Here is a 121734-nt window from a genome sequence, read left to right on the forward strand (position 1 = left end):
ACTTTCAACAATAGCCAAATTATGGAAAGAGCCTAAATGTCCATCAACTGATGAATGGTAAAGAAGTTGTGGTTTATATACACAATGGAATACTACGTGGCAACGAGAAAGAATGAAATATGGCCTTTTGTAGCAACGTGGATGGTACTGGAGAGTGTTATGCTAAGTGAAATAAGTCATACAGAGAAAGACAGATACCATATGTTTTCACTTTTATGTGGATCCTAAGAAACTTAACAGAAGACCATGGGGGAGGGGCAGGGGGAAAAGTTAGAGAGGGAGGGAGCCAAACCATAAGAGACTCTTAAAAACTGAGAATAAACTGAGGGTTGATGGGGAGTGGGAGGGAGGGGATGGTAATGGGCATTGAGGAGGGCACCTGTTGGGATGAGCACTGAGTGTTGTATGGAAACCAATTTGACAATAAATTTCATATTAAAAAATAATAAAATATAAAATAAAATAAATAAAATACAGTAAAGTAAGATAGACACAAATAGGTGTCAATGCTAATGTTTTGAGTCTGCACTAGGTACCTTTCAGCACCATGTTACTAAGAGGCCAGCATAAGAGCAATTTGGTCTCAGAGGGCTTCAGAGAAGATGAATATACCCCTGAAATAACTGATCCTAGAATCATTCTCATCCAGATTTCTTCTTTAGAGAAATAGCAAAATATTATTGTAAGGAACCTGAATAAAAACTTTCTGTACTGATTCCTACCTTTATCATGTTAAAGAATTTACACACTATTTCTAGTTTTCTGAAAGTATTAACTTTTTTGAAAGTATTATTAATTGTTTGTGTATTGACTGATTTTCTGCATGTATTGAGGTGATTAAATGACATTTATCCTTTGATTTTTTTAAAGATTATTTATTTATTTTGAGAGAGAGAGAGACAGAGAATCCCAAGCAGGCTGTATGCCACCAGAGCAGAGCCCAATACATGGCTCAATCCCACAAACTGTGAGATCATGACTTGAGCCAAAATCAAGAGTTGGAGGCTTAACTGACTGAACAACCCAGGCACCTCTCTTTTTATCTGTTAATGTGGTTAATCACATAGATTTTTCCCCATGCTGCAAATGAACAGTTACTTTGCTCAGATAAACCCTACTTACTATGTTTTAGCTTGGATTTGCTATATGTACTTAGAATTTTTGCATCTGTATTTATTAGCCATTTAGTATTATTTCATTTCATTATTATTATTTTATTATTATTCAGTATTATTTCATGGTATCATTTACTATGATTTCCTTTCTTTTCTTACATTCCCTTTGTTTGGTTGATTTGCCACACAAAATGGACTTGGTATATTTCCACCTTCTTCTATTGTCTGGAACCACTTGTATGAGATACAGGTAATTTATTTTGTAAACATCTGTAACCCTGTTTGGGCTCATAGTCTTGCAGCCTCAGAAACAGAAATTGGTTCACAGGGCATTTATCAGGAGTGCTTGGGATCAATACCTGCCCTCACTCATGCGTAGGCAGTAGTGGAAAACTGCAAGACATCTGTCCTCCCAGAACATAGATAAAAACAGGGAATATTTGCTTCCTGTGTGTGGTCTGGCTCCAAAAATCTCCAAATGTTGATGTGTAGCACACCCAATTTCATTCACTTCTAAATACTTAAAAATATGTATTCTGATTAGTTTTTTAATGCATGGATTATTTTAAGGTATCATTTTCATTTCTAAATGCATGGTTTTTTAATATATTTTTAAAATATAAATAAAAGTTTATTGTACAAAATTAAAGTCTTCAAAGTATTCAAAGTATTTCAAAGTTCATTAAGGCTAAAAAAACTAGGTATTTTTTTAATATCATCCACACAAATTCACTTTCACTCCCCTTCAACTATTAAAATGGCCTGACCAAATGTCATCAAAACAAACACTATAAATTCCACCAAATCCTTTAAAGACAACTATCCAATAGGTTATATCTTGGCATAGGTAATCTTCACGGCATGGGATGGTATTTTTAAATGCCTGAAAGACAGGGAAGTTTCAGCTTTTCTATTGTTTTCAAATTCATCAAAAGCGTGTCATGCCTCCCAGGTACCAAACAATATCTATGACATGGCCAAGTTGAAAAAACAGGGCATATAGGAATCTCTTCAATTCTTTTTTAATCTTGTCGTTGATATTGTTGATATAAACCGTATGATTTGGTCTGACATCCATGTTTTGGGTTAAACTGTTCAAATAACCTGAGGCCTACACTGGGTTTGGTTTTTAATCTTTTTTTTTTAATTTTATTTATTTATTTTTTTTGAGAGAGAGAACATGAGCAAGGGAGGGGCAGAGAGAGGGGGATAGAGGACCAGAAGTGGGCTCTGCACTGACAGCAGTGAGCCCAGTGTGAGGCCTGAGCTCAAGAACCTTGAGATAATGACGTGAGTCAAAGTCAGATATTCAACTGAGCCACCCAGGTGCCCTGCTTTTTTAATGGTTTTGATGGTGATTTCCAATTCAGTGTTTGTGTGTGGAAAATACTTCTCATAAAATGTCAGTTAAAATTTTCTAACACTTCTTTGGAACCTAACATATATTCAAATGTGGAAAATAATTTGTATGTGTTTGTTGTACTTTTAAGAGACTCTATAATAATCTATTGGCTTAAGTTTAGTAAAAATGTTATTCAATGTATTTATTTTTGGTCTTCTTGCGAGTGTTTTCAGAGAAGTATATATATTAAAGTCCCCTGTATAACACTGAAGTTGTCAATTTATCTTTGTAGTTATGTTACTTTATACTTTATGTATTTTGAGATTACATTGTTAAATTTACACATGATCAGGATCGTTAGATTTTATTTGCAGATTTCTTTTCCTCATTTAACTACTCTTATTCCTTAATGTTATTAAATCCTTTTATCTTAAACCCTATTGTGTCACTTATTAAGTGTTACTATACCCACTATTTTGGGGATTTTATCTATAGCTATAACTATTTACTTATATATTTTTTCCTGAGATCAGTGAATTATGTCTGCTCTAACCTTAAATTTTTGTTCCCCTTTGCATAGCTTAACACCCTTACATCCAAGTCCCATACATGATCCCCAGACTCCTGTTTAAACAAATTGGTTTCATTTGTTTTCAATCCAAACAAAATCCTAACACTCTTTATAGACCATTTCCTCCTGGACCAGGCCTTGTATTCTGCTAGTGGGCCATGGTGAAATGGGGGATGGCTGGCTTAAGGGAAGGTTGGAAGGATTTGTTCTCAGCCCCATCTGTGTCTGCTGGTACATGACTGAGTCCACTCTCACTGCACCAGTCTTCAACAAATTCTTTCTGATTTTCTTCCCTTTCCCTGAGTTGTACATTCAAAGCTTTTATGTTGTCTTTTCTCCACTTTTCTTGAGCAGTGTACACACCCTACCTACTTCACAGTTTTTGTAACCACCATTGTTGCCATGGGAACCAGTGCCCAGCCTCTTGATCTCCTAGTGCCTGTCTTCCACCTGCACTCCACCCATGCCTGTCATGGTGACAATTTGCATAGTCATGCCACCCACCAACTCCACCAAGAAGGTTATCTTTGTGTTTACTAAACGTCTTTGTAATTAGTCCCCAAACCTCATTTTAAAGATCTATTCTCTGGGGCCACTTCTTGTATCAATTACTCTACCAGTTAGGTTTTCAGCAGGGAAGAGGAGGTACACTCAGAAAGGGTAACTGAGGTAACGGGTGAAGTTAAAGAAAACCAGTGAGGGATAATGAAGCACTTTGGGGCTTGCCATCAGCAGGAAATAGGAAAACCACTTCCACACCTACACCTGAGGACCAAAGGGAGTGAACTACTACCAGAGCTGGCAAAATATGCAGTTGGGTCAAATCACTCTCTCTGTAGTCTGACCCTGCGCCTCCTGTAATTCCTGGATTTGACCATGCTAAACTTGGGGCTCCCACAGATTTCTCCCTTCTTTTGTGAGGTTAGGCCCTCACCATGGCCATTCTAAGTGGTTATGCTCTTTTATAGAATCCCATTTGTTTTTGTTTCCATGATATTCCTATTTTTTTAAACTCTGAGCTTTTTCCCCCTTGATTTTGAGTTTAGTTACTGTACACTTATTGAAAATAACATCTGTCTTCTTGTTCATTTCCACTGTTGATCCTAGGAGGAAGACTGCAGGGAATGTCCATATAGCTAGTTTGAAACTAGAACTCTATGTACATTCCAATAATAATGTCAAAATTTTCAAGTTTACAATCTCTTATCCATAATTTTGCCATTCAAAAAATTATGTAAAACTTTTTTTTTTCACTAACCAATTTGGCAGCAAATCTTGACTCAATGTGAGTTAATATGACAAAATTTACAAAATTAATTAACAAAACCTTTTATGAATTGACCTGACACTTTTTAATCGTCTTTATTTATCCTCCTTAATATGAATGTTCAGATGTTTCACTGGAGAAATATTAATATATTTTATACAACTGATATAGATTTATTCTGTTAAAATACTCTTTTTCTATTATTTCATCTTGGTGCAGGTGGGGGAGTTGAGCCGGTACTCTTGGTACTTTGTGGATTCAGCTCCAGGCTCTCCCACTTTGGGCAAGTTGTTCATGCAAAGCCTTCATTCTTCAGATAGAAAATGGCGGCCATATTTTCACTGGTATCAGTCGGTTACTGTGAAGCAAAAGTGAGATAACAGCACATTTTGTCTACTATTTAGCACAATGCCTGAAGCACAGTGAGCTCTTGAAATTTAGAAGCTATTACTGTTATAATGATCTTGTTCATTTTAGCAAGCAACTCATACACGAATGGGACTGTACTGTGCATACTGTTCTGTAATTTGCTTTTTAAACTAAACACTATGTTGTCAACGTGTTTCCATGTCATTAATTTGATCTTTGTGTTTTAATGGTTTTATAGGGCAATCTCTACTTCCCTCTACAATGCATTCTGTCTGCTACCACCTAAAAGTGCTTGCTGAAATATGAATTTAAGTACATGTATCTCTGTTCCAAACCTTAACTGACTCCTCTTTCCCTAAAGTGTCAAGTCTAAACTCCTAGCATAGTCTGAACACTGCTTCTGTAGCCTCAATTGCCAGGCCCATCACCTTTTACGTTCTGCTTTAGGAATTCCAAAGACCTGTATTTCTCTACTTCTGATGTGTTATGGCCTAAAAGTCCTTCCACATTTATACACCTGGAGAATTTCTCACCCTTCAAGAGCCTATTCAGGTGAATAAACCCTTTCCTGACAGAATGAATCCCTTTCTCCTTGTAATGCCTTATGCAGGGCTCTCTCCATTGTGGTGCTTAACTTATGGCCTTGACACTTGAACTTCTCTTTACATGATTACCACCTCCTCAAGTCTAAAATGGCCTGAGAATAGGAAACATATGATTGGTCTTTGAGTCTAGCACACAGTGTCACCCAGGAGACACACACACATATTTTTGAACAAATTTTAAAAAAATGATTATTTCTATACTTTGCACATACTTCTCTAATTCTATATTTCAGAAAGTAAGGTGATATTTTTGGAAACATATCTATTTCCTCTGGTTAAAGGTACTCTGTGGAGGATTATGCCAGATCTCATTTGTTACTGCTTCCTCATTGTCTTGTACACTACCTGACACAACAATAGTGGGAAAGTGGGAAATAGTACTAAATTTAACCATGAGAAGACACATCTCAGAGAATTAAGTAAATTATCTGAAGTCATGCATTTAGCCAGTTGAGGAGCTGAGGTTAAAGTTCTGGTCTTCACATTCTGGGGATATACTTTTTCTTCTCTTTGAAAATATCCTTTCTTTAGTTCCCATCTCCTTGCTGACCAGTTGATGTGCTTCTCCTATACCCACTAGAGGTATTCAGTTCTTTAGGGATCCTCATGTAGCTTTTAGTATCAAAGAGGACTTTGTTTCTCTTTAGTCAACATAAATTTGTCTATCAGGTTGCTTGCAGGGGTTCATTTTTTGTAGTAGTCACATCAAGGAGCTTTGGTAACATCTCTGTACTCATTCAGTAAGTAGACAAAGAACATAATCTAAAGTCTTATACTGGGTTTATTCTCACCAGAGAGTCTGACTTCCACATGGTCAGGACTGCTGTGCAGGTTGCCAGATTGCTTGTAAAGAAAACAGTAGGGAATATGAGTCTTCTTTAGTTTTCTCTTTCTTTGTTTTCTCTGGATATATTTAAAGTAGGGGGGGCCTGGAATTAAGGGATGGCCAGGGGAGAGTCTCCTCCATATTCATTTGCTTCCTTTCTATAAGCCAGGAACCTTGCACCTGGGCTCTCTTTATCACAATCCCTGAGCATTTTCTATTCCCGCTCACTCTTTATTTTACAGCCCACACACTTCCAGCATCCTTTAGATTTAGTCTCTGTTATCTATCCCCACCTCACCTCACTGAAACCTGAGATCAGTTTTACTTGTCTATATCCCCATATCCTGATTTATTTTGCCCCTTGGCTGTATCATACATCACTTTTTTTAATTTTTTTTCAACGTTTATTTATTTTTGGGACAGAGACAGACAGAGCATGAACGGGGGAGGGGCAGAGAGAGAGGGAGACACAGAATCGGAAACAGGCTCCAGGCTCCGAGCCATCAGCCCAGAGCCCGACGCGGGGCTCGAACTCACGGACCGCGAGATCGTGACCTGGCTGAAGTCGGACGCTTAACCGACTGCGCCACCCAGGCGCCCCCATCACTTTCTTTTTTAACCAAAGGGAACTTTCTAGACCCCGTCCTAGAGCTGTTCTACTTGAAAGGCCTCTTGGCAGAAAATCAGACTTCTCTTTTTCATTTATCAGTGTTTTTAGGATCAATTATTTGGGTCCTTCCATGGGTCAGAGTGATTTGTCTCTAGCTGGAACAGTTTCCAATCTACCATGGATTAAGACTCTTTCTTAGAGTTACTGGACAGGAAGCTACTTCATCAAGAACAGCCATTGGATATTTTCTTGACTTTGGGTATCCCTTTCCTATATTATTGGAAAGCCGGTTTATGGATCATACTTAAAACATAACCATTCAGCTTTTCAGTAACAGCTTCTGTTCCTGAAAGCTGTTCCCACCCTGGCCACAAACTCTCTGATGGGTTTCCCTAGGCTACACTCTCCACTTCTGATAATATGGATGTCAGTCCCATTTGTGGGGAGAACTGCAGGTGTGTACTGGTTCCTACTGAGTTAAGTTTGGATTTTAAAAAGCACTAACTTCAGATCACAGAATTAGCTATAGACATATGTGAAATTAGAGTTATTTGTTTTATAGATATTTTTATTAATTTCACCCTCCCTCATAAAATTAGAGTGCACATTTATTTTGGTGTTGAAAGATTGCTGCAAAGCCAAGACAACATTGGCAACTCAGTTCTAATAGCATTCATATTAAGTCATGCATGTTTTTTTCCCCAGTAGAAGTGTAGTTGGCATAATTTGACTAAAGCAGTTTCACAAAGACCAATGACATGCTGTCTTTTTATCTCAAAGGATGGCCAGTCCTGTCCTCTCTGCCTCCTGCTACCAAAACTCATTCCCAAGCCTCCAGAGGCTTTCCTCCTTCTGAGCCTGTACTCCACACCTCAGGCTAGCATTTCTTTCATATTAGGAAGATCCAAACCTCCTCCTGTAGCTGCCTAATTTATTTATGTAATCAACAAGCACTTACTGAGGGTTTGCTATATGCCAGGAAGTTTTTAGGTGTTAAGATCCAACAGTGAACTGGACACTCACAGTCTCTGCCCTCATAGAGCAGAAATTTGTGGTGTTAAAAATGATACAACAGGCCCCAAATGGAGTCACTTGTGCTAAGCCCATGTCACCAAACTAAAACTTAATACCCAACCTAATTGTAGTTTCAACCTCTCGCAGGAAGGTAATCTTACACCAGTAAATCTGGAATTTCCTGGTCAATACTACTGAAATAATTCAGTTGACAAACCGCTTCCATTCCCAAAAGAAAGATGAGATACTCTGCTCTTTCCTTGTCCCTGCCCCTTTATGTCTATAAAAGTCTCCTGTTGTGTTCAGCACTTTGCGTTCCTTTTCATTTGCTAGATGAGATGCTGCCTGATTCATGAAAAAAGCCAATGAAATCTTGAAATTTATTCAGTTGAATTTTGCTTCTTGAGATAGCATGGCTTTATTGAAATGTTTTAGTAGAACGTTGGAAGATCCTAGAATCCTATATTCTCACCAATGTGAGCGCTGTAAATGACATATTCCTGAATTTAGTTGGCATGATATCGAACCAAGGAAAGTTTTAATATGATTATCTAGTGGTACTAGTAAACTAATATAATTTAAGTTGGAGGCTAAATAATTTGGGCATATTATGCTTATTTATGTTTCTCTGGCTTCCCTTTATGTCTGGACATACTCCAAGTCTATCTCCATTCAGCTGAGTTGGAAAGGGCCAATATATTTAGTGGTCTCACTTAAAAGTCCTCACACCACCAGTAGCAAGGAATATGAAAGTTCTGGCATTAAGACACAGTCAATGTATGCCACACAATTCCTCTACCAGGCTACAATGTCATTCTTTCTCAAAAACCATGTTAAGATACAGTAGAATGCTAGTTTCTATAACAACTAAAATGATATTTTTAAACTTCAATCCAAACTCTGCATATGATAAAATTTAAAGTTTTAAAAATTGCTGTTCAAGTTTGTTAATGACATAAATAGATTTGGTTTTCTACCCACAGAATTTAGATCAGAGAATTTATTCTCTACCAATTTTAAGATTCAATAGAAAGGAGAGATTGTTGTTTGTTATCAGTCCTCCATTTTGGGGGTTGAAGAAATCAGTTGGTTGTCAACAAATGTGCATACAATAAAATTCACAGAGTCCGTGCTTGACTTAGACCAAATGCAATGACTTTCCTCACTTAAAAGAATGTTGTCCAGAGCCATCTTAAGAATAATGAATACTCATTGAATTTCCCCTCCATGGTTGCTTTTGGGCCACTTTTTGAACATTATCTTATTAGAGCAACTATTGTTTACTTATTTGTACTTTTTTCACAGTCCTCTCCTACCCACACTTTTCATGTAACATTTTTAGTTAAAATAATCAGTTGCCTTGAGACTTGCTACTTCTGATTTAAAAAGGCAAAAGAACACAATCAAAATAAATGTTCAAATATGTATTCAGTGGCACTCATAAAAATTCACCTTTTTATTTATGTTAAAAGCAAAAGATGATCAGACTGGTAAATTTGAGGAGATTTATGGGAGGCTTTATTTTGATGAAAATCCAAACCATAAAATTATTAGAGAAATGCAAAGTAAAAGAGAAAGCTAAAAATATGTAAAATAGCAAGATCATAGGACTTGGGCTACATCTAAAGAACTGTCCATCTGGAAAGAACAGAGAGGAGGATTAGTGGGATGGTGACCTCAGAGACACTGTCTAAATAAAATCTTTTGTTAAATGTAGTTTTGGATTTTAGGACATAACATTTCAGGTAAGTGATAGGTAACCAAACTTAAATTTGTCTGTCTGATGTGCAGCAAAGCCGATCACTGAGAGATGGAATATGCAGCAAGGAAAGGGTTTATGCTAGAGGCAGCCAAATGAAGAGACATGAGACTAATCCACATCTGGCTCCTCAACTTAGGTTAGAACAAGTTTTTAATAATCGTAGGGGTTGGGGGGTGCCCGGATGGCTCAGTTTAAGCATCTGACTCTTGATTTTGACTGATGGTTGTGAGATTGAACATCACCTTGGGTTCCATGCTCAATGTGAAGCCTTCTTGGGATTCTCTCTCTCTGCCCTTCCTCCCCTCTCAAAATAAGTAAACATTTAAACAAAAATAACCATAAGGGTTGGGATTACATACATATTGATGAAAGGGTGGAGAAATTTATGATTATCCATGAGGAAAGATGGAGCATGTGCATTGAACGAAGACATATGTAACATACTGTGTGTTCACTATGGGGCGAAGACCTAGCATTTACATGAGGCAAATTTGGTCCCTGACATCATAATGGCATCTTTCAGACACAAAGAGGAACTATGTGCAAGTTCCCAGATCCAGTATAAACAGAATGGAATCCTGAGCTCCTTATCTCCAGTAGGGAGTGCAGGGCTTTCCTTGTTCACAGGCTAGAACCATATCAGTGACCTTGATTTGTCTCAGCCCAAGCATCTGTGGAGACAGCTAGTGCATTAGTTGGTGGGCTAATTTTAACATGCCCTACTTCATAAACCATGACATGGGGTGTTAAAAGATAAACTGAGTCATAATAAAACTTTTAAAGTTTATTTGAGCAAAAATAAATTCAAATTGGGCAGTATTCAATCTTGCAGAGAAAAAGAAGCTCTGAGGAGCCATACAAAATGGAAGACTTTTAATAGCTTGAAAGGAGAGGGTTTAAGGAAATTATACTGGCAAAAGAGTGGCTTGCTTTGTGTAAACGTACTTTCCTTTAGGGGTTTGCAGTGGGTGTATCAGGCAGATTACATCACTAGTGTTGATCAGATGATTCTTAATTGACTGCTTTAAGATTCCATTTCTGGGAGAGCTGAACCTGTAAGTCTTGGTTTGGGAACATAAAGCTTAGCTTAAGTGACTCCATTTGAGGTCTGTTGTCTTGTTGGATATCTTTTAGTTTCAAAGAACATGCAAATGTGCATTTTTCTCTTTCATTTCCTTGTCAGTTTAAGATTATTTCCAAGAGGATGAGGGGAGAACCACAGGCTTTGCTTTACCATTTAAACAATGGAAATTCTCCTTATTTTATTTGTTAATCCAATCTTTGCAATAGCTCTTTTCTTTTAGCATTTAAATTGACTTAAGGATTTGTCAAGTTCTTGGGGTGCCAGGGTGGCTTAAGTGTCTGACTCTTGATTTTGGCTCAGGTCATCTCATGGTCGTGGGATCAAGCCCCATGTTGGGCTCTGCACTGAGCATGGAGCCTGCTTGGAATTCTCTTTCTCCCTCTCTCTACCTTTCCCCCGCTTCTCAAAATAAATAAATAAACATTAACAAAAAGGATTTGGCAAGTTCTTGGGAAAGACCATGAGAAACCTCTTTCTGAACAATTTCATGTATAAAAATGAGTATCTTTTTAATGTTATCAGATAGAAATGTTATCAGATAGGATATCAAGATTTGATTTTTAACTGCAATAGGTTTTATTTTGAGTGAATTCTTCATTTAAGGAACTCAGATTCTGGAAGGGGGGCAGGATAAAAAGCATATTTAAAACAGGCTTTCTGCTTTCAAAGGGTTTATAATTTAATGGGGAAGTTATAAGACATTCAGCTACAATGTTAGCTCATGATTTATACAAGTTAGAGGGAGAAAGCATTTCAGACTGGAAGGATTTGAAACAACAGGATTCATGAAGGAGGTGTAGATTTAAGTTGGGTCTACAAATAAATAGAAGGTCTGAAGTGAATGAGAAAAGTGGATCCCAGCCAAAATAGGGGCGGGAGAAGAGTCAAAATGTGTGTTTGGGGAGGCTCCTTATTTTTCAGCTTAAGGTGGTCTGGGGGAGTATGGTGAAGAAAGTCAAATAAAATTGAAAAGGTATGCTGAGCTTGAATTTAGAGGGTCATAAATGCCAGGCTAAGAAGTTTGAAATTTTACTTGATCAGCAAAATACACAAGATGTTTTTAAACAGTAGATATATTGAGGGTAATACATTCACAGGAGAATTTGAAGGGGCAGTAACTAACACAACCAGAAGGTGATGGTAGTAGTCAAATGTGTAGTAATTGGAGTCTGAACATGACTGCAGGTGAGAATGGGCAGATGCGAGGGACCAGAGGGCTGTACTTAAAATGTCCTCCAGTGTGACTATCTCTGGGAGTTCATATGCTAAGAGATCTTACACAGTCTTACACAGGATTAAGGGACTCACTGGATGTCATTTCTTTCATGGCTTCCCTCCTCTTTCAAGACATTTGGTGAAATTGTAGCATTAAAAAATTATTTATTTAAATTCATGTTAGTTAACATACAGTGTAGTATTGGCTTTAGGAGTAGAACCCAGTGATTCATCACTTACATATAACACCCAGTGCTCATCACAAGTGCCCTCCTTAGTACCTATCATCAGTTCAGCACATCCCCCCACCCAGCTCCCCTCCAGCAACCCTCAGTTTGTTCTCTGTATTTAAGAGTCTCTTATGGTTTGCCTCCCTCTCTGTTTTTATCTCATTCTTCCCTCCTTTCCCCTATGTTCATCTGTTTTCTTAAATTCCACATATGAGTGAAATCATATGATACTGCCTTTCTCTGACTGATCTCAATTTGTTCCAAAAAATAGAAATGGAAGGAAAGGTTCCAAATGCATTCTATGAAGTCAGAATTACTTTGATTCCAAAACCAGACAAAGACCCCAATAAAAAGGACAACTACAAGCCAATTACCCCGATGAGCATGGTTGTAAAAAATCTCAACAAGATACTAGTAAATCCAATTCAACAGTACATTAAAAGAATTATTCACTAAGATAAAGTGGGGTTTATTCCTGGGATGGAGAGCTGGTTCAATATTCAGAAATCAATTAACATGATGCAGCACATTAATAAAAGAAAGGGTAAGAACCATATGATCCTTTCAATAGATACAGAAAAAGAAAGCATTTGACAAAATACACATACTTTCTTGATAAAAACCCTCAAGAAAGTAGGGATAGAAGGAACATACCTCAACATCCTAAAGGCCATATATGAAAGGCCCACAGCTAATATCATTCTCAATGGGGAAAAACTGAGAGCTTTCCCCCTGAGCTCAGGAACACGACAGGGCTGTCCACTCTCACCACTGTTGTTCAACATACTGGAAGTCCTAGCCTCAGCAATCAGACAACAAAAAGAAATAAAAGGCATCCAAATTGGCAAAAAAGAAGTCAAACACTCACTCTTCACAGATAACATGATATTTTAGATGGAAAACCTGAAAGGCTCCACCAAAAAACTGCTAGAACTGCTACATTAATTCAGTATGGTTGCAGGATATAAAATCAACGTACAGAAATAAACTGCATTTCTATACACCAATAATGAAGCAACAGAAAGAAAAATCAAGGAATTGATCCCATTTACAATTGTACCAAAAGCCATAAGATACCTAGGAATAAACTTAACCAAAGAGGTAAAGCATCTCTATGCTGAAAACTATGGAAAGCTTATGAAAGAAATTGAAGAAGACACAAAGAAATGGAAAAACATCTCATGCTCATGGATTGTAAGAACAAATGTTAAAATGTTGATACTACCCAAAGCAATCTACACATTCAATGAAATCCCTACCATAATAACACCAGCATTCTTCACAGAGCTAGAAAAAGCAGTTCTAAAATTTGTAGGGAACCAGAAAAGACCTTGAATAGCCAAAGCAATCCTGAAAAAGAAAACCAAAGTTGGAGGCATCACAATTCCGGACATCAAGCTGTATTACAAAGCTGTTATCATCAAGACAGTATGGCACTGGCACAAAAACAGATACATAGATCAATGAAACAGAATAGAGAACCCAGAAATGGACCCACAAATATATGGGCAACAAATCTTTGACAAAGCAAGAAAGAGTATCCAATGGAAAAAAGACAGTCTCTTCAGCAAATGGTGCTGGGAAAGTTGGGCAGCAGTATGCAGAAGAATGAATCTGGACCACTTTCTTATGCCTTACACAAAAATAAATTCAAAATGGATGAAAGGCCTAAATGTGAGACAGGAATCCATCAAAATTCTAGAAAAGAAAACAAGAAGCTACCTCTTTGACCTTGGCTGCAGAAACTTCTTACTAGACATGTCTCTGGAGGCAAAGGAAATAAAAACAGAAATGAACTATTGGGATCTCACCATGATAAAAAGCTTCTGCACAGTGAAGGAAACAATCAACAAACTAAAAGGCAACCAACAGAATGAGAGAAGATATTTGCAAATGACACATCAAATACAGGGCTGGTATCCAAAATTGATAAAGAACTTATCAAACTCAACACCCCAAAATCAAATAGTCCAGTGAAGAAATGGGCAGAAGACATGAATAGACATTTTTTCCAAAGACAACATCTAGATGGCTAACAGACAGGTGAAAAGATGCTCAACATCACTCATTATCAGGGAAATACAATTCACAACCATAATGAAATACCACCTCATACCTGTCAGGATGGCAAAAATTAACAATACAGGAAACAAGAGATGTTGGCGAGGATGTGGAGAAAGGAGAACACTTTTGCACTGCTGGTGGGAATGCAAACTGGTGCAGCCCCTCTGGAAATCAATATGGAGATTCCTCAAAAAGGTAAAAATAGGATTACGCTATGACTCAGCAATTGCACTACTAGGTATTTATCCAAAGGATACAAAAATGTTGACTCAAAGGGGTACATGCATCCCAATGTTTATTTATAGCAATGCTATCAACAATAGTAAAATTATGGAAAAAGCCCAAATGCTCATCAACTGATTAATGGATAAAGATGTGGTGTGTGTGTGTGTGTGTGTGTGTGTGTGTGTGTGTGTGTGTGATGGAATATTACTTGGTGATAGAAAAGAATGAAATCTTACCATTTACAACAATGTGGTTGGAACCAGAGTGTATTATGCTTAGAAAAATGAGTCAGAGAAATTGTAGCATTATTAAATGGCAATTTCTCACAAATACTTTCAATATCATTTTCTGAAAAAGTTCCCAAATGGTGTCTACAGCTGACAAGGATGTGACGCTTACTGCAGAACACCAGAAAGATTTGAGCTATTGTCTGTCATTTTCCAGTTATGCACAGAAACAAAAAATAAAATGCTGGTCAACAAACTTTTACTGAAGGATGTCTTCATGTGACTGGAACCATACTAAGTTCTGGGGGCACACACGACCAGAAGACAAACTTTACTCTCCCAGGAGCTCATTGTTCTAGGAGGGTGGACGGACACAAACACACAGTTCCAATGTAATGGCAGAAACAAAGATAGAAATGTATTGGGTGATACAAGAAATGTTTCCAACAACTAGATAGTGACTCGAATTGGATTTTTTATTTTTTATTTATTTTTTATTTTATTTTATTTTTGGGACAGAGAGAGACAGAGCATGAACGGGGGAGGGGCAGAGAGAGAGGGGGACACAGAATCGGATACAGGCTCCAGGCTCTGAGCCATCAGCCCAGAGCCTGACGCGGGGCTCAAACTCACGGACTGCGAGATCGTGACCTGGTTGAAGTCGGACGCTTAACCGACTGCGCCACCCAGGCGCCCCCGAATTGGATTTTTTAAAAATTTCTCTTCAGCTCTTCGAACTGAATTCTATTTTAGTATGACTAAATTGGGTAACATCAGATTGCTTTAATAATAAAACATGAGATTTTTCAAGCCTTCTCTTATTCTAATAAAGCTTTCCATGTTCACCATAATTTATTTTGTAGATCTGTTAGTTTAGAAGCATTTTATGATCCGTTTTACTAGTCACATAGTTACACTTTCATTTTAAATACATTCATGTTTTTCCTAAAGCACTTTACTGTGGTTTATGTCACTTGGTTTGTACAAGGCAGTGCTTTGTTTGTGGGTGCCAGTTCATAGATAGCAGCTGAGCCAAATCCAGCTGAACGGCATTGAATTGTGGGCACTAGTGCAGCCTGAGACCAAACTTCACTACTAATAAGGCCATTCAGATCCCAGCTGTCACCAGCCTGCTGTGTGACTTTATACAAGTCACTGAAACCTCTGTGCCCCAGCGTCCTCATTTGATAAAGCAGGGATCATGATGGTACTTGCTTTATGAGAGTGTGAGAGTTAAGATACAATAAACGTGAAGTACTTAGAATAGTGTCTGGCACATGTGAGTACTTGGTAAATGCTAGCTCTTGTTAACAGAGAAAAAAATGTGATGAAAATGAATCACTTTCAGACAAAGCTTTTAGTATTCTTACAGATAATTCCCAGTGGATCTGATTATCGTCTTCAAGGAGAGCAGCCTGCTGAAGAGGTAGTCCATCAGGGAGACAGTAATTCTTCCTGCATTCTTCTATTGTTTAAAGACCTGGCACTTTTCCGTACTTGAACCTGCACTGGAGCAGGGCATGAAGCCCTTTGTATCTCTGCCTGACCACAATGACTGACTTCAAGTCAGAGGGGAAAATACTCTTGATAGAACCTTTTAACCAAGGATTCTTACCTAGAACTTTTCATGATTTTCCATTCCTTAACTAATAAATGCATCTAGCAGATTTAGTAAAAGACACATTTGTGTGACACTAAATCAGAGGCAGCAGTCAAGATAGGCTGCCTGCCACTGGAAAACTTGTTTGGAGACTCCTGAATCTGATTATTAGCCCACTGAGGGACAGTGCTAGAGTTGTCTACTGCATTTCCCCTTTCTAGGAGCTACCCTGTGTGATGGCAGCATATCCATTTATTTATATCTAAATTTGTTGGAGTGGTTATCAATTTACTTGAAGCTTGAATGTCTATAAGGAGAAAATTTAAAACTAAGTTCTTAATATTCTCACTAGTAAAAATATGTCTGTCATCTATCCCTCTGTCTGTCTTTCTCTATTAACTACATATCATCCATCATAGGTGATATTAATTACTGGGGAACTCCTGAGTCCATTTGAATCCAAAAGCTCAAATGAGTGCTTTTGACTTCCTATAATAAACATCTTAAAACTTAAGTAAGCAAATAGTTTTCTAAAACAAGCATGGTTTATAAGGAAAAGTGGCTAAATTTTCACTTTTACAAATTTTGCTGCTTTTCATTAACTATCAGTAAACCTAGTGTCTTAGTCTGCTCAGGCTGTCTTAACAAAATACCATATACCAGGTGGTTTAAGCAATAGACATATTTCTTATAGTTCTGGAGGCTGTAAATGCAAGATTAGGATGCCAGTATGGTTGGGTCTGATGAAAATTCTCCTCCTGGATCTCAGAGAGCCACCTTCTTGATGTATCCTCCCATGGCCAATACATAGCAAGCTCTGTGGTCTCTTCTTGTAGGGCCACTAATCTCATCATGAGGTCCTCACCCTCATGACCTCATCTAAACCTAATTACCTTCCAAAGGCCCCACCTCATAATACCATCACTTTGGAGGTTAGAACGTTAATATAGGAATTTGGAGAGGACAAAATTCAGCACCTAGGAGGATAGACAACAGTTTTTGCATGATTTAGTCTTTTTTTTTTTAATATATGAAATTTATTGTCAAATTGGTTTCCATACAACACCCAGTGCTCATCCCAAAAGGTGCCCTCCTCAATACCCATCACCCACCCTCCCCTCCCTCCCACCCCCCATCAACCCTCAGTTTGTTCTCAGTTTTTAACAGTCTCTTATGCTTTGGCTCTCTCCCACTCTAACCTCTTTTTTTTTTTCCTTCCCCTCCCCCATGGGTTTCTGTTAAGTTTCTCAAGATTCTATAAGAGTGAAACCGTATGGTATCTGTCTTTCTCTGTATGGCTTATTTCACTTAGCATAACACTCTCCAGTTCCATCCACGTTGCTACAAAAGGCCATATTTCATTCTTTCTCATTGCCACATAGTATTCCATTGTGTATATAAACCACAATTTCTTTATCCATTCATCAGTTGATGGACATTTAGGCTCTTTCCATAATTTGGCTATTGTTGAGAGTGCTGCTATAAACATTGGGGTACAAGTGCCCTTATGCATCAGTACTCCTGTATCCCTTGGATAAATTCCTAGCAGTGCTATTGCTGGGTCATAGGGTAGGTCTATTTTTAATTTTCTGAGGAACCTCCACACTGCTTTCCAGAGTGGCTGCACCAATTTGCATTCCCACCAACAGTGCAAGAGGGTTCCCGTTTCTCCACATCCTCTCCAGCATCTATAGTCTCCTGATTTATTCATTTTGGCTACTCTGACTGGCGTGAGGTGATATCTGAGTGTGGTTTTGATTTGTATTTCCCTGATAAGGAGCGACGTTGAACATCTTTTCATGTGCCTGTTGGCCATCCGGATGTCTTCTTTAGAGAAGTGTCTATTCATGTTTTCTGCCCATTTCTTCACTGGGTTATTTGTTTTTCGGGTGTGGAGTTTGGTGAGCTCTTTATACATTTTGGATACTAGCCCTTTGTCTGATATGTCATTTGCAAATATCTTTTCCCATTCCGTTGGTTGCCTTTTAGTTTTGTTGGTTGTTTCCTTTGCTGTGCAGAAGCTTTTTGTCTTCACAAGGTCCCAGTAATTCACTTTTGCTTTTAATTCCCTTGCCTTTGGGGATGTGTCGAGTAAGAGATTGCTACGGCTGAGGTCAGAGAGGTCTTTTCCTGCTTTCTCCTCTAGGGTTTTCATGGTTTCCTGTCTCACATTTAGGTCCTTTATCCATTTTGAGTTTATTTTTGTGAATGGTGTGAGAAAGTGGTCTAGTTTCAACCTTCTGCATGTTGCTGTCCAGTTCTCCCAGCACCATTTGTTAAAGAGACTGTCTTTTTTCTATTGGATGTTCTTTCCTGCTTTGTCAAAGATGAGTTGGCCATACGTTTGTGGGTCTAGTTCTGGGGTTTCTATTCTATTCCATTGGTCTATGTGTCTGTTTTTGTGCCAATACCATGCTGTCTTGATGATGACAGCTTTGTAGTAGAGGCTAAAGTCTGGGATTGTGATGCCTCCTGTTTTGGTCTTCTTCTTCAAAATTCCTTTGGCTATTCGGGGCCTTTTGTGGTTCCGTATGAATTTTAGGATTGCTTGTTCTAGTTTCGAGGAGAATGCTGGTGCAATTTTGATTGGGATTGCATTGAATGTGTAGATAGCTTTGGGTAGTATTGACATTTTGACAATATTTATTCTTCCAATCCATGAGCAGGGAATGTCTTTCCATTTCTTTAAATCTTCTTCAATTACCTTCATAAGTTTTCTATAGTTTTCAGCATACAGATCTTTTACATCTTTGGTTAGATTTATTCCTAGGTATTTTATGCTTCTTGGTGCAATTGTGAATGGGATCATTTTCTTTATTTGTCTTTCTGTTGCTTCATTGTTAGTGTATAAGAATGCAACTGATTTCTGTACATTGATTTTGTATCCTGCAACTTTGCTGAAGTCATGTATCAGTTCTAGCAGACTTTTGGTGGAGTCTATCGGGTTTTCCATGTATAATATCATGTCATCTGCAAAAAGCGAAAGGTTGACTTCATCTTTGCCAATTTTGATGCCTTTGATTTCCTTCTGTTGTCTGATTGCTGATGCTATCACTTCCAACACTATGTTAAACAACAGTGGTGAGAGTGGGCATCCCTGTCGTGTTTCTGATCTCAGGGAAAAAGCTCTCAGGATTTCCCCATTGAGGATGATGTTAGCTGTGGGCTTTTCATAAATGGCTTTTATGATGTGTAAGTATGTTCCTTCTATCCCGACTTTCTCAAGGGTTTTTATTAAGAAAGGGTGCTGGGGGCGCCTGGGTGGCTTGGTCGGTTAAGCGTCGACTTCGGCTCAGGTCATGATCTCACGGTCCGTGAGTTCGAGCCCTGCGTCAGGCTCTGTGCTGACAGCTCAGAGTCTGGAGCCTGTTTCGGATTCTGTGTCTCTCTCTCTCTCTGCCCCTCCCCTGTTCATGCTCTGTCTCTCTTTGTCTCAAAAATAAATAAACGTCAAAAAAAAAAAAAGAAAGGTGCTGGATTTTGTCAAAGGCCTTTTCTGCATCGATTGACAGGATCATATGGTTCTTATCTTTTCTTTTATTAATGTGATGTATCACGTTGATTGATTTGCGGATGTTGAACCAGCCCTGCATCCCAGGAATGAATCCCACTTGATCATGGTGAATAATTCTTTTTATATGACGTTGAATTCGATTTGCTAGTATCTTATTGAGAATTTTTGCATCCATATTCATCAGGGATATTGGCCTGTAGTTCTCTTTTTTTTACTGGGTCTCTGTCTGGTTTAGGAATCAAAGTAATACCGGCTTCATAGAATGAGTCTGGAAGTTTTCCTTCCCTTTATATATTTTGGAACAGCTTGAGGAGGATCGGTATTATCTCTGCTTTAAACGTCTGGTAGAACTCCCCTGGAAGCCATCTGGTCCTGGACTCTTATTTGTTGGGAGATTTTTGATAACTGATTCAATTTCTTCGCTGGTTATGGGTCTGTTCAAGCTTTCTCTTTCCTCCTGATTGAGTTTTGGAAGAGTGTGGGTGTTTGGGAATTTGTCCATTTCTTCCAGGTAGTCCAGTTTCTTGGCATATAATTTTTCATAGTATTCCCTGATAATTGTTTGTATCTCTGAGGGATTGGTTGTAATAATTCCATTTTCATTCATGATTTTATCTATTTGGGTCATCTCCCTTTTCTTTTTGAGAAGCCTGGCTAGAGGTTTGTCAATTTTGTTTATTTTTTCAAAAAAACAACTCTTGGTTTCGTTGATCTGCTCTACAGATTTTTTAGATTCTATATTGTTTATTTCTGCTCTGATATTTATTATTTCTCTTCTTCTGCTTGGTTTAGGCTGCCTTTGCTGTTCTGCTTCTATTTCCTTTAGGTGTGCTGTTAGATTTTGTATTTGGGATTGTTCTTGTTTCTTGAGATAGGCCTGGATTGCGATGTATTTTCCTCTCAGGACTGCCTTCGCTGCGTCCCAAAGCGTCTGGATTGTTGTATTTTCATTTTCGTTTGTTTCCATATATTTTTTAATTTCTTCTCTAATTGCCTGCTTGACCCACTCATTCTTTAGTAGGGTGTTCTTTAACCTCCATGCTTTTGGAGGTTTTCCAGACTTTTTCCTGTGGTTGATTTCAAGCTTCATAGCATTGTGGTCTGAAAGTATGCATGGTATAATTTCAATTCTTGTAAACTTATGAAGGGCTGTTTTGTGACCCAGTATATGATCTATCTTGGAGAACGTTCCATGTGCACTCGAGAAGAAAGTATATTCTGTTGCTTTGGGATGCAGAGTTCTAGATATATTTGTCAGTGCATCTGATCCAATGTATCATTCAGGGCCCTTGTTTCTTTATTGACCGTGTGTCTAGATGATCTATCCATTTCTGTAAGTGGAGTGTTAATGTCCCCTGCAGTTACCACATTCTTATCAATAAGGTTGCTTATGTTTATGAGTAATTGTTCTATATATTTGGGGGCTCCAGTATTCGGTGCATAGACATTTATAATTGTTAGCTCTTCCTGATGGATAGACCTTGTAATTATTATATAATGCCCTTCTTCATCTCTTGTTACAGCCTTTAATTTAAAGTCTAGTTTGTCTGCTATAAGTATGGCTACTCCAGCTTTCTTTTGGCTTCCAGTGGCATGATAAATAGTTCTCCATCCCCTCACTCTCAATCTAAAGGTGTCGTCAGATCTAAAATTAGTCTGTTGTAGACAGCAAATAGATGGGTCTTGTTTTTTTATCCATTCTGATACCCTATGTCTTTTGGTTGGCGCATTTAATCCATTTACATTCAGTGTTATTATAGAAAGATTCGGGTTTAGAGTCATTGTGATGTCTGTATGTTTTATGCTTTTAGTGATGTCTCTGGTACTTTGTCTCACAGGATCCCCCTTAGGATATCTTGTAGGGCTGGTTTAGTGGTGACAAATTCTTTCAGTTTTTGTTTGTTTGGGAAGACCTTTATTTCTCCTTCTATTCTAAATGACAGACTTGCTGGATAAAGGATTCTCGGCTGCATATTTTTTCTGTTTAGCACACTGAAGATCTCGTGCCAATACTTTCTGGCCTGCCAAGTTTCAAAAGAGAGATCAGTCACGAGTCTTATAGGTCTCCCTTTATATGTGAGGGCACGTTTATCCCTTGTTGCTTTCAGAATTTTCTCTTTATCCTTGTATTTTGTCCGTTTCACTATATGTCGTGCAGAAGATCGATTCAAGTTACATCTGAAGGGAGTTGTCTGTGCCTCTTGGATTTCAATGCCTTTTTCCTTCTCCAGTTCAGGGAAGTTCTCAGCTATTATTTCTTCAAGTACCCCTTCAGCACCTTTCCCTCTCTCTTCCTCCTCTGGGATACCAATTATGTGTATATTATTTCTTTTAGTGTATCACTTAGTTCTCTAATTTTCCCCTCATACTCCTGGTTTTTTTATCTCTCTTTCTCTCAGCTTCCTCTTTTTCCATAACTTTATCTTCTCGTTCACCTATTCTCTTCTCTGCCTCTTCAATCCGTGGCGTCGTGGTTTCTATTTTGTTTTGCATTTCGTTTAAAGCGTTTTTCAGCTCCTCCTGACTGTTCCTTAGTCCCTTGATCTCTGTAGCAAGAGATTCTCAGCTGTCCTCTATACTGTTTTCAAGCCCAGTGATTAATTTTATGACTATTATTCTTAATTCACTTTCTGTTATATTATTTAAATCCTTTTTGATCAGTTCATTAGCTGTTGTTATTTTCTGGAGATTCTTCTGAGGGGAATTCTTACGTTTGGTCATTTTGGATAGTCCCTGGAGTGGTGAGGACCTGCAGGGCACTTCCCCTGTGCTGTGGTGTATAACTGGAGTTGGTGGGCGGGGCCACAGTCAGACCTGATGTCTGCCCCCAGCCCACCACTAGGGCCGCAGTCAGACTGGTGTGTGCCTTCTTTTCCCCTCTCCTAGGGGTGGGATTCACTGTGGGGTGGCGTGGCCCTCTGGGCTACTTGCACACTGCCAGGCTTGTGGTGCTGGGGATCTGGCATATTAGCTGGGGTGGGTAGGCAAGGTGCACGGGGGCAGGAGGGGCAGGCTTAACTAGCTTCTCCTTAGGTGATCCACTTCAGGAGGGGCCCTGTGGCAGCGGGAGGGAGTCAGATCTGCTTCCAGAGGTTTGGCTCCGCAGAAGCACAGAGTTGGGTGTTTGCAGGGAGCTAGCAAGTTCCCTGGCAGGAACTGGTTCCCTTTGGGATTTTGGCTGGGGATGGGCCAGGGAGATGGCGCTGGCGAGCGCCTTTGTTCCCCACCAAACTGAGCTCTGTCGTCCGGGTGCTCAGCAGCTCTCCCTCCCTTTGTCCTCCAGCCTTCCCGCTTTCCGAGCAGAGCTGTTAACTTATGACCTCCCAGAAGCTAAGTCGTGCTTGCTGTCGGAACACAGTCCTTCGGGCCCCTCCGCTTTTGCCAGCCAGACTCGGGGGCTCTGCTTGGCCGGCAGGCTGCTCCTCTGCCCCGGCTCCCTCCCGCCAGTCCGTGGAGCGCGCACTGCCTCGCCGCCCTTCCTACCCTCTTCCATGGGCCTCTCGTCTGCACTTGGCTCCAGAGACTCCGTTCTGCTAATCCTCTGGCAGTTTTCTGGGTTATTTAGGCAAGTGTAGGTGGAATCTAAGTGATCAGCAGGACACGCGGTGAGCCCAGCGTCCTCCTATGCCACCATCTTCCCAGTCTAGAAACTCCACACTGTTTTCTGAGTGGCTACACCAGTTTGCATTCCCACCAACAGTGCAAGAGGGTTCCCATTTCTTCACATACTGGCCAGCATCTGTAGTTTCCTGATTTGTTCATTTTAGCCATTCTGACCAGTGTGAGGTGATATCTCAGTATGGTTTTGATTTGTATTTCTCTGATATTGAGTGACATTGAGCATCTTTTCACATGTCTGTTGGCCATCTGTATGTCTTCTTGGGAAGTGTCTATTGATATCTTCTGTCCATTTCTTCACTGGGTTATTTGTTTTTTGGTTGTTGAGTTTGGTAAGTTTTTCATAGATTTTGGATACTAGCCCTTTATTCGATATGTCGTTTGCAAATATCTTTTCCCATTCCATCAGTTGCCTTTTATTTTTTGTTGATTGTTTCCTTTGCAGTGTGGAAGATTTTTATCTTGATGAGGTCCTAATACTTCATTTTTGCTTTTAATTCCCTTGCCTTTGGAGATGTGTCAAGTAAGAAATTACTGCGGCGGAAGTCAAAGAGATTGTTGCCTGCTTTCTCCTCTAGGATTTTAATGGTTTCCTATCTCACAGTTAGCTCTTTCATCCCTTTTGAGTTTATTTTGTGTATGGTGTAGGAAAGTGATCTATTTTCATTCTCCTGATGGTCACTGTCCAGTTCTCCCAGCACCATTTGCTAAAGAGACTGTCTTTTTTTCCATTGGATGCTATTTCCTGCTTTGTCAAAGGTTAGTTGGCCATATGTTTGTGGGTCCAATTCTTGGTTTTCCATTCTATTCCATTAGTCTATGTGTCTGGTTTTCTTGTTTGTTTGTTTTGTTTTTTTACCAATAACATACTGTCTTGATAATTACAACTTTGTAGTAGAGGCTAACATCTGGGATTGTGATGCCTCCCACTTTGGTTTTCTTTTTCTACATTACTTTGGCTATTTGAGGTATTTTTTGGTTCTGTAAATATTTCAGGACTGTTTGCTCAAATTTTGAGAAGAATGCTGGTGAAATTTTGATTGGGATTGCATTGAATGTGTAGGTTGCTTTGGGCAGTAATGACATTTTAACAACATTTATTCTTCCAATCCATGAGCATGGAATGTTTTTCCATTTCTTTGTGTCTTCCTCAAATTTCCTTCATAAGCTTTCTATAGTTTTCAGCATACGGATATTTTACATCTTTGGCTAGGTTTATTCCTAGGTATTTTATGGTTCTTGGTACAATTGTAATTGGGATCAGTTTCTTTAAAAAACTTTTTTTTAATGTTTATTTTTGAGACAGAGAGAGACAGAGCAGGAACGGGGGAGGATCAGAGAGAGAGGGAGACACAGAATCTGAAACAGGCTCTAGGCTCTGAGCTGTCAGCACAGACCCCGACGTGGGACTCTAACTCACAAACTGTGAGATCATGACCTGAGCTGAAGTCAACGCTTAACCAACTGAGCCACCCAGGCACCCCGGGATCAGTTTCTTTATTTCTCTTTCTGTTGCTTTATTATTGGTGTATAAAAATGCAACTGATTTTTGTACATTGGTTTTGTACCCTTAAACTTTACTGAGTTCATGTGTCAGTTCTAGGAATCTTTTGTTGGAGTCTTTCAGGTTTTCCATGTAGAGTATCATGTCATCTGCAAAAAGTGAAAGTTTGACGTTTCTTTCCCAATTTTGATGCCTGTTATTTCATTTTGTTGTCTGATTGCTGAGGCTAGGACTTCCAACACTATGTTTAACAACAGTGGTGAGAATGGACATCACTGTCATTTTCCTGATCTCAGAGGAAGCTCTCAGTTTTTCCACATTGAGGATGATATTAGCTGTAGGCTTTTCATATATGGCTTTAATAATGTTTAGGTATATTCCTTCTATCCAGACTTTTTTGAGGGTTTTTATTAGGAAAATATGTTGTATTTTGTCAAATGCTTTTTCTGCATCTATTGACAGGATCATATGGTTCTTATCCTTCTTTTATTAATGTGATGTATCACATTGATTGATTTGAGAATATGTAACCAGTCCTGTAGCTCAGGAATGAAACCACTTGATCCACCCACTTGATCATGGTGAATAATTCTTTTTATACACTGTTGAATTTGAATTGCTAGACCTTGTTGAGAATTTTTGCATCTAAGTTCATCAGGGATATTGGCCTGTAGTTTTCCTTTTTTGTGGGATCTCTATCTGGTTTAGCAACAAAGGTAACACTGGCTTCATAGAAGGAGACTGCAAGTTTTCCTTCCATTTCTATTTTTTGGAACAGCTTGAGAAAGATAGGTATTAAGTCTGCTTTAAATGTTTGGTAGAATTACCCAGGGAAGCCATCTGGTCGAGGATTCTTATTTGTTGGGAGATTTTCTATTCAATTTTTTCACTAGTTATGGGTCTGTTCAAATTTTCTATTTCTTCCCACTTGGTAGTGTGTGGGTGTCTAGGAATTTGTCCATTTCTTCCAGGTTGTCCTGTTTGCTGGCAAATAATTTTTCATGGTATTCCATGATAATTATTTGTATTTCTGAGGGATTGGTTGTGATAAATTCATTTTCACTTTATTTTATCTATTTGGGTCTTCTCTCTTTTGTTTTTGAGAAGTCAGACTAGGGGTTTATTAATTTTATTTATTTTTTAAAAAAATCAACTCTGAGTTTCATTGATCTGTTCTACTGGTTTGTTTGTTTGTTTGTATTCTATATTGTTTATTTCTGCTCTGATCTTTATTTCTCTTCTTCTGCTGGGTTTGGGGTTTCTTTGTTGTTCTGCTTCTAGTTCCTTTAGGTGTGCTGTTAGATTTTGTATTTGGGATTTTTCTAATTTATGGATTAATTTATGGATTGCAATGTATTTTCCTTTGAGGACTACTTTCCTGCATACCAAAGGGTTTGGGTTGTTGTGTTTTCATTTCATTAGTTTCCATATGTTTTTTAGTTTCTTCTTATATGTCTGTTTGACTCATTTGTTCTTTAGTAGGATGTTCTTTAACCTCCATGCATTTGGAAGTTTTCCAAACTTTTTCCTGTGGTTGATTTCCAGTTTCATAGCATTGTGATCTGAAAATGTGCATGATATGATCTCAATTCTTTTACATTTATTGAGTGATGTTTTGTGACCCATTACGTAATCTATCTTGGAGAATGTTCCACGTGCACTTGAGAAGAATGTATATTCTGCTGCTTTTGGATGAAAAGTTCTAAATATATCTGTTAAGTCCATCTGTTCCAGTGTATCATTCAGAGCCATTGTTTCTTTATTGATTTTCTCTCTAGATGATTTGTCCATTGTTGTAAGTGGAGTATTAAAGTCCCTACAATCACATTTTTACCAATAAGATTGCTTAGCTTTGTGATTAATTGTTTCATATATTTAGTTCCCCTGAATTTGGTGCATATCTATAATTATTAGCTCTTCTTGATGGATAGATACTGTAATTATTACATAACACCCTTCTTCATATCTTGTTACAGTCTTCAGTTTAAAATCTAGTTTGTCTGATATATGTATGGGTACTCCAGGTTTCTTTTGACTTCCAGTAGCATGATAGATGGTTCTCCATCCCTTCACTTTCAATCTGAAGGTGTTCTCAGGTCTAAAATGGGTCTCTTGTAGACAGCAAATAGATGGGTCTTGTTTTTTTTATCCATTCTGATACCCTGAATCTTTTGATTGGAGAATTTAGTCCATTTACATTCAGTGTTATTATTGAAAGATATGTGTTTAGAATCATTGTGTTACTTGTAGGTTTCATGCTTGTAATGGTGTCTCTGGTCCTTTATAGTGTTTACAATACTCACAGATTCCCCCTTAGGTTCTCTTGTAGGGCTGGTTTAGTGGTGATAAATTCCCTCAATTTTTGTTTGTTTGGGAAAATCTTTATCTCTCCTTCTATTCTGAATGACAAGCTTGCTGTACAAAGGATTCTTGGCTGTCTATTTTTCTGTTCATTACATTGAAAATGTCCTGCCACTCCTTTCTGGACTGCCAAGTTTCAGTAGATAGGTCTGTTATTTCCCTTATGTGTCTACTCCTGTAGGTTAAGGCCCATTTATTTCTGGCTGCTTTCAGAATTCTCTCTTTATCTTTGTATTTTGCCAGTTTCACTATGATATGTCATGCAGGAGATCAATTTATGTTACATCTGAAGGGAGTTCTCTGTTCCTCTTGGATTTCAATGTCTGTTTCCTTCCCCAGATTGGGGAAGTTCTCAGCTATGATTTGTTCAAGCAAACCTTCAGCCCTTTTCTCTCTCTCTTCTACTTTTGTAACTCCTATGATATGGATATTGTTTCATTTCATTGAGTCACATAGTTCTCTAATTCTCCCCTTTGATCCAGAATTTTTTTCTCTTTTTCTTAGCTTCATCTTTTCCATATTTTTATTTTCTACTTCCTATTCTCCCCTCTGCCTCTTCAATTCTGGCTCTCACCACCTCTAGTTTATTTTGCACCTCATTTATAGCATTTTTAATTCCTCATTACTCTTTTTTAGCTCCTTGATCTCTGTAACAATAGATTCTCTGCTGTCTTCTATGCTTTTTTTCAAGTCCAGCAATTAACATTACGACTATTATTCTAAATTCTTGTTCAGTTATATTTTTATATGTTTTTATATAAAACATTTGCCATTTCTTCCTGGAATTTCTTTTGAGGAGAATTCTTCCATTTCATCATTTTGGCTAGCTTTCTGTCCCTTATGTGTTTGAAAAGCTTGTTATGTGTCCTTCACCTGCGAGCACCACTATATTAAAGAGGGGTCATACACTGTCTTGTGTCTGGCCCTTTAGGAGGTTTTTGTTTTGTTTTTTGTTTTTTTTGAAAGTGTTACTTGTTCTCTGTTGTGAGTTCGGTTACTTTATCTCCCTACTCGATATTTTGAACCCTCTACTAGGTGTGCTTTCATTTGTTCCTTTAAGTAGCCCTGAAAAGGAAAACAAACAAACAAACCAACAAAAAAGAAACAGAAAACCAAAACACTCAAACACACACACACACAAAACCAGAAACACCAGCTACAAGTAAACAACAGGGTGGAGGTGGTGATGATGGAAGAGGCATTATCCTATAAGGAGAGAAATTACAGCATGGGGGGGGGAAGAATAAAAATTGACCAGAGAAACTATACAGCTTAATCCAGGGAGAGAGAAAGGAATATAAAAAGGTGGGGAAAAAGAAAAAGAAAGAAAGTTATTTAGACAGATAAACTATATGGCTTAATCCAGAGAGAAAGGAGGATAAAGAAGGAGGTGTGGAACATGCATCAAGAGAATGAATTAAATATGTCTGCTTAAACAAACTAACAACCAGAGTAACCAGACTAGAGGAGGGAAGAGATAAGAAGGAGAAAAGGAAGGAAGAATATATCTATATAATAACTGTCTGAGGATTAAATCAGGCAATGCAACAGCGCTGGTCTGGAGGACAGGCCATCTGGTTCATCAGCATCAATCCTGCTCCAGTAGATACACAGTTACCAGGTGAAGAGGGGCGTGTTTTGGTGTAGGTGGGTGCTGCCTCCACTGTGGGCCCTGTTGTCACTCCTTGTTGGTGATGGGGAGAAAAATGGCGACACCCCAGTCTCTCCTCCATGGACAAGGCATCCCAAACCACTTTGTTCGAGCTGTCCTCACTCTGCCACAGGTGCAAACAAGGCGGTTTGTCCTGCTCTGCTGACTCCCATGCCCTGGTGCTTGGCTGGGATTCAAACTCTTGCTCTTGCATGCCCCTGTACTGGGGAAGCACTGCCTTGCACTGCCCAATATGTGTTTCCTGGCTGGCAGGCATAGGCAGGCTTCGTCATGTCCCACAGCACCATAGGGAGGGAATCACTGTCTCCTACTGCAGACTACACCCCTGACCCAGTCACTGAGCAGGGCCTGGCTCCCCTCCTCCTCAGGTGCGCGATCCAGGCAGCTGGCCTCAGTCTGGAGAAAGCCCCTCAGTTAGAGATTGGCTCTTTCTCTGACCCTGTCCGTGGCTTTTCTCTTGTCCAGATACAGTCCTATGTTTCCACAGTATCTCTTTCTCTTCCTTTTGTCTCTCTGCAGAAGGGGATCCCTCCCCTCCTTTCATTTTATTTCTCCCAGTTCTCATTTTATCTCTCCCAGTTTGCAATAATGCCTGTCAGGTTGTCCCAGTGGGTCCCTGGAAGCGCTACTGTCTCTTTTCTTCCAAGACTCTCAGAGTTCATAGTCCTTTAGTTTCAACACTGCTTTGTTTGTGAGATGAGAGAACTTTGGATCCCCCTATTTCTCTGCCATGTTGGCCCCTCTTCCAATGCTGAACAACTTCTTACAAATCTGCTAGGACGTGCTTTCAAGGCAAGGCGGCCACGGTCAGGTGCAGCTGCACCTGCAGCAGGGCACTCTGGGGGTCAGCTCACAGCTTGGGATCAGTCCTTTTTAAAAATTTTTTTTAAACGTTTATTCATTTTTGAGAGACAGAGAGAGACAGAGCATGAGCAGGGAGGGGGCAGAGAGAGGGAGACACAGAATCTGAAACAGGCTCCAGGCTCTGAACTTTCAGCACAGAGCCCAACGCGGGGCTCTAACTCACAAACTGCGAGATCCTGACCTGAGCCGAAGTTGGACGCTCAACCGACTGAGCCATCCAGGTGCCCCAGGGATCAGTCCTTCTTAAAATGAACTAATAATTCAGTTTATGAGCCCTCCACTCTTGGAAAATCTCTCATCTGACTCCACAGAAAATACTGGGTGCTGGCATATTGGTTATTTCTTTACGTAAGGCACATCAACATTACAGGTGTCTGTGGACGCAGACATCAGATAAGTGGCTGTGATACTCAGTGTTCAGCTCAGGTAGAAGCCAACCTCACCAATATTGTCTATGAAAGATACAAAGATGGAAAAGAATAGTGTAATTCTCTCTTGTTTTTTAAAACTATTTAACAAAATTTAAACCACATACAAAAACATAAGAAAGAAGTAAATCATTCAAAATTCCACCATCCAGAGAAAAGCATTCTCAAAATAGTGGTAATCAGTATCCCACACATATTCTATTTTATATAATTGGATTATTTCTCTTTATCTATTCTTTAATGTCTAATTACCACAGAAAAATGAGAGGTTGATAAACTTCATGTCAATCAATATAGATCTACAACCTTTTAAACACTTGCATCATATTTTATTGTATATATGTGTTCTTGTTTTTAAATTTTTTTAATGTTTATTTATTTTTGAAAGAAAGAGACAGAGAGTGTGAGCAGGGAGGGGCAGAGAGAGGGGGAAGTACAGAATCTGAAGCAGCTTCCAGGCTCTACGCTGTCAGCACAAAGCCCAGTGCGAGGCTCAAACTCATGAGCTGTGAGATCATGACTTGTGCTGAAGTTGGTCGCTCAACTGACTGAGTCACCCAGGTGCCCCTGTATATATGTATTCTTAACCATGGGCACACTGATGATCATTTGGATTATCTCCAAAGTTGTATTATGATAAGCAATACTTTGATGATTATCCTTGGATATTAATGTCTTTTCACATTTATGTGACTAACATTTTAAAGTAAATTTCTACAGAGAGATGAATCAAAAAGAGCATATGACAATTAACTCATATTCTCAAAAAACTGTTGTCAGCATGTAGAAACTTTTCATGTAAATGATATTTAATTTTTATTTCTTTGTTACTGGTGAGGCTAACTTCTCCACATATTTTGAACCCTTTTATTTCTTCTTTTGTGAATTTACTATCTATCATCTTTCAGTTTTTGTTGCATTTTTTTTCTTATAGTATTTCTATGATTTTGTTTTTTACTCATGAATCTGTGATATATGTGAAACTTATGATGTTGTAAGGAATGAGTTTGGGATCAAGTCTTAGTAACATTTCTTGAATAGGCCATTTTCTACCACACTTCTTTCAAAGGAAAGACATTTTGGTGTTTAAGAACATGGACTTTGTTGTTAGATATACTTGGGTTTGGGTCCCAAGTTGGGTTCCCTATAGGCTGTGTGACTTAAGGTAAGTTACTTTTCCTTTCTATGTTTCCATTTCTTCATGTAAAGTTGGGATGATATTAATAGCTACCTCATATAGTTGTGAGGTTAAAATTAGCAAATTCATATGAAGCACTCATCAAAATGTCCAATAACAAATGATCAGTAAGTTTATTAATTAGTAATAGTTATTTTTATCATAAGTGTCTAAATTTTCAAATATAGTTAAATCGCTGGCACAGTGATTAAAAACATGGACTCTGAAACAGAATACCAGAGTTCCAAAACCTATCTCCAACTTATCTCCAGGCAAAAGCCATGGAGTTACAGAGCAAGGGGCAGAACAAGAGCCTAGCAGGGAGTCACCTGGAACTCTGGGATAGCCACCAGGTTGCTAGGGTTCAGCAGGGGCTAAGTATGGCCTGGATGTGCTGTCACTTATCACAGTGTTCCTCCCTTTATTTTAAGGGAATCACAGCAGACATTTCTTTTTGCATTTAACTGAACATATTCATACCTGATTATAGTTCCTTTTGTTCTGGACGTGGAATCCATTGATTTTCTGTCTGTTACTATAGTTTTGCATTTTCTAGAATGTATATACACAGAATGATACAATATGTTTTCTTTTACATCTGAATTTTTTCATTTAACAAAGTGCCTTGAGATGTATTCATATTATGTATATCAGTAAATTTTAATCTTTTTTCTAAGTTTTTATTTCAATTTCAGCTGGTTAACATACAATGCAGTATTAGTTTCAGGTGTAGAATTTAGTGATTCATCACTTACATACAATACCCAGTGTACTTCACAATCAGTGCCCTCCTTAATACCCATCACCTGTTTAACCCATCCCCCCAAATACCTCCCGTCTGGTAGCCATCAATTTGTTCTATATACTTGACAGTGTGTTTCTTGATCTGCCTCTCTTTTTTTCCCCCATGTTCATTTTTTTTTTATTTCTTAACTTCCATATAGGAGTGAAATCATATGGTATTTGTTTTTCTCTGACTGAGTTATTTTTAAGCTTAGCATAATACTCTGTAGCTCCATCCACATCATTGCAAATGGCAAGATTTCATTCATTTTTTTATGGATGAGTAGTATTCCGATATATATTCTGATATATATATATATATATATATATACACACACACATATATATAATACTATATATAGTATTCCAATATGTATACATATTCCTATATGTGTATATATATATATATATCAAGTAATTTAAAAACTTTTGTTGTTACATAGAATTCTATTATCTGAAGCTACCACAATTTGTTTACTCATTCACCAGCTAATAGGTTTTCAGTTTGTGTCCTGTTATTTGGCTATTGTTTATTAAACTGCTCTGAACAGGTCCACCTGGGCAACTCACTTAAGCATTGCAGTCTTGATTTTGGTTCTGGTCATGATCGCACAGTTGTGAGATTGAGCCCTGCGTTGGACTCTGTGCTGACAGTTCAGACCCAGCTTGGGATTCTCTCTCTCTCCCTCTCTACCCCTCCCCTGATCATGCTTCCTTCTCTCTCCTTAAGACAAACACACAAACAAACAAACATTTAAACCGCTCTGAACAAACAAGTACAAATTTTTATCAGTGATTTAGGCAAACTGATCTTTTTTTGTTAATGTTTATTTTTGAGAGAGAGAGAGTGCAGGGGAGGGACAGAGAGAGAAAGAGAGAGACATCTGGAGTGGGCTCTGTGATGACAGCAGAGAGCCCAATGTAGGGCTTAAACTCACAAACCATGAGATCATGACCTGGGATGAAGTTGGACTCTTAACCAACTGAGCCACCCAGATGCCCCTAGGCAATTTGATCTTGATACAGTTTTCTTTATGATTTTTTTTCCTTAGAGGTTATTAAACATCTTGAATCTGAGGTAAACACCTTATGCCAAATATGAAATATTTTGGCCATTATTTCTTCAAGTAAAATATTTTTCTGTTTCCCTTCTTCTGGGACTCCAATTACACATATACTGGACCACTTGGTATTGTCCCAAAGGATACTAATGTTTTGTTCAGTTTTTTTTTTTTTTCTGTGTCCTTCATTTTGGATAATTTCTCTTGCTATTCACGTTCACTGATATATTCTGTAGTGTTGTTCGTTTACCCAGTGTATTTTTAATTTCATATATTGTATTTTTATTGCTGGACATTACATTTAGATCTATTCAAATTTTTATTTTATCTCTTTATCATGCTCATGTTTTCCTCAACCATCTTGACCACATGGAGTATAACTGTATTAGCTATTTTAACATCCTTTTCTGCTAGCTCCTTTATCTATGTCACATGTAAGTATGTTTCTACTGATTAGATGTTCTCCTGGTTATGCATCATACTTTCCTTATTCTTGTATGGCTGGTAATTTTTTATTGTATGCTGGACATTGTCAATTTCATGTTGTTTGCTGGATTTGCTGTAATTCTTTAGATATTTTTAGATTTTGTTATGGGATACCACTATGTTACTTGGGATTAATTCAATCCTTTCAAGGATTGTTTATAAGCTTTGTTAGAGGAAGTATATATTGAAATATCTTTATTAGGACTTTACCAGGTTCTCCAGGCATTAAGAGACTGTCTTCCCACACTGGTTGGTGAAATGTGAACTATTCCTAACCCTATGCAAACCTGAGGATTTTTTTTTCCTGCTTAATCCTTTTTAGTGGTTCTTTCTGTGGCCTTGGTAGTTTTTGCATATATATTCCCAGTTCAGAACTCAGTCAAAGACCCATGGGATCATTTCTGTAGATCTCTGGAACACCCTGTTGCAGATTTCTCTTCAGTACTTTGTTCTATAAAGTATTTGCCTTAGTAAAATTTAGCTGCCTTGGTCCTCCTGAATTTGGATCTCTATCTCTTCAACTTAGCAAGGATACTGGGCTCTATTTGTATTGCTCTCACTGTGCTATACCCTGGAAACTGATTTTAGGCAGTAAGCTCATGCAGTCATAGGGCTTATCTTTTTGGCTTCCCTTATCTCAAGGATCACATCCTGTGCTGCCTTCTGTCCAAATCTGAAAAACACTGAAATATTTTTGTCTGGTCTGTTTTTCTAGATTTTTAAGGCAAGAGGGTAAGTCTGTTCCATTACCTGTTACATCTTGTTGGATATAGTCCTCTATTTAGATTTTAAGATTATGGAAACTAATTTTTATTTACTTAAATGCCCAAATTTACTGAAGGATATGTATGAAAAACTGAATAATATATTTTTTGCTATAGTAGAGATAATTAAGAGTGCTGTATTAATTTATAAGAAGTTTTCAGAAATTGGAAAAAAATATATAAATATAAGAACCAGGCAAAAAGCCTGAATTTTTCTAGAATGTTAAGTAATAACGTTAAATAAAAGTTGTATGATCAGCATAGTCAATATAATATATATAATGCAATATAATATAATTTGTTAGTTATGATTTTGATGCTTCAGGTACTAATGTATTTTTATCCAGAAAAACAAATACCGTAGATCTTTTATTGTATTTCAATTTTTTCTTGCAGGTATTAGTAGCATAGTGAGAGAAACTATGCCCTAGATTCATTATAGGTATTCTACTCTAATATTCTCCCACCAATACAAAGGCATTTGGCACATTTTCTATTACAGATTATTTCCATTTCTTATTTCTTAAGATCATTATAACATTTTATTCCTTCTATCTATCTTTTCCTCCTGAATACAACCTGAATAAGCTAAAAATGTACTTTCTTTTCTGCAACCAAATACATGAGTTTCACTTTTGAGACATCACCAGATGTTATAATCTGTTCTAGAAGTTATGGTTTTAAATATTTTTATTATCCTTGCTTATATCTTGGTGTAACTACTTTTTAATTTATTTTTTCTTCTAATGTTTATTTTTGAGAGTGAGAGACAGACAGAGTGTGAGTAGGGGAGGGGCAGAGAGAGAGGAGACACAGAATCTGAAGGAGGCTCCAGGCTCTGAGCTGTCAGTACAGAGCCCTATGCAGGGCTTGAACTCACAACCATGAGATCATGACTTGAGCCAAAGTTGGATGGTTAACCAGGTACCCTATTACTTTTTAATTTCTATGTGCAGGATAGTTCTTTCAAAATTTAAAGTGTGACAGGTTGTGTACACATTTCTTTTACGTTTAGGTTTCAATACTAATACTCCAAATAAAATACCAAGCTGTCATTTAGAACATGGACTCCCTTTCCTCACCCAGTGACACCAAGGCAGGCACAATAGCAACAGCTTCCAACCACAGGGGCCACTTTGGGGAGTCTCTCTCTCTTTGCAGTCCTGAGACACTCCTCTTCTGTTCAAGGACACCAAAGACACCAAAGCAGGCAGGAATATAATCACAACAGGGGACAGAGGGAAAGATCCAAGAACCTGAGAATAAAAGATTTCACCCAATATTAACAGCAGAGAGCAAATAAGTTAAATAACAAAAACAAAACCAAATAAAACACAGAAACTCAGGGGCCTGTGGGAAACAAATAATAAAAAACATCTAACATTTATATCATTTGGAGTCCCAGAAGGAGAGGAAAAAGAAAGTTGGACTGTTGGGGAACCTGGTGGCTCAGTTAGATAAGTGTCTGACTCTTTGTTTTGGCTCAGGTCATGATCTCATGGTTTATGAGATCAAGCCCTGCATGGGGTTCTGTCCTGACAGTGCAGAGCCTGCTTGGGATACTCTCTCTCCCTCTCTCTCTGCCTCTCCCCTGCTTGTGCTCTCTCTCTTTCTCTCAAAATAAATAAACTTAAAAAGAAAAAGAAAGTTGGGTTGAAAGAGTTTTTGAAACAATAATGTTTATACAATCCAAGGAATATACTCCACAAGTAAAGGGCTCAGTCTCACATGATTGTCCTCCACTCACCCCATTTCAGATGCCAGTCCCAGGATGTCACTTGTTCTTCTGATTGGCTATAAATCAGAATTCTTCATGACTTTCTCCTATGCTTGTTAATTTGCTAGAACTACTCACAGAACTCCAGGAAACACTTAGGTTTACCAGTTTATTATAAAGGATACACTTCAAAAACAGCCAGGTGGAAAAGATGCATAGGGATAGATATGGGGAAGGAGGATCAAGCTTCCATGCTTTTTCTGAGGCTACCACTCTTCCAGCACCTCGATGTGTTCATCAATGTGGAAGCTCTCTGAACCCCTTCAGTTAAGGTTTCTATGCAGGCTTCATTATATGGGCATGGTTGATTAAATCATTGGCTATTGGTAGTTAAGTCAACCTTTGCCTCCTCCCCTACCCTTTCCTCAGAGGTTAGAGTTGGGTGGGTGGGTGGATTCTGAAATTCCCAACTCTCTAATCAGATGGTTTGGTCTGCTGGTAACCAGTTCCTTACCCTTAGGGGCTTTCCAAAAGTTGCTTCATTAACATAAATTCAGACATGTTTGAAAAAGGCTTGCTATGAGTAACAAAAATTGCTCTTCTTATCTTTTTCATTCAGGAAATTCTAAGTGTTTAGGAGTTTTGTGGCAGGAACTGGGAATGAAGACCAAACATATTTTTCTCATTATATCATATAATATCATACATCTGCACATTCTATATCTGGCAAAAATATGTTTTGGGAGAAAATTAAGATAGTAATGTTATAGAAAATGAAGACAGGATCCAAGTAATTCACAAAATCCAACACCATTCATAATAAATACTCTCAGCAAATTAGGAATAGAGAGAACTACTTCAACTTGATAAACAACATATATACAAACCCCACATCTAACATCATATTTAATGGTGAAAGACTGGACATTTTTTGCCCAAGTCTGGGAACAAAGTACGATTCAACATAGTACTTGAAATTCTAGCTGCCACAATAAGATAAGAAAAAGAAATAAAAGACATACAGATTGGAAAGAAAGAAATAAAACTTTCTGTATTTGCAGATGGCATGATTGCGTCTGCAGAAGATCCCAATGAATTGGATTTTCAATTCCTCAAACTGCCTGTTAGAATTAGTAAGTGAGTTTACCAAGGTCAAAAAAATCCAGCATCAATACAAGAAACCTAATAGAATGTCTAGATGCTAAGAATAAACATGTTGAAACCAAAGTTAAAAATATAATACCATTTAAAATCACTCAAAATAAGTTGCTACACTGAGGTATAAACCTGACAAAACATGCAGAGGATCTGTGTGCAAAAAAAAAAAAAAAAATCACAAAATTCTTACTTAAAAAAGCAAAAGAAGACCAAAAGAAATGGAGACACATACCACGTTCAAGGATTTGAAGGCTAAACATTGTAAAGATGCCAAATCTCCATAACTGGATCTGTAGGTCGATTGAAATTCCTATCTGTGTTTTAGTATGGCTTTTTGTAGAAATAGACAAGCTTTTCCTACATTTTATATGGAAAGGCACAAGCCTTAGAATAGTTATGTAAGGGATGAATCACGGGAATCTACTCCCAAAGCCCAAAACACACTGTATACACTGTATGTTAGCTAACTTGTCAATAAATGATATAAAAAAATAAATTAATGTAGCTTAAAAAAGATCTTGGCAAAGAAGAATAAAGGTTTGTAGTTGTTAAAACCACATTTATAAAACAGGATATATTCAAGGAAGTTGAATATCATGCTTCTGTGTAAGATGTAGGAAGTCCCAAGAGTCCATTGCTTCCAACCTAAGAATGAGAAAAAATGGATAATCTACAAAGTTGCTGACAAATTATACCTGTAAAGAGTGAGACAAGAGAGGAAAACCCATAATATTCTCTGAAAACTATAGTCTGATTTCAACCTAATGCCACAGGCTTTGTTCTTTCAAATGGGAGAGAAAAAGCAACGGCTTCAAAGAGAAAACTCAGAAGACTTCTCTTCATTACAGGGACTTCAAATCTGGCAGGTTTCAAATTGGGTTCATCAACTCAAACTTTTGCCACTTCCTGTGTTTCTCATCTCAATAAATGTCACCACCACCTACCCTTAGGCTGTCACCTGTCACTTAGGCTGACACACAGTGTCATCCCAGACTCCTCTCTGTATCATCTGCCTCATTCAATCACTTAATAAAACCTACCAGTTTTACTTCCCCAAATTTTCTTAAATCAACTCCATCCTCTTGCTTACCCCCAGCTCTTATCCTGCGATCACCAGGTCTATGCGGGTGACTTGTCTGTTTCCCATCTAGCCTAAATCTTGCAATCACCTAATCTCAAGAAAATTAATATCTGACTTAGTTTCTGAGAAGAGATTGAGCTGCTTAGCATTTGCTTCCACTGCCCTTCCTGGCCTGCTTCCTCCCAATCTGATCTCTCCAGCCCTGTCTCCTGCTGGTTTGTAACCAAGGAATTCCAAGCTGTAGTTCTTGCTTATCCTATGTAGACACTTTCAAGCTGACCCACTGGTAGGAACAGCACTCCCTTCTTTGCTCTAGATAATACTCTCATTTTACAGATTCGGTTTGGTTAAACTATACTCCAGTGTAGCTGGTGTCCCTCACCTAGACAAGTACCCAGGGGAACCTGTATTTTGGCATTTGCCCATCATTTTGAAACTATTCCTCTGTGCTCACATCCCACCCATTGCTCTGAACGCGCTGTCTGCAGCCACAGGGACACTCACCACAGTCCCTGAGCCCGTGGAACACGCGTAGGCTAACTTGTCCTCTTTTCCTCCCACTTACCTCTGCCTTTCCGTCCCGTCAGTCTGGTGACGCACAGTATAGGAAAACCAAGGTCATGGCGATAACTCAAGACCCTCCCACGTTACTTGCACAGGCTGAAAGGCATCTGCGCCCACAGGCAGTTCGGACTCACTGGGTCCGATGCGGAGCTCTGCCCCTCCCGCCACCCAGAGCCTGAGACTTACTGGGCACTGCCTGGCAGGCTCCCTGGCCCCGGTGCGCGGCGTCTGGGTCCGCGGAGATGCGGCGGGAGCAGGGCTGGACTAGGCTCTCTGAGCGGCGCGTGATGGGCTCCCTGCAGCGCTTCAGGTGACCTTCGGCACCATTGCTCTGGCCGGCCCACAGTCCCGCCTGCCGTTCCAGGCGCCGGGGATTTCGCGCCCAGCTCGCCTGCCGGATCGCCCTGAGCGCACAACCCGGGAGGCCTCCTGGACCTCCCTCTTCGTTCTGTTAGTCAGCCAGTCATCCACAGGCATTTATTTCGCTGGGCACTGGGGGCAATACGTGGAGCAAGGGCCCCTTTGGACTGGGACGCCCCCGTGGGTCCTCCTATCTACTTGAGCCTCTCCTCATCGACTCCCCTTTCAAACTTTCTCTCTTCCAGTTCTTTCTTCTGCCCACACCTTAGATAAGCCGGTCCTGGTGAGAGTCTATCCATTGCCCAAGAGAGAAAAGAATCAGCGTGTGGATGGTGACATAGTCCTCCAGTGATCAGGCCCTGCAGCCTTTCTGAACTTGGTGGATGGAGTGCTTCCCCCTGTCCCTGAGCTTTTCCTTACCCTTCCTCCCTTACTTTTCTTCCAGCTTTTCCCAGGATCCCCTCGCCCAGGTGCCATGCCTGTCCTGTCCTGTTCCTGGCTGCAGGCTTCTAGGACTCAGTCTATCCTCAGCTTTCTAGATGTACTGAGGTGGGCTCTGGGACAGCCCTGGTGGTGCAGGGGACCTCAGTGGACTCAGATAAAGCCCCAGCCTCCCTGCACATTAGGCTAACCTCAGAGACCTGCCTTGATGTGAGCCTCTGTGGCTTTTGCCTCTAACTTGCCTCTAGAGTGGCATTTTGGTCCTTACAGCTTGGTGAGTCCAGTGTTTTCCCCTTTTCATCATCATTTTTTCTCTTTCAGCCTGTGTTTCTCCTGGAAAAGAATCCTGTGCATCTTTTTCCTGCCAGTTATCTTATCAGGTTTTGCTCCTCGAGTGAAAGATAAAGAGGATCTTATATTTGCAAATGCACAGCTACAGCCAGCCCAGTACAGGTTTGCCTGAGTGGGGAGGGAGGGGAGCCTTTTCTCCTTTTTTGGAGAGAATTATATCAGAAGCATGCCCACAGCAACTTCTGCTACAAGAACTTCCTTCTCTGGCAAGGCTATGGCAGCCTCTCCTCTCTTTCTCTGTCTCTCAGCATGTTTAATTGGTCTCACCTGACCCCCCTCAAGCTGACGGACAGATCTGTGGGACTTCAGACTGAAAGCAGAGTTGGAAGTAAGCCGTACTTCACCCTCGGGGGTCACAAGTTCCTGATTTTCGGGGGCTCCATCCACTATTTCCGGGTGCCCAGGGAGTACTGGAGGGACCGCTTGCTGAAGCTGAAGGCCTGTGGCTTCAACACCCTTACCACGTGAGTGCTGGCCCCCCTAGCTCTCTGTGACCTTTCTACCCCACAGGGACTCCTGATGTCTGCATCCAGGCTCCGAGCCTCTGGTTTTGGGATTGCCTGTCTGAGAATTTACCTTCTGAATAGTCATTTCTAGCATGTGCCCTTTAAGTGTCACATCTCACAGTCTGCTGTGGTCACAGCCTTGGATAAGGGTTAATGAGAGAAACAGAAGGAATAAGTGATTTCCACAGTAATCTCTCTAATAGGAGAGTCACTGGGTCCGTTAGAAGCACTCAGCTTAATGACAAATGCTTAAAGTATATTTACAGATAAATATGTGGTATTTTAAAAACAATTTTTATGTAATTAAAGTGATCTTGTAAAGGAATAATAGCATGAATAAAATGAACATGTAAGGAAATACCAGTATCACTCAAGTGAAGTTTAATGTCATTAATAATTAAAAGCATAGAGATTCAGAAAGACCTGTCTTCAGTCCCAGCTCTGCCTCAAACCATTGCCTCCCAGAGCCCTGATGTCCTCTTCATCCATAAGTAAACAAAATAAAAATTGCTTCAAGTTTGTCTTGATGATTAAATGAGATAAAGCGCTTACCTTACATATGTGAACAATGCCTATCACATTGCCTGTACTCATTATGATGGCAAAAAGAAATACAAACCTAGTTTAGTCAATCAGAAGAATTTAAACATAAATGTAAAATGATTAAATGTACATTTAACATGATAAATTTAGTGTGATCTTTAAAATGATTAGGTGTATAGTGACAAAACGTAACATGCATTTAGGGTGGATTGATGGCTGGGCATTTTGTAATCATTTTCACAAAATCATTTAATCCTCCAACTAGCTGTCCTGTGGACTGGATAGTGTCATTCTTACTGTGTGGGGGACAATAACAGAAGAATAGAGGGCTTAACTAGCTTGCTCAGGGTGAGTCTCCTCCCACAATCGCCTCAAGGTGTGACCATGCAGTTGTGAATGAGGATGTCACCAAAGTCATACCTAGGCATAGACTCCTGCCTGTGCACAGATGGCCAGTCACATAAAAACTAGCCCAAAATAAAAATCACATTTGAATTAGGAACAGTGGAGATCCTTTCATAAGAGACCTATTTACAGAAAAGTCTTGAGACTCAAAAAATTGGGAGTCAAGAAAGGTGTGTTGAAGGGTGAGCCCAAAGAAACAATTCCGTGGAAGGCAGAACTGTGACAGGTGTATGGGAATGGTGTTTCTGAAGTCAGAGAAAAGGCGGGAACGCCCACCCTTAGTGTAAGGATACCACCTTTGATAGAGGATGGAAATTCTGACTTAAATATATCTACACTATAAAGTAAGTCAACCAGTTTTAGTTATTCAGAGAACATGTATATAGTATTTACACTCAGTTGGGCATATTCTAAACCCTGGAAGATATTAACTCACTTCATCACTATAGCAGTACTATGTGGTGAATAGTATTATCACTATCTTTTGTAGGTGAGAAAACTCAGGCAGAGAGAGGTTAAGGCACTTTCTTGAAGACACAGGGTTAGTAATTGTGGAGCTATGCTTTGAGTTCAGCCCAGCACCTGGCTCCAGCTGCTAAGCAATTCAACTGTCTTTCATAAATGTGGACTTTACTTAGAGATTGAGGAGGACATTCACAGAGCTTTGCAACCCTGTTTGTAAACTCTTGTAAAGTCTAAGTCCCCTTTGCAGGGCATTTTATCATTTTACGATGCAGAATGTATTTTTCTGTTTTTTGATGAGACGTTTGGTTTGTCACCAGCGATTAGAAGGGTCTGTTGTCTTCATGGTCAAGCTGTGGGGTTTTATTAGTTAACATCAGGAAAAAATAAAGGCAGTTCTGAAAGGCTTAAAATTAAATTATATGAAGGGAAAGAGCAGAAAAGTGTTAGCAAAATGCTATGGGCTATGTAATTTAATGTTTTACATCTGTAGCTATATTAATTACGTTAATTCCAAAATAGTTGAGTTCCCTTCCCTTTCTGGGTTAATTCTACATTGTTTGTTACAAAGTATACTTACGATGCATTGATTTTTTTAAAAAGAAAGAACCACCAGATGTCCTCACACACCTACACCACTGACCAGATATATAGCAGGACCATAGTAATACAAAAACTGCACTGGAGATCACAGAAGCCCCTTTCCTCCTGAATGTCCCTCCACCGCCCTCTTGTGGCAAAGCTAAAGGTGGTACTCACTATAAAGGAGAAAAATGCTTCAAGGGCTGGCTCCATTATTGCAAAGCTGATACTAAAGAGTGAATATGAAGCTGGGAGGCACTAAATTAATAATTGCCTTATCTAATATACAAATAATTTAATAATAAATAATCGAGTTTTATTTAGAGGCTTTTCTGCATCTATTGAAGAAATTATATGGTTTTTCTTCACTCATCTATTGAAATAGTAAATTATATGGACATCTTTTTCTATATTCAACCAATCCATGGCTCTGCAATAAGTTCTATTTGATTAGGAGACATGAACATGTGAATGTGCAAACACACATACACACACATAGATTGCTAGACTTGACATACTCATGTTTTATTTCAGATATGTGTGTTTATGATTATAACTGAAATGGATTTAAAATTGTATTTCTGTTAGTATCTTGCCCACTTTTGATATCAATCTTATAATAAACTCATCAAGTGACTATATATGTATATATTTCTCTTCTCTGAAACTATCTTGCAAAAGAATTATCTTTACCGTGAATGTTTCTTAAAATTCACCTATAAAACCTCTGTGATTACTGTCTTTTGTGGTTGTGAGGTGAAGTTTTTGGGGGTAGTATAACTTTGTTGAATGGTTATTGCTTTTTATCCTAGTGTATATACTATTTTTATTCTATATATCATTTTTTTCTTTTTCTTTCTTCTTCTTGTGGATTGACTGGGACTTTTAAAAATTCTTTCTTTCTTGCACATCATATGGTGTATCAGCCTTTTTTTCCCCTTTAATCTTTTAATGTTTAATCTTTTCAAAGAACTAGCTTGTAACTTTATTAATATTCTCTGTATCTTTTTGTTTTCTATTTGATAGTTCCTGAATTATGTATAATTTCCTTTCTTCTACCTTGTTTGGTTTAGCATTTTTTCCCCTCTCCTCTTCTCTTCCTTCTCCACCTCCTCTTTTCCTCCTTCTCCTTCTCTTTCTTCTTCTTTTCTTCTTGTCTCCTGAGTTGAATAGTTGAGCTCACTTTCTTTCCAGGATTTTGCTTTTTCTAATATATTTATTCAGAGATATGAGTGTACCTCTAATTATTGCTTTGGTCACATATCCCATACATTTTGCTGTGTAATACTTTGAATGTCATTTGTTTTCAAACACTTCAGCTATTTGGGAATATGCTTTCTGGTTTATTTATTTATTTAACTTTTTATCATTTTCAAGCATAATTTTCTAGTGTAGCAATTGCCTTGGGATCATGGACATTTTTGAAATTTGTTGAGATTTATTTTGTATTTTACAACTGTTGCGTGTGTTTTTTAAGAATGTATGTACTCCACCTGTTGGCTACTGAGGTTTCTATGTATTTCTTAGATTGGGCCTTTCATTTGTGTTATTCAAATATATATCCTTACAACTTTTTGCTATTATCTTTATTTCTTAGGGAAGTATTTTAAATCTTCCCTCTATGACTATGGATTTGTCCCCTTCTCTGATTCAGTAAACTCCTCCCTTACTTGAAGCCATATTTATGGAGCACGTAAGGCCATGATTACTATATCTTCTTGATGGATCATTTCCTTTTTTATTATTTGATGCCTCTCAACATCTATCTGTGAGGGATTTTTTTTGCCTTAAAATCCATCTTGCCTCCTATTTAAGATTTGCTAGAATAATTTTGCCTCATATATATCTTTTTCCATCTTTTTGTTTTCAACTTTATCCAGCAATATTTTTTGAAGTAAGTCACTTGTAAGCCTCATTTAGCAAAATGTTTTCATTCTGCTCTTTCAGTGTACAGCTATAAACTTTATCATGCATATTTAAGTTTTTAGCAAACCAACTCTTCATTCCTCCTTACAACAGAAGATCTTGAAATACAGTCAGTTCTGCCATAATGCAACATATGCATTCTTACAAATCTGCATTGTGTACAATTGTGTAACAAGAACTACAGGGCTAATGGCAAACATGAGGTTAGGGGCACAACACTCAAGAAATTTGTTGGTGATGCACACAAAAAAGATAGTCACTAATAAAAATAGCACCTAACAAAAATTTTACACATGTCCCGTTGGCCCTATAGACTCAGCCCTATAGGGGAGGGGCCTGGATGGGTCCTTCTTGCTAAATCTAAATGTGCTATTTTTCTTTATTCTATCTCCATTATCTTTATAGAAAATCCTCCTCTATTCTTATTTTGATTAATTCTTAGCAAAAATTTATTGGGCCTATATAGACATTTGTGGGGTTTGTAATTTTCTTTATTTTCTTACTGGCTAGTACAGAGAATGGGGTGGTGAGTGGGATAATTAATGTATAATAAATCCAAGGAACCTAGAATCATAGGATTATTGGCAGCGTGGATCACAACTGGTTAATAAAGAAAAGAACTATTGACAATAGTCATTGTTCATGTAATACAGATTTAATTGCCATTGGAAACTTCAGCTTATTCCCAAATAGAACTATCCCAGGTGTTAGCATGGATTTGGGACTGATCTAGAAATTTAGAAGAAAGAAATCAAAAGATTATTATTGTACTTCCCCCTTCCCTATTACAGCTATGTTCCATGGAACCTCCATGAGCCGCAAAGAGGCAAATTTGACTTCTCTGGAAACCTGGACCTGGAGTAAGTGCTGTCACTGCTTCTGTGGCCGGGTCCAGGGTGGGGAGACAGAGAGGTGTCCCCTTGGGTTTGATTAGGCCATCTTGGTTCTGCATTGAGAATCAGAGAGAGGCTGGGACCTGGAACCTTGTTCTCACGACCCAAATGCTCTCTAGTCATGAACTTGTTACTCTCAGGGGTCTGGGTTTACCTCGTCTGAGCTCAGACCTTTTCACTGCTGCTCGGAGGTGCCTAATCCCCAGTGTCTGCCTTGCTTTGCAGTGTGGTCCAGCCATCTGGTCTGGGACAAGGCTTGCCTCTCTAGGGTAGTAAGGCACTTGGGGTCAGGTTCACTGTTAGGACCCCACCTCCACCCCTCCCCGTATCCTGTCTGATGCCCTTGGTCCTCTTGCCCCCAGTGGAGGTATGCAGAAGGTACTGGGCTGGGAGCAGGGGAGAACCCAGCTCGCAGGGCATCTGAAGGCAGGGAGAGGAGGAACCAGGCAGATCCACCACCTTGTGATGTGTGTCAGACTCATCCCCACCCCTCCCCCCTGATGTCTTGAGAGCTGCTGACACTGACCTCCCTAGGGCCTTTGTGCTGATGGCTGCGGAGATCGGGTTGTGGGTGATTCTGCGTCCAGGGCCCTACATCTGCAGTGAGATGGACCTCGGGGGCTTGCCCAGGTGAGCGGTGCTGAATCCAGTGTAGTAAAGTTGTTGGCTTTACTAAACATAAAACTTCAGTCTAATAACAAATGAGCACATCCGCTGTGTCTTGCACTGTTATGTGCTTTATACACATTGTCTCAGACAATGGTTGCAGTAATAGGGTGAGGTATAGGTGCTCTTGTAATCCTCATTTTACAGATGACACATCTTCCTAGTGCTCTAGGCATGTGACCAAGAGTGTGCAGGGGAAGAGGAAGCATTGGGATGATCATAGTCTTCTTGCCCCACTGGAGAGAGCTATGCCCAACTCTGTCCAGTAGTGGGAAGAATGGGAACAGAAGCTTTAGACAGTGATGGGTGGGCTTGTTCTGATGATGTCTGATTGTTCTTTTATTTTGTCAGTGGAAGACCAAGTTCTCTTGTACTAAGTGCCTTCAGATTCCCTCCCCTCCCTCTCATTTTTCTTTGCCTTTTTCTCTCATCCGTGATGCATGCTTTTAATCCAAACAACTAAGGTTCAGGGTGAGAATTTAAGAATGCTCTTCTGTTATCTCCACAAGCTGACAGGACTGCCCATTTAGTTCATGGCTTTGCCCCCAGGTGAGTACTTTTACTCCCCTTTGTCATGTAAAGGCATTGCTTTTCTCCAAGGTGAGCTAGTTTTCGCTTTCCAGCTCTGGAGCAGAAAATGCCTGACCCTTGCAAGAAGAGGGAGCTTTCGAGAAGCAGCAATTCATGGTGCAGTTAGCTGGAAGCCATGCCCAGCACCTTACAAGTTGACCTGGGGACAAGCTTACTTACTTGTAAGCTCCTCCTCTGTGCTGGAAATCTTAGGTCTTGGAGGAAATGTAACCATTTGCCTAAAGTACATACACTGTGTGCAAGAAAAATGTTTTAAATAAACTGAACAAGAATGGAGGAGGGTATTAAGATGTGGGTGTACAAATGTTGATGGTAAGTTGTAAAGTGTCATGTCGATGGAGGTGGTATCTTTTCTTCTAAATATGTGGGATGGTCCAAAAAGCTGACATGGACACATCCCTTCAGGACCCCTGAGTTCTCCAGGATCATGGACATGATCAGAGGATGTAAAACTGCCCAAGAGAGATCTGGAAAGGGGCAGACTGTCATGCCTGGCCCAGCCCCCGCACCTCTGCATTCCCAACTCAGAACTGAGCTTGTCCTCTTTCACCCCCAGCTGGTTGCTGCAAGACCCTAAGATGATATTAAGAACAACCTACAAGGGCTTTGTTGAAGCAGTTAATAAGTATTTTGACCATCTCATTTCCAGAGTTGTTCCTCTCCAGGTAAAGCAAATTTCTCTTTCCTTCTTTCTTATCTTTGCTCTAGGAAAATAATTTTTATGGCTTGTTCACAGAATAGGCCATGCCTAGTCTCTGTGAGAATTTAAACTGATATTCTTGCAATTTTCAATTCTAGACCTTTGTCTTAAGTGCAGCCTTTACCTCAAGGTTTCTAGAAAGACACACATCTTACAAGGGACTGATGAAGGGTGTTCATTTGTGGTTGTCATTTTTCTGAATGTACTCAATATTCATTAAACTCACTGATATTCATACTGCTTATTTTTACCTTTAAATTATCTTTATTGTTTTAAATAGTTAATACAAGCCCTTGGTGATAAAGCTCAACAGAGTACAAAAGAGTTTATGGTGAAATAAGTCTCCCCTCTTACCCTGAACCAAAGCCATTCATTGTCTTTTCAGGAGACAATTTTGCTAGATTTTTGTGTCTTTCCAGAGGATTTCTACACATATAGAAACAAATTATTTATACACACACTTACACATGTGTATGTATGCATACTTTTTAATAAAAAAATATGCAATTTCCACTGAAAATTTTTTTGTAACTTAAAAATATATTTTTGGAACCCATTCTTTTTAAGGACTGCATAGCATTCCACAAATGGATATATCATAATTCATTTAACTAGTACCTTGTCATGGACATTTGATTTTTTTTTCTAGATGCATCCAACACATTTTATTTTTATTTTTTTTTATATATATGAAATTTATTGACAAATTGGTTTCCATACAACACCCAGTGCTCATCCCAGGACATTTGATTTTTTAAATTTATGCTATAATGCATAACTTGGTTCACATATCACTTTGTACCTGTGTGGATATATTTTCTCTTGCTCACATTCCAGTTTGTTTAAGTTTCATAAATGTAAAGAGTACAGACACCATGCATTTTCCTTTCTTCATGGAGTCTCCTCATCTTATGCAAGGTACCCACAGCCCAAAGACCAGTCTATAAAAACAAAGAACAAATATTATACTCTGAAGTTTATAAGGCAGCAATTATTTGGTCATTATGTTTTTTTTTTTTTTAAATACAGCTTTCTTACAAACGAGGAGACACATGGTTATTATTTAAATAAAAATATATCTTATTTTAAGAGTATATCTCTTGATATAACTTGAGTGGGGATAAAAACCAGTTATTATGTTTTTATAAATACCAATAAAGAGCTTATTAGAGTCTTCTTTTTGGGGGAAATGTGATACGGACCTAGCCCTTTATAACTACTTCTCAATTGTGAATTGTGAGTTACTATTGGAATAATTATTGAGAAAAGAAACAGGAGATTAGGAATAGAAATAAAGGGAAAGACAGATTAAGAATAATGTCTCTGTAGTATAGCTTTAGGAGAGATGAGCAATGCTGCAGGGAAGAAGGCATCATCTTTAGAATTAAACTCTGGGTCTGTTATGCAGAGTAAAGAAAGGCTGAAAGCCATATGTTTCTGGCATTTAGATGGGGCCTGATGTAGGAGCAAAAATCTCTGAGCCTTAAAATTAAAAGACTTTGAATGTTTGGCTAGAAGTTCAAGCACAAGTACAAATGCCATGTAGCATTAGTGCAGATGCAGCAAGCAAAGCAAATATATAAATATCCCACTGAAATCATGAGGTGAGAAATCTTAGGAAATTTTTAAGAAGCAAGGAATTATAAGTGCAAATGAAATTTAAAAGGCCATTATTACTAAATTGTTAGTATTTTAATGTTTTCTATTTGGTTACCTTCATTGTTTTAATTACTATATTTAAATAATTTTTAGAGTGTATTTACTCTTTTACTTGGGACTTTCATTCTTCTCAACCTGTTTGTTTTGTAAGGTCAGCTGTGAATTCTCCTGTGATGGGGATTTTAGAAATCTCACCCTTCATGTTGGGGAGAAGATATGGTTCAATAATACAAACAACTGTTCTCACTTCATCAATGAGGAATACTTAGGTTCACTCAACAAGTAATTATTGAGCACTTGCTATGTGCCAGCTGCTGTGTAGGAGCTTAGCTTCCAATGGAGAGAAGGACAGACATTGTCCCTGTCCCATGGAGGCAATGACCACTTACAAATTGAGGAATAGTTGCTTCAGTGGGAGAAGTGCAGGACACTCCTCATAGGGGTAAGCAGCCAAGGAGAAAGGAAGGTTCAGGGCATGCTCTCCAGAAAAAGTAACTTAAACAGTGACCTGAAGGGTGGGCAGACATTAGCAATGGTCAGGAGTCTCCATCACAGGTGAAGACCAGAGGACAAGAGATAGAATGAAGAGTCTGAAGAGCTGGAGGAAGTGCAGTTGGTGTGGAGCATAGAATCTGAGGTGGGAAGAGGCAAAAGGTGAAGCTGTAGAGGAAAACCCACTACACATACTCATTCTCTTCTGTTCCAACTCAGGGGCTAGGGTCCCATTGTACAAAAGGGAATATCACTGTAAAATTGGCATTTACTCCACAGGCAATAAGGAGCTATGTGGTGGGTGAAGTGGTCAGGCTGTCAAGAGCTCACTCTGCCTTCAGTATCAAGAGAGACTTCTGCACTTGCGTGTGGAAGAACATTGAAAGATTAAGTTAAACATTGCAAACTTATAATTTCAGTAGCACTAGGTCACTCTTGATGACAGGTGGCAAGATGGTGTTGGAACCCTTACCATTGTGGTTTGAGGAGTGGAGTCAAAGTGAGAAAGCAGAGAAAGTGAGTGTAGACAACTGGTAATTCTTTCAAGAAACAGGGTTCTTCAAAATGAGAAAGCAAGAGAACTGTGGGTGGGGGAACAGGATTGGGGTCCATGTTTACTCTCCCTCTCTCTAGTGTGATGGTTCAGAATAAATTTCCATGATGATGGAGGGCAGTTGGTTTGGAAGGAAAGGTTGAAAGTAGAGAAGGTAGAGGGAACAGGGCAGAGAGCCAAGTTCCCAAGCAGGTGGTAGGAGGCAGTGGGACTCCACACATGAGTGGTGGCATTATCCTAAGACAGGAGGAGGGAGGGATGCCCCTTTCATATGCTGGGGAAAGTGGATAGGGTGGGCATGGAAGCAGGGGAGTTTGTAGGTTTGGGATTCATATTTAAGCAGATAATTAGTATGAGAAAAAGAGGGAAAACTGTAGGAGTTGCTTATATCCAAAGACTAGGGAAGGTGGAACTCTGTGCAACAGCTGAGGCAACTGGAGGTGACTGACTCTGGGCCCAGGAGGAGAGGGAGTACCGAGGGAACTTGAGGTAACTACTTGGACCAAAGCTTACTGCACCAGGTATGTGATCTTAGCAGGGAACCCAGAGACTCCAGGCTTTTTCCACCAGTAGCTTCACACTTTTCCTTGATCTGCTTGTCTCTCAGTATCGCAAGAGAGGCCCCATCATTGCAGTACAGGTGGAGAATGAATATGGTTCATTTGCCGAGGATAAAGATTACATGCCTTATATTCAGAAGGTAAGAAACATTTGATTTGTCCCCATATTTATATGCTTTCTTCCTCACTCTGACACTTTTACAAGCATGCATTTCTGAGGCCCTGTTGCATGGGTGATCCTGTGGTAGGTGCTGTGGGTGATGAGAATATGTGAGATCAAGTTCAGTGTCTCTGTGAATCTTCAGTATTGCCACAGCTGTCAGGGTTTCCTCAAATAACTTCATTAGGAGATAAAAATTGATGTGGAAAGTTGATTCTTTCCTGTTGCTATCTCTATGACCCACAGTTCTCCTTAAATCTGGGTGCTGGTGAATTTACATCCATAGTAAATAAATAATGCTTCATGAATTTAATAACATGGCTCTCATCTTGTGGCTTTCTGACCTGTAGTGCTAACACTCTTTCCTCAGAAATGCATGCTTGCCCTTGCTTCTCCATGGGGGGAATGTCTCAGGCCAGGGAATAACTGCAGTCCTGCCTGGTTGCCTTTCTGATGGTTCGGGCCCCTTCCTGTCCCTAACTTCCCACAGTGAAGAAGCTGATGAGTTTTATATAAACTGGACCTCCTCTCCAGGTTGGTGAGCAGAATTTGGGGTCGCATGTTGGCTGTGTCCACACAGAACCCCCTGGGTGGGATGGTCTGGAAAGCAGTGGGGAGGAGTTGCCAGCTGGGAAAGAAAGAACAAGAAGGTGACCAGAGAGGAAGGAAGGCACGGTTGGGCTTCCCATACATCCTGGCTCTGGCCCTGCAGCTGTAGCCTCTGGTGCTGGACAAGTTCTGTGAGGGATTCCCCTCCCTAATTTTTCTCAGGGGCATCACATCAGATCTCCCCAAATTAATCTCATTCAGCTAGCATTGCTTTTTCTTGATTTTCAGAATTTGCCACTTGACTTTTCTCCCAGGGCCAGGCATGAAGTTAACAAAGAAAACACAGAGTCCTTTTGCCCTCTGGCCATGTGTCTGCTCCTCTGCCTTTAGTAGATATAATTTGCAAATTAGATTCCCCCTTCTTTGAAGCCATGGCAGGCTTCCTTGCTTCCTTTTAGTGTCTGGGTAGGACCCAAACTTTACAAAATTTATCTGCGATCCCCACAGCCTTGGACTCTCCCCTTCAAGAGAAAGCCTTCTCTTTTTCTCTTGGATTTAGAGTTTCCCTCAAGTGTTTCCTCATAAAACTCAGCCTTTTGCTTTTCCCCTTGAGGCAGTGGCCATGGCTGTCAGAACCCATACTTAGCGCTCTTGTGGTTCCCGGGATCAACACAGGCTGAGACAGAGACCAAACAACATTCCCCTAATTTACTGAATTGCAGATGGTCAGACTCTAAACTCAAACCTCTCTCTAGCTCACATGCTGTCCAAGCGAGCCCAAGCTGTATTTGTTTCCTAATTTCCTTATGTTTCCTTCTTCCCATGGGAGCAAAGGAAGTAGATTCATTTTGTCAGTTTTCCCAACAGGCCCTGCTGGAAAGAGGGATTGTGGAACTGCTCATGACCTCGGATGATGCAAAACACATGCTAAAAGGCTACATAGAAGGAGGTATAAATTCAGACTCATTTTGAGTAAGAATTGAGGCTCTTCGCCAGCCAGCTTGAATATTCAACAAGCCTCAGAAAGAACCAACTATATCTCTGATGTCTCTCCCATGTTCATTGAAGTGGACTCCAGAAATTTGGTATTACAATGAATGAGGACTCAAGGTCCAAGTGAAGAGTCCACTTACCAACCCCAACTCTCTCCCTTGCCCTTCTTGTCTTTAAACAGACAAGCTCTTCTGGCCTCAATACACTTTTTTGTCTTTCATAATTTTTCTGTGGGCTAAGAATTCATATTGGTATTGGGCATGGCTTAGAATCCAGGTCTTCTCCACTAATATGGAGAGCCACATGGAGAAACAGAAGATAGATGTGTGTCAGGAAGGCTGCCTAGGCCAAGCCCCAGTCTGGGATCTTGAAGTCCACTCACTGTGGACTTGGAGTAGAGTTCATACTAGAGAGTCAAGTAACAGAACAGTTCAGACCAGAATCATAAGATGATGATAGTGAGGGAAGTGACCAAGGTATTATAAACAGCCAGATGAGCCCAGGGGAGTATCTGTCAGGTAGTCCGTAGTTCAAGACTAGCTACTTCTTTATACCACTGTTCTCCCCTCCTTTTTGGTGGCTCTTCCTCACATTACTTTTCTAAGAATTTATTTTTTAAGTTTATATATTTATTCTTAGAGAGACAGAGAGAGTGCAAGCAGGGGAAGGGCAAAGAGGGAGAATCCCAAGTAAGCTCTGCACTGTCAGCACAGAGCCCGATGTGGGCTCCAACTCACAGAATTGTGAGATCATGACCTGAGCCCAAATCAAGAGTTGCACACTTAACCAACTGAGCCCCTCTTCTCCACATTATTATAGTACACTGGGAAGTGTGCTGAACTTGGGTCAGCAAACCTGTGTTCAGTTCCTAGGTCTAATCAAGTTATATGATCTTGTCCTGTTCTAGTTTTCTACAAAAAATATGGTTAATTTTAACTGCCTTAAAAAAAATTAAGTGTATTTATTTATTTTGAGAGCGAAAGTGCAGGTGGGAGAGGGACAATCAGAGACTCCTAAGCAGGCTCTGCACTGTCAGCATGGATCCCAAGTTGGGGCTCAAACCCACAAACTGTGAGATCATGACCTGAACTAAAGTTGGACGCTTAACTGACTGAGCCACCCAGGCACCCCTTACCTACCCTTCTAATCTTGCATTGTCCTTACAAGTGTCCAGTGATATCAGGACATATGTGGCAGCCTTTTGAACTTTGCAAAGTGGAATAAAAGTAGTGTCTCATTCTTACTACTTGGCCCAACTTCCTTCTGTGTACAAGGTGTGGGCCTCCAACCATTCCCTGGTGGCACTGTCACAGTACCTCATTCAGCACCTGTCTCTTCTCTCTATAGTTCTGGCCACCATCAATATGAACACATTTCAGATAAATGATTTCAAGCAGCTTTCCCAGGTGCAGGTAAGGATGTCTTAAAGATGAAGAGTCTTTGCTCCTTTGCCTGCCCAAATCTCCGTAGCCTGTGCAGCTGGTACTGAGTGAGAACAGCAGGCTTGGCAAAAAGACTTCTGCTTCCCTTCTCCCCATCTCCCCAGAGCCTCAGTTGGGTTCCAAAGCAATTTGGGGAGCTTATGCCTTTTGTCATGGGGAATGAGGAGTAAGTCCTGCTTCTATCACCACTGTTAGTGAAGCACCTTATGGAGATGATCAGAGGGAGGAAGAGGGGATTATGTGACATAAGTCAGAGGGAGATGATGTTCTTTTTCCTCTCCAAAGACAGGCCTCAGAAATGGGCTAAATACATTGCTGACAGAGGGCTCATACATAGCTTTGTCAGAGTCAGCCTTTTTCAGCCAGACTCTGCAAATTGTGGGAATGAATGACTATTGTACATGAATTCATTAACAACCATGGATTGAGTAGCTCCAGTTTCCTCTCAGTGGGTGGTCCCCTGTAATAGTTTCAAAGATGGACAAACCATAGTCCATGCCTTTGAGGATTATATCCTTTCTCCACATAATAGCTGGATTGAGCTCTTACAGACCAAACATGATTATAGTTTCCTCTGCTTAACACACTTTCCTGGGTCTCCTTTTGTTCCCAGCATAATCCAAAACCCATGCCATGGCCTGCAAAGCCTGGTATGACCTGATGCAATCTTCCTTTCCAGGCCCAGCCCCCTCTGCTCTTCTCGCTTATACAGGAAATCCTTCTTCAGTCCTGCAGGGTGTGGCACTTGGCCCCATGGTGCTTCCTCCAGTGCCCTATACCCTCCTACACAAGTTTTAATTAAAGAACAAATTGATCTTATTTCCTCTTCTCACTAATTTCTACACAGCTTTTGACCTAGTAAAAAGAAGGGACTCTGCCAGAGCTGGATCTATGGTTATCTAGGTTTTAATGGCTGTAATAAGTCTGTTTTTTGCTGTTGGTTCTTTTTCTCTTGTCACTTTTTTAAAAAGTACCTTTGTTGAAATATAATTTATACACCATTAAATTCACCCATTATAAAGATACAATTCCATATATACATTTTTATAACCATTCCCACAATCTAAAGAATTTTCTCATCTTCATTTATGGTAAATCCCCTGTTGCCATCTCCAGCCCTAGGCAAACACTGGTCTGCTTTCCATCTCTATAAATTTGTCTTTTCTAGACATTTAATATAAATGGAATCATACAGTTACTAGTCTTTTGCATATGGCTTCTTGCTTGATGTTTTTGATTTTCATCTGTGCTGTAGCATGAATCAGTACCTGATTCCTTTTGATAGCCAAGTGGATCATGCTCTTGTATCCTATGTCTAAGGTCATAGACAAAGCTAAAGTAAAGTTCATGCAGTTTTTCTCATATGTCCTTCTTTGTAACTAATATGGCTAACATTAATTTTAAAGTTTGATTCAGTCTTGTATTCCTGGGAATAATCCTACTCAATTGTATTATCATTTCATATACTGCTGGATTCAATTCATTCATGTCTTATTGAGAAGTTTTGCTTCCATGTTCACGAGGAATATTGGTTTTTGGTTTTCTTTTATTGAAATGTCTTTATTTTAGAATCAGAGTAACGGGTTCCTTTTCTATTTTCTGGAAGAAATTGTACAGAATTGATAGCATTTCTTATTTAATGTTTGGTAAAATCCACCTTTGAAACCGTCTGGACCAGAAGTTTCCTTTTTTTTTTTTTAATTTTTAAAATGTTATTTATCTGAGAGAGCAAGAGAGAGCGAGAGAATGAGTCAGGATGGGCAGAGAGAGAGGAATACACAGAATTTGAAGCAGGCTCCAGGGTCTGAGATGTCAGCACAGAGCTGGATGTGGGGCTTGAACCCACGAAACAGTAAGATCATGACCTATGCCAAAGTCAGATGCTTAACCAACTGAGCCACCCAGGCGCCTCTGAAGTTTTCTTTTTTAAAAGACTTTTAACTAGAAATTTCTTTTCTCTAATAGATGTAGCACCATTTAGATTATTTCTTCTTGAGCAAGTTTTAGTAGTTTATGTCTTTCAAGGATTTATTCTATTCTATTTCATCTAAGTTTATGAATTAATGGTCACAGAATTGTTTGTGATATTCTGTTGATATCCTTGTATGTCTTTGTTGTTGGTAGTGGTGGCCTTTCTTTCATTCCCCATATTAGTAACTTCGTGTCTTCTCTCTTTTCATCTTTTTATCTTGGTCCGTGTAACTAGAAGTTTACCAGTTTTATTAGTCTCTTCAGAGAACTAGTTTTTTGGCTTTTTTTAATTTTCGCTTCATTTTTTCCTGTTTTCTGGTTCATTTATTTCTCTCATCTTTCACATTTTCTGTTTTGCATCCTTTGCACTGAATTGGCTTTACTGTTTCTAGGTGTTGTTTGTTTGTTTGTTTGTTTGTTTGTTTGTTTAGTGGAAGCTTAGATTGCTGATTTGAGACTTTTTTCTTTTCCAATATGAGCACTTATGGCTATAAATTTCCCTGAATGCACTATTTTTGCTATATCCCACCAATTTTGATATGCTGTATTTTCATACTCAAAAATGTTTCAAGGGGTGCCTGGGTGGCGCAGTCGGTTAAGCGTCCGACTTCAGCCAGGTCACGATCTCGCGGTCCGTGAGTTCGAGCCCCGCGTCGGGCTCTGGGCTGATGGCTCAGAGCCTGGAGCCTCTTTCCCATTCTGTGTCTCCCTCTCTCTCTGGCCCTCCCCCGTTCATGCTCTGTCTCTCTCTCTGTCCCAAAAATAAATAAACGTTGAAAAAAAATATTTAAAAAAAAATGTTTCAAAAAATTTTCAAAACATTTTAAAATTTCCCCTGAGGCTTAATCTTTATTGTATGTATCAGAAGTATGTTGCTTAATTTTTGAATCCTGGAGGATTTTCCAGGTATTATTCTGTTATTGATTTCTACTTTAATACTGTTAATCTCAGGGAAAAAGCTCTCAGTTTTTCCCCGTTGAGGATGATGTTAGCTGTGGGCTTTTCATAAATGGCTTTTATGATCTTTAAGTATGTTCCTTCTATCCCGACTTTCTCAAGGGTTTTTATTAAGAAAGGGTGCTGGATTTTGTCAAAGGCCTTTTCTGCATCGATTGACAGGATCATATGGTTCTTCTCTTTTTTTTTGTTAATGTGATGTATCACGTTGATTGATTTGCGAATGTTGAACCAGCCCTGCATCCCAGGAATGAATCCCACTTGATCATGGTGAATAATTCTTTTTATATGCTGTTGAATTCGATTTGCTAGTATCTTATTGAGAATTTTTGCATCCATATTCATCAGGGATATTGGCCTGTAGTTCTCCTTTTTTTACTGGGTCTCTGTCTGGTTTAGGAATCAAAGTAATACTGGCTTCATAGAATGAGTCTGGAAGTTTTCCTTCCCTTTCTATTTCTTGGAATAGCTTGAGAAGGATAGGTATTATCTCTGCTTTAAACGTCTGGTAGAACTCCCCTGGGAAGCCATCTGGTCCTGGACTCTTATTTGTTGGGAGATTTTTGATAACCGATTCAATTTCTTCGCTGGTTATGGGTCTGTTCAAGCTTTCTCTTTCCTCCTGATTGAGTTTTGGAAGAGTGTGGGTGTTCAGGAATTTGTCCATTTCTTCCAGGTTGTCCAATTTGTTGGCATATAATTTTTCATAGTATTCCCTGATAATTGTTTGTATCTCTGAGGGATTGGTTGTAATAATTCCATTTTCATTCATGATTTTATCTATTTGGGTCATCTCCCTTTTCTTTTTGAGAAGCCTGGTTAGAGGTTTGTCAATTTTGTTTATTTTTTCAAAAAACCAACTCTTGGTTTCGTTGATCTGCTCTACAGTTTTTTTAGATTCTATATTGTTTATTTCTGCTCTGATCTTTATTATTTCTCTTCTTCTGCTGGGTTTAGGCTGCCTTTGCTGTTCTGCTTCTATTTCCTTTAGGTGTGCTGTTAGATTTTGTATTTGGGATTTTTCTTGTTTCTTGAGATAGGCCTGGATTGCAATGTATTTTCCTCTCAGGACTGCCTTCGCTGCGTCCCAAAGCATTTGGATTGTTGTATTTTCATTTTCGTTTGTTTCCATATATTTTTTGATTTCTTCTCTAATTGCCTGGTTGACCCACTCATTCGTTAGTAGGGTGTTCTTTAACCTCCATGCTTTTGGAGGTTTTCCAGACTTTTTCCTGTGGTTGATTTCAAGCTTCATAGCATTGTGGTCTGAAAGTATGCATGGTATAATTTCAATTCTTGTAAACTTATGAAGGGCTGTTTTGTGACCCAGTATATGATCTATCTTGGAGAATGTTCCATGTGCACTCGAGAAGAAAGTATATTCTGTTGCTTTGGGATGCAGAGTTCTAAATAGATCTGTCAAGTCCATCTGATCCAGTGTCTCATTCAGGGCCCTTGTTTCTTTATTGACCGTGTGTCTAGATGATCTATCCATTTCTGTAAGTGGGGTGTTAAAGTCCCCTGCAATTACCACATTCTTGTCAATAAGGTTGCTTCTGTTTATGAGTAATTGTTTTATATATTTGGGGGCTCCAGTATTCGGCGCATAGACATTTATAATTGTTAGCTCTTCCTGATGGATAGACCCTGTAACTATTATATAATGTCCTTCTTCATCTCTTGTTACAGCCTTTAATTTAAAGTCTAGTTTGTCTGCTATAAGTATGGCTACTCCAGCTTTCTTTTGGCTTCCAGTAGCATGATAAAAAGTTCTCCATCCCCTCACTCTGAATCTAAAGGTGTCCTCAGGTCTAAAATGAGTCTCTTGTAGACAGCAAATAGATGGGTCTTGTTTTTTTATCCATTCTGATACCCTATGTCTTTTGGTTGGCGCATTTAATCCATTTACATTCAGTGTTATTATAGAAAGATACGGGTTTAGAGTCATTGTGATGTCTGTATGTTTTATGCTTGTAGTGATGTCTCTGGTACTTTGTCTCACAGGGTCCCCCTTAGGATCTCTTGTAGGGCTGGTTTAGTGGTGACAAATTCCTTCAGTTTTTGTTTGTTTGGGAAGACCTTTATCTCTCCTTCTATTCTAAATGACAGACTTGCTGGATAAAGGATTCTCGGCTGCATATTTTTGCTGTCTAGCACACTGAAAATCTCGTGCCAATTCTTTCTGGCCTGCCAAGTTTCAAAAGAGAGATCAGTCACGAGTCTTATAGGTCTCCCTTTATATGTGAGGGCACGTTTACCCCTTGCTGCTTTCAGAATTTTCTCTTTATCCTTGTATTTTGCCAGTTTCACTATGATATGTCGTGCAGAAGATCGATTCAAGTTACGTCTGAAGGGAGTTCTCTGTGCCTCTTGGATTTCAATGCCTTTTTCCTTCCCCAGTTCAGGGAAGTTCTCAGCTATAATTTCTTCAAGTACCCCTTCAGCACCTTTCCCTCTCTCTTCCTCCTCTGGGATACCAATTATGCGTATATTATTTCTTTTTAGTGTATCACTTAGTTCTCTACTTTTCCCCTCATACTCCTGGATTTTTTTATCTCTCTTTTTCTCAGCTTCCTCTTTTTCCATAACTTTATCTTCTAGTTCACCTATTCTCTCCTCTGCCTCTTCCATCCGAGCCGTGGTGGTTTGCATTTTGTTTTGCATTTCCTTTAAAGCGTTTTTCAGCTCCTCGTGACTGTTCCTTAGTCCCTTGATCTCTGTAGCAAGAGATTCTCTGCTGTCCTGTATGCTGTTTTCCAGCCCAGCGATTAATTTTATGACTATTATTCTAAATTCACTTTCTGTTATATTATTTAAATCCTTTTTGATCAGCTCATTAGCTGTTGTTATTTCCTGGAGATTCTTCTGAGGGGAATTCTTCCGCTTGGTCATTTTGGATAGTCCCTGGTGTGGTGAGGGCCTGCAGGGCACTTCCCCTGTGCTGTGGTGTATAACTGGAGTTGGTGGGCGGGGCCGCAGTCCGACCTGATGTCTGCCCCCAGCCCACCGCTGGGGCCACAGTCAGACTGGTGTGTGCCTTCTCTTCCCCTCTCCTAGGGGCGGGATTCACTGTGGGGTGGCGTGGCCCGTCTGGGCTACTTGCACACTGCCAGGCTTGTGATGCTGGGGATCCGGCGTGTTAGCTGGGGTGGGAAGGCAAGGTGCACGGCGGCGGGGGGGCAGGCTTAGCTCGCTTCTCCTTAGGTGATCCACTTCAGGAGGGGCCCTGTGGCAGCCGGAGGGAGTCAGATCCGCTGCCGGAGGTTTGGCTCCGCAGAAGCACAGAGTTGGGTGTTTGCGCGGAGCGAGCAAGTTCCCTGGCCGGAACCGGTTCCCTTTGGGATTTTGGCTGGGGGATGGGCGGGGGAGATGGCGCTGGCGAGCGCCTTTGTTCCCCGCCAAACTGAGCTCTGTCGTCTGGGGGCTCCGCAGCTCACCCTCCCTTTGTCCTCCAGCCTTCCCGCTTTCCGAGCAGAGCTGTTAACTTATGACCTCCCAGACGCTAAGTCGCGCTTGCTGTGGGAACACAGTCCGTCAGGCCCCTCCGCTTTTGCAAGCTGGACTCGGGGGCTCTGCTTGGCTGGCGAGCCGCCCCTCCGCCCCGGCTCCCTCCCGCCAGTCCGTGGAGCGCGCACCGCCTCGCCGCCCTTCCTACCCTCTTCCGTGGGCCTCTCATCTGCACTTGGGTCTGGTGACTCCGTTCTGCTAATCCTCTGGCGGTTTTCTGGGTTATTTAGGCAGGTGTAGGTGGAATCTAAGTGATCAGCAGGACGCGCGGTGAGCCCAGCGTCCTCCTACGCCGCCATCTTCCCAGAATCCCTACTTTAATACTGTTAAAATCTGAGAGTATACTTCATATGATTTCTGTTCTTTTTACATTTCTTAAGGTTTGTTTTATGGCTCATAATATGGTCATTTTGGTGAATGTTCCATGTATATTTGAGAAGAATGTGTATTTTGCATTTGTTTGTAAATTGCCATTGACTCAAGTTGATTGATTTTACTGTTCAGGTAATTGCTATTCTTACTGATTTTCTACCCACTTTTTTATTAACTTTTTTATTAACTATTAAGAGTGTTGATATCTCTAAATATTATTGTAGATTTGTTTATTCGCCCTTTCAGATCTATCCATTTTTGTCTTCTATATTTTGAAGCTCTGTTTTTAGGTGTATGCACATTTAGAATTATATTTTTCTTGGAGAATTCACCCCTTTATTGTTATTTAATGGCTACCTTTGGTTTTTAAAAAATGTTTATTTTTAAGAGAGAGAGACCGAGAGAGCACAAGCAGGGGAGGGGTAGAGAGAGAGGGGACAGATGATCTGAAGAGGGCTCTGTGCTGACAGCAGAGAGTCCGAATTGGGGTTCGAACTCACAAACTATGAGATCATGACCTGAGCCGAAGACGGCTGCTTACCAACTGAGCCACCCAGGTGCACACCTTCCTTGTTTTTTTTTTTTTTTTTTTGTAAATTTATTTATTTATTTATTTATTTATTTATTTATTTATATTTTATTGTCAAATTGGTTTCCATACAACACCCAGTGCTCATCCCAACAGGTGCCCTCCTCAATGCCCATTACCCACTTTCCCCTCCCTCCCACCCCCCATCAGCCCTCAGTTTATTCTCAGTATTTAAGAGTATCTTATGGTTTGCCTCCCTCCCTCTTTGTAACATTTTCCCCCCCCTTGACCTCTCCCATGGTTCTCTGTTAAGTTTCTCAGGATCCACATGGGAGTCAAAACATATGGTATCTGTCTTTCTTTGCCTGATTCACTTAGCATAATACCCTCCAGTTCCATCCACATTGCTGCAAATGGCCTGATTTCATTCTTTCTCATTGCCAAGGAGTATTCCATTGTATATATAAACCACATCTTCTTTATCCATTGTCAGCTGATGGACATTTAGGCTTTTTCCATAATTTGGCTATTGTTGAAAGTGCTGCTGTAAACATTGGGGTGCAAGTGTCCCTATGCATCAGCACTCATGTATCTCTTGGGTGAATTCCTTTAATGTTGTTTTTAAAAAATGTTTATTTATTTATTTTGAGAGAGAGTGAGTGGGGGAGGGGCAGAGTGAGAGGGGAACAGAGAGAACATCAAGCAGACTCCATGCTGTCAGTGCAAAGCTTGACACAGGCCTCAATCTCATGAACCATGAGATCATGACCTGAACTGAAATCAAGAGTTGGAGTCTTAACTGACTGAGCCACCCAAGCGTCCCTGTGTTCCTTGTTTTGAGGTCTGCTTTGGCTGATATAAATATAGCTATTCTACCTTTCTTTTGGTTAGTGTTTGCATTCTGTATCTTTCTTTATCCTTTTACTTTTTACCTTTTTTTAAGTATTTGTATTTAAAGTGGATTTCTTGTAGATAGCATATAATTATGTATTACATTTTTAAAAAATTTTTTTAATGTTTATTTATTTTTGAGACAGAGAGAGACAGAGCATGAGCAGGGAAGGGGCAGAGAGAGAGGGAGACGCAGAATGTGAAGCAGGCTCCAGGCTCCGAGCTGTCAGCACAAAGCCTGATGCGGGGCTCGAACTCACGAACTGCGAGATCATGACCTGAGCCGAAGTCGGATGCTTAACCGACTGAGCCACCCAGGCGCCTCTGTATTACATTTTTAAAGATTCAACCTGACAGTTTTTGTCTCTTAACTGATATGGTTAGATAATTCACATTTAAAGTGATTATTGATATAGTTGGATTAAAATCTATCATCTTGCTAATTCTTTTCTATTTGTCCCATTTGTTATGTTCCTTTTTTATCCCCCTTCAGTTAATTGAGCATTTTTTTAATTAAATTTTATCTCCTCTATGGACTAATTTCTTTTCTCAGGTTTTAAGTTTTAGCTGTTGCCCAAGGATTTGAAATATACATGTTAAATTAATCTGAAAGTACTTTCAAATAGTGAACTGCTTCACATGTAGTAATAATATCTTACAATAATATATTCCTAAATACTCATTTTAAAGATGACATTCTATTGTGGGTTTTTTTTGTCTGTTTGTTTTGTTTTTGTTTTTGTTTTCATGGTTTCTGATATTAATTCTTATCTGTGGCTTTTGCAGGTAATGTGTCTTTTAGTCTCTGACTGCCTTCAGAATTTTCTCATTGTCTGTAGCTTTTAGAAGCTTGAGTATAATATACTTAGGTGTGGTTTGCTTCTTAGAGTTTATCCTGCTTGATATTCTCACAGAATGGATCTGTGGTTTGGTGTCTGTAATTAATTTTAGAAAATTCTCAACCATTACTTATTCAAATATTTCCTCTCTTCTCTTTTTCTTCTTCTGCAGGTCCAATTATGTGTACATTAGATCATTTAATATTGTCTCAAACTGCTTGGATGCTGTTTTTCCCCCTACTCTTTTTCTCTTTATTTTTCAGTTCAGTTTGGTTGATTTCTATTAGCTTCTCTTTAAGTACACTGATTCATTCCTCTCCTTTGTTGACTTCACCAGTGAGCTCACTGAAGGACTTCCTCATTTCTGTTACTGTGTTTTTGATTTCTAGTTTTTCAATTCCATTCCTATAGCTTCCATCTCTCAGCTAAAATTACCCATATTATTTTGCATGGTATCTACCTGTTTCTATTGAAACTTTTATCATATTAACCATCATTATTTTTTTTTTACATTTTTAAAATTTGTTTAAATTTACATCCAAATTAGTTACCATATAGTGCAACATTGATTTCAGGAGTAGATTCCTTAGTGCCTCTTACCCATTTAGCCCATCCCCCCCTCCCACAACCCCTTCAGTAACCCTCAGTTTGTTCTCCATATTTATGAGTCTCTTCTGTTTTGTCCCCCTCCCTGTTTTTATATTATTTTTGTTTCCCTTCCCTTATGTTCATCTGTTTTGTCTCCTAAAGTCCTCATATGAGTGAAGTCATATGATTTTTGTCTTTCTCTGACTAATTTCACTTAGCCTAATACCCTCCAGTTCCATCCACATAGTTGCAAATGGCAAGATTTCATTCTTTTTGATTGCCGAGTAATACATTTTCTTTATCCATTCTTCCATTGATGGACATTTGGGCTCTTTCCATACTTTGGCTATTGTTGATAGTGCTGCTATAAACATGGGGGTGTATGTGTCCCTTCAAACCAGCACACCTGTCTCCCGTGGATAAATGCCTATTTTAAATTCACTGTTTAATTACAACATCTGGGTCCTATCTGATTCTGTTCTTGATTATTGCTTTGTCTCTTCAAAGTATGTTTTTTTCCTTGCCTTTTCGTATGGCTCATAGTTTTTTAATGAAAATGCAACATCTTGTGTGGGACATAGATATTGTCTTGGACATAAGCAGGTCTTTCAGCTAGGCTTTTTATTTTAAGTTTATTTATCTATTTTGAGAGAGAGGGAGAGAGAGAAAAAGAGAGTGAGAATGCATGGAGGAGGGGCAGAGAGAGAAGGAGAGAGAGAATCCCAAGCAGGCTGTGCACTGTCAGCGCAGAGCCGAACACGGGGCTTGAACTGATGAGCCCTGAGATCATGACCTGCGCCAAAATCAAGAGTCCGCCTGAGCCACCCAGGTGCCCCCTGCTAGGCTTTTAATGTGGGGATTTTGTGTTAATTTAGTCGGGAATTGGGCTAAATTTGAAGTTTGTTATTGCTAAGTTTATCCTCCTTGCATCACAGGCTTCAAATTCCTCTAGTACCATCTCTATGTCTGAGCTCCCCTTGGCTTTGGTTCTTCCCTTTGCATTGTACCCCAGAGAGAGTCTGTTCTTCTCAGCACTGCTAGCTCTACTGCATGTTATCTATTCTCTACACTGGTTAGCCTGATGGTGAGGGAAGGAATGCATTCCCTGATGTTCTAGTTGAGCCTTGGTCTTAGGGACCATGTGCCTGGTCTGAGGGGCTGACCTTTGCAAGTGCTCCTGTTTCTCCCTGAGCTGTAGTTCCAGGCCCCGCACTGTTTCTTACTCTTCTCCCAAGACTAGTGGTTTGTTTTGTAGTTTTTTTTTTCCTGCTTCTGTTTCCAGGAAGCAGGTTTTCACCAGTGCCCTAAGATGACAGCTTTTCTTGCTCTTGTCTCTGCAGATTAAGGCTTTTGTTCCCTAGAAATGAGGGCTGTGGGAGATTTGGCAGTGGCTGCTGCTCCCCTTCCCCAACCAGTACCAGGAATGAAATCAAAGTACTGCAGACTTGGTGGCTTAAACAACATTTATCTTCTCACAGTTCTGGAGGCTAGAATCTGAGATCAAGGTGTCAGAAGGATTTGTTTCTTCTGAGGCTGTTCTCCTTGGCCTGTAAGTGGGTGACTTCACCCTGCATCGCCACAAAGTTGTCCCTCTGTGTATGTCTGAATGCTAATCTCTTCTTATAAGGATACTAGTGGTATTGGATTAGGGCCCACCCTAATAATTTCATTTAATCTTAACTAAACATTTTCCAAAACATTTAACCTAAAATTAAACATTTTCCTGTTTAAATACACTTTTCCCAAATATAGTCATATTCCAAGGTACTAGGGATTAGAATTTCAGTATAAATGGGGGGAGGTGGTGGCACAATTCAGCCCATAACTTTCTGCCCTCACCCAGATTCAGGTCCTTCTGCATGCAAAATATATTAACCTCATCCCAGGAGACCCAACGTCCAATTTTTTTTTCATTTCAGCATCAGTTCTGAGTCCAAAATCTCATCTAAATATCATCTAAATCAGGTAGAGATGATACTCCAGATATTATTCATCCTAGGTAAAGTGCTTCTTCAAGTGTGAACTTGTGGAACCAGGTAGCAAGTTATCTGCTTCTAAAATACAATGTAGGACAGACATAGGACAGACAATCTCATTTGAAAAGGGAGAAATTAGCGTCGCTCCTTATCAGGGAAATACAAATCAAAACCACACTCAGGTATCACCTCACGCCAGTCAGAGTGGCCAAAATGAACAAATCAGGAGACTATAGATGCTGGAGAGGATGTGGAGAAACGGGAACCCTCTTGCACTGTTGGTGGGAATGCAAATTGGTGCAGCCGCTCTGGAAAGCAGTGTGGAGGTTCCTCAGAAAATTAAAAATAGACCTACCCTATGACCCAGCAATAGCACTGCTAGGAATTTACCCAAGGGATACAGGAGTACTGATGCATAGGGGCACTTGTACCCCAATGTTCATAGCAGCACTCTCAACAATAGCCAAATTATGGAAAGAGCCTAAATGTCCATCCACTGATGAATGGATAAAGAAATTGTGGTTTATATACACAATGGAATACTACGTGGCAATGAGAAAAAATGAAATATGGCCTTTTGTAGCAACGTGGATGGAACTGGAGAGTGTGATGCTAAGTGAAATAAGCCATACAGAGAAAGACAGATACCATATGGTTTCACTCTTATGTGGATCCTGAGAAACTTAACAGGAACCCATGGGGGAGGGGAAGAAAAAAAAAAAAAAAAAAGGACGTTAGAGTGGGAGAGAGCCAAAGCATAAGAGACTGTTAAAAACTGAGAACAAACTGAGGGTTGATGGGGGGTGGGAGGGAGGGGCGGGTGGGTGATGGGTATTGAGGAGGGCACCTTTTGGGATGAGCACTGGGTGTTGTATGGAAACCAATTTGTCAATAAATTTCATATAAAAAAAATAAAAAAAAATAAAAAAAAATAAAAATGATAATGAAATCTAAAAAAAAAAAAAAAAAAAAAAGAAAAGGGAGAAATTGAAAAGAAGAAAGGGGTCACGATTCCTAAACAAGTACAAAACCTTGTAGGGTCAATTACATTAGATTTTAAGGCTTCAGAATAATAATTAGATTTTAAGACAATAATAATTCTCTGTTCTCTGTGTCTACCAGGATGGGCCTCCTTTCAGGTCCACCTGGGTGACAGCCCCACATCCTCAGCCCTGCGCAGTGGTCCTGACTCCTTTGGAACCAAGAAAAAGACATGACATCCTCACCCACTGAGCCTATGCCCTCTGTTCCCACAGTAGTAATGCTGGCCTGCTGACCTCTCAACCACCTTCAGGGTCATTCCTCTTTTTTCTTGAAGGGTAATGCATGTTTGTAGCCCCATAGCTCTTGTGGGAAATAAGTTTAAGAATTCTGTATGCCTGCACCAATGGGTTAACAAGGCTTACAGCAGAAAACTGCCACAGGGCAAAAGCCCCCAAGGTTAGTCATCAAGCAAAACAAGGCTTAGGGTGAAAAGCCGCCTCCCCAGGATGAAAATGTCCAAGAAAAATTAGAGGTAGAAAGCTATGGGGCAAAAGCACCCAAGATTAGCTAGTGAAAAGGGTGCCTTGTTAACCTTGAGGCAGCATGCTCCAGCAATCTTAAACTTTAGAGATAACAGCTACTTGGCTGTATCGCCCACAGAGAAACTGTCCATCTGGCATCTGGTGCCAATATATCATTGTGCTTTAATCTCAACTTCAAACACCACTCACCACCCGCCTGCCCCAAAACCCTTTGCTTCTTACACACACAAGTTAATAGTCACTATCTTATTTGTTTTCTTCTGTATGTTCACCACAAATGTAAAACCTTGAAAGCTCAATAAATACAGAGACAAAACCCCAGTTTGGGGCTCTTGTCTCCTCCCAGACATTAGCCTCTCTTGTATTCAATTCTGCATCTGCTCTCTTGCTGGACAAGAGAGAACTCCAGACTCAAAGTCTGTGACAAGCTCTATTGACACATCCTGTAGAATCCCAGAAGTCTGATATCTTTCCTTCATTTTGTCTCAGCTCTGCCACCTTCAGTCCAAGCAAGTAGCATTTCTGCTAGAATGAAATTTTTAAAAATCTGTTGGCTTCCTGTACAATTCATGGGAGTCCAAGCCATTAGACAAGAGGGGTCATCCTTACATCTTTCCTAGATAGCTCCATCTCTATTTCTGGCTTCTGTTGATATGGCTGAATGGATCCATCAGCCATACACCAACAACCTCTGTAGCAAATGATTGTCCAGCCACATCCTCGATATTCTGTAATCACACTTTCTCAGTGTTTTACAATATACATAGGCCAAGAATTTTACAAATCTTCAGGTTCTGGTTCCTTTAAAAAAAATTAATGTTTATTTATTTTTGAGAGAGAGAGGGAGAGAGAGAGAGACTGAGCATGAGTGGGGCAGAGGCAGAGAGACAAGGAGACACAGAATCCGAAGGAGGCTCCAGGCTCTGAGCTGTCGGCACAGAGCCTGATGTGAGGCTTGAATCCATGGACTGTGAGATCATGACCTGAGCTTAACTGACTGAGCCACCCAGGTGCCCCATGTTCCTTTTTTGCTTAACAATTCCTTCCTCTTAGCCACTTTGACTGGTGTGAGGTGGTATCTGAGTGTGGTTTTGGTTTGTATTTCCCTGATGAGGAGTGACATTGAGCATCTTTTCATGTGCCTGTTGGCCATCTGGATGTCTTCTTTAGAGAAGTGTCTATTCATGTTTTCTGCCCATTTCTTCACTGGATTCTTTGTTTTTCAGGTGTTGGGTTTGGTAAGTTCTTCATAGATTTTGGATACTAGCCCTTTGTCCGATAGGTCATTTGCAAATATCTTTTCCCATTCCATTGGTTACCTTTTAGTTTTGTTGATTGTTTCCTTTGCAGTGAGTAAGCTTTTATCTTCATGAGGTCCCAATAGTTCATTTTTGCTTTTAATTCCCTTGCCTTTGGGGATGTGTCAAGTAAGAAATTTCTGCGGCTGAGGTCAGAGAGGTTTTTTCCTGCTTTCTCCTCTAGGGTTTTGATGGTTTCCTGTCTCACATTCAGGTCCTTTATCCATTTTGAGTATATTTCTGTGAAGGGTGTAAGAAAGTGGTCTAGTTTCATTCAGAGACTATAGATGCTGGCAAGGATGTGGAGAAACGGGAACCCTCTTGTACTGTTGGTGGGAATGCAAACTGGTGCAGCCACTCTGGAAAAGTGTGGAGGTTCCTCAAAAAATTAAAAATAGATCTACCCTATGACCCACCAAAAGCACTGATAGGAATTTTCCCAAGGGATACAGGAGTGCTGATGCATAGGGGCGCTTGTACCCCAATGTTTATAGCAGCACTTTCAACAATAGCCAAATTATGAAAAGAGCCTAAATGTCCATCAACTGATGAATGGATAAAGAAATTGTGGTTTATATACACAATGGAATACTGCTTGGCAATGAGAAAGAATGAAATATGGCTTTTTTTAACAATGTGGATAGAACTGGAGAGTGTTATGCTAAGTGAAATAAGTCATACAGAGAAAGATACATAGCATATGTTTTCACTCCTATGTGGATCCTGAGAAACTTAAGAGAAGACCATGGGGGAGGAGAAGAAAAAAAAAGGTTAGAGAGGGAGGGAGCCAAAACATAAGAGACTCTTAAAAACTGAGAATAAACTGAGGGTTGATGGGGGGTGGGAGGGATGGGAGTGTGGGTGAGGGGTATTAAGGAGGGCATCTGTTGGGATGAGCACTGGGTGTTGTATGGAAACCAATTTGACAATAAATTTCATATTAAAAAGTTCCTTCCTCAATTTATCTCTGTCTTCTTATATTTCACTATAAGGAACAGGGAGAAACCAGGCCATGCCCATCAACATTTTCTTAGGAATCTCCTCATCTAAATATTGAGGTTCATCAATTGCAAGTTCTGCTTTCCACAAAATATTAGAACTCTATTTATCCAAGTTATTTGCCATTTTATAAGAAGGATCAACTTTCCTTTCCATTTTCTAATAACATTTACTCATTTCCACCTGAGATCTCATCAGAAGCATCATTAACATTCATATTTCTAACAACAATCTGTTTATGATGACATTTTTATTCTCTATGATGATACAAGCTCTCTCTCCAGCTCTCCTCATATTTTTCTGAGCTCTCACCAAAATTGCCTTTAACTCCATATTTCTATTTACATTCCCTTCAAGGAAATCTAGGTTTGTTTTTTTTTTTTAAGCATGTACTTCAAGGTTCATCCAGCCTCTACCCATTACCCAGTTCCAAAGCCACTTCCATATCTTTAGGTATTTGTTAACTAATAACAAGTCACTGCAGTACCCCATTTCTTGGTACCAAAATCTGTACTAGTTTCCTTGGCCTGCAATAATAGAACACGACAGACTAGGTGCTTAAACAATGGACATGTATCTTTTCAAAATTCTAGAGGCTTAGATGTCAAAGATCAAGGTGCCCACAGAGTTGTTTCTATCTGAGATTCTCTCCTTGGCCTGTAGATGGTCATCTTCTCCTCCTTGTGTCTTCACATGGTCTTTCCTCTATTCTTGTATGTATTTAAATTTCCATTTTTTATAAACACCACTCATTTTGGATTATGGCTTACCCTACTGACCTCTTTTTCACTTAATTACTTCTTTAAAAATCCTGTCTCCAAATATAGTCACATTCTGAGGTCCTGGAAGTTAGGACCTCAGAATATGAATTGGGGGATGGCAATTCACCTGTAACAGAAAGTTACTGAGGATTCTCCCCAATTTTCCCTCAGAACATGTGGTGGAATTTGTGTAGGTAAAACCTTCATAAAGGCCTAAGATCCACCAGGATGCCTGGATGGCTCAGTTGGTTAAGTGTCCGACTTCTGCTCAGGTCATGATCTCATGGTTTGTGAGTTGGAGCCCCACATTAGTCTCTGTGTTGACAGTTCAGAGCCAGGGGCTTGCTTCAGATTCTGTGTCTCCCTCTCTCTCTCTCTCTCTGCCCCTCCCCTACCTGTGCTCTCTCTCTCAAATATAAATAAAGATTACCAAAAAAAGGTGTAAGATCCACCCCACACAGGCCCCCAGGGATGCTAGCTCAATATGTTTCCCTATGTTCTTTTGAACATCTTTAAAAAGGCAATGAGAAATGACTGAAGATAAGAGAATAACCATACTCAGGATAAAACTATCATTGTATCAGTTTAGGATTTACCCATTTAGGGGTGCTCATAGATTTTTCTCCCCCTCTTTTTTTTCTAAGTGTTCATTATTATTTTTTGGTTGTTTTTTTCCTTTATGATTTCTTTTTTTTTACTGAGGTATAATTGACATATAATATTATATTAGTTTCATGTATATAACATGGTTTGATATTTTTATATATTGTGAAAAAAATCACTATAATAAGTCTAGTTAACATGCGATACCACACTTAGTAACAATTTTTTTTCTTGTGATGAGAACTTTTAAGATCTACTGTCAGCAATGTTCATATATGAATACAGTATTATCAATTATAGTCACCATGCTGTGTGTTACATCCCCATGACTCATTTGTCTTGTAACTAGAAGTTTATACTTTTTGACCCCCTTTACCTATTTCACCCAACCCCCCAACTACATCCCCCCTACAATCTGGCAACCAGCAGTATGTTCTCTGTATCTCTGAGCTTTGTTTTTTGTTGTTGGTTTTTAACTTTTTTAAAAAATATTCTACATATAAGTGAGATCATGTGGTGTTTGTCTTTCTCTATTTGACTTACTTCACTTTGTGCAATGCGCTCAGGTCCATCCATATTGTTACAAATGGCAAGATTTCATTTTTCTTTATGGCTGAAATATTTAAATTCTCTTATATATAGCACATCTTCTTTATCCATTCATCCATCAATGGACCCCTAGGTTGTTTTCATACATTGGCTGTTGCATAACGCTGCAATAAACATGGGGGTGTGTATATCTTTTTGAGTTAGTGTTTTAATTTTTTTATGATAAATACCCAGATGTGGAATTGCTAGATCATATGGTATTTCTATTATTAATGTTTTGAGGAACCTCTGCATTGTTTTCTATAGTGGTTCCACAGATATTACATTCCCATCAACACTGTGTTCCCTTGTCTCTACATAATCACGAACACTTATTTCTTGTTTTTCTGACAGGTGCAAGATGATATCTCATTGTGGTTCTGATTCACATTTCCCTGGATGATTAGTGATGTTGAGCATCTTTTCATGTATTTGTTCCCTATCTATATTTCTTCTCTGGAAAAATGTCTATTCAGAACTTCTGCCCAGTTTTTAATCAGCTATTTGGGGTTTTTTTTTTTGCTATTGAGTTGCATGAGTTCTTTAGGTATTTTGGATATTAAATCGTTATCAGATAGATGATTTGCAAGTATTTTATCCCATTAAGTAGGTTGCCTTTTCATTTTATTAATGGTTTTCTTTGCTGAACAGAAGCTGTTTAGTTTGATGTGATCCCACTTGTTTATTTTTGTGTTTGTTGCCTTTGCTTTTGATGTCAGATCAAAAAATCATTGCCAAGACCAATGTCAAGGAGCTTACTGCCTATGTTTTCTTTTAGGAATTCCATGGTTTTGGGTCTTACATTCAAGTATTTAATTTATTTTGAGTTACCCTTTGTATAAGTTATAAGATAGGGGTCCAGTTTCATTCTTCTACATGTGGGTGTCCTGTTTTCCTAACACCATTTATCAAAGGGACTATTCTTTCCCCGTTTTGTATTCTTGGCTCCTTTGTTATAAATTAATTGACCATATATGCATGGATTTATTTCTGGGCTCTCAATTCTATTCTACATTGCTTGATTTGTGGTTGTTAAACCTTCTTGCATTGTAGGGATAAATCCCAGTTGATCATGGTGAGTGATTCTTTTAATGTATTGTTGAACTCAGTTTGCTAATATTTTGTTGAAGATTTTTGGATATACGTTCTTCAAGTATATTGGCTTACTATTTTCTATTCTTGAAGTATGCTTGGTTTTGATATCAGGGTAATGTTGGCCTTGGAAAATGTTTTTAAAAATATTCCCTCCTTATATTTTTTGGAAGAGTTTGAAAAGGATTTGCATTAGTTATTCTTTAAATGTTTGGAAGTATTCACCAGTTAATCCATCTGGTTCTGGACTTTTGTTTATTGGGATGTATTAGATTCTCTATATCTTCATCATTCAGCCTTGGCAGGTTGTATGTTTCTAGACACTTATGTATTTTATCTTGGTTGTCCAATTTTTTAGCATATAATTGTTCATTGCAGTCTCTTGTTTTCCTTGTATATTTGTGCTATCAATTGTATGTCCTCTTTCATTTCTGATTTTATTTATATGAGTCCTCTATCTTCTTGGTAAGTTTAGCCAAAGGTTTTTCTATTTTGTCAGTCTTGAAAAAGAAAACAGCTCTTAGTTTCATTGATCTTTTTATTGTGTTTTTAGTCTCTCATTTATTTCTACTCTGATCTTTAATATTTTCTTTCTTCTTTTTAAAAACGTTTAAAATGTTTTTATCTTATTTTTGAGAGAGACAGAGAGAGAGAGAGAGAGAGAGAAGAGAATCAAATCTGAAGCAGGCTTCAGGCTCTGAGCTGTCAGTGCAGAACCCGATGAGAGGCTCAAACTCACAAACTGTGAGATCATGATCTGAGCTAAAGTCGGGCGCTTAACCGACTGAGCCACCCAGGCGCCCCAATATTGCCTTTCTTCTATTAACTTTGGGTTAATTTGTTCTTTTTTTAGTTCCTTGAGATATAATGTTAGGTTGTTGATTTGAGATCTTTCTTGGTTTTTAATGTAGGAATTTATCACACAAACTTACCTTTTAGAACTGCTTTTGATGCATCCCTTAAGTTTTGGTATGTAGTTCCATTTTCATTTGTCTCCAGATTTCTTGATTTATCTTTTGGCCCATTATTTGTTCAGTAGCATGTTTAATCTCTATATATTTTTGAATTTTCTAATTTTCTTCTTGTAACTAATTTCTCATTTTATACTATTGTGGCTGGAAAAGAGCTTCATGTGATTTCAGTCTTCTTATATTTATTAAGACTTATTTTATGGCCTGACAAGTGATCTATCCTGAAGAATGTTCTATGTGCACTTAAAAAGAATGTGTGTTCTATTGCTTTTGGATGGAATGTTTTCTTTATGTCTGTTAAGTCTGTCTGGTCTAATGCGTCTTCAAGGTCAATGTTTCTTTACTGATTTTCTGTCTGGATTATCTATCCATTGATGAAAGTGGGGTATTAAACCCTCTACTATTATTGTATTGCAATCTATTTATCCTTTTAGATATGTTAATATTTGCTTTATTTTTTAGGTGCTACTAAAAAGGAGAATAAATATTTACAAATACTATATCCTCATTTTGAATTCACCTCTTTATATTGACCCCTTATATAATGACCTTCTTTGTCTCTTATTACAGTGTTTGTCTTAAAGTCTATTTTGTGTGATGTGAGTATAACTATTCCAGATTTCTTTTGAGTTCTATTTGCATGGAATATCTTTTCCATCCCTTGCTTTCATTCTGTGTATGTCCTGAAATGTGGAGTAAGTCTTTTGTAGGCATCATATAGATGGGTCTAAATTTTTTATCCATTTTTCTATTCTATGATTTTTGATTGGAGAATTTAATCAATTTACTTTAAAAGTAATTATTGATAGTTATGCACTTATTGCCATTTTTTCATTGTTTTTGGCTGTTTTATAATTCCTTTGTTTCTTTCTTCTTTTCTTGTTCCCTTCTTTTGCGATTTGATTATTTTCTCTAATGCTACGCTCAGATTCCTTTCTCTTTATCTTTCATGTGCTCACCATAGGTTTTTGCTTTTTGATTACCACAAGGCTTACATAGAACAACTTATATTTATAACAGTCTTTTAAGTTGGTAACAACTTAAGTTTGAACGCATCCTAAAACTACATTTTTATTACCCTCCCCTACGTTTTATGTTTTTGATGTCAGACTCTATTTCTTTTTATCTTGTGTAGCACTACTTTTTATCTTAAGGTAAGTTTCAATTGTTATTGATATTGCCATACCAGGTTTCTTTGTTTAATATATAGTGTATCATTTTTGTGTTGTCATTTTACTTTTAATTTTACTATAACTTTTTAAAACATGTCTCCTGTAAGCAGAGATTACTTGAATATTTTTTATCTCAGTCTGACACAATTAATATTTTATTTGGAGCTCTTAATCATTTATGTTTAATATAATTATTGATATATATTGAGTTTTCATTTACCATCTTACTTTGTGACTTGTTTTTGTCCTTTTTCATCTTTTTCGTTAAAATCTTGGCTTTTAAAAATAGATTTGACTATTTTTGAAAATCATATTCCTGTTTTTCCCTGTACCAAAATGGGAATTATCAGCTATAATTTTATGTTTTAAAAGCTATTCTTGAAAATTTAACGTAAGTATGTAACCTGCCACAATCTAAAATTAAGCAATATCTTTGTTCTCTACCTAGAATGTAAAAGTGTCTTAGAACACTTTACTGAGTTTACTTCCTCAGACAGACATTCTATTTTATTTTATTTCATTTTTTGTTTTTATTTATTTTGAGATAGAGAGAGAGATAGATAGCATGAGCAGGAGAGGGGCAGAGAGAAAGTGAGAGAGAGAGAATGCCAAGCAGGCTCTGCACTGTCAGTGCAGAACCCGACACAGTGCTTAAACTCACAAACCATGAGATCATGACCTGAACCAAAGTCAGATGTTAAACCAACTAAGCTACTCAGGTTACCCCACATGTTATGTTTTAATCTTGTATTTGACTTATATTTTTTGATAACTAAAAAGTATTATTATATATTTTGTATGCAATCAATATTCATTTGTATCATATTTTGCTATTTATGTTTTATATCCCAGATATTCTATTTAGGTTACTTTTTTTCTGTTTGAAGTATATCCTTTACAAATTTCTTTAGTGATATCTGCCTATGGCAAACTGTTGTTTTTGTTTTTGTTTCGTTTTGTTTTGTTTTTTTAGCACCTCAGACTTTCATTGACTCTACAATTCTCATTTGGTAGTTGCTTTCTTTCAGGACATAGTCTGCTACGTTTATGGTTGCATTTGAGAAGTCCTCTGTCAGGCTTAATCCTCTGAAGGTAATCTTTCCTCTGTTGTCTGCTATTAAGATTTTTTTTTTGTCTTTGGTATTTTTTCACTTAAACTTACTTTATGGACTGAATATATTTATTTATTATTTTTCCAGTTTGGAACTTCTTGGACATATATATTCTCCACTAGTATCGCTTTAATATTGCTCCTGCCTTGTTGTCTCACTCTGTTCATTCTGGGATTCCAACTACAATTATGTTAGACCTTCTCATGTGTTCTCTGTATATATATTAGTTTGAGTATTTTTTCTTCTTATGTTGCCTATGGATACTTTCTTCTGATCTATCTTCACATTCTAATGTGTACTGATTCTCTTTTCAGCTGTATCTAAGATAATCTGTACTTTGTTTAAGTTTATTTATTTTGAGAGGGGGGAAGGGCCAGAGAGAGAGAGAGAGAGAGAGAGAGAGAGAGAAACCCAAGCAGGATCCCCGCTGTCAGGCGGCTTGATCTCAGGAACCATGATATCAGGACCTGAGCAGAAATCAAGAGTTGGTGGGTTGCTTAACTGACTAAGTCACCCAGGCACCCAAAGATCATCTGTTTTATCCAACATCATTTTGTCCTCAGTGAGAAGGTGAGTCCAAATAACATAGATCATCATTACTGGAGATTGAAATTCTTCTGTTATATCTTTTAGTATGTTTCTTAGTTTATTATTTGGTTTTTCAGTTCAGGGACACAAGTTGTGTATAGTGCAAAATTCTTCTGTCTTCCACATGTCTCTCATCCATTTCTCTAGAATCCTTTCTACTTTATGTTCATTTCCATTTACTTTTTTTTTTTTTTTACTTTTCACTACTTTTATTTTCTTTTTAGCTGCTTTTGGCTTTGACTTAATATTTTTTATTTTACCTATATTTTTGGTTTCTTACTCCACCAGATTATATTTTATTTATTTAAATTTATTTATTATTTATTTAAATTTATTAATTGAAAGTTAAATTTATTAAATTTAAATTTATTTATTAAATTTATTTATTTAAACGTAAATTCAAATTAGTTAACATAAAGTGTAGTCCAGGCTTCAGGAGTAGAAACCAGCGATTCACCTCTTACACATGACACCCGTGCTCATCCCAAAAAGTGCCCTCCCTGATGCCCATCACCCACTTAACACATATCCCTGCCCACCTCCCCTCCAGCAGCCCTCAGTTTCTTCTCTATATTTAAGATTCTTTTCTGGTTCGCTTTCCTATCTGTTTTATCTTATTTTTCCTTCCCTTCCTCCATGTTCATCTGTTGTGTTTCTCAAATTCCACATATGAGTGAAATCATATGATATCAATCTTTTCCAAACTAACTTATTTTGCTTAGCATAATACCTTCTAGTTCCATTCACATTGTTGCAAATGAAAATATTTCATTCTTTTTCATCACTGAGTAGTATTATATATATACATATATATACATATATATGTATATATATAATTCTATATATAGAATAATATTATAGTAGTATTATAGTAGTATTCTATATATAATATATATGTATATATATTATATATATGGAAATACATAAATATATGTATTATATATATAGTATTATATATAGTATTATATATATATGTATATTATCCATTCATCAGTTGATGGATATTTGGGGCTCTTTCCATAGTTTGGCTATTGTTGATAGCATAGCTATAAGCACTGGAGTGCATGTGCCCCTTCAAATCAGCATTTTTGTACCATTTGACTAAATACCTAGTAGTGCAATTGCTGGGTTGTAGGACAATTATTTTTAATTTTTTGAGGAACTTCTATACTGTTTTCCAGAGTGGCTGCACCACTTTGCATTCCCACCAACAATGCAAAAGTGTTCCCCTTTCTCTGCATCCTTGCCAACATCTGTTGTTTCCTGAGTTCCCGACTTGTTCATTTTAGCCATTCTGACAGGTGTGATGTGGTATCTCATTGCGGTTTTTGTATTTTCCTGATGATGAATGATGTTGAGCATCTTTTCATGTGTCTGTTAGCCATCTGGATGTCTTTGGAAAAGTCTGTATTCATGTCTTCTACCCATTTCTTCACTGGATTATTTGTTTTTTGGGGTGTTGAGTTTGGTAAGTTCTTTATAGATTTTGGATACTAACCCTTTATTCGATATTTTATGTGCAAATATCTTCTCCCATTTTGTTGGTTGCCTTTTAGTTTTGTTGTTTCCTTCACTGTGCAGAAGCTTTTTAGTTTGATGAAGTCCAAATAGTTCATTTTTGCTTTTATTTCCTTTGTCTTCTGAGACATATCAAGAAGTTGCTGTGACCAAGGTCAAAGAAGTTGCTGCTTGTCTTCTGTAGGATTTTGATATTTTCCTGTCTCACGTTTAGGCCTTTAATTCATTTTGAAATATTTTGTGTATGGTATAAGAAAGTGGCCCAGATTCATTCTGCATTTCGCTGTCCTTTTTTCCTAGAACCATTTGCTGAAAATACTGTCTTTATTCCATTGTATACTCCTTCCTGCTTTGTAAAATATTAGTTGACCATATATTTGTGGGTCCATTTCTGGGTTCTCTATTCTATTCCATTGATCTATGTGTCTCTTTTTGTGCCAGTACCATACTGTCTTAATGATTACAGCTTTGTAATACAGTTTAAAGTCTGGAATTGTGATGCCTCCAGCTTTGGTTTTCTTTTTCTTTTTCTTTTATTTTACAAATTTTTAAACTTTTATTTATTTACGTTATTACATTATGGTGTTTATTTAACTACCCAGGTGTCTCTGGTTTTCTTTTTCAACATTACTTTGGCTATTCAGGGGTCTTTTGTGGTTCCATATAAATTTTAGGATTGTTTGTTCTAGGTCTGTGAAGAATGCTGGTGTTATTTTGATACGGATTGCATTGAATGTGTAGATTGTTTTGGGTAGTATCAACATCTTAACAATATTTTTTCTTCTAATCCATGAGCATGGAATGTTTGCCCATTTCTTCGAGTCTTCTTCAATTTCTTCCATAAACTTTCTATAGTTTTCAGCATACAGATCTTTTACCTTTTTGGTTAGGTTTATTCCTAGGTATTTTTATGGGTTTTGGTGCAATTGTAAATGGGATTGATTCCTTGATATCTCTTGCTGCTGCTTCATTAGTGGTGTATAGAAATGCAGGCAATTTCTGTGCATTGGTTTTATATCTTGCAACTTTGCTGAATTCATGTGTCATCTCTAGCAATTTTTTGGTGAAATCTTTCAGGTATTCCAGATAGAGTATCATGTCATCTGCGAAGAGTTTTACTTCTTCCTTGCTGATTTGGACGCCTTTTTTCTTTTTGTTGTCTGATTGCTGAGGCTAGGACTTCCAATACTATGTCGAACAATAGTGGTGAAAGTAGATATCCCTGTTGTGTTTCTGACCTTAGGGGGAAAGCTCTCGGTTTTTCCCCATTGAGTATGATATTAGCTGTGGGCCTCTCATATATGGCTTTTATGATGTTAAGCTATGTTCCTTCTATCCCTACTTTCTTGAGGGTTTTTATCAAGAAAGGATGCTGTATTTTGTCAAATGCTTTTTCTGCATCTATTTAAAGGCACCAGGTTAATATTTTAGCTTCTTATGTTTTCTTATTCTGTCTTCCTTGAGCACTTTTAGTTGTGTTTAATGCCTGAGTTTATAGAGGTAACTGTTTCATTGAGATTCTTAACTTCACAGCAATATTTTTGGGCCACAATTTTGACTGTCCCATGGCAAGTGTTTGATGTTTATCCTTTGTAATTTCTTTCCTTTTTTTTCTCCCTGTTTTTATGGTAATTAAAAAACGTATTCTGTTCTTATTCCTTTTTTATTATTAATCTTTAGTTAAGATCAGTTTTTATTGGTTCAAAAACTTAAGTGACGTTCTATGAGAGTACATGACTGTATCTCAGGCTAACAATCTTAATGACACATTGTTTTATGTAGGGATGAATTCTTTTCTTTACCTACCTCCTTTTTCCCATTTTTGGCTGACCAAGGGAAGCAGTTGAAATCTGCTCTCAGATGCCTCACAAGCAGACTTCTTTCCACTAATAGTTTTTATCTGTGATTCTGCGATAATTGCTTTCTTTCAAGCTTCTGATACATTTTGTTATGCAGAGTGTACTCCTTTGCCAGCTCATGTGCCCCATTTTGTAATTAAAAATAAAAAACTTTTGATATTTCACTATAGGATATGCTTTATATTTGGGAGAAATTTGTGCTGGCACCCTTTCCTAAAATCATCAACAAAAAGCATCTTCTTTCTTCATTTGTTTAATACGTGATAGAACTTCAGTACTTTGGCACTCGTTCTTTTTAATTTATATTTTGAAGTTTCAGATGTCTGCTAGGTTCATGGAAGATGTTGTTTGTGTTTCCATTTCTCATTCTTCATTTTGGTTTTGAGGATATCCAAGAGGAGAATATCAAATGCACCAATAGCACAGTACCACTTTAATACCAGAAATCAGCCTTCCCTCTTTAATACAAATGGCATTTGTGTAGTAAAAGTTTCCAATGAAAAAGTAATTAAACTACCAAAAAGGAAGAAAATGGAAGCCAGGTAATATGGATTTAATTCAGGAAACAGAATATAATATAAAAATTCTTATTAATATTCATAAATATACGGATAATATTATTTTTACATGAGACAAGAGTAAGATATTAAGAAAAAGGGATACTCAGAGAACCAAAAGAAACCTTTGAAATAATTTTATCATTTATTGTGTTGACCATTTGAGGGGCATTTTCAATCTAGAGATACATATCCTTCAGTTAAAGGATGTTTTCATGTTAGTTATTTGTAATTTCCTTTCCTCTGTGTTCTTTGTCCTCTTTTCATAACTTTTATTAATAAGGTGTTGGGCATCCTAAATTGATCTTATAAGATATTTAAGTTGTCTCATATTTTATATCCTGTTGACTTTTACTATTTATAGGAAATTTCCTCAATTTTACCTCCAACTCATTTTTAACTTTTTATTTAAAGTTTTTATCTTGTATTCAATTTTTCTGATATTCTTTTTACATCTTTTCAGGCTTGGTATTTGCTTTTATTTGTTTTTAGAGGAATAAGCCCATTATGGTCATGGAATTCTGGGTTGGCTGGTTTGACACATGGGGAGGTAAACATATGATTAAAAATGCTGAAGGTAAGTGTTTTGCAGTGTTTGACCCCAAGTAGAGGTGTCCCTGAGTCATGGATCATTCACACATTTCTTTGTTAATTAATTAGCTCATTCAACCACAAATATTATTCAATACCTATTAGGTACAGGGATTTGGGTAAGCTTGAGGGTGCATTGATGACCTGGTTCCTATCCTCAGGGTAGAGATGAAAGATACTTAAGAGTTTAGTATAATTGACAAGAAATGATCAAGAGTTCCATATATGAAAAGTGCTTTGAAGCAAACAGGTGCAGTGATAGAAAAGACAGGGACAGGCCTGCAGACATAAGGCGAGGTGGTCATGGAAAGGGTCTTGGAAAGATAACATCTCTGAAGAAGGGGATGCATTTGCTAAAAGTCTTAATCCTCTCTGGTAAATGCACAGGCCATTGCCATGGTGTTGTCAACTACATGGTAGTAATTATCAGAAGACAATATGTGATGATAGTTGAAAGCATGGATCCTGGAACCAAAGAGATAAGGATTTCAGTCTTAACTCTGCTAGTCTGCATAACTAGCTGCGTGACCCAAGGCAGCTTTCCTTGTAAGCTAAGTCTCAGTGCCCTCACCTGAAACAGGAATTATCAAGTAACCTACCTCATAGGCTTGTTGTGAGGATTTTAGATAAACCACTCAGAACAGTGCCTGGCAGATGTTGTTGACTTAATAAAAGTATTTTGCTACTAAAGATATTTTGCTGTTGATATGAAAACAAGCTCACTTGTACCAGAAGTAAAGCAAACCAACAAAAAATACCAGGTAACTGAGGAAAGCCCACTTGGACCGAAACAACCAAAACAAAACAAAAAAACCCACCACCAACACCAAATTTTTCTGATCACTTTCATGTCAGGCACTATGCCATGTTTCTTATGTATATTCTGTCAACAATACTATGAGGTAGTAGGAATTAGGACCTTCATTTAGGAGATAAAGAAGGAGGCTCTGAGAGAAAAATAGACTGTCCAATTCATGCAAATATTAAAAAGCACAGCCAGGATTGAATTCCACATGTTCCCCATGATGGCCAGTAGAAAGATGATCATACCTTTTAAATCATGGTGACAAAATAAGAGTTTCTGTGGCTAAATATTGGGAATAGCCACTTGTGGACTATTGCAGTGGTTTTAAATGAGTGTCTCAAGAGATAGTAATCCTGGAATGGAGTAATGAGGTTAATTTATTTGTACAATTTCAAAAAATTTAATGAACATTAGATACTTAAGTGACATAAAGGTTCTTGGGCCATTATTAAATATATATAATATACAGCCAAATTGTGTCCACACTCTGAGAAAAATAATTTTTTAAAAGTCTTTTGGTATTGATAAGACTTGGTTTCCTGGAATAGTTGTGGTCAATTCCACCTATTTTCTGGTTAGAACCTTAGTGGAGGTTGGAGAACAAAATAATTAAGTTGATTATGTGGGGGAGGGGTTTGAGAATGATAAGATTTTATCAGAGACTTCTGTCTTAATTTTTAATTTTCTCTGTGTTCTTATCTTCCTCCTTTACAGATGTTGAGGATACTGTGTCCAAATTTATCACATCTGAAATCTCCTTCAATGTATATATGTTCCATGGTGGAACCAACTTTGGTTTCATGAATGGGGCCACATATTTTGGGAAACACAGAGGTGTTGTCACTAGTTATGGCAAGTGCTTACTGGTATGGTCACCTCTTGGCATAGTGGTACTGGAGCTCTACAGAGGAGGTTCCAAAAGCATGCCCTGAGCATCAATGAATTCTTGACCTATAATTTATGCTGAGCATTCAGGATTTTCCTGTCTAATTTCCTTTCTTTTGTGATGTTCATAATGCCCCCAACAGGCTGTAATTGAATAGATGCGGTGCCTCAGACCTAGAGCCCTGCTTCACTCATCATATATACTGATCCCTTGACTTGAACCTTCTAAGACACACAGAATACAAATAGTGACTGCTGTGTGGGCACTGATAGACACACCAAGGCAATCCAGATTGAGGGAAGAAGGGAGTGTCCGTTAGAAAGTAAAACAGAAAGATGAGTCCAGTGTCTTGGCAGCCTCAGATCCTCAGGAAGTGTTGTGTGGAATGCTCCCAAAGTGGCATTACTTGCACCCTCCCACCCCGCCCCAGCCTGGGATGGACTGGTCCAGGGGGTGGAGAAGATGTATCTTCTGTCTCCCTCTGGTAGTCCTGACCTGTCTCATGACAGAAGTGCTGAAACAGGGTCTATTATGGAGGGTTTCCTGCCAATGACAATATCCTGGTGTCTTGCAGACTATGATGCTGTGCTGACAGAGGCTGGGGATTACACAGAAAAATATTTCAAGCTTCGAAAACTCTTTGGATCTGTTGTAGGTACTCAGCAACATTTTTAACTTGAGGGAGGTTCTCCTGATGAAGTGGAAGGGTAAGGCAAGGGAAGGTTCCCTCATGGGCAGAAACTTGGAGACTTAAGACCTATGGCAAACTTAAGTTCAAATCCCGGTTTTCCCACTTAAAAGATAAGTGGCTTTGCATGAGTATTTTAAGCCCATAAACCTGTTTCCTCATTGAAACATAAATACAATGATATTTGACTCCTATAGTGACTGTGAAAATTAAGTTACTATTTGTAGAGCTCTTAATATGATGACATAGTACCCTCACATACAATAGCAAAAGCTATCTTACTTCATTTTACTTGTTTAAATAAAATCAATCATCTACTATGTTCTAGAAAGTAAGTGAGCACTGGCATTGCCAGAAGGCATAAGGTACAGTTCTTGTTCCCTGAGAGCCCTTAGTCTATATGACCAACATTACCCTGTAGAGGTGTGTGTCTATCAGCTATCTGTGCATACAAAACAGTTCCAACTGTTATTTACAGTTTCTCATCACTCTTGGAGAAGTATCACATATGCTAGGATAGGACCCATTTCTCTTGTTGGCTCTGGGGTACAAGAGTTCTTGGGTAGGGCTGAGGAAGTTTGGAGAAGGCAGTAGTTATTTCAGGCACTTCTTGCCCCATGACTCATTTTCATTTCAGCAGTGCATCTGCCCCCTTTACCCAAGCTCTCTCCCAAGGCTGAGTATCCCGCTGTGAAACCATCCCTTTATTTGCCACTGTGGGATGTTCTACAGTACTTAAATAAGGTGAGTACTGCCTGGCACTGGAATGGAGGGGTGACCATTGGGGGCATGGGGACAAGGCCTTAGGCCACAGAGTAGAGAATCCTTTAAGAACTTTTTATTGGGAAGGGTGAAAATAAATCCTTTGGATGTCCATATTTAGAATTATGGGGTAAGAACCACAAACTTTCTGGGTAGACTGTGAAGAGGCTTCAACCTGAAGAATGAATGAGGGTGGGGGAGAGGCAAGATATTGGAGGATTCTCTTTGCCAGCTCAGATGAACCCATCTGATAGATGCTCTTGTGTGGGACTACATGATCCCTATGGGAAAGAATAAGAGCCAGGAACCCATGACACCGAGTTTGACTCTACAATCAAATAGGCCAAATCACTGAACTTTTATGGGTTCATACTCTCCCTTTAAAATTATATTACTTGGACTATTTTGAAGAAAAGGTTAAAATTATTTGAAAAATTTTAACTCTTGAATTCATATTAGTTTCACCTCTGCTATCACTGTTTTAGATAAAAAGTCATGATCGGCACATTGTAGATGCTAACTAAATGTTTGCTTTAGTGCATAATTCTTTACTTAACTTAGTTTATGTTGAAATACAACTTATTCACTCCATTAATTGCATGATTGCAGTAATTTTTCCCTCTACCATGCTCCCACCATCCCTTGAGTTTTTCAGACAGTGAAGATGTGGAGATGATGCAAAAGAGCATTATCACATTGCATTGGTTTTAGTATTTCTCATCCAAATATCTGTTGGGGACAATTAAGAGGTACAACAAAAAATGACAAGAGCCTGTGGAAGAAGGATCCCAACTTCTAATCATCCTGGTTCCTGTTTCTGCAATGTTTCTCTCACAGCCTGTTATATCTCATACACCAGTCAACATGGAGAGCCTCCCTATAAACAATGGGAATGGCCAGTCCTATGGATTAGTGCTTTATGAGACTTTTATCTGCTGTGGAGGTTCTCTCCATGCTAATGTTCAAGATACAGCACAGGTAGGGGTCAGCAGGCTGTCTATGGAGGTAAGCAGAACATTTAGCCTGACTTATTGGGAAGGATTGTCAATGGTCACTTTACTGTTAGATAATATTTCCAAGCACCTACTATCTGTGAGGCATTGGGAATATAAAGTCAAACCAAAGAAACTTGCTTTCTGCTTTATCACAAATTAAGTGTATGAAAGCCTCCTGGTCAGCTTCTATCCATCTGTGATCACCAAGGCCAGTCCCTTACTTCATAATGATCTGTTCCCTAAACCAGAGCCTCTCTTTTCCTTTCTTCAGGTACACCTACCAGTCTGATGCTAGCTCTTCTTTTGCAGGTGTTTTTGAATGAGAAAAATATAGGACTTCTGGGTGATGGTATTAAGAAGTTGAACATTCCTAAAATCAGGGTATGTGATTCAAGAGTCTGGGTGCTTCCTTAGACCTCTGACTCAAATGTAGTCATAGCCTGGTCCTGAGATAGACTACCTCCTTCTTATGCCACTGCCCTTTGGTATTGTTCCTCATTTGGGTTTCCAGCAGCAAGTATTTAGGGCTATAAGCATAAATGCATCTCCTAGGCCCAAGTTTAGCAGAGCTGCAGCATACACGCTTCAGTGTGAATGGAACTTCCCCATTAGGCTCTGAGTCAATCATCTGCCCCTGGTTAGGTCTCTGATCAAAGGCACACAGTTGAGTCAAGGCAAATTCTTTCCCAAGGCAAGTCAGCAGGGAAAACGGAAGATTGAGTTTGGAACAGGAACACAAAGAGTCCTCATGAGAGAGGAGGATTGTTGGGCTCTAGAGTAGAGCCCATTTTCTCCCATTTACTTGTACTTCCATCTGGGACTCAGAGAATAGAATGGGTTCTAGAGTAAAAACTCTACGTAGCCATGTAGTCTCTGTGAACTGGTCTATCCCAAGCAGGAATGTCAACAACTACTTCTCCTCCTCCTCCTCTTCCTCTTTCTCCTCCTCCTTTTCCCTCCGCCTCCTCACCCTCTCCTTTCTCTCTCCCTGTCCCTCTGCTTCTTCTTAGGAATGTCAACTTCTAAGAATCCTGGTGGAGAATCAAGGACGAGTCAATTTTTCATGGAAAATTCAAGATCAGTGGAAAGGTGGGAAACAGGCTGTAATCTCTCTTTATGGTTAATTGGATCCTATACTGAAGCAGTATTGCACTTGGGAGGAAAAAATGAAACCCTTGAGCAGTGGGATACCTAGGTCCCAGAACCAAAGACTCAAATTCCTTCCCTCTCCCTGGTCCTGCCTTCTCCTGGTAGGAAAGCACAGCAGTTAGGTTGGGTCTTGGCCTATTGTGGAGCAAGGCCCAGTCTCCCATTGGGAATTTCAGAGAAAGTTCTGATACTAAGTGGGACGTTTTCTTGGTAATATGGAAACATACAAGAAACTTTCAGTTATAGCAGGCCAGACAAGTGTTTGCCCTCCTGTCTGAGCCATTGTCACAGGCATATACAGTCTGCATTTCTTTTCCAGACACTGAAGAATGTCTAGTCCCTGTCCACATTCTTTCCTACCCCCACTTGCAGGATTAACTGGATCTGTCACTATTGATAACATTCCCTTGAACGGTTTTATTATCTACTCTCTGGAGATGACCATGAGCTTCTTTGAAAGGTATGTTCCTACTTATGCCCAAAAAACACTTGGAGGGATCAGGGGGCTTACAGATGTCAAACTCTTCACTTTGTAGATGACGAGCCAAGATTCAGAAAAGTGAAATGATTTACCCCTGATTATAGAGTGCTTTAAGGTCAGGACTAGAACCCCAGAACTAGTCTCCTGACTCCTGATTTAATGCTTCTAATATATCTCCCTGATATCAGAATTCTGGGCTCTGAGTGGGGAAACGTTGGCACTAGAAAGAGGAGGGGGTCTTCTTCAAGTCTCTGCTCTTTCTCTAGGCTCCGCTCTGCCACCTGGAAGCCTGTCCGAAAAAACTATTCAGGCCCTGCCTTCTACCTTGGTACCTTGAAGGCTGGCTCTTCACCCAAGGACACTTTCCTGAGACTACTTGTAAGTAAGCTGAACTAATCTCTTCTGGTGTCCCAACCACCTATTCTTTTCAAAAGAGTTTTGAAGCAAAGCTATAGTGTTCCTGGAAGGAATACCTCCCTATTCTATTTGTTTTTCTCTTTCTCATTTGGAACAAGACTTCTGACATTTCTCAATCTTCCTAATTTATCATTATTAAAAAAATAATAAATCAGAACACAATGGAAAATTCAAAATAATAGGAAGCTATAGAATGAAAATGATGAAATTTCTCCTTCTAATCTATTCCCTATTCCAATTCCTTTCTACTTCTCAGGACTAAACATTACCCATGTCACTGGACCAAAATGGGCCACTCCTTGGTGAGTTATGGATAGAGACTATACCAAGTGGAGTTGCCTACAAGGAGATCATGAAAAATAATTTCCAAAGCCTGTCCCCTTAAAGATGGGAAAGCAGACTCCTTTTAGTAGGGCTTGGAATGGATATTCAGAAGGGGTTTTAGCATTATCATGAGGTTGAGGTCACTTCTGGCAATTTTTGGTTCCTCTGCACAGGTGTGGTCCTCAAATATTTCTTTTTCTATTCCAGCAGTACCTTAGTTTCTTTCTAAAGATAAGATTGACAGCTAGGTAGAAGCTTCTAGGAGTTTAGTTCCTAAAAGGAAATATTTACAGACAGAAACTTCTATAAGAAATTTCCTGAGTTCAGGGGATTAGGCTGGTGATATCAACAGTTTGTGCGATTTCATATATAACTTTGCCAAAACATATACACAATTATTCCATTAATAGGAAGGGGATCATTCCCTAAATTATATTCTGCAACTTCGGGGGGGCAGTAATTTTTACCTAGTATAGCTTTATATGTATATATATATATATATATATATATATATATATATACATATATATATATACATACACATAATGACAAATGCATGAAATATTATGCACAAAATAAATGAACAGTTCAATAAATTATCACAAAGTGAACACCATGTAATTTATTTGAAATAAAAAATAAAATATTGTCAGCACCCCTCCCAATCACTGCCTCTCCTCTCTAACTATTATCTTGACTTCTAACACTCCAATTCAGTGCTTCTCCTTTAGACTTCATGTAAGTTGAACTGCCTTCCCCCCCCCCCCCCCCCCCGCGTGGCTTTTTTTGTTGCTGAGATTCAGCCATTAAATGATGTTGTGGGGCTTTATTCATTTTCATAGTTGTATAGGATTCCATTTTATAAAATACCATACTTTATTTAATCTTCAACCATCATTCTACTGTTGATAGACATTTATATTATTTCTAGTGTTTGGCTACTATATATATATATTTTTTTATTTTTTAATATGAAATTTATTGTCAAATTGGTTCCCATAGAACACCCAGTGCTCCTCCCAACAGGTTCTCTCCTCAATGCCCATCACCCATTTTCCCCTCCCACCACCCCCATCAACCCTCAGTTTGTTCTCAGTTTTTAAGGGTCTCTTATGGTTTTGCTCCTTCCCTCTCTGTCTTTTTTTCCCCCCTTCTACTCCCCCATGGTCTTCTGTTAAGTTTCTCAGGATCCACATAAGAGTGAAAACATCAGGTAACTGTCTTTCTCTGTATGACTTATTTCACTTAGCATAACACTCTCCAGCCCCATCCACATTACTACAAAAGGCCATATTTCATTCTTTCTCTTTGCCACGTAGTATTCCATTGTGTATGTAAACCACAACTTCTTTATCCATTCATCAGTTGATGGACATGTAGGCTCTTTCCACAATTTGGCTATTGTTGAAAGTGCTGCTATAAACATTGGGGTACAAGTGCCCCTATGCATCAGTACTCCTGTATCCCTTGGATAAATTCCTAGCAGTGCTATTGCTGGGTCACAGGGTAGATCGACTTTTAATGTTTTGAGGAACCTCCACACTGTTTTCCAGAGTGGCTGCACCAGTTTGCATTCCCACCAACAGTGCAAGAGGGTTCCCGTTTCTCCACATCCTCTCCAGAATCTATAGTCTCCTGACTTGTTCATTTTGGCCACCCTGACTGGCATGAGGTGGTATCTGAGTGTGGTTTTGATTTGTATTTCCCTGATGAGGAGCGACATTGAGCATCTTTCATTGTGCCTGTTGGCCATCTGGATGTCTTCTTTAGACAAGTGTCTATTCATGTTTTCTGCCCATTTCTTCACTGGATTCTTTGTTTTTCGGGTGTGGAGTTTGGTGAGTTTCTTTATAGATTTTGGATACTAGCCCTTTGTCCGATATGTCATTTGCAAATATCTTTTCCCATTCCATTGGTTGCCTTTTAGTTTTGTTGATTGTTTCCTTTGCAGTGCAGAAGCTTTTTATCTTCATGAGGTTCCAATAGTTCATTTTTGCTTTTAATTCTTTGCCTTTGGAGATGTGTCAAGTAAGAAATTTCTGTGGCTGACGTCAGAGAGGTTTTTTTCCTCCTTTCTCCTCTAGGGTTTTGATGGTTTCCTGTCTCACATTCATGTCCTTCATCCATTTTGAGTTTACATTTGTGAATGTGTAAGAAAGTGGTCTAGTTTCAGTCTTCTGCATGTTGCTGTCCAGTTCTCCCAGCACCATTTTTTAAAGAGACTGTCTTTTTTCCATTGGATGTTCTTTTCTGCTTTGTCAAAGATTAGTTGGCCACACATTTGTGGGTCCAATTCTGGAGTCTCTATTCAATTCCATTGGTCTATGTGTCTGTTTTTGTGCCAATACCATACTGTCTTGATGACTACAGCTTTGTAGTAGAGGCTAAAGTCTGGGATTTTGATGCCTCCTGCTTTGGTCTTCTTCTTCAATATTACTTTGGCTATTCAGAGTCTTTTGTGGTTCCATACAAATTTTAGGATTGCTTTTTCTTTTTTTTAATTTTTTAAAGTACTATTTTTGAGACAGAGAGAGACAGAGCATGAACGGGGGAGGGCAGAGAGAGAGGGAGACACAGAATTGGAAGTAGGCTCCAGGCTCTGAGCCATCAGCCCAGAGCCCAAGCGGGGTTCGAACTGACGGACCGTGAGATCGTGACCTGAGCTGAAGTCGGACGCTTAACCGACTGAGACACCCAGGCGCCCCTAGGATTGCTTTTTCTAGCTTTGAGAATAATTCTGGTGCAATTTTTATTGGGATTGCATTGAATGTGTAGATAGCTTTGGGTAGCATTGACATTTTAACAATATTTATTCTTCCAATCCATGAGCACAGAATGTTTTTCCATTTCTTTGTATCCTCTTCAATTTCCTTCATAAGCTTTCTTTTTTTTATATATGAAATTTATTGACAAATTGGTTTCATACAACACCCAGTGCCCATCCCAAAAGGTGCCCTCCTCAATACCCATCACCCACCCGCCCCTCCCTCCCACCCCCCATCAACCCTCAGTTTGTTCTCAGTTTTTAACAGTCTCTTATGCTTTGGCTCTCTCCCACTCTAACGTCCTTTTTTTTTTTTCCTTCCCCTCCCCCATGGGTTCCTGTTAAGTTTCTCAGGATCCACATAAGAGTGAAACCATATGGTATCTGTCTTTCTCTGTATGGCTTATTTCACTTAGCATTACACTCTCCAGTTCCATCCACGTTGCTACAAAAGGCCATATTTCATTTTTTCTCATTGCCACATAGTATTCCATTGTGTATATATACCACAATTTCTTTATCCATTCATCAGTTGATGGACATTTAGGCTCTTTCCATAATTTGGCTATTGTTGAGAGTGCTGCTATGAACATTGGGGTACAAGTGCCCCTATGCATCAGTACTCCTGTATCCCTTGGATAAATTCCTAGCAGTGCTATTGCTGGGTCATAGGGTAGGTATATTTTTAATTTTCTGAGGAACCTCCACACTGCTTTCCAGAGCGGCTGCACCAATTTGCATTCCCACCAACAGTGCAAGAGGGTTCCCGTTTCTCCACATCCTCTCCAGCATCTATAGTCTCCTGATTTGTTCATTTTGGCCACTCTGACTGGCGTGAGGTGATACCTGAGTGTGGTTTTGATTTGTATTTCCCTGATAAGGAGCGACGCTGAACATCTTTTCATGTGCCTGTTGGCCATCTGGATGTCTTCTTTAGAGAAGTGTCTATTCATGTTTTCTGCCCATTTCTTCACTGGGTTCTTTGTTTTTCGGGTGTGGAGTTTGGTGAGCTCTTTATAGATTTTAGATACTAGCCCTTTGTCCGATATGTCATTTGCAAATATCTTTTCCCATTCCGTTGGTTGCCTTTTAGTTTTGTTGGTTGTTTCCTTTGCTGTGCAGAAGCTTTTTATCTTCATAAGGTCCCAGTAATTCACTTTTGCTTTTAATTCCCTTGCCTTTGGGGATGTGTCGAGTAAGAGATTGCTACGGCTGAGGTCAGAGAGGTCTTTTCCTGCTTTCTCCTCTAAGGTTCTGATGGTTTCCTGTCTCACATTTAGGTCCTTTATCCATTTTGAGTTTATTTTTGTAAATGGTGTGAGAAAGTGGTCTAGTTTCAACCTTCTGCATGTTGCTGTCCAGTTCTCCCAGCACCATTTGTTAAAGAGGCTGTCTTTTTTCCATTGGATGTTCTTTCCTGCTTTGTCAAAGAAGAGTTGGCCATACGTTTGTGGGTCTAGTTCTGGGGTTTCTATTCTATTCCATTGGTCTGTGTGTCTGTTTTTGTGCCAATACCATGCTGTCTTGATGATGACAGCTTTGTAGTAGAGGCTAAAGTCTGGGATTGTGATGCCTCCTGCTTTGGTCTTCTTCTTCAAAATTCCTTTGGCTATTCGGGGCCTTTTGTGGTTCCATATAAATTTTAGGATTGCTTGTTCTAATTTCGAGAATAATGCTGGTGCAATTTTGATTGGGATTGCATTGAATGTGTAGATAGCTTTGGGTAGTATTGACATTTTGACAATATTTATTTTTCCAATCCATGAGCAGGGAATGTCTTTCCATTTCTTTAAATCTTCTTCAATTATCTTCATAAGCTTTCTATAGTTTTCAGCATACAGATCCTTTACATCTTTGGTTAGATTTATTCCTAGGTATTTTATGCTTCTTGGTGCAATTGTGAATGGGATCAGTTTCTTTATTTGTCTTTCTGTTGCTTCATTGTTAGTATATAAGAATGCAACTGATTTCTGTACATTGATTTTGTATCCTGCAACTTTGCTGAATTCATGTATCAGTTCTAGCAGACTTTTGGTGGAGTCTATCGGATTTTCCATGTATAATATCATGTCATCTGCAAAAAGCGAAAGCTTGACTTCATCTTTGCCAATTTTGATGCCTTTGATTTCCTTCTGTTGTCTGATTGCTGATGCTAGACCTTCCAGCACTATGTTAAACAACAGCGGTGAGAGTGGGCATCCCTGTCGTTTTCCTGATCTCAGGGAAAAAGCTCTCAGTTTTTGCCCGTTGAGGATGATGTTAGCTGTGGGCTTTTCATAAATGGCTTTTATGATGTGTAAGTATGTTCCTTCTATCCCGACTTTCTCAAGGGTTTGTATTAAGAAAGGGTGCTGGATTTTGTCAAAGGCCTTTTCTGCATCGATTGACAGGATCATATGGTTCTTCTCTTTTTTTTTTTTGTTAATGTGATGTATCACGTTGATTGATTTGCGAATGTTGAACCAGCCCTGCATCCCAGGAATGAATCCCACTTGATCATGGTGAATAATTCTTTTTATATGCTGTTGAATTCGATTTGCTAGTATCTTATTGAGAATTTTTGCATCCATATTCATCAGGGATATTGGCCTGTAGTTCTCTTTTTTTGTTGGGTCTCTCTCTGGTTTAGGAATCAAAGTAATGCTCGCTTCAGAGAATGAGCTGTAAGTTTTCCTTCCCTTTCTATTTCTTGGAATAGCTTGAGAAGGATAGTTATTATCTCTGCTTTAAACGTCTGGTAGAACTCCCCTGGAAGCCATCTGGTCCTGGACTCTTATTTGTTGGGAGATTTTTGATGACTGATTCAATTTGTTCGCTGGTTATGGGTCTGTTCAAGCTTTCTATTTCCTCCTGTTTGAGTTTTGGAAGCTTGTGGGTTTTTAGGAATTTGTCCATTTCTTCCATGTTGTCCAATTTGTTGGCATATAATTTTTCATAGTATTCCCTGATAATTGCTTGTATCTCTGAGGGATTGGTTGTAATAATTCCATTTTCATTCATGATTTTATCTATTTGGGTCATCTCCCTTTTCTTTTTGAGAAGCCTGGCTAGAGGTTTATCAATTTTGTTTATTTTTTCAAAAAACCAACTCATGGTTTCGTTGATCTGCTCTACAGTTTTTTTAGATTCTATATTGTTTATTTCTGCTCTGATCTTTATTATTTCTCTTCGTCTGCTGGGTTTAGGCTGCCTTTGCTGTTCTGCTTCTATTTCCTTTAGGTGTGCTGTTAGATTTTGTATTTGGGATTTTTCTTGTTTCTGGAGATAGGCCTGGATTGCAACGTATTTTCCTCTCAGGACTGCCTTTGCTGCATCCCAAAGCGTTTGGATTGTTGTATTTTCATTTTCATTTCTTTCCATATATTTTTTAATTTCTTCTCTAATTGCCTGGTTGACCCACTCATTCTTTAGTAGGGTGTTCTTTAACCTCCATGCTTTTGGAGGTTTTCCAGACTTTTTCCTGTGGTTGATTTCAAGCTTCATAGCATTGTGGTCTGAAAGTATGCATGGTATGATTTCAATTCTTGTATACGTATGAATGGCTGTTTTGTGACCCAATAGGTGATCTATCTTGGAGAATGTTCCATGTGCACTTGAGAAGAAACTATATTCAGTTGCTTTGGGACGCAGAGTTCTAAATATATCTGTCAAGTCCATCTGATCCAATGTATCATTCTGGGCCCTTGTTTCTTTATTGACTGTGTGTCTAGATGATCTATCCATTTCTGTAAGTGGAGTGTTAAAGTCCCCTGCAATTACCACATTCTTATCAATAAGGTTGCTTATGTTTGTGAGTAATTGTTTTATATATTTGGGGGCTCCTGTATTAGGCGCATAGACGTTTATAATTGTTAGCTCTTCCTGATGGATAGACCCTGTGATTATTATATAATGTCCTTCTTCATCTCTTGTTATAGCCTTTAATTTAAAGTCTAGTTTGTCTGATATAAGTATGGCTACTCCAGCTTTCTTTTGACTTTCAGTGGCATGATAAATAGTTCTCCATCCCCTCCCTCTCAATCTGAAGGTGTCCTCAGGTCTAAAATGAGTCTCTTGTAGACAGCAAATGGATGGGTCTTGGTTTTTTATCCATTCTGATACCCTTGTCTTTTGGTTGGCGCATTTAATCCATTTACATTCAGTGTTATTATAGAAAGATATGGGTGTAGAGTCATTGCGATGTCCCTAGGTTTCATGCTTGTAGTGATGTCTCTAGAACTTTGTCTCACAGGATCCCCCTTAGGATCTCTTGTAGGTTTGGTTTAGTGGTGACGAATTCCTTCAGTCTTTTGGGGGGAAGACCTTTATTTCTCCTTCTATTCTAAATGACAGATTTGCTGGATAAAGGATTCTCAGCTGCATATTTTTTCTGTTCATCACATTAAAGATCTCCTGCCATTCCTTTCTGGCCCTCCAAGTTTCAGTAGAGAGATTGGTCACGAGTCTTCTAGGTCTCCCTTTATATGTTATAGCACGTTTATCTCTAGCTGCTTTCAGAATTTTCTCTTTATCGTTGTATTTTGCCAGTTTCACTATGGTATGTCGTGCAGATCGATTCAAATTACGTCTGAAGGGAGTTCTCTGTGCCTCTTGGATTTCAATGCCTTTTTCCTTCCCCAGATCCAGGAAGTTCTCAGCTATTATTTCTTCAAGTACCCCTTCAGCACCTTTCCCTCTCTCTTCCTCCTCTGGAATACCAATTATGTGTAGATTATTTCTCTTTAGTGCATCACTTAGTTCTCTAATTTTCCTCTCCTACTCCTGGATTTTTTTATCTCTCTTTTTCTCAGCTTCTTCTTTTTCCATAATTTTTTCTTCTCGTTGACCTATTCTCTCCTCTGCCTCTTCAATCCGAGCCGTAGTTGTCTCCATTTTATTTTGCAGTTCATTTGTAGCATTTTTTAGCTCCTCCTGGCTGTTCCTTAGCCCCTTGATCTCTGTAGCAAGAGATTCTCTGCTGTCCTTTATACTGTTTTCAAGCCCAGTGATTAATTTTATGACTATTTTTCTAAATTCACCTTCTGTTATATTGTTTAAATCATTTTTGATCGGTTCGTTAGCTGTTGTTATTTCCTGGATGTTTTTCTGAGGGGAATTATTCCGTTTTGTCATTTTGGATAGTCCCTGGAGTGGTGCAGGACTGCAGGGCCCTTCCCCTGTGCTGTCTTGAATAACTTGCAATGGTGGGCTGGGCCACAGTCTGACCTGATGTCTGCCCCCAGCCCACCACTGGGGTCACAGTCAGATGCTCCTAAGGGCGTGATTCACTGTGGGGTGGTGTGGCCTGTCTGGGCTACTTGCACACTGCCAGGCTTGTGGTGCTGGGGATCTGGCGTATTAGCTGGGGTGGATCGGCATGGTGCACAGGGGCGGGAGGGGCAGGCGAGGGCATGGTGCACAGGGGCTGAGGGGCAGGCTCAGCTCGCTTTTCCTTCGGAGATCCACTTCAGTAGGGGCCCTGGGGCACCGGGAGGGAGTCAGACCCACCGGAGGGGTAGATCTGCAGAAGCACAGCGTTGGATGTTTGTGCGGTGCAAGCATGTTCCCTGGCAAGAACTGGTTCCCTTTGGGATTTTGGCTGGGGGATGGGCAAGGGAGATGGCGCTGGCAAGCGCCTTTGTTCCCTGCCAAGCTGTGCTCTGTCATCGGGGCTCAACAACTCTCTCTCCTGTTGTCCTCCAGCCCTCCCTTCTCTGAGCAGAGCTGTTAGCTTATAACCTTCCAGATGTCAAGTCCCGCTTGCTGTCGGAACACACTCCGTCTGGCCACTCCGCTTTTGCAAGCCAGACTTGGGGGCTCTGCTTGGCCGGCGGGCCACTCCTCCACCCCGGCTCCCTCCCGCCAGTCCGTGGAGCACGCACCACCTCACCGCCCTTCCTACCCTCTTCCGTGGGCCTCTCGTCTGTGCTTGGCTCCGGAGATTCCATTCTGCTAGTCTTCTGGTGGTTTTCTGGGTTATTTAGGCAGGTGTAGGTGGAATCTAAGTGATAAGCAGGATGTGCAGTGAGCCCAGCGTCCTCCTATGCCGCCATCTTCCCAGGATCCCCCATACTTGCTTTCAGAATTTTCTCTTTATCCTTGTATTTTGCCAGTTTCACTATGATATGTCATGCAGAAGATCGATTCAAGTTATGTCTGAAGGATGTTCTCTGCGCCTCTTGGATTTCAATGCCTGTTTCCTTCCCCAGATAGGGAAGTTCTCAGCTATGATTTTTTTGAGTACACCTTCAGCCCCTTTCCGTCTTCTTCTGGAATTCGTATGATATGGATATTGTTCCATTTGATTGCATCACTTAGTTCTCTAGTTCTCCCCTCATACTCTGGATTTTTTTATCTCTCTTTTTCTCAGCTTCCTCTTTTCCATAATTTTATCTTCTAATTCACCTATTCTCTCCTCTGCCTCTTCAATCCATGCTATGGCTGCCTCCATTTTATTTTGCATCTCATTTATAGCATTTTTTAGCTCCTCATGACTATTTCTTAGTCCCTTGATCTCTGTAGTAATAGACTCTCTGCTGTCCTCTGTGCTTTTTTCAAGCCCAGCGATTAATTTTATGACTATTATTCTAAATTTTTGTTCTGTTATATTGCCTAAATCGTTTTTTTTTTTCAATTCATTAGCTGTCGCTACTGCCTGGAGTTTCTTTTTAGGAGAATTCTTCCGTTTCACTATTTGGGGTAGTCCCTGCTGTGGCTCTGAACTGCTGGGCACTTCTCCTGTGCTGTCCAGAGTAACTTGTGTTGGTGGGTGGGGCACAGTCAGATCCGATGTCTGCCCCCAGCCCACCGCTGGGTCCACAGTCAGACTGGTGTGTACCTTATCTTCCCCTCTCCCAGGGGCAAGGACTCACTGTGGAGTGGTGTGGCTCCTGTCTGAGCCACTTGCCCACTGCCAGGCTTGTGGTGCTGCTTCTATGGGATCTGGCGTATTAGCCGGGGTGGGTCCGCAAGGTGCACAGGGGTGGGAGGGGCAGGCACAGCTGGCTTTGCTGTTGGTGGTCCCCTGCGTGAAGAGCCCTGCAGCATTGGGAGAGAGGCAGGCTGGTCAGAGGGATGGATCCACAGAAGCACAGTGTTGGGCATTTTTGCAGTGCAAGCAAGTTCAGTAATGGGAACTGGTTCCCTTTGGAATCTAGGCTGAGGGATGGGAGAGGGAGATTGCACTTGCCAGCGCCTTTGTTCACCTGCCAAACTGAGCTCTGTCTTCCAGGACTCAACAACTTTCCCTCCTAGTGTCCTCTCGCCCTCCCCACTCTCTGAGAGCAGAGCTATTGACTTTTAACATTCCAGATGTTAAGTCCCGCTGGCTGTCAGACCCACAGAATCCAGCCCCTCCACCTTTGTGAGCCAGACTTTGGGGCTCTGCCTTGCTGGGCAGGCTGCCCCTCCACTGCCCTGGTTCCCTACTGCCAGTCTGTGTAGCATACACTGCCTCTCTGCCCTTCCTACCCTCTTCTGTGGGCCTCTTGGCTCAGGAGAGTCCGTTCTGCTAGTGTTCTGGCGATTTTCTGGGTTATTTAGGCTGATGTGGGTGGAATCTAAGTGATCAGCTGGACGAAGTGAGCCCAGCGTCTTCCTATGCCTCCATCTTCTATCTCTGACTACTATAAATATTAAGACTACTTTTGTGTTTATATTCGTGACTGAAATATCTTAGTCATATTTTGGTACCAAGTTTTAAGACCCCCAGAAATGATTTGGGAAGTAAAGTTTGTGTAAGCCTGGTATTATTTCTTACATGTTTGGTAGATTTCCTTAGTTGAACCATGTAGGGCTAACATTTTTTTGTGTGTGTGGTAAGGTTTGTAAGTGTGAATTAAAATCCTTCAAGATTAAAGTACTATTCAGATTTTGTTTCTTTAAAAGTTGGCTTTCATAAAATTTGTTTTTCTGGGAATTTTTCCACTTCATCTGAATTTTCAATGTATTATGTTTGTTCCTTTTTATGTTTCACTGGAATATTACCAATTTATTAATCTTTCAAAGAATCAATGATTGGCTGTGACTTTTACTGTATTATATAGTTCTTTTCTGTTTCATTTCTTCCATTGCCTTTGTTATTATTATTATTATTATTATGTTCTTTTGTGAAATCCTGTACTATCTTTGCAAATTTCTTATAGATCTGAAACTATTTAATTTTTTAATTTTTGTTAATGTTTATTTATTTTTGAGAGAGAGAGAGAGAGAGCATGAGTGGGGGAAGAGCAGAGAGGAAGACACAGAATCTGAAGCAGGCTCCAGGCTCTGAGCTGTCAGCACAGAGCCTAATGTGGGGCTCAAACTCACGAACCATGAGATCATGACCTGAGCCAAAGTCAGACATTTAACCGATGGAGCCACCCAGGCAACCAATCTGAAACTATTTTAAAATAAAAATATATTGGGGCATCTAGGTGGCTCAGTCAGTTAAGCATCTGACTTCGGCTCAGGTGCAGTTCATGGTTCAAGCCCCATGTCAGGATGTCTGCTGTCAACACAGAGCCCACTTTGGATCCTCTTCCCCCTCTCACTCTGCCTCTCCCCCACTCACATGATAAAAATAAATAAACCTTAAAATAAAATAAAATAAAATAAAATAAAATAAAATAAAATATTAAGTATTTAAAAATATTTTTCTAACATATATTACTTTAATGGTCCAAATTCTAAATACTAATAATTTCCCATCACCTAGTTCTATTGTTTTGCTTTTTAAAGATTTTTATTCAAGTATAATTAACATCCAGTGTTATGTTAGTTTTAGATGTACAATATAATGATTCACCAATTAGATACATTTCTCAGTGCTCGTGAAGATGAGAGTACTCTCAGTCCCCATCACCTATTTCACCCATTCCTCCACTCACCTTCCTTCTGGCAACCACTAGTTTGTTCTCTGTATGTAAGAGTCTGTTTTCTCACTTGTATCTATTTTTCTTTGTTAATTTGTTTTGTTATTTAAATTTCACGTATGAACGACATCATATGGTATCTTTCTGTATGACTTATTTCACTTGGAATTAATACCTCTAGGTCCATCCATGTTGATGCAAATTGTAAGATCTCATTCTTTTTTATGGCTGAGTAATATTCCATTTACTCAACTTCCTTATCCATTCACCTATCCATGGGTACTTGGGTTGCTATCATATCTTGACTATTATAAATAATGCTGTAATAAACATAGAGATGCATATATTTTTTTAAATTAATGTTTTGTTTTCTTTGGGTAAATACCTAGTAGTGCAATTACTGGATCATATAGTAATTCTATTTTATTTATTTATTTATTTATTTATTTTTCAACGTTTATTCATTTCTGGGACAGAGAGAGACAGAGCATGAACGGGGGAGGGGCAGAGAGAGAGGGAGACACAGAATCGGAAGCAGGCTCCAGGCTCCGAGCCATCAGCCCAGAGCTTGACACGGGGCTCGAACTCACGGACCGCGAGATCATGACCTGGCTGAAGTCGGACGCTTAACCGACTGCGCCACCCAGGCGCCCCTAGTAATTCTATTTTAAATCTTTTTAAAAAAAGTTTATTTATTTATTTTGAGAGAGACAGACAGTGCAAGTGGGAGAGGGGCAGAGAGAGAGAGGGAAGAGAGAGAATCCTAAGCAGGTTCCATACTGCCAGCACTGAACCAGACAGGGGACTTATACCCACAAAGTGTGAGATCATGACCTGAGTCAATATCGAGAGCTGTATGCTTAACCCACTGAGCCACCCAGGTGCCCCTCCATTTTAAATTTTTGGAGGAAACTCCATACTGATTTCCAGAGTAGCTATACCAATTTACATTCCCACCAACAGTGCATGAGGGTTTTGTTTTATCCACATCCTTGGCAACACTTGCTATTTCTTATTTGTTTTTTAAAGTTTTTGATAATAGCCATTCTGAAAGTGTAAAGTGTTTTGTTCTACTTTTTATCTTAGTAGTTATCTTCTTTCTTTTTATTTTTTTAACATATGAATTGAAATTATTTTTCATTTAAATATGAATTTGGCTGTATCCCATAAGTTTAAAACATTTATTGATGTGAAATTCACATTAACATAAAATTAACCATTTTAAAAGTTATTTTAAGTTTATTTATTTTCAGAGATAGATAAATGAGTGCATGTGTGTAAGCAGGGGAGGGGCAAGGAGAGAGGGTTAGAGAGAATCCCAAGCAGGCTCCACACTGTCAGTGCAGAGCCTGATGCAGAGATTGAACTCACAAACCATGAGATCATGACCTGAGCCAAAATCAAGAGTCAGACAACCAACTGAGCCAACCAGGTGCCCCTAAAATTAACCATTTTAAAGTGCACAATTCAGAGGCATTTAGTGCATTTACAATGAATGCAACCATTCCTCATCTAGTTCCAAAACACTTTTATAACCCTAAAAGGAAACCCTGTACCCATTAAGCAGTTACTTCCCCATCTTCCCCTCCCCTCAGCCCCTGAAAAACAATAATCTCCTTGTGTCAATGGATTTGTCTATTCTGGATATATGTGCTTTAAGTTTTTATATGTTTTATTTTCAACACCAATGAATTCAAATATGTTCTAATTTCCCTCATGATTTTTGTTTTGACCTCTGTGTTACTTACAAGTGTACATGTTTCATAATTTCCAAATATTTGGCTACTTTATACTATTTTTTGTTATCAATTGTTTTTTGGTTTTTTTTTTTGCATTGTGGCCTGAGAACTTTAAAATACAAAACTTGTTTAGTCCACCATGGGGTAAAATTTATAAAGATTATTATGTATACTTGAAAGAACAGGTATATTCTGCATGTATTTTAGATCAATTTTCTACATGTGTCAATTAGTTCAACTTTATTCATCACCTTATTTTAAATATTGTGTCTTTATTGATTCCTGTGTACTTTACCTATTAGCTATTGAAACATTGTGTGAATGTTTTAGACTATGGTTGTGAATTTTATTTCTCCTGTTATTTCATCAATTTTGCTTATATATTCTGAATCTATACTTTTACCTTCTTAATATATCATTATCATTCAGAGTGGATTAAGATTTTTATCATCAGGAGGTGTTTCACTTTACCTCTAGTAGTGCTCCTTACCTTAAACGTCAACATTTTCTGACATAGCAACTTCATTTTGCTTATGGTTTATCTAGTCTATCTTTTTATGTTTTTTCTTTTATTTTGTTTGATGTCTTTATAGTTTAGATTGTTTTCTTATAAATATCATATAACTGCTTTATTTAACATGCAGTCCAGAAATCTTAGGTTTTTTAACTGGAGCATTTCGGAGGCCCCAATTTTATATGTTGGACCATTTTGCCATATACCTTTTGCCTCTTCCTGTCTTGTGTGCTTCTCATTCTTCTTTCCTCTCAGCTTAATTTTGAAAACTTTCTCCCCTATTATTCAGTTTAGTAATTCTATATTTAGCTATATTCTCTATTTACTGTATCTAATCTGCTATTCAAAACATCTGGTAAATCCTTAATTTTAATTATTATAATTTTTAGTTCTAGAATTTTCATTATATAATTTTAGATGTTTTTTATAGCTTCCTTTTTTTACAAAATTCTAGGTCGTTTCTTTGAACTCTACGAAAATACTAATTTAATAAGCATAATTATTTTAAAGCCTGTGACTTGTAAATCCATTATCTGCATCACCTGTGCATCTATTCTTATTGTCTTTTGTTCCTCTTTTGTATTGTATTGTGTTGTATTTATAGTATTTTATTTTATTTTATTTTATTTTATTTTATTTTATTTTATTGTCTTCCCCACATCATCTGCTTGATTATTTTTTGTTGAGTTCCAGAAATTATATATGAAAAATGCTAAAAATAATTCAAAGCCTAAAATGATGTTAGAGGGTTTACATCCACCTCTGTATTGATTAGTTACACTAGTAATCACCTTACTACAATTATGAGGACTGAAATGATTCGAATCAAGGCTTCCATCCAATGGCTGGACTATTTCTTGTTTATTCTTCTCCTCAGGTGTAGCCCCTCAGGATCACAACCCAGAGTGTAAATTACTTAGTAAGATTCCATGGTATCTAGCTTTTGTTCCCCTAAACTTGTGAGGCTATGAAAGGTTCTGCTCAGCTTCTCAGCCACCTCTTTCTAAATAAGCAGATGCCTCTAGTGGAAAAATTGTCTCAATATCTTCTTGTCTCTCAGTTTTCTTTTCCTAGATGTTAGTTCTGTCATTCATCATTGTATTGCAAGCCGATTTTTAAAAAATGTGTAGCTTTTATAACTGTTCTTAGCATTAGTATTCATCTTTACGACCTAGTAGTTACCTCTGGAAACACAACAACAGCTTAAAAAAAAAACTGCAGCAAAATATATCATGGGGCATTAAAGGGTTGGTTCGTGTTTTTCTCTGTCATCCCTAAACTAGTTACAGCTTGGTAGAACATATCCCAGTCTAAACTCACTTCCACTTTCAGTGCCACAAAGCATTGAGTCTTGCTCTCGCTCCCAAAAGTGCCTTAGGTTTTCCCTTGCTGGTGTGAATCTGTTCCTATGTCTCAAGATTCCATCCTTTTCAGAACTGGAATTATGGGTTTGTGTTCATCAATGGACGTAACCTTGGGCGATATTCAATTATTGGACCTCAGGAAACACTTTACCTCCCTGGTACCTGGCTTCATCCAAGAGACAATGAGGTGAGTCCCCCCATCCCTACTTTTATGTTTTATAAACATTAAAATCTGCCTTCATGGGGCGCCTGGGTGGCTTGGTCGGTTGAGCGTCCGACTTCGGCTCAGGTCATGATCTCGCGGTCGGTGAGTTCGAGCCCCGCGTCGGGCTCTGTGCTGACAGCTCAGAGCCTGGAGCCTGTTTCGGATTCTGTGTCTCCCTCTCTCTCTGCCCCTCCCCTGTTCATGCTCTGTCTCTCTCTGTCTCAAAAATAAATAAACGTTAAAAAAAATTAAAAAAAAAATCTGCCTTCATGCCCAGAATGCAATTCAGGGTTTTTTTCCATTCTGTACTGAATAGGCTTACCCTTTCTTACTGTCAACATTTCTTTTCTTCATAGATCATCCTGTTTGAGAAAAGGAAGAGTGGTTCATACATCCAAACTATAGATGAACCCAAGCTGTAATACTGTGTTATGACACATTTCTTAGATTGTTGGAACTCATCTACAAGCAGTTTTTTTGTAGGAAGATTTATGTTGAGAAAATCAGTGTTGCCTACAATAGCAGAAATGTAAAAAGAACCTAAAAACTCAACAGGGAAATTGTTATAAGTATTATACTATATCCATGTCATGCCTATTTTAGGCTTTAACAAGTCTTCAACATCTTCAATGACTGATTTACCCAGTTAGATGCCTAATCCTTAGCATATTCTTATTCTCTAATCAAGTGTGCTTTTAGGCATATATGAATAAAATAGCACCAAATTTTATTTATGTTTGTTCCTACTCAAGTGGGAAGGAAAAAAAAGAGTCTCTGGCCTAAGAGAGAATAAGGATTACTGCTCTATGTCAGAGAAAGTACTGTATATGCTGATGGGCAAATTCCTGGTGTTTGTGTGTGTGTGTGTGTGTGTGTGTAGGTGGGAGGAATACAAGGCACCAGGAACAATGTCTTCAGGCATTTCCCTACACCCTGTGTGTCTCCAAGGTGATATGGTAGATCACATCCAACCAGAGAAGGTATAGCAATTTGGTTGCTGGGTACTGATGGGTATGACAGCAAAGCCTGGAATTGAGTACTCTGTGTCTTTTTATTCCTCAGCCATATGTATATAGTCAAACCTCTTACTCATAGTGAACAAATATTAGTCCAGTGAATTTCCTCAAATGATACCATTGGAAACTAATCACATTTTTTATAATCAACTTATAGCACTTAACCTAAATTCAAACCATTGCACTATAATAATATCTGATCACTTAGTTAGATATGGTGCCTAAGGCCTCTAAGAAATTTAGCAAATAATCTGGTGTCAAAAGGAAGAAAGGAACCTGCCTACTTGGGATGAGGACAGAGGAGCCAGATGATTTTCTTTCTCAATAATCTGACTGGCTGGCTCACTGAAGGAGAATTCTATCATGCACCCACACAATTTCTACATAAAAATTTATTCTCTGGGCTGTCAACTCAAACTCATAAAATCTATGGATATACTATAGACCAAGAGAGAAAAACAGAAATAATAATCATGAAGATCATAGTATGTGTTATATTTCAAATGAGATATATACATTATTTCTAATCTTAGCAACCATGTAGCTTTTCCACTTTGTAGATGGAGAAACCAAGGTTCAAAGAAGTGTTTGAATACATGTCTATTTACATCTGTTCTTCTGTTATACCTCAGCTTCATACCTACATCAGTCTTTTCCAAATATTAATGCAACAATACTATCCAGAAGATGTAATCTTGTCAGTGTGCTTACAGAAAAGTGCTCACAGCTTAGAACACTTTACCCAGCAAAACTGTCCAAGAAAAACAAAACAGAATTTAAATCTTTTAGACAAGTGCCAAAAGGTTTTATCATCAAAAGATCCATTTGGGCACCAGAATGGCTCAGTGGGTTAAGCATTCTACTTCGGCTTAGGTCATGATCTCACGGTTTGTGAGTTTGAGCCCTGCATCAGACTCTGTGCTGACAGCTCATAGCCTGGAGCCTGTTCCAGATTCTGTGTGTGTCTCTCTCTGCCCCTCCCCTGCTCACACTCTGTCTCTCCCTCACTCAAGAAAAAATAAACATAAAAAAAAAGAAAAACCCATGTTCTAAAGGGAATTCTGAGGCAGATTTTCTCAATTGGGGTTCCATAAGATAACGCCTTACAGAAAATGTTTTCAATGACTAGTTTCTAATCGTTTCTTATTTCTTATCGATGCATGTTAGGAAAGTTAATTCTTTACAGACCACAGGTGCCTTAGGGCATTACAGCTTAAGTCTCTCTGGGAACCTCAGCTAAGAAAAGATATTCTAAGGCCTGTTCTGTCAGCAGAAAGAAAATAACCCCAGTGGGAATGTTTGAGGTTCAAGAAAAAATGTGAAGTAAGGAAGGATGTTGACAAATATTCAAATACATGTAAACAAACATTAATTGAATAAAAAATATACTAATGTCTAATTTGAGGGCAAAATCTATATAAATTATAAGACCAGGAGAAAATATCTAAGGTGAGATGCTGTGACTGCAAAAAGAGAGAGAGAGAGAGAGCACTAAAGTTTCTGTAATGCTCAGATCTTAACTTTAGACTTTATTATCTAGGGGCTGCCTGGCCGGCTTAGTCAGTAAAGCATGTGACTCTTGGTCTCAGAGTCATGAGTTTAAGTCCCATATTGGACATGGACCCTACTTAAAAAAAAAAAAATCTAAAGGGTATAAATAGAATGAGGGGAAAAAAAACAACTAAAAATGTAACCAATAAAAGGTAAAAAGGAGTGAATAAAGTTAAAAATGAGTACGAGGGACACCTGCGTGGCTCAGTGGGTTAAGCATCCAACTTCAGCTCAAGTCATGATCCCACGGTTTGTGAGCTCCACACAGGGCTCTCTGCTGTCAGTGCAGAGCCCACTTAGGATTCTCTGTCTCCCTCTCTCTCTCTCTGCCCCTCCCCTGCTTGTCCTCTGTCTCTCTCTCTCCCAAAGATAAACAAAAATGAACAAAATAGGTACAAATAGAAAGTACATATTAAGATAGTAGAAATAAATACAAATATATTAGCAACCATAGCAAATTTTGTAAATGTACTAAATCCTCTAACTAAAAGGTAAAAGTTGTAAGACACGATAAAAATGAAATAGATTTATAAGAGATATACCTTTAATCTGGTACACAAAATGATAGAAAGTTAAGATAAAAATATACCATGCATGAATTAGCAGAGAGAAAAATTAAATGATCCCATTTACAATGACATTGAAAAGAATAAAATACCAAGAATATATTTAACCATAGAAACAAAAATCCTGAACTTTGAAAACTATAAGACATTGATGAAAGAAATTGAAGACAACACAAATAAATGGAAAAATATACCATGCTCATGAATTGGAAGAATTAATATTAAATGTCCTTACTACCCAAAGCAATCTACAAATTCAATGCAGTCCCTATCAAAATACCGATAGCACTTGTCACAAAACTAGAACCAAGAATCCCAAAATTTTTATGAAACCACAAAGACCCCCAACTAGCCAAAACAATCTTGAGAAAGAAGAACAAAGATGGAGATATCACAATCCAAGATTTCAAACTATATTACAAAGCTATAGTAATCTGAATGGAACTGACACAAAAATAAACACACAGACCAATAGAATAAAATAGAGAGCCCAGAGGGGCGCCTGGGTGGCGCAGTCGGTTAAGCGTCCGACTTCAGCCAGGTCACGATCTCGCGATCTGTGAGTTCGAGCCCCGCTTGGGCTCTGGGCTGATGGCTCAGAGCCTGGAGCCTGTTTCCGATTCTGTGTCTCCCTCTCTCTCTGCCCCTCCCCCGTTCATGCTCTGTCTCTCTCTGTCCCAAAAATAAATAAAAAACGTTGAAAAAAAATTAAAAAAAAAATAGAGAGCCCAGAGATAAACTCAAGCTTGTATGGAGAATTAATTTACAACAAAGGTAACAAAAATATACAATGGGGAAAAGACAGTCTCTTCTATAAATGATGTTGGAAAAGTTGGACAGCTTCTTGCAAAAGAATGAAACTGGACCATTGTCTTACACCACATATAAAAGTAAACGCAAAATGGATTAAAGATGTAAATGTAAGACCTGAAATCATAAAACTAAAAGAAAACATAGGTTGTAAACTTTTGGAATCAGCCTTAGCAATATTTTCTAGATATGTCTCCCCAGGTGAGGGAAACAAAAGCAAACATAAACAACCAGGACTTTACCAAACTAAACAATTTTGCACAACAAAGGAAACGACAAAAAAAAAAAAAAAGGGGCAACCTACTAAATGGGAGAAAGTATTTGCAAATGATATAGCTGATAAGGAATTAATTTCAAAATATATAAAGAACTCACACAACTTAACACCAAGAAACCAAATGATCTGATTTAAAAATGGGCAGACGACCATAAATGTTTTGCCGAAAAAAGATACAGATGGCCAACAGACACATGAAAAGATGCTCAATATCACTAATCACAAGGGAAATGCAAATCAAAACCATGATGAGATATCACTTTACAACAGTCAGAATGGCTAGCATCGAAAACAAACAAAACAAGAAGTACCAAGGGTCAGTGAGGATGTGGAGAAAAGGGAACCTTCGTGCATTTTTGGTAGGAGGGTAAATTTCTTGCAGCTACTATGAAAACAGTATGGAGGTTCCTCAAAAAAAATTTAAAATAGAAATACCATATGATCCAGCAGTTCCACTGCTTGGTATTTACCTGAAGAAAACAAAAACAGTAATTTGAAAAAATATGTGCACCTTTGCGTTTATTGCAACACTATTTACAACAGCCAGGATATGGAAGCAACACATGTCCATGGATAGATGAATGTATAAAGAAGAAGTGGTGTAAATATACAATGGAGTATTATGCAGCCATAAAAGGTTGAAATCTTGCCAGTCACAATGTCATAGATAGACCTAGAGGGTATTATGCTAAGTGAAATAAGACAAAGAAAGACAAATGCCATATGATTTCATGTACATGTGGAATCTAAAAAACAAAATAAGTGCACAAACAGAAACAGACTCATAAATACAGAGAACAAATTGGTAGTTGCTAGAGGAGAGGGGGCTGAAGGTATAGGGTAAAATAGGTAAAAGGGATTAAGAGGCACAAACTTCTAGTCACAAAATAAATAAAACATAGGGATGAAAAGCACAGCATAGGGAATATAGTCAATGATATTGTAATAACTTTGTATGATGGATGGTTAACTATATTTATTGTGGTGAGCATTTTGTAATGTATATAATTGCTGAATTACTGTGTTGTCCACCTGAAACTAATACAAAATATGTCAACTATACTTCAACTAGGAATAAAAATGTATACATACCATGCAAATTCTTATAAAAAAAAAACTAGAGTAACCATATTAATATCAGGCAAGCAGACTGAATGGCAATAGGTGTTACTAGGTATAGAGGATTACTAAGAGTAATAAAAGATTAAATTCACGAGAAAGATATGTTTCTAGAGTTGTATGTTCCTAAAAATTTAGCCTCAGAATATATAAAGCAAATATTTCTAGTTCTATACATAAAAAAACACAAATAGAAGTACTTTACACTTGAGAAAATTTTTGAAATTGAGATATGGTTCATATACTAGAATATCTACCCTTTTAAAATTTACAGCTCAGTAGTTTTTAGTGTAATATGTAGTAAGTTCATAGTGTAGTGTGTTGTGAAACCATCATCTAAATCCAGAATATTTCATCATTCTGAACATGTACCCATTGTTACCCCCCTGCCCTCATCCCCAGCTCCTAGCAACACTAATCTACTTTCTATCTCTATGTGCTCACCTATTTTGAACATTTCACTTACATAGAATCATATAATATGTGGCCCTCTGTGACTGGCTTCTTTCATTTGGCATAAGGCTTATAAAAATCATTCATGTCATAGCATGTATCAGTACTTCATTCCTTAGGGATTAATTAAAATTTCGTTATATGGATACCACATTTGTTTATCCATCCATCAGTGGGTGAATATTTGAGTTATTTCCACTTATTTGGCTATTGTGAGTAATACTGCTATGAACATGCACACACAAATTTGTGTGTGAACATATCTTTTCAGTTCTCTTGGGTATACCCTTAGGGGTGGAATTGCTGGAACACATGGTAACTCTATGTTTAATTTTTTAAGGGAACACCAAACTGTTTTCCTAAGTGGCTATACCACTTTACATTCCCACCAACAATGTATGAGGGTTCTAATTTGTCCACATCCTCACTAACACTTGTTTTAATCTCTTTTTTTTCTCTTATTACTATAGCCATACTAGTAGGTGCAAAATGGGATCTCATTGAGGCTTTGATTTTCAGCTCCTTAAAAATGTATCCTCTTAAATGCTGAATGTAACAATGTAGCAAAGGAGTAATGCAATTGTACTTTAGGAAAACAAAAAGAATCTGAAATTTCTTGGGCATGTCATCTTTCGTTCCCACAGGACACCAGTATTCATCAGCAAGTGTCATGGTAACTCTGTCGCAAGGTAATCAACATGTTACTTCTTCAGTAGGTTCATGCAATAAAAAAATCATTCACTGTTTGTATGCCCTCCTATGTTGCTATTATTGTCTATAAAGTATGGTAATAAGGCTTTCTTTTGCTAAAGCTTAAAAAATATTTAAAAACATGTATTAGCTGCTATTCAAGCTTTCTGAACATCTTGCATAAAGTAAAGAGACAAGAGTTTCAAAATATCTTGTATGTCATGGAATTTGTTTCTGGTTGAAAAATGCTCACTTTAGAACATCTGAGAGAGGAATTAAGATGGTGGAGCAGCATGGAGACTCTGAGCTTGCCTTGTCCCTGAAATGCAGCTAGATCAGCACCAAGTCATTTTGAACATGTAGGAAATTGATCTGAGGATTAACACAACAATCTGCATAACCTGAACCACAGAGCTCGACAGGTACATGGTGTGGAGAGATGAACTGGGGGAGATAAAAACCATGGAGGATAGGCAGCTGTTTTTGCAGAGAGACAACAGAGAAAGAGAAAGGAGGAGAGTGCAGCACATGGGGATCATTCAAGAAAAGCACTCCCCCGAAAGTAGCTAGAGAAAAAGATAGAGAGGAAGTGAAAACACTGGGAGGGGGCTGAACAACAAATCTGTTCCTTAAAACCACTGACAGGAAGAAAGGAGGGGGCTTCAATACCACCAAGATCCTATAAACAGTAGAGTGCAGAGTCTGAAGTTTCTGAGCTCAGTGCCTAGTTGTTCTCTGGTAAGGAAGCAGCATGAATCCCCAGAAACAGAGAGGTCTGAGGGGTACGTGTGTCACATGGGGAGAAGCAGTTCCCCTGCTTGGAGTGCATTTGGTAGAGGCAATATGGCCTCCCCACAGGCAAAAAGTCCCAGGGGACCTCAGAGAGCAGCCATGTTTGCTGGTATTGGGACAAAGATGCCAGAGTGTGGTGAAAGCTGGAACCAGCTGTGTTTTGTGAACACAGCAGTTTCTCTGAAACTGCTGCTGTGGGATCACACAAACATTTTCTGTGGCAAGCTGGCACCTGGCCATTGCTCAGCAGGACCCCCCCCCCCCCAGAGAGCTAGTGTGGGTCCAAGCTGCAAGAGTCTCTGAAGCATGGGGTTTTATTTTTTTTTTATTTTTTTTATTTTTTTAAATTTTTTTTTCAACATTTATTTATTTTTGGGACAGAGAGAGACAGAGCATGAACGGGCAAGGGGCAGAGAGAGAGGGAGACACAGAATCGGAAACAGGCTCCAGGCTCTGAGCCATCAGCCCAGAGTCTGACGCGGGGCTCGAACTCACGGACCACGAGATCGTGACCTGGCTGAAGTCGGACGCTTAACCGACTGCGCCACCCAGGCGCCCCAAGCATGGCGTTTTAAAACACAGCCCCATCTGAGATAAAACTCTGGAGGGAGGTGCCACCTGGCAGTCAGCTTGGACACCAATAGGGTAGAAGTGAGGAGTGGATGGAGGTCTGAGACAAAGGAGGGGGTGCTTGATCATGGGTCAGGGAGAGCATGAAGTTCCTGTGCCAGAGACTAGGGAGCTGGGTGAAGCCATTTTCACTTCTGCACATGTGCATGTGTGCACATGCACACCACACTGAACCACCCTAGTAAGCTAAGCAGTGCCACATACTGGAGAATGGAGCCATTACACGAAGCTCTGCCCAACCCCACCCTCCAAGCACGTCCCACAGAAGACCAGCACAAGTTACTCCAGCTGCTTAGTGCACATATTATCCAGGGCTTCATAATACCAGTTCTAGGGGAACCTGGATGTAACATCATTTGGGATTCATTTGGGCTTCATTCTGTTAGCTTCTGTTAGATTCATTCTGTTAGGTTCATTTATTTGTTTGTTTTGCTTCTGTTTTTCACTTAAATTGTGTACTTCTTCCTTCCTTTCTTTTCTTCCTCTTTGGATACAGAAAGAGGAAAATTTATTTTTATTTTACATTTTTTACTTTATTTTTATTAAAAAATTTAATTCTACTTTACTATTTTATTTTATTGTATAAATTTTTATAATTTATTTTTTTCTTATCTTTTTTCTTTTCTTTCTCTTTTTTTCTCTATTCTAGCAAGCTTCTTTCTTTTAAAGATTGTTTTTAATGGTTATTTATTTTTGATAGAGAGTGCAAGCAGGAGAGAGGGCGACATAGAGGGAAAGAGAGAATCCCAAGCAAGCTCTGCACTGTCAGCACAAGGCCTGATGCAAGGCTCAAACTCATGAACTGTGAGATCATGACATGAGCTGAAATCAAGAGTCAGACACTTAACTGACTGGCACCCCTTGCAAGCGTCTTTCAACAAACAGATCAAAGCACACCTAAGATATAGGTTCCTTTATTTCATTTTTTGTTTTGTTTTTAATTTTTAATTTTTAATTTTTTATTTAATTAAGTTTTTTCTTCCTCCACAATGACTAAACAATGGAATTCACCCCAAAAAAGAAAGAACAGGAAGAAATTACAGCCAGGGACTTAATCAACACAGACATAAGCAAGATATTTGAACTAGAATTTAGAACCATGATAATAAGAATACTAGCTGGGGTTGAAAAAAAGCATAGAATCCCTTTCTGTGGAGATAAAAGAAACAAAATCTACTCAGGAAGAAATTAAAAATGCTATAACCAAGATGCAATATTGAATGGATGCCACTACAGCAAAAATGGAAGAAGCAGAATAGAGAATCAGCGATATAAAAGATAAAATTATGGAGAATAATGAAGCAGAAAAAAGGAGTGAGACAAAGGCAAAAGACATGAGACAAGAATTAGAGAATTCCATGACTTATTAAAATGGAATAACATCGAAATCATAGAAGTCCCAGAAGATGAAGGGACAGAAAAAGGGCAGAAGGTTTGTGTGAGTGAATTATAGTGGAAAATTTTCCTAATCTGGAGAAGGACATGGACATCAAAATGTAAGAAATACAAAACAACTCCCATTAGATTCAACAAAAACCAACCATAACCAAAGCATATCATAGTCAGATTCACAATATGCACAAACAAGGAAACAATTATGAAAGCAGCAAGGAGAAAAAAGTCCTTAGCCAATATGGGAAGATAGATCAGGTTCGCAGCAGAACTATCTACAGAAACTTGGCAGGACAAAAAAAGGAGTGGCAGGATATATTAAACGTGCTGAATTATAAAAATATGCAGCCAAGAATTCTTTATCCAGCAAGGCTCATTCAAAATAGAAGGACAAAGAGTTTGCCAGACAGGGGCACCTGGATGGCTCAGTTGGTTAAACATCTAAGCATTGGACCTCGGCTCAGCCATGATCTCATGGTTTGTGGGTTTGAGCCTCACATCAGGTTCTGTGCTGACAGCTCAGAGCCTGGAGCCTGTATGAGATTCTCTGCCTCCCTCTCTTTCTCTCTGCCTCTCTCCTGCTCGTAGTCTATCTTTCTCAAAAATAAATAATAAACATAAAAAAGTTTCCCATACAAATAAAACTTAAAGGAGTTCATGACCACTAAACCAACTCTGCAAGAAATTTTAAGGGGGACTCTTTGAGTGGATAAATGACAAAACAAAGCAAAAACAAAAACAAAAACAAAAACAAAACAAACAAACAAACAAAAAAAAAACAACCCAAAAGCAACAAAGACTAGAAAAGACCAGACAACATCACCAGACACACCAACTCTACAGGCAACACAATGGCACTAAATTCATATCTTTCAGTACTCATTCTAAATGTTTATGGACTAAATGCACCCAAAAGACATAGGATATCAGAATGGATAAGAAAACAAGACCCATCTATATGCTGCTTACAAGAAACTCATTTTAGACCTAAAGATATCTGAAGATTGAAAGTAACAAAATGGAGAACCATCTATCATGCTAATGGTCATCAGAAGAAAGCTGGACTAGCCATACTTATATCAGACAAACTAGAGTTTAAAATAAAGACTGTAACAAGAGATGAAGAAGGGCATTATATTATAATTAAGAGGTCTATCCACCAAGAAGATCTAACAATTGTAAATATTTATGCCCCCAATGTGGAACACACAAATACAAAAATCAATTAATCAGAAATGTAAAGAAACTCACTGATAACAATACCATAATAGTAAAAGACTTCAACACCCTACTTACAGTGATGGACAGATCATCTAAGCAGAAAATCAACAAAGAAACAATGAATGACACTGGACCAGACAGATATATTCAGAATATTTTATCCTAAAGCATCAGAATACATATTCTTCTCGAGTGCACAGGAGCACTCTCCAGAATAGATCACATACTGGGTCACAAGTCAGACTTCAACAAGTACAAAAAGATTGAGAGTATACCTTGCATATTTTCAGACCACAATGCTATGACACTCAAAATCAACCACAAGAAAAAATTTGGAAAGACCATGAATACTTGGAGATTAAAGAGAATTCTACTAACGAATAAATGGGTTAACCAAGAAACTGAAGAAGAAATGAAAAAGTACACGGAGGCCAATGAAAATTAAAACATGACAGCCCCAAACCTCTGGGATGCAGCAAATAAGAGGGACATATATAGCAATCCAGGCCTTCCTAAAGAAGGAAGAAAGGTCTCAAATATATAACCTAAACTTACACCCAAAAGAGCTGGAAAAAGAATAGCAAATAAAGCCCAAAGCCAGCAGAAGAAGGGAAATAATAAAGATTAGAACAGAAATCAATAATAATAATAATAAAAAGCGGTAGAACAGATCTATGAAACCAGGAGCTGGTTCTTTTAAAGAATTAACAAAATTGATAACCCCCTAGCCATATTGATCAAAAAGCAAAAGGAAAGGACACAAATAAATAAAATCATGAATGAAAGAGGAGAGACCAAAATCAACACCACAGAAATACAAACAATAATAAGAGGATATTATGAGCAATTATATGCCAAAAAATGGGCAATCTGGAAGACATGGACAAATTCCTAACAACATATAAACTAACAAAACTGAAACAGGAAGAAATAGAAAATTTGAACATACCTTAGCCAATAAAGAATTGAATCAGTAATCAAAAATCTCTCAAAAAACAAGAGTCCAGGGCTGGATAGCTTTCCAGGGGAATTCTACCAAACATTTAAAGAAGAGTTAACATCTATTCTTTTGAAGCTGTTCCAAAAAAATAGAAATGGAAGGAAAACTTCCAAACTCATTCTACAAGGCCAGCATTACCTTGATTCCAAAACCAGACAAAGACCTCACTAAAAAGGAGAACTACCGACCAATTTCCCTGATGAACATGGATGCAAAAATTCTCAACAAATACTAGCCAACCATATCCAGCAAAACATTAAAAGAATTATTCACCATGATCCAGTGGGATTTATTCCTGTGATGCAGGGCTGGTTCAATATCCACAAACCAATCAATGTGATACATCACATTAATAAAAGAAAGGATAAGAACCACATGAACTTCTCAATAGATGCAGAAAAAGCATTTGACAAAATACCACATCCTTTCTTGATAAAAACCCTTAAGAAAATAAGAACAGGAGGATCATACCTCAAGGTCATAAAGGCCATATGTGAAAGACCCAAAGCTAATATCATCCTGAAAACTGAGAAAGCTTTCCCCCTAAGATCAGAAACATGACAAGGATGTACACTCTCACCACTGTTGTTCAACAGAGTGTTGGAAGTCCTAGTTTCAGCAATCAGACAATAAAAAGAAATAAAAGGTATTCAAATTGGCAAGGAGAAAGTAAAACTTTCACTCTTCATAGACGACATGATTATATGGAAAACCCAAAAGACTCCACCAAAAAAAAAAACCTGCTAGAACTGATAAATTAATTCAGTAAAGTCACAGGTATAAAATCAATGTAAAGAAATTGGTTGTATTTCTATATACCAATAATGAAGCAGCAGAAAGAGAAATCAAGAAATCAATCCCATTTATAATCGAACCAAACCCCATAAAATATCTTACCAAAGAGGTGAAAAGTATATACCCTGAAAACTCTAGAAAGATTATGAAAGAAATTGAAGAAGACACCAAACACACACAACAACAACAACAACAACAACAACAACAACAACAACAAAAACATTCCATGCTCATGGATTGGAAGAACAAATGTTGTTAAAATGTCAATCCTACCCAAAGCAATCTACAAATTCAATGCAATCACTATCAAAATGACATCAGCATTCTTCACAGAGCTAGAAAAAACAGTCCTAAAACTTGTATGGAACCAGAAAAGACCCTGAAAAGCCAAAACAATCCTGAAAAAGAAAACTAAAGCTGGAGGCACCATGCTTTGAGACTTCAAGCTATATTACAAAGCTTTAATCATCGACAGTATGATATTGACACATAGGTCAATGGAACAGAATAGAAAACCCAGAAATGGGCCCACAAACATATGGCTAATGAATCTTTGACAAAGCAGGAAAGAATGTCTAATGGAAAAAAAGTCTCTTCAGCAGTGTTGGGAAAACTGGATAGTGACATGCAGAAGAATGAATCTGGACCACTTTATTAAACCACACACAAAAACAAACTCAAAATGGATGAAAGACATAAATGTGAGACAGGAAACCATCAAAATACTAGAAGAGAAAACAGGCAACAACCTCTTTGACCTGGGCTTCAGCAACTTCTTACTTGACATGGGAAACAAAAGCAAAAATGAACTATTGGGACCTCATCAAGATAAAAACTCTCTGCACAGTGAGGGAAACAATCAGAAAAACTAAAAAGCAACTGACAGAATGGGAGAAGATATTTACAAGTGACATATAAAATAAAGGGTTAGTATCCAAAATCGATAAAGAACTTATCAAACTCAACACCCAAAAAACAAATAATCCAGTGAAGAAACAGGCAGAAGACATGAATAGACACTTTTCCAAAGAAGACATCCAGATGGCTAACAGACACATGAAAAGATGCTCAACATCACTTATTATCTGGTAAATACAAATTAAAACCATGATGAGATACCACCTCACACCTGTCAGAGTGGCTAAAATGAACAACTCGGGAAACAACAGATGTTGACGAGGATGTGGAGTAGAACCCTTTTGCACTGCTGGTGGGAATGAAAACTGGTGCAACTCTGGAAAACAGTATGGAGTTTCCTCAAAAATTTTAAAATAGGACTACCCTAAAACCCAGCAATTGTACTACTAGATATTTATCTAAAGAATGCAGGAATGCTGATTCAAAGGGGCACATGCACCCCAATGTTTAAAGCTGCATTATCGACAATAGCCAAAGTATGGGAAGAGCGCAAATGTCCATCAACTGATTAATGGATAACGAAGATGTGGTACACACACACACACACACACACACACACACACACACACAAAATGGAATATCTTGGCGATCAGAAAGAATGAAATCTTGCCATCTGCAACAAATGTGGATGGAACTAGAGGTTATTATTATGCTAAGCAAAATACGTCAGTCAGAAAAAGACAAGTATATGATTTCATTCATTTGTGGCATTTAAGAAACAAAACAGATGAACATAAGGAAAGGGAAGGTAAAATAAGATAAAAAAAAATAAAAGAGGGAAGCAAACCATAAGAGACTGAGAACAAACTGAGGGGTTGCTGGAGGGGAGAACAAACTGAGAACAAATACTGAGAACAAACTGAGGGGTTGCTGGAGGGGTGTTGGGTGAGGGGAAGGACTGAAAGGGCAAGGGGCATTAAGGAGGACACTTGCTGGGATGAACCCTGGTGTTATATGTAAGTGAAGAGTCACTAAATTCTATTCCTGAAATCATTGTTACAGTATATGTTAACTAACTTTGATTTAAATTTTTAAAAATAGTAGCTAAAAAAATATCTGAAAAAAGTGCTCACTTTGTAATATGCCAAAATTGCTTTCTAAATATGGATCTGAAGGTCATGAATGAAACCATATGTTTGTAATTTTTAAATCATTTATGGCCTTACCCATGTTTGTCCTTTGCCAATGACAAATACATGACACTTTTATTTCCTAATTTTTCATTTTATAAATATTTCTTAGTTTGCAGTGCTACACTAAGAAATCATGGTAACAAAATAAAGGAGAAGCATAGCTAACTTCATTGTTAGTTTATTATGCTGTCAAGTTTTAACAAAATTTCTATTTGTTTCTATATGTCCAGATATCTGATATACAAAATGTGGGTATTTCATATCACTAACTGGTGCATAGCAAAATATAATTTGTGGAAAATGTTTTCAGTAACATATTTTGTAGAAGGAACTTTGCACCTGGGAATCATAAGTTGGACAGATTTTTAAAAATCTTTTGGCAGCCTACCAGATACAAAAGTGCTGATTCAAAGGGGCACGTGCACCCTAGTGTTTATAGCAGTGCTATCAACGATAGCCAAACTATGGAAAGAGCCCAAATGTCCATCAACTGATGAATGGATTAAGAATATGTGTTATACATAAACAATGGAATACTACCTGGTGATGAAAAGAATGAAATCTTACCATTTGCAAGAATGTGGATGGAACTAGAGGGTATTATGCTAAGCAAAATAAGTAAGAGAAAAACATATCACATGATTTCACTCATATGTGGAATTTGAGAAACTTAAAAGATGATCATAGGGGAGGGGAAGGAAAAAAATGATAAAAACAGAGAGGGAGGCAAACCATAAGAGACTCTTAAATACAGAGAACAAACTGAGGGTTGATGTGGGTGGGGTAAATGGGTGATGAGCATTAAGGAGGGCACTTGTTGGGATAAACACTGGGTGTTATGTGTAAGTGATGAATCACTGGGTTCTACTCTGGAAGCCAAGACTACACTGTATGTATGTTACTTGAGAAAAAACAACAACAACAAAAAAAACAAAAACAACTAGCACACAAACACACATACAGAGACACATACACAATCCTTTGTCAGTTGAAAACAACTGAAAGTGGCAAGATAGAGCAATTATTTTGAGGAACTTTTTTTTAACCTCCATTGACTCAAATCCATAAGAAATTGTCTTTTTAAATTATTATTATAAGTCTGTCCTTTTGACGTTTTGTAGTGAGAACAAAGTGTGCCTCATTTTTATTTAATGCTTTTATCTTTTCTTCATGTGTTGTTCATTCTTTATTCCATCTGGATCAAACATGATTTATCATAGATGTAGCTGCACATCATGTTGTAGCGTTTCCTCCTTATGAAATTTCAAGGTAGCAAGAATTCCCAAAGACAACTTTTTTTCCAAGACTCATGGCTGCAATGAAATTGTTATACAATTAAATTCAGTTTATAAAAAGTATGTTGTTTAATGCTATGAATGGTAGACATCAAACAATTCTAAAATGATAAAAGTTGTGACATAATAATATTGATATCTCTTAATTATTATTTATATTTCTAAATTTTTATACTGTATAAATATATAATGTCTATCTTTTTTTTATTTTTAAAGGTCATCTATTTACATTCATTTGTTGGCTCAAAAAAGATATCATATTCTTCCTTAGAACTTATAAAACTAATGTACTCTCTTAATATTCTTACTGGCTTTCAATGTATTTCTCTATGTTCTTAACGATTTGTAAGTTCTTAATAACTACTTCTGTACATAATGGTAATAATTTCCACAATAATCATTAATCACTGTTTTATTTTGCTTTAACTTATCAATAAAATTTTAAGGTTTCACTTCATGTCACATCTCAAATGTATCCCTGCATCTGAAAGTGAATATTCAAATGTTAACAACAAATTCAAATGACAAGCCCAGTTCTTATTTCCGACAGTGTTGCACTGTCGGTATTTGAAATTAACCTAGGTGATCATTTTATTGCAGAGAATGCAGTGATGCCTTAAATGATCTTATATGTTCACACCTAAATGATCCTACATGGGGTCACCAGCCCCCATCCGTTTCACCTACTCAAGGGTATTGCTCCAGAGATTTCTCCCAGGCTCTCCTACTTCATGATTTTCACCCCCTTTTGATCATGATCACTATTCACATACAAGCATATGTTAGTTTCTAACTAAAATAGAAATGAAAATAGAACACTAGCTCTGACTCAGAGTCAAGAACCACCAGCTCCATTTATTGATTTCACTTTAATTCTTAGATTCCTCTTCACCCTTTCTAAACCTATCCAGTCAGCTTCCCCAATCCTACCCCCAACCCACCTAAACTCCCTGTATCCTAGTCACCAAAACCCTCCATGTACTGAATACATTGATTTGATTCATTTTCCTTAACTTGACTTGTAACATGTAACACAGGTCATCACTGCTTCCTCTTTGGTAATGTCTCTCTGTTGGAGTTCAGGATTCCATCTTTTCTGAGTTTTCTTTCCACCTCACTGACTGCTCCTTCTACTTCAACTTTGCTGTTCCTCCTCTTTTCTCAGGGTCAAGTGTCCCAAGGCTCATCCTTGGTCCTCTTTCTCTGCACTTACTTCTTTGGTGATCTCACCCAGGTTCATGCCTTTAAATACCAACTCTCTGCCAATGCCTACATTTATAACCCCATCCTAGACCTCTCGGCTGAACCTCAGCCTATACATTCAACAGCTTACATGGTATCTCCACTAGCACATCTCATAGATATCTGAAACTCAACCAGCCCAAGCTGTGCTTCTGATATTCCCACAGCCCTCTCCATCATCGGTAAGAGCAACTCCAGTTCTTCCAGTTTCTTAGGCCCAACATGTTGAAGTCATTCTTCAATCCCCTTTACTTCTCGCACCCCACAAATGACCCTGGAATCACAACAATTCTCCTGTCTCTGCTTTCATACTATTTACAGAAATCCAACACTTCCCACCACCTCCATTCGTATCATCCTGAGCCAGCATCATCTCTCACTGGGATTGCTGCCTCCTGGCTGGTCTCCTTTCTTCTGCTCTTGCCCATCGCTGGTGAGTCTCAGCACAGCAGCCAGAGGAGTCTTTTAAAGCATAATTGATGTCATGTCCAAAGCCTGCAATGACTCCCATTTCATTGAGTCAGAACTCTGCTCTGAAAGGCCTTCTGTTGTTAGGCCCCTGTGCTTCTCTGGCCTCACTGCCTGCAGTTCTCCACCTCACCCCCACCCCCCAGCCCCCTCCCCCGACAACTTCACTTCCCACAGGGACCTTGCAGTTCCCAGAACACCCTGTCATGCGCCTGCCTGAAAGCCTTTGCACTGTGGGTTCTTTCTGCTTGCATAGCCCTTCCTCCAGATATCTGCATGCATGGTTAACTATCACCTCTTTCAAGATCATTGTCTCAGTAAGGCCTCTGTGCATGCCCCTCCCCACCACGCTCACAATCTCCTTCCTTTATCTACTTTCTTTCTGCTATGAAATGTACTACCTTTGAACAGACTCTATGATTTATTTATTCATTTGTTAATTTTTGGTGTCTTTTGTCCTCAGCTAGAATATAAATTTCAAGTGGAAGAATCCTCATCTGTATTGTCCACTGTTGTACTGCAAGCATCTAAGTGTTCAGCACATAGTAGTCATTAAACATGTTGTTTACTTCTTAATGGATGAAATGTGGAATTAGGTCTTTGGCTTTTCTGCCTTCCAAAAGGCTGAGGCTGAAAAGTGATATTTTTAGACTACAAAGGCCAAGGATGAAGTTCAGTGCATCCCTTCCCAATGTATACAGGTCTCTTCCAGTCCCACTGACACATCTCTTGAGGTAAGAAGCCTTGACAACTTATCTTAACTTGGATCTGTTTTCTTTTTCTTTTTCCAAGGCCAAAATCACGTTCCTGAGACTTTCTATTTTCTTTTTGTCTATGGTTGAAATTGCCCTCCTCTAGTCCTAGAAATTCCCACATGTTCTTAATTTCTTTGCTCAAGACTCTTTGTCAATTTGACAACATAGCTGGTCTTGTCATGTAACCTGAAGCAAAAGAACTGGAGAGGGTGGGTGTCAAGGACTGGTCTGGGGTGTCTGTCTTTAAGGAGGAAGGTGAATTGAGGTTGTTATATCATGTTCCAGGGGCCCAAGTAGCTGCATTATCACAGAAGCCACATTTTGCATCTTGTTCCCATGACCTTAAGAAAGATTTTGTCAAATGTTTTTCTAAAATTTAGATACTCTATATCTAAGGCATTAGCACAAGGTACTCAAAAATAAGACATGTGAATAAATGAATAATTGATCTATATACCTGTTTGTTATACCTATTATAAATAAAAATAAAACTGCCAATAAGGTTAGTTTGATACGATTATTTTTCTTGAGAGCCTACACTGTACTGATTCTGATTGTAGCTTTTACTCCCACCATGCTTCTTGGTGTACATTTCTTTCCCACTGACTATGTGGGATAGGTGAATTATCAAGGAAGGAACCATGCTCTCTGAGTCTGTCAGAGCTCTAATAGCTGAGCTGTGGGCTGAGGATATCAACAGGACTTCACTAATTTTTTTTTTTTTTGGTATATTTTCTAAAGCAAAACCCTTGACCCCAGAAAGGTGACCTGTGAAGATTATGATTCCTGAGCATCAGGGATTTGTTTCCACCTCATGCACCTTGCCAGAACACTTTGTTTTCATCTCCACCAGGCCAGTTCATTTAACTGTAGCTTACATTCCCAGGGATTTGAGTATTTCATTGTCTTCCTTGGGTTAAATTCATTAAACATTTTGAAAAGAGTATTTTGAAGGAGTATCTTGCTAATATTTTAAAACCCAAAAGTCTTGGCTCCTCAGCAAAACACCTCTCAGATTAGTGCTATCTCAGATTAGAGCTATTTGTAACACTCTCTGTGGTATCATTAAATCAAGATAAAGTAAAATTGCTCTTAAAGTGTGAGTAG

At 38.7% G+C, this 121734-nt stretch overlaps 1 protein-coding gene across 1 annotated transcript; it reads left to right on the top strand.

Annotated features, from left to right (window-relative positions):
* The first annotated feature begins 39120 nt into the window (after window positions 1-39120).
* LOC124505852 (beta-galactosidase-1-like protein 3) lies at window positions 39121-102926 on the top strand. Its single transcript, XM_047071918.1, has 20 exons — window positions 39121-39188; window positions 40001-40132; window positions 40279-40494; window positions 45246-45314; window positions 45882-45977; window positions 47161-47269; window positions 50616-50708; window positions 52145-52226; window positions 53618-53682; window positions 80479-80563; window positions 82097-82234; window positions 82843-82923; window positions 83594-83700; window positions 84556-84696; window positions 85023-85094; window positions 85724-85802; window positions 86235-86322; window positions 86610-86721; window positions 102370-102486; window positions 102861-102926. The coding sequence occupies exons 1-20, from the start codon at window positions 39121-39123 to the stop codon at window positions 102924-102926; spliced, it is 2016 nt and encodes a 671-aa protein (XP_046927874.1).
* Window positions 102927-121734: the final 18808 nt, after the last annotated feature.

The sequence above is a fragment of the Lynx rufus genome, unplaced genomic scaffold (genome assembly GCF_022079265.1).
Source record: "Lynx rufus isolate CCGP_SWC_20201006 ecotype Redwood Valley unplaced genomic scaffold, mLynRuf1.p SCAF_9, whole genome shotgun sequence".
Classification (NCBI taxonomy): domain Eukaryota; kingdom Metazoa; phylum Chordata; class Mammalia; order Carnivora; family Felidae; genus Lynx; species Lynx rufus.

Coding starts and splice junctions, on each gene's coding strand:
- LOC124505852 (XM_047071918.1), top strand. CDS start 39,121: ATGCGGCGGGAGCAGGGCTGGACTAGGCTCTCTGAGCGGCGCGTGATG. Junction 40,495..45,245: donor GGCTTCAACACCCTTACCAC/GTGAGTGCTGGC, acceptor TCCCTATTACAG/CTATGTTCCATGGAACCTCC. Junction 85,095..85,723: donor TGAACATTCCTAAAATCAGG/GTATGTGATTCA, acceptor GCTTCTTCTTAG/GAATGTCAACTTCTAAGAAT.